We start from the raw sequence: 143,517 nt of genomic DNA, 5'->3' as shown, positions 1-143,517 counted from the left end.
AGTGCTTTTTAAAACTGCAATCCTGGTAGGATTTGTGGGGAGGGAGAGAGGGGAAGGAGAGGAAAACAGGGAGAAATATCCTTTATTTTTGTTTAACTTCAGCAAGTCGCTTGCCTGATGTGGCAAACCTTGGAGTACATGCTTAATTTTCCTCCCAGGAATGGCTCGGATGAATGAATGCGTTAAGGGCTGGGACCTGCCTGGTTTTCACTGCAGGATGGGGGCTTACGTGCCAATGGAGGGTGTAGCACACATTAGCAGCAATCTCTTGTGTCACACAGCTGAGCTTTCCAGCCTTTATTTCCCTCTGTCATCCTTGTCATGGAAGCATGGGTTTGGTTCCCGGGGCTCCTTGCACAGTGCACCCTTCCCAGGTAGTTGATGTTAATGTTAAATAAAGGACCGTGGCTTCCGGAGCAATGGAAATCTGGGGGTTTCTCCTTGCTGGGAGTCATGCCAGTGTTTTCAGCAGCTTTGGTGCAATTTCAGGTCCTTTTCCATGTTCCCTCAGCACCAGTTTTGAAACGACCTGGGAATTGCATTAAGAACAGGGCAAAGCTTCTACTGCTCCTGGCAGGCAGAATGGACACCTTACTCCTGCCTCAGGCTGGCCATTGGTCCCAGCCAGGCTGGAGCTGAGCCCCGTCTACCTTGAACAATGGCAAAACTCAAGGATATGGGGCAGGCAGGGAAAACAACCTGGATGGGCAGCGATGAGGAAGACCTGGCCCCAAGGAGGGGTCTCCATGCCAATTTTCCAGGACCTTTTCCTTGAGTTGGAGGCAGGAGTTGGGGAGCATCCAGGTCCCACAGTCCCACCTCAGGCAGCCCTGAGCTGTGCTTCCATTGCTCTATTTCCTACACTGTTCCTCCTTGCTTGCTGTTTGTTGCGCTGGTACCTAGAAGGCAAACAGGTCAGGAGTCCAGCATGCTCAGTGCCAAGCAGACTTACAGCACTGGGTTTAATCGCTGTCCCTCTACAGAGGTGGAATCTGAAATCATCAGCTGGCTCAGGCACTGCAGGACTGGCTGGGCAGGGGAGGGGGCTCTGGCCCCGTGTTTGAACTCCCACTAACATCTCCACACGCTCATCTCTTGGGCAAGCTGAAGTTTTCCAGGTTTGGGTGTCTGTACTAAGCTGAATAGTTGGAATATTTGGGCAAGATGGGCCTGGCTGCAGCAGCCTGGCCTTACTGACGGCAGCAGAATAACCCTCTCTTTATTATTGTCAAGCGAGAAGTACTTGCAGGGTCTTATTTCCAAAAGATGAAATTTGGCCTGTGAAGAGCCATTGTGAGAAGTGCTTCTTGCGCTGAGTTATGAACCTTGGATAATCATATCCTTAGCATAGCCATTAGCACTGCCAGCTTTTTTCTATAGTTTTCTCTCTTGTCCAGACACGCATTTCATAGGGAAAAACACAACTCCAGAAAGATCCTCTTCTTTGGGAGAGTCACCCAACCTCTTGGTTTGTCCCTGGCCAAATAGAGGCAGGACTTTTCCTCTCCTTCCAGTACTCCCTGCTTTTGCCTGTTAAAATACAAACCCCTGTGGATCTGGAAGATGCAGTCTCAGGTGGTTCCTCTCTCTAACGTGTATTCGCAGTGTCTGTCTGTGGAAGGACAAGCCATGAGCATCCTGGTAGCGTTTTACAGAGGGGAAAAGAAAACGTGGCTTTATCCAACACGTTGTTTCCAATCCGATAGTGATTTCCTGGTGAAATTCCTCCTTGTGTGATTCCTCCTTCCTCTCTCTTCTGGCTTCCTTCAGGAGCTCACAGCTCAGCTCAGCACTATACAGACAGCTGTGGAAGAGAAAGGCAAAGAAAGAAGCCGCAAGTGTTTAATGTTGTCCACATATCAGCAGCGTTCGCTCTGTTCATCATAATCCCATTTTCTGCCTCAGACGTGTCATTACTGCCCACCGGATTTGGGGAGATAGCAGCAGGAAATGAGCTGGAAAAACATCAGACAGTTTGGGTCTTTTTTTAAAAGTCATTAACACCTTTAAGATATTTAATGAACTGCAGACAGCTCAGAGCGGGGAAGGAAAAATGCGCCGCGGGTATGGCAGCGAAGCGAGGTCTGCGGGAAGGCGAGATGGAAGCGTTGGCTCTCATTTGGGCTGCACTGCAGGGCAAGAAGAGCTGAGGGAGAGCCCTGTCCACGTGCCGAAGAACGGAAAGTATAAAGGCTGGAGTGTGGGGTTCCCTCTTCCCAAGGACACTCAACAGGCAAACAGAGGTGCGCAGGGCTGCTCCCACATGTGCTTCTCTACCCCAGCAACACTGCAGTGTTTGCCAAGGTGGTGTTGATGGAGGCAGGCAATCCCCTCCCATTGCTCACACTCATGGAAGCACACCATCCCCTGCCCGTTGGTCACACTCATGGAAGCACACCATCCCCTGCCCGTTGGTCACACTCATGGAAGCACACCATCCCCTGCCCGTTGGTCGCACTCATGGAAGCACACCATCCCCTGCCCATTGCTCACACTCATGGAAGCACACCATCCCCTGCCTGTTGTTCACACTCATGGAAGCACACCATCCCCTGCCCATTGCTCACACTCATGGAAGCACACCATCCCCTGCCTGTTGTTCACACTCATGGAAGCACACCATCCCCTGCCTGTTGTTCACACTCATGGAAGCACACCATCCCCTGCCCATTGTTCAGGCTCGGCTGAGCCCATCCATGTTTGCTATTTGCAGTTTCCTGAAGCAGACTGGAAAAGAGAGGTGAAGCCAAGCTGTTAACTCAGGTTGACCCAAATTCCTAACTGCCACACCACTCCGAAGTGGCAACCATAAAACTCAGCACATCTTACCCGTGGTTAGGTTGGAGTAACACATCCTACAATAGCCCCAGCTGCAGGTTCAAGGCAGCCAAAGTTCAGGCACTTGTGTTTGCACATGCACAGCAGGCACCAGCCATAGCTTGAGCACCAGCCCTTGCCCCTGAGAGCTGCACACAGGCTCCTGCCATTGCCCTGTGCCAGCTGCAACCTTATCTGATTTTAATAAAGCATTTGAGGTATTGTTCTGTTATGTACTTGCTATTGTGTCTGCACACCTACAAGTGTATCTAATTTGCAGCACATCTCTCAGGTGGGAAGAGGTATTTATCCTTGTGACAGGCAGAGGGGAGACAAACAACTTGTCCATAGCATAAAGTGAGTCTGCAAAGTAACAGGGACTGAACCCAGCCCCGAACTGGTGGCACACACATCCTGCCTGCTGGCAGCTGCTGGAAACATGAGGCAGAAAGGGCAGCACTTTGGTTTGCAGGTTATTTGTAAGGACAGGCTCTTCTTTTGCTGTTTCAGTGCTGGGCTTCCATGTCTCATGTTCTTTGGGTTCCCATGGAGGCAGAGGTGAGGAGCTGCGATGAAGAGGCAGCACCCAGGGCAGCACAGGCTCAGAAGAGTGGTGCTGGGGGCTGCCTAGGGGAGTGCTGGCTTCCATCAGAAACCTGGGGCTCCCTTCCAGGCCTAGGAGAGCTTATAGGATTTAGTAGGCACAAGCTACAGTGCCACTTCCCTGCTTTCTTGACCCTTTCCATCTCGACCCCATCAGCCTGGTACAAACCAGTCCGCTCCCTAGTTTGTCTTATTCACTGCATCTCCTATTCCATCCCAGTTGCTCCCCCTTGGGCATCTCAGTTGGGTTTCTCCCTGCCCTGCCCTAACTCCCTTTCCCCCTCTCCCACCTCCACCCTGCCAATCTCAGTCATCCCCTCCTGACTCTTTCCCCTAACCCCAACTCTGCATCAAGGCAGTCACTAGAGCCCAGGGAGACAGCCCTGCCTCTTGCCTTGGCCTTGTGCAGCTTCTCATCAGGACAGTGAAAAGCACATGTCTAATGTAAGGCCTTGGCCACCACTCTCTGAATTTCAAGATCATAGAATCATAGAATGTTTTGGATTGGAAAGGACCTTAAAGCTCATCCAGTTCCAACCCCTGCCACGGGCAGGGACCCCTTCCACTGGAGCAGCTTGCTCCAAGCCCCTGTGTCCAGCCTGGCCTTGAGCACTGCCAGGGATGGGGATCCAAACCATGAAAAGTTACCCAGAAGTTTCCATTTCCTTCCAACGCATTTCTCCCCATTCTCCCCCCCAAAATGGCTGGAGTGCAGAGGCTGAAGCTGGTGGTGGGACAGTTGGAGAGACACACACTTCCTGCAGAAAGTTTCAACCCGAACAATTAAATCCCCAAAGGAATTTCCAAAAGCGCCTGAGCAGGTTACATGCCTAATTCTCGGAGCCCAATGGGACTTGGACATCTAATCTTCTTAGCTGCTTTGGAAAATCTTTGCCATTTGCCTGGTTAGGTGCTCTAAAGCCTTCGCAAATCTGAGCTGCAGAGTGTGGTCAGTTTGGGTCACAGCAGAATTGCAGCAAATCCCATCTGGAGACAGTTATTTGGGTTTAAATCTCAGCTGGGCAACCAGTGTGGTCCCCAGCCCTGCTAAGGGACACCATATGTCATTCCTTGCTAGACCATTTTGATTTATTCTCCTTTTTGCGGCGTTCCCATCCCTGCCCAGAAGAGCACCAGCTCTCTGAGATACCACACGAGGCGACCGAACCATCAAAAGCACTCACTGTGCTGTGCTTTTTTTGGCAAATCTGGCCCATGATGACTGCTGCTTTATGGGACAAAGCTCCAAGTCCAGAACAGCAAAGGCAAAGCCTCCAAGCAAGAGCATTGCATTGGTGAAGAAGGAACAGAGCAGCTCTCCATGTAATAGCAACGCTTCTGTCCTTCAAGGCTGTTGAAAATCAGAAGCTGCCCGTGTAGTCAATGGGCAAAGGGCTGAGCTCTTGGCCAAAGCCACTGATAGAAGAAGAGAACAGGGACGTTCTGGTGCTTTGGAAAATCAGGCCGCAGGTTTTGAGATTGAAATACAGACCTATGTGAAAGCCTTGGCTGCAGGACACCAAGGACAAGCCTGTACATCCACTGCCACTGAGCAGGGGCTGATGCTCCAGGGGAGCGCACTCAGAAGTGCTGTGTCCCAGCTCCTGAGTCACTTCAAACCTGCCCTTCAGGGCAGTGCATCCCAGCCCCAGGGGTGCCCCTGCAGCCCTCTCTACCAACCCCCGAGGACATCTACTGAGACTCTGCCCCCCAACTTATCCCTCCTCCCCTCCCTGAAAGTGACCCTGTTTTGTGAGACATCCTTTCCAGTGCAATAATTGCAGGCTGGAAATTAGAGCCCAGTCTTCAAAGAGCAGGCTCTGAAGCGCACATTAGCGATCTGCCGGCATGAGCCATCTACCAGCCCCTGCCCGTCTCCTGCCTGAAATTATGTTTGACTACAGGGCATGAAATATTATTCATCCTTCCCCATCTCCCTCCCATCCATTTCTATTCAGATTCAGCACCGAGTGGTAGCAGCAGCAAAGATTTTCAGGTGTTCATGTGCCTTTTTCTTTCTCTTCCCCCCTCCCCGTTCCCCTTTTATACATGAGAAAGCAGCATGAAAGGCAAAGCAAATGAGAATGGGAAAGAAAGTGTTGGATTTAAAGCAATCTGTTAGCACAGAGGAGTTTATTACCCGCTCACACGGGGCTGTGGTGTGTCAGATGGTGCGGGGTGAGTGGCAGCACGGTCCCTAGAGCCGCCTCTCAGATGGCGATGGTCAAGGCTGGCGTGGAAAGGGTGGTGCTGAGGCAGCTGATGGGCACGAGGTTAATTCTCATTTCTCTCCCTGGCAGTAGCAATTTCACGGACCTTGTCATCTGTGGACGGTTGCAGAAAGGGGACATCAGAAATGACAAATATCTGCATTACCTGCCGAGGTTAAAATGCCACCAAATGTTCTTTCAGTATGAAAGCGCCGGTGGCTCTGGGATTTGGTTTGTCGAACAGAATGTTCCCAGTTTGGGGTTTGGGTTTGCTTTCTTTTTTCAAAGAAAAAGACATTAAGAAATGCAGAGGTAGCTGGGTTTTGAAGGCTCCCATGGGAATCAAAGCAGATCTCAAGGCTGAACATCTCCCATTTGCATGGAGAATTGATAATGGTCCATTTTTCCCACTGGTCCAAACCAGAATAACTTTGAAATAGCTAAGACCGACTCTTGCCATTTTCTCGTCAGTGTTATCTCATTAGGATCAATACTTTGCCTTGCTTTTCTATAAGCCTGGGAAAAGCAGGGGGATGGATTTCCTCTAACAGGATAAAACCCTTGCAAAGGACTTTGGAGAGGTGAGATAAGAAATTATCATTAAGAAACGCAATCGCTATCGTGTGCAGAGGTTTTGCTTCTGAACCCCGTCTGAAACTTGTTTTCTAGCACATTTACATTCTGAACAAGCTATGGCCCTTGCTGATTTGAAGCCGAAGGGTGCAAAAACACCCGGGGTTTTGCTTTGCTGAGAATTGCCCATTCCTGCATGTGGCAAACTCAGTGTGACACAGACCTTGCAGCTCCAATGGGACCTGCTGGGACAATGGAAAGAGGGGCAGGAGGGTGCTGAGGTGTCAAATTCTGCTCAGGTCATGTTAAAACTGAGCCATAGAAGGCTTTTATTGTGTTTTCCCTGCTAGGGAGCGCAGTCAGCGCCTGTGCGTATCAGTGGAGTTCTGCCAGTGGAAGAGCCAACCCCTCTCCCGTGTGGCCCATGGGCAGTTTGGGTTATTTATTATAGGTGCAATTTCTTTGCTCCCTGCATCCTTGTTTGTAGCTGGCACCCAGCTCTGTTCTTGACCGTGGGAGGGGAGGAAAGGGGAGTGAGGGAACAAGCACAGGGCCTGGACCAAGGCCTCTGGTGCAGAGCATCAACAGAGGAGGAAGGTGAGGAAGAGGTGCCTGGCACAGGAGCATCCCCTCGCTGCCTTGTGCAGGGCTTCCTCACAGCTCCCCAGTGTGCACCAGCTCACTGCTGGAGGCTGCCAGATGCAGGGGAAAGGGGGGGTCATCCCTCCCCACCCCACCAGGACGGCACAGCAGCTCTCTGGGAGCAGCACCACAAGGCCTGGCAGGGTGCAGGAAGCAAAGGGGACTGCGTGCACACCAAGGAAAATTTAAGGCATTTAAAGAGGAGAGGTGGGGTGACTCTCCAGGAGTGCAAGGGGAATCCTTCTGCTTTGGCCAGGGAGAAACCAGGAGACTGGGAATTTAACAGGGCAGTGCTGGAAGCTGGCTGGCAAGGGGTGGGAGCTGACAGCTCAGTAGCAAATGAGACATGACAGAAAGGGGGGAGATAATTTAACAGGCTTGGCCTGATATTGTCCTTCAGAGTCATGTCTTGATTTTCTCTTGCTTTAGATTTGTCAGATCTGATTTTACACAGGAGATGGGAAGGGGGGGAAATGGTCTGTACCTCGTGTGCTGCACAAAGGTGCCTGTGCAGCCGCCTGTTGCTCTTCCAAGCCAGAAGCATGCGAGAAGTATTTTGGTTTAAATGGCTGGAAGCATTTTGGTGTTGTTACAACGAGCTCTCCTTCAGCAGTTGCCTTCTAGAGAGTTGCTGTGCTATTTTTGCTCCAAATTTCAAGGCATCCACCCCCCTCAAAGCAGAAACCAAGAGCAGGAAGCACCCGGAACTGCCAGCTTAAAGTAACCAAAACCTGAGATGCACAACAAAAGCCTTTGACTTCTGGTATTCATAAGAATCCCAGAGTGGTTTGAGTTGGAAGGGACCTTAAAGCTCATCCAGCTCCAACCCCTGCCATGGGCAGGGACCCCTTCCACTGGAGCAGCTTGCTCCAAGCCCTGTCCAACCTGGTTCACCTCTAAGCAGCAGCAGTCCCCCTGAGGCTGCAGGAGATGTTTGTGATGGAGGCATCAGGTGTCTTGATGCTGAGGTATAAATCTGTGCCCTGAAAGCTGGCAGGTCCCAGCTTTTCCAGTGGGATGGGATATCAGGAGCTCCTCTCCATCACAGCAAAGCTCCCATCTTCCCTCCTGGCTCCTGGACTCACCCTTGCTGTGGCAGTTTGATGACAAGCCTTGTGCCCCACTGTGCTGACAGCAGCCTGCCTTCCCCACAGCAGCACCCCAGGGCTGAGAGAACCAGCTCAGCACCAGGTGCCTGCACAGATCCTGCACCCAACCCATTGCAGGTGGATCCTGATCCACCCTTGTGCTTGTTCACGAGGATCTTGCTGGGTAAAGGATGCTGCTAAAGGCAGGGGCAGCCCCAGGGTCCCTGCAGGTTGGGTGCCACCCTTCCGTTTCCACATGCAAATAATGTAAAACCTCAGAAGCTGAGCTGCTTCTGTTTTCTAACCAAAGTGACTGCATCAAATAATTTCTCAAGCCCTTTGCCCATAGCAAATGGCTTAGAAGCACATAAAAGACAAGCTCTAATTCTCCTCTAACTACCCTGGCCTTTTTTATGACTACTGCCTGGCACAGCTCCTAAGCCACAAGTTCTTGGAGCTTTTGAGGCTGAAATTCCCCATAGGGCAGGCAGGGGATGCCTACAGGCTCCTAAAGCCAGAAGGCTGCAGGCAGCCGGGGCCTCTCAGGGAGGGCTGCTGCTGGGAGAGGTTGTAATTGCAATTCCCCTGCAGGTATTGGCTTCAGTCTCTTGAAGCTGGGCTCAGAAGAGAAGCTGCTGCCCAGGGCAGGGGTGGGAAGGACACTGCAGGCTGGGCACAGACCTGCAGGAGCTCTGCTGTGGGACCCGCAGTGGAAAAATCATTCCTGAAATCCCAGCACCGAGCCAGATGGGGATTAGAAAGGGTTTGCCACAAAAAACCCAACCAAACCCAAGGCATGCTCTCGTGGTGAATTTAGCAATCACAGGAGTTGCTAATTACAGGGATGCGGTGAAGCACCTCGCAGCGCTGGGGAGCCCCATTTGCAGGGGCCGTGGCCCCGGCGGTTTGGGCCATGTTGCTGGGTTGTTCAGCACTGTGGTTGTGAACTCCCTGGGCTGGGTGGGAGGTTGGTACCCCACGGGGATGTGCTGGAGCCAGGGTCACACCACAGTGTGAGAGCATCCAACCCCCTGCCTGTCTCCTTGGAGAACACGCTCTACGAGGGCTTGGTCCTGGCTGGTGATACAGCGATGCGCTGCTAAGCTGGGAAAACCCCAGCTCTTCTTCTTCACCTGTTCTCACAACCCCCCTAAGAGCTGAACTCCCCTGAGCTGTCCCCATCTGCCCAGTTTCCCTGTGGTTTCCAAGCTGTTTATATCCAGCAGTGACTTGACGGCTGTGCTGGGGGTGTGCTTGGCCCCTTCTCCAAAAGCCACCAGTTTAGGTGAAGCAGCAGTAGGTAAAAGCAGTGGTTGGGAGAAACGCGAGCTGCTGGGTGCTGGCAGAGAGCTGTGTCCTTGGCTAAAGCTCTGTGATGAGGCTCTTCACGCAAACATGATGCTCATGGGGACAGGGCTAACGAGACCCAGAGCACTCAAGCCGTTACCCACAGATGTTAACCTCAGTGAATGATGAACACACTTTGCAGAGGAAGGAGCAGGACAGGGCTCACTTAGTGCTGGGCTCTGGGTGCCAATGGTCCAGGGGAGGCTTCTGGTCCTCTCTGGCAGTGACTGCAGAAGGTGTGGAAAAACTGTCTGTCCTTCCTGGGGTAAGTCCCACCCTGTCTTTCCCAAGCTATGGATGGGGCTGACCCTCCACTCCAGCCCCTTTAGCAGGATCTGCTCTGCCAGGGGCCACAGCATGGTCTGGGCTGGATCACAGAAGAGCCTCTTCCCAAACACAGGATCATAGAATCACAGCGTGGTTTGGGTTGGAAGGGATCTTAAAGGCAATGTAGCTCCTACAGCAGGCAGGGAAGATGTCCATACTATGCACAAAGCATGCTATGAGGGAAAACTTCTGCACCATGTTAACTTAATCTTGACTTAACTGTACCACGAAGGATGCCTTGTATATGTTTAAGGCTGTACAGACATAAGCACTGTAGGTTTGGTGAAAACACATGCATGGATTAATATTCCTGCTCCTGTTGAGCAGGCAGATGGGAGTACAGGCAGGACAGCCGAGGCCATACCAGCATGAGACACAACCTGTGGTGGAAAAAGCCCTGTTCACTGCCTCTGGATTTGCATTAAGCCTTAATGCCCAGAGGAGATGTTGAGGCTCAGGCTTTTTTCCCCAGGAGCCGCTTGTTGGGACAATGCCCTGGGAAAGGGGAGCACAGCGGGGATGGACATCACCAGACTGCTCTGCTTGATGCTGCCTCCCTGCTGTGGCAGCCGTGGTCCAGCTTAAATGTTAATTGTACCTTTCTCTCTGATGCCCACTTAACTATGCTGGGTAGGCTGCCCAAGGATCTAGCACATGAGAAAGGTGCTTTAAAAGGATGTTGCCCCATGATTTTTCACAACCCTTTGAACAGTTTTGCTGTTTCTTTTCTTTTTAATTGGTTCCCCTTGGAAAACTCGTGCTGAAATCTGTGTCCTTTCATCACTTTGTGCTGTCGTTGATGCCAGCAGCGTGCTCAGAACTGTTCGGGGCATGCGAGGAGCTGGGGTCACCTCAAATATCTTGCCCATAAACTAGGTCAGTATTTGACAAAGGGATTTTAGCTGGCAGTGGGTCTGGTGCTGACATCCTGTTGCAGTGCCAAAAGGGGTGGCTATGGGGAAGCTTCGTTCGTCTCATTGAAGAGCACCATGGAAAGGTTTTCCTTGGTCTGGACAGCATCCTTCACTTCCAAAGGAAGTGGTGTGGGGTCATGGGATGCCCACAGCTGTTTCCCTGGACCAAAGCCTGACTTGAAATGCCCATGCAGGTCTGCTGCGTGGATACATCCCCTTCCCCTTGTTGCTTCCTCTTTGCTTGGCACGTCCTCCTAGGGCTCCTCCTCTTAAACTCCCCTTTGCACTTGTAGTCCTTCCTATTTGGGGGATTGGACAGGTTCCCTGGGTTCAGTGTTATCTCAGTTATCTTATCTTATCTTATCTCAGCCCTAAGGACTGTGAAGCGAAGGCTGGTGGTTGGGTTTTGGAAGAAAAGCAGTAAAACATTGGGGGTCAGGGGCAGCACAGTGGAGAGGAATGGGCAGCGCTGCTCATGCAGCCAAGGGAAGGTGCTGGTCCCTGTGGGCATCACCCTGGCCATGCAGCCAGCGGGTGCCTGCACTGGCAGCACCGCAGCTGGCAGCTTCAAGCAGAGGGGGAGAGCAGCCCAAAGAAAGGCAGCAAACAAACCAAAATCCTTTGCACGGTTAACTGCCTCCACTTCCGCCTTTGCTCTCCTGGTCATGCTTCTCTGCCCAGCCCCCTTTTGGGTTAAACACAAAGGCGATGAGGAGACCTGTTGCTTTTCTAGCTGCTGGGCCTATGAACCCTTCTCCTTACTCCAGGCAGGAGGGAAGTGATGGGTGTCCCAGCAGTAGCTCTGTAGCTGGCTGGGGATGGAGCCTGGAGCCAGAACATCTCCATCCTCCTCCATCTCCCGCAGGTAGGCTGCCTGCCTCCATTTTGCCTGCTGCTCTAGACATGCCTTTAACTAGTCTTTAAAGATAATAAAAGGACTTACAAAGCTTAATATGAGTCAAAGTGTTTTCAAGAAATGTCAGCTGCCGCATGTCCCTATTTAAATAGGAAAGGCACTTTTTGGTGGGTTTGGGGTTTTTTTCTTCCATCTGTTAAGCACAAAACCCCACTGCTGTGTTAATTCATGAAAAGTGGCAGTGAGAACTAAAAAGGGAAAAATGACCAGGTCAGCTCCACTGCCAAGGATGAGTGAAGCACTGAAAGGTTACACAGAAAACGTGGTGTTTGAAGAGATCTGGTGCCTGATTTAATGCCTTCCTTCGCTCTGTAGTTCCTACGCTATTGTACTGCACACAGAGCAGGCACGAACAGAGGCACGGCCTCTGCATTCCAACTGTGCGGATTTGTACCTTGCATAGGCAAAGAAATATGCAAAAAATGAGTATTATGGGGTAAGAAACATTTTGCTTTAATAGCCTTTATCTCCTGTCCCCGTGCAACACATCTTCCTGTGCCCAGGTCTGACCTGCCCTCCTGAGGACCCTACAGCCCCAGGTCTGGGGAGCCCAGACTGCAGTGCTCCCTCCAGCACCAACCATGGGGGTTTCATTGCATGCAGGAAAGGGCCTTGCATCTCCAAGCAGGGAGAATGGATGTTCCTCCGAGCAAGAAACCCCATCTCTGTGGCAGCAGAAGAGCCACGTTCCTGCACACACGCCGTGCTGGAGCCCGCAGCCCCGCGGCTGTTTGCAGTGTGAATCCATTAGCTGAGTTACTGCCATCATTTCCTAATGGGATGGGGAATGCTCAGGAAATGATAGAACTGTATAATTAAAGCAAGTCTATCTGAGGATCTTCCATTATGGCATGGTAATTTCTGGATCTTGACATGCTCCTTTCCCTTTTTTAGAAGTCGGAGAGAAGGGAGATGTGAGCATGGTACTTTTCTCTTGAAGCCTTAGGTAGCGCACCTTTATGGGCATAAATCCCTGCATATTTATGATCCAGGGCAGTTAACCTTCCAAATGAGATTACACAGATGATTATATGCCTTGCCTTTACCTGGCTGGCAGGAAGGGGAGCTGCTAGGGAAGAGGCATGTATTCCAGCAGTGGAGTATGTTGTGTGTAGGAATTTAGCAACATCTTTCTGAATAAATGGAGAGCAATCCTTTGGGACTCACTGGTTTTTATTGCAAAAGCTATTAAAGCTCTATGAGAGCAGCAGGGTTCAGGGCAGCAGGTTCTGTCTGTTTGCAGAGGGTAGTTAACCTGGTTATTTAGAGTCCAGCTGTAGATGCTCCTTCATATCCTTGAACTGCACAGAGTAAAAAGCAGAGCACTTTGCGAATTCTCCTTCCATGCTCCACTTCCAGGATTTGCTGTTCTCTGGCCATTGCTCAGGGACCTGCTCATGAAACCTGCTGTAGGTCTGCCAGCACCTGGTGAGATCAAATGCTGTGAAAGCCAGCAAAATGGAGAAGCAGATATGCAGTATTTCCACTTAAGCAGGCAGGAGCCAGCGTTTTAAGGACAAAGCCAGGCAGCCCAGGTTTTGCTCAAGGAAAGGCCAGGCTCTAAGATGCCAGGAGGCTGACAATAGCTGATGTGCACAGGACTGAGATGTCTCCTTTAGGGTTCACCTGGGCACATTCTGGCGATTGATGTCTCACAGCTTCAATGCAAAATTCCTCTTCACTGGGTCTTGATTTCTATAATGCAGTCTCTCACTCTCAGCAAGGCATGCTCAGGTTGTGAACTGACTTTGTCCATCCAGGCAACTTAGAATAAAGCAGGGATCACAAAGCACTGAAGAATGCATCTGCATTGGAAATAACACCACCTTTGCCTGGTCTTTAGAATTACCCTGATCTCCAAACTCTTCCTTCAGTCTCATCCTCACCAGGACTATCAACTTTTCTTAGATGCCTTTCTGACTTCCAGTACTATTACTGGGACAAGGTAAGCAGTTATTTAATGTAAACGTGTTTTAAGACAAGGAGGGATTTGAGCTGCAGAATTTGGACTAACAAGAAAGCAGAACGTCTCCAGAGTTGCACCGAATTTCGCTCAAGGCTGCCAGGGTTATAATGGGGCAAGAAGAATGGTAGATTTGCACGCCCCGTCTTTTCTTTCCATCCAGTCTTTCATCATTTTGATGCAAATAAGTGACCCGTGACTGTGGTTGCTGCAGCTCAGCTTGCTGAGATCTGTGCAAGTGCTCTGTGCATCTCGCTGTCAGCTGGCACAGTCCTTTATTATCCCATAACTCTTCCACTGACATCCCAGATCCTTTTCTGTTTCTTTAAGAACTTTGGCTCTCCTTATTAATGCAATGGCACTGCTCCAGCATCAGCATCACTTGGTGGTACCAGATTCATGCGAAAGATGGAAGTTGTAGCATTCTTTTTGAGGAGATACCTGGCACACTGGCAATTGGGGATGAGCTTCACCCTCTGTGTTAAGGCAGGCTTTTAGAAAGGTTGAAACGCAAATGGAAATGCAGTCTCTATGTTAAGAGAGACATAAAGAGCAGCAGTGGACAAGGCACGTAAAACTGAATTTGTGGTCTTCACATTGGCTGCGGATGGCAGACAGGAGATTTCCTCATACAGCCTTCACTGGTCAGTTCTGGAAAAGAATAGACAGTGATGCCTGGGATTTGCTGGGCAGAGGCTGCAGCCTGCTGGGCTTTACAATGGAGACAGTCCAAACACCAAGAATTGGTTTAAGTCCAACAAATGAGCTTCTCTTGTGACTAAAGAGCCACTGGGACCTGGATCTCTAGAGGCAATTGTAAAGCGAGATCTTGAAACTAAGACATCTGGTGCCCAGCCAGCTCAGGCTTTCCCTGCAGCTTGCGCAAAGCTTGGAGCAAAGGTCTGGTCGTGGTAGATCACTTGCGAAAGGGAACATTCTCCACTCTGCAGGTGCCTGTGGCTTGGGCCACGCTGATTCCTCTGCTGCTGGTTTCTTAGAGATGTGCTGTGGTCTCTCTGAGAAACGAATCTGGATTTCTGTACCCGTCCATGGTTACTTTGAAAATGCAAGTCCTTATGGTGCTTGAGCAAAATCCTCTCCTTCCCATATAGCTTAAATTGGGCTTTTGCTAAGGAACTAGTGAGTGAAATCAGTGTTGCAGCCTGCCCCCTCCATCGGGAGTATCCACTGTGTGGACTTGTTTACTGTCCCATAGAAAGGAGTTTAGGGAGAGTGGTCAAGAGCTAATGTGCTGGTTGATTTATAAACCCCGTGGAAGGGTGTCCTGGGAAGCGTAGATCTGATCTGCAGTTGCTCAAAGGATGTGAGAGATGTAGAAATGAACAAATCAGGTATGAAAATCATACCGTTGCCTTGCCACTTAGGAAAGCATTACCTGTTCTGGTACAGGTCTGGATGATGATAAATGGGTACTAATGGAAAAGTGTAAGTGGATCTGCCTGTCCTCGGTAAGTGTTACCCATTCCTTCCCCTTTGGGTTATGGGTGGAATCTTCACTTTCTTCATCACTTGTAGAATAAAACCAGAGTCATATGTGGGCAAGTGTGAGTAGCTCTGAAGAGCCCTTGGAGCAAAGGCCACCTCTGCTCCCCAAGTAGTTCCTGGCGCTGGTGTGAGGCAGCATTTTGGATGCAGCTCACCTGCCTGCAATAGAACTTTGTAATACGTAACAGCTTATCACCAGCAGTGCAGAAACAGTGTCTTCGGCATTTGCTCTCACTGTGGTGTATTTGTCTTGTCAGCCTTGTTTGAGTTTTGCTTCCCTTTCTTAGCATGACTGCAGCAATTAGGCCTTTTTTTATTATTATTTCCTTTTGGAAATTTTTCTATGTTAATGCTTTATCTACTCCTGGAGAAATTCTCATTATCCAGACAAACCTGATGTGTGGGGAAGGGAATGAGCTCTCAGCTGTGAGCAGAAGGAGGGCTGGAGTGGAGAAATGCCTGAATTCTGGTACAGTTTGGATCCAGACCTGCTCTTCATCCTGGGTGGGATGAGCCAAACAGTCCCTCTGATCTTCAGGGCAGGCTGCTCCTCATTGGAAAAGCAATAGAGCAGTTTCCTTTTTCTCTTCTTCACTAAACACGCAACCCCGCTCTTGTAACAATTAGTCTTGAAGATATTAATTTTCTTCCTATTATTGCTTACCTTTGTAATCTCCTTCTATTGTATGGTGCTTCTTGTAGCAGGCATTAATGTATTTCTCAAAGGTAATCTTTAAACACCCGGCTGGTTTTGGGAAGGGGAAGATATCGTTGGTCTTCTGTAAACCATTTGTTTTGAGGGAGTCTTGGAGGAAGAGTTATACATATTTATTATGAAAATGCAATAGCATTTTTAATGAGCGAAATACTGTGTTAAATATATATCGTATTTATTTCTGAGCAAATCTGTATTGTTCAGTCTTTGGGTGGGAGCCAAGCGCTTGTAATAGTTACCTGACATGATGTGGCCCCGTGACAGAAAGTCTAATGAAGACTTTCTTGATAGGAATGTAATTGTTAAGAAGAAAAAAATGATTAAAAAATTGGTTCCAGTGCTCTGCGATCCAAGAGTTCATTTGTTTCCTCATTCATGCACTAAACAAGCCCCTAATTAATCTTGAACCTCGGAGAAAGGAGACTAGATTGGCATCTTCTGAATATGAACGTACTTCTCATTTTGGAAAGTTTGAAGAGGCTCTTAAGCATTCTCTTTTAATGGTATTTTTGCAAGGCTTTGGAGTGCCTTCATTAGCCTGCCAAAGCCGCTAATTGCATTACCATATTTTTAAACTTCGGAGGTTCAGGCTTTTTCAAAAAGAGAAAAAGAAATTAGATTAATTTGCTGGTTGAAACCGACTCAAGTGCTCGGCGGCTGTCACAGGCCTCCACTGGAACTGAGTGGCGTGTGCTGGGGGCTGCGATGCCCCCACCGCCTTCCCCAATGGGGTTAAAGCAGCGCAAGCTCTGCTCTGGCCATGGTGATGCTGACTTCAACCCGCCTAAAGCTGATTCCTGCCAACCCCAGCGCCCGAGCCAGGCAGCAGCAAACACCTGAGCAAAGGCAGCCGTGTCCCTGTGCTGGATCTGCTGCTTTGACCATGCCGGTTAGAAAAGCAGAACCAACAGATCGCTCACAGCATCACTTGAGCTGGCAAATACAGTGCTGATTGCATTTTGAGCAGCTCTTTGCCATCAGTGATCTCTAGCCAGGCTCTGTGGGGTGCAGAGGGGTTTGGCTGGTTTTGCCACGCTTGCAGAAGCAGTCAATGTCCAGCAGGAAAAAACCCTTTTGTAATCCCAGGCCTTTTGGAGGAAAAGTGGCCGTGCTGATTAACTCCGGCTCCTCGGTTTCTCTGTGCTGTGAAGTGTGAAAGGGATCAAGTCAAAGCCTCAGATGGAAAGTGCCAGCCGAGTTCAAAGTGTGGCTGTGTTAGTCCAGCTGTTCTTATTACAGTAAATACGGATCTGAACTTTAATGAGGCCACTTCCTTGAATCTTGCTTGTGTGCGGCCCCAGGTGGCTTATCTAAGGTAATATGAATAATACGAACAAGATAAGATAAGGCTGTTAGCCCCAAACAATATTATCAGCCTGTGATTTTAGCTGCCTACCTACTCCGTCCTGACAGAAAGGGATAAAAGAAAACCTAAAACTCCAGCCTTGGAGACTTACAAAAGCCATGTTAAAACCCGCATAAGAGCTCCGAGAAGAAATATTATCCTGGTAGGGGAAAGGGGTGGAGAAGAATCAAGGGCACCAAGAAGAAAATACAGCTCATGGTTGAGGGAGGCGGGTGGGTTTCTTCTTCCCTTGCAAATGTGCTCTTGCTCATTTCATTGGGAGCACCAGGATATATTATCAGCTTTCAGGGAAGTGAAGAGTTGCATTAGTTATGTTTATGCCAATAGAAATAAATCTTTGCAGTCATCAGAACAGGTTTGTTCGTACTCCTGGTCCCGTCTAGGGAATTTCACTGGCCACATCCCTGTTGTGCTGGTGGAGCAGATACAGTTTGAGATATACTTTGGCCTTATTGATTCGAAGGCTTCTTCATTACTCCTCCAGCACCGCAGATCAATAGCTGTGCCTGGAGCAGCATAATAGATTTTTAGAAAAATCAATTAAGCAGAATATATTTAACAGAGCCTCGCACAAAATTCTGTTGCATTTCGATATGTGTCGTTTGAGCTTTGCTGCATGTACCTGCCAATCCATGCGCATTACTAAGGGATGGATGGGAGTCTTTGTTGGGGATTCTGTGTACTGTGGTACTCACACTTAGCCTCCAAAGGAGGAGGAATGACTCAAGATCAGAAACAGGAACCACGCGGCTTTTCTTCTTTGAACCCCATATTCATCACTGCAGCCTCGCTAAAAAGCGAAATCATGTCTGTGGTCTTAGCTCGATCCCCAGCGGACAATAATTCAGTTAAAATATACCAAAATCTGCCATGCTTTTTCCTTGCTCCGTGTCTCTGAACACAAGATGAGCTTCTTTTAAATTAGCTTCCATGCTCAAAAGGTTTCCCTGTGCATGCAGAGCCTGATCCTGTCCCCACTGAGGCTGGTGGCAAATTCCCTATTGATTTTGGTGGCCTGGGACTGGGGTCAGGCTGCAATACGGCTGGAGGGCAGCCCCGGGGCTTGCTGCCATCCCTGCGCTGGGAAAGCCAGCTGGAGCTGCTCCTGTCCCAAGGTCCTGTGGGACCATGTAGGTGATGACCTGGCCCTGAGGCTGGCAGTGCAGCTCTGGAGGCTGCGAATCTTCTGTGTCGGGCTTTTGTAGCAGTGCAAGTGGTTAATGGGGTGTCCTGGGTTGAGCAGCAGCAGTCATTTTTCTCCTTCTTAGGAGCTAGTGCAGTGCTGTGTTTTGATCTTTTGGCCTTGGAACAGTGGTGATAACGCCGATGTTTTCAGTTGCTGCTCGAATGTTTGGTCTGGCCAAGGACTTTGTGAGCCTCATGCTCTGCCAGGGAGGAGGGGAGGCCGGGAGGAAGCAGAGACAGGACACCTGACCCAAGCTAGCCAAAGAGGTATTCCATAGCACAGCACGGCATGGCCAGGATGTAACTTGGAGTTACCCGGAAGGGCTAGTGGGACTGCAGGGCTGGAGGAGGTATCGGTCAGTGCTTGGTCGGGGGGAGTGGGGTGAGTTATTGGTCGGCTGGTATTGAGGTGTTGTATTCTTTCCTCTTGTTATTTCCTTTAGCACCATTATTATTGGTGGTAGCAGTAGTGATTTCTGTTATACCTTAGTTACTGGGATGTTCTTATCTCAACCCGTGGGAGTTGCATTCTTTTTGATTCTCCTCTCCGTCCCTCCAGAAGCAGGGGGAGGGCAAGAAGGGGGGGAGTGAGCAAAAGAGGTTTGTGGTTGGGTTTAAACCACAACACGGGGTATGTCAGAGAGAGGTAAATCCTTATAGCGAGGAAAACGCTGATTTTTGAGAAGCTTTTCCCTGGTGGAAAGATGCAACCAGATCAGTCCTGGTGATGCTCTGAACAGTGATGCTCAGTGACACCTTCCTGCAGTCACCAGGTTCCCCAGCTGGGGCCACTTCAGATCATCTTACAGGAAGCTAACCCCAAATGTCCCCATCTTTAGCTTTTCCTCTCCCTCCTTCCCACCCTCCCCAGTTCAATACCAGCTGCCCTGGGCTGCCTCAGCCACTGGCCACTCTCCCACCATTTCCTCCTAAGCCACGGTTGAATTATTTCTTTGAAGTATTTGCATGCCCAGTGCCACAGATGGGTATTTCCACAACCTGCACTTTCGGGTCCCAACACAGCAGCTGCAGCCACATTGGGTTTGTTTGGTCAGGGCCTTTTTGCTTTGCAAAGAGCAAATATTTGTGGGCAAGATGACCCAGTGCACTTAGACCTAATTCTGGAGGCTGCCAAGTTGCGAGGGTTTTTCATCGATCCGAAATGCCTGTACACTGTGGACCCAACAGTCCAAAGCCTTATGGCAGAGGTGCAGATCCACCTCCTGATGCATCCTTAGTGCATCCCCAGTGCATCCCCAAGCCAGGCTGCTTTGGCCCCATTCCCGCAGACATGCTCTCAAGAGAATGATTCGGAGGAGATGGACTTCTCTGGGTTGCTGTTGGGAGCAGCTAGTTGGCCACGGAGGAAGCTGAGAGGCTGATCTGATGTAGCGAGCTCCTTAGGTGCCTGAAGCTGGGTCATCTGCGTGTGTTGGGGATGTGAGAAGCACTTCCAGAAGCCACGACTTCCCTTTGCTCCCCCATTTTTATGCTTTAACATCTCAGGCAATCCAAAGAGTTGGCTGTTTAAAGGAAAAGGGAGGAGGAACGAGGCAGAGCCAGACATTGCTGAGCAGACGGATTGGAGCCCAAGCAACCCATCACATCCCCAGCAGCTCAGGTTTAAAGCCAAGGTGGGGGGGGTGTTTTCTGTGTGGATGCAAAGTGGGTAAGAGGTGGGAGGTTTTGGAGAGCCAGCAGGTCTGTCTCCATCGGTGGAGGCGAGCTCGGTGCCATGGGGAGGGCCTGGCTGTGGGCTGCCAGCTGCGGGTGGGCTGTGTCAGCGCTCACACACACGCTCTATTCATTCATTTTTCATGCCTCGTTTTCAGGCCTGCCTGATTTATGAACCTCATTCTTCCTTCCCCTCGGCTTAAATTTATCTTCTGAAAACAAAGCCAGGGTTTACAGTAGACCCTCCTTTCCCTTGAGACAGAGGAGCCTGAGTTGGTTTAAGGCCACTGGCTTTAGCCAGGGCACAAGTGGTGTCCTAGGGACACAGGAACCTCTTGGGTGAGCAGCTGCCACCAAAAGGGTCGATCTCCCTGCCCTTGATCCTGCCTTTGCCCTGACACCCATCCAGACCCTGGAAAAAGATCTCCTGCCCAGCTCCAACACTGGTCCCACTGTCCCACCAGCAAACAGCCTCGGCTGATCCCACCTCCCTGGCTCATCCAGTGGGAACGATATCCTAGTTGATGGCTGCAGCCCCCCTTGATGTCCTGCACTGACGCAGCTCCTGGATTCACCCTGTCTCCCTGTGGTTTGGGAAGACACACAAATTACCCACCTTTAGTTCTAGTGCATTCCCCATAGACAACCAGGGAGCAGAGTCATGAGCTGCAGTGACCTGATTTAGAGGGAGAAAACAGCCTGTGGACCTGGGATGGAGCTCGCAGTCTGCTCTGGTGGATGGCATCACTGAAGCTGAGCTGTGCCCCCGCAGCCAGCACGTGGCCTTCGCACAGGGCAGCTTTGATGGCTCAAGGCCGGCTCAATGCCTTTTCCATACTGCAGGACTGAGGCGAGTCTCTGGTCATCATGACCCCACAGCAACCTCCACTGCAAGCCACAAAGGTGTCAGTGCTAGGAGACAGCATTTCGTACAGCCACAGAATGGTTTGGGTTGGAAGGGGCCTTAAAGCTCCTTTAGTATTCCCCAGGGGAGCTCTGCCCTGGCACGGTCCCGGCGCGTCTGCGCATCTTCTGCCGGGCAGCGCTGACCTGATGCCATCGGCATCACCAGCGCCGTCAATAAGTACTGAGGGCGCGAAGAGCAGGCTTTGTCATCAGGAAGCTCTTTTCCCCCAGTTATTTTTCAGCTCGTTTTCCCCCGGTTCTTAATTTGCGCCTCGCTCCTCGGCGGTGCAGCTCTGTCAAGTGCTCTCCGTGAAATGCTTGTTTTTGTTTGACTAACACGTTCTGGGGGAGGGGGCCGCGCCGTGCTTTGGAAGAGCCGGTCTGTTTGCTTTGGTGATAGCAGTGGTATTTGGGAGAGACAGATGGAAGGCACTTTTTATTTGCTGCAGACACTTTATGATCCAAGCTGCTCATATTGTATAAGAGAGGCCAGATGCCTTGTTAATTCATAGACATGTTTACAGCGTGGAGCTTCTAATAGGTGAATATGAATACTAAATAGTGATTAGTGCTTGTCTGACAGACGTCTCCCTCCTGACTGAAATTGGATCCAAGTTTGACCTTTCGTAAGGGACAAAGGTATTCTGGAATATGATAAAGCTTCTTTATTTCTATATATATATATATGTATAAATCTATTCTCTGCATGTAGAAAGACAAATCCTTTTCCTTCCCATTGGAGGATGTATTTACCCTAAAGACACACGAGCTCGCTGAGCGGGCTGTGCCTCCCTGTGCCCATGCTGCTGCAGGAGCAGAGGGGAAACACCCGGCTGGGTATTGAGAAACTGTGCGTTAAGTGGTGAGAGTGAGCCTGATGGTGATTTATTCCCACAGGAAGGATGGCATTTGGGCTTTCTGGAGAGGTACAGAGGAGCAACATGGATTTTCCCCTTGCACCAAAGGGTTTTTCTGGGATGCTCCTGGTGTGAGCCATGGTGTCTGCGCAACCTCGGCAGGGAGTGAGGGACAGTGCCCCGGGGTCCTGACACCAAACTGAACACACAGGGTGGAAAGATTACAGATGGGAGAAGGGAAAGGTCACAGGGAGAGAAAAACGTCAGTGAAGAGACTTAATTTTGGAATAATCCTCAGCACTGCTCATGGAAGGGGCCACCACTTAAAGAGGAGCAGTGCTGGGATGCTGTTCATCCTATCGAGGGGGCTTTGTATCACCTCCCTTTAGGACCCAGATCTATCATGTACATGAAAAACCCATCTAGGAGCAGCATCCAGTGTATGTTTAATTAACCTGGATGTGATACTACACCTGGAAATGGGATGTGGGCAGCAACTTGGGAGGGGAGCACTGCTCAGGCACGTGGCCAGGCTGCTCCGGAGGTGGGAGCATGGTCTGTGGAAGTGAAAGCCAGGAACGCAGAAGCAGGTTTCCAAAGCAGATTACTTTGGTTTTTTGTAAACTGCTCTTTAAGGATAAGCAAGCACTGACTTCACATCTGTCCTTAAGGAATCATCCCCGTGTGGGGAATCGCAGGCTGCCTTTGGGAGCTTTGCAGGGGACGGTTGGCTGTCAGCAAGGTCCCTGCGTGCCGGGGCTGTGCCGCTTCACCCTGAGCACTGCTTTTGTGGCACCCGAGGGGCATCCCCTTGATCACACGGCCTCTTCTACCAACACCAGCCATTTCCCAGTCTGCTTTGGTGGGGAGAGCTTTATGATGCTCGGAGACCCAGCGAGGCTTCAGCAAGGGGTGAGGATGATGATGGAAAGCCTCAAGGGTGCATAATAACCACAGTCCTTTTGGCCGTGCTAAGTGGCCATGGTGAGGGGCACTCCTGTGTCAGTGGATGTGCACAGATGGCCCTGAGCAGGTGAGCACAAACAGCTGAGCAGGCAGCCAGAGCATGGAGAGAGGGAAGAGGAGTCAGGCCCTATGTCTCCAGCCTAGCTCTCCATCCCCAGCCTGCATCCCTATGGGGGCAAGGCAGTTGCGCTTATAATGTCTCCGCATCACTGGAGCATCCTTTCATACATGCAAAATCATCTGACGCCCAGCCAAGGCACTTTTAAGGCTACTTAGGGACTAAGGGATAACCTATGCAATTACCACCCAGGAATCATCCCATTAAGCTGAGTGGAGATGTACCCAAGATAAGGGAGATGGAGCTCAGCCCTGCACCCAGCACTCACCATCCTCCAGCCCTTTCCGGTCCTCAGTCAAGGCTGCTCATCATTTTCCAAGGTTCCTCATGGTAGAAGGCCCTGAGCTGTGCAGGAGAGCCAAGGGCCTGGCTCCTGCCCCACCACACTAACTCGAAGCCTGACCAGCAGAGCTACTGGTTCCTCCAGGGATGCAAACCCAGGCTGCTGCTGTGATCGCAGTGGAGTGCAGCACTTGGCTTGACTTGCTCTTATCCCTTTCCTTTTCCCTTCATCCTTAAAAGTAGTTGCTAAGTTTATTCCCCAATTACACCAGGACAGGATAAAATGTTTGGTTTGGGGGATATTTGTATTTTTTGCTTCTAAAGGCTTGCTCTTGCTGTGAATTTATTGGGTACTGCTGACTGCAGAGGAAACCTTGTGGTTTTTACTTTCCCTGCTTGCTGTTGAGATGTGAAGGTGCAGAGGATGTTTCAACCCCTGAGTGAGCTCAGCTCTCATATCAGCAAAGAGAGCACAACCCGTTGAGCAAAAGCAGCCCACGACTCTCGTTTCTGATCTCAGCCTCCCCTCTGCTTGGACTGGAAGCTGGAGCAGGAATGTGGTTTTGGCAAGCAACCTCAAAAAGTAAATTGCTTGCTCTGCGGAGTGAAAAACACACTCTTTCTCCTCTAACTGCTGCCTCTCTGCAGGGAAACAAGCTGATAAATGAACAAGACAAGAGACCTGGCCTCGAGAGCTTAGCAAAGCAAAAAGGCTGTGGCTTGAGGGGGGTGTTGCTGCAGGTTAACAGGGCTGGTGCTGCAGTGTGGGACCAGCCGCTGCCTCTGGAGAGGAGAAAAGGATTTGCTGCATAAAACACTATTAAGGACTTTATTTTAGGTACCAGCTGAGTGCACTTTGGTGGCCATAGATCAAATTATGTGTATATATTATGTGTGTGTGTTTGTATGCATATATATATATATATATATGTATATATATATAACATACATAAGCTTGTTGCAGGTTCTTTGGAGACAGAATCTGTCTCCTTCCAGCTGGAAGGGTCCAAACCCACAGCACCTTTCACTGACATTAGAGCCTTCCCCAAACACTCTGTGAGTGTTTGCCTGTGCTGGTTCTGGGCTGATTCAGGCAGCACAGGCAGATGCCCGTGGTACTGCTGCCTGCTCCACTGCTGGAGGCTGCCTGTGGTCCAGCCTGTGTCCCTTTCCAAACTGATGGTCTGGCAAGTTCTGGCACCAGGTTCTGGATGGGACAAGGGGGATGGCAGGTCTCCCAGCGATGCTATGAGAAGGCAGAGCTGGTTTTGGGGGCATGGGCTGGCTGTCTCTAGGGCTGTTTCTAACCTCCAACACCGTTTTGATGTGAGCTCTTTGCTGAGCTGTTCTGGCTTGCAGTCGTGCCCTGCTCTCCATTTGCATGTATTTAAGACCCTCGGGGTCAGCAGGCAGGGGAAATGTCCTCTTTTTTTTACCAGAGCACAAAACGACTCCTCCATTCTGCCTGTGTAGCACTGACTCGGGGGCCCTGGCTGCTGTGCGGGGCTCTGGCTCTGAACTTTGCCAAAGAAAATGATGGTGTTTGGAGCTGGGATCCTGGCTCGGATCCATCTTGAGTAATATTATTTCTCTTGTTTTTGAAACCATAATGCATTGCACTCAGTGGTGATGTCAGGTACTTGTGGATTATAATTACTGTGTAACCCAGCAGCCTGGAGAGAGATGTCTCAGGAGGGGCAGCCTGAGGGGAAGGAAAGTTAGTTCTTTATGAAATGCAGATGTTTTTAAATAGCTGTAATTAACTGGACTGGATGCAGAGCATTGCAGATATAAAAGCTAAATAGGCTTTTGTTTTTAGATGTTTGCTGTGTACTTCAAGGAGTCTCTCCATTCTGTAGTGCATCATTTCAGCCCTGTCCCCGCTGCCCTCCGCATCCCGTTTTGCTTTGGTTCAGATCTTGTTGTGGTGCTTTTTGTTCCCCATCTAAAAGCGGAGGACCACTTAAATGCCGGGTGCAGGGCTGTGTCCCTCAGCTCCATCCCTCGGCACAGCACAGGCTGGAATCTGGCTCTGGGAGGATGCAGAGAATGAGGCAAGATGGGCAGCATGGAAAAGAAACACTAAGCCCCCCAGCGCTCGCAGCTGAATAGGAGTGAGCTCTCCAACCCCAAGTTATGAATTTTGTCAATGAAATTAGCCAACAATGTTTGGGAAAGAATAAAAATAAAGCAGTGAGGGCTTGAAGAAAAACCAGCAGAGCCCCGGAGTGAATGGGGGCTTTGTTCGGCCTCGGATCCCTTCAATAGGCAGCCTGAAGCCCTGTGAGTCACTGCGCTGCTGGCCAGGCATGGGGCCCCCCTTAATGGCCAGTGGAAAATCTGCCTTGCTCTCCTCTGACAGGCCTAGCCAGGAACAGAATAAAGTTAATTTACTGTTAAAGTTAATTTATTGGGTAAGAGAAGGAAATGAGAAGCATGTTATAATCAACCCACAGCAGAGAGGCTGACCCGAGGGAAGGGGTGTCGAGGCCAGGGCTGTCCCCATCCTGCTCATCACTGGGTTCATGATACCTGTGGGTCTCATGGGGTGTCTGGGCAGCAACAGGCAAACCCTGGGGACCCCTGTAACACTCGGCAGGGAAAAAAAACCACCTTTATGTAGGAAACCCCTGATGCAGAAGCGGCGTGATGCTGGTGCTTCGGATGTGCCCAGCCACATCCATGGCTGTGCCTTCCCAGGGCCAGGCATCGGAGATACGGATGTACGTTAAGGTAAGCTGGCTCCGCAGCCTGGCCCATGTTTTGGTAGCTGATATGCAGGCACGCAGCACACCTCTGGTCGCACCAGGGATGGCTTGCACATGGAGGGGCTCTATGGAGTTGGCACATTCCCCGGCTGTGATTTCCTCCCTGGCCACACACTCAAACCTGCATTGAATTGGGAAGCTCTGCCTATGCCCTGCATTAGGTTATAGGGATTGTTTTGTGCAAAGTCACTTTTGTACCTAACAGGGGCTTTTGCATGTGCAGACACCCCATGAATGTTTTGGTGGGAGTAGCTGCTGTTTCCAAACAAAGGGCTCCTTTCTTCCCAGCAAACAGAGGTAGCTGGTGTGAGCTGAATGTAACCTGCCTCCAGCCTTTGTTCTGTGGTACCTCACTTGGTGCTTGGCATCACACGAATACACAGCAGAAAAATGATGGTCCATCCCCTGCAGGGCTCAGTGGAGCTGCCTCGCTTTGTCCCACCATTATCCATAGCTCTTCACACAGCCAGGAATGCCCTGAAGCTGATGGCTGTGCAGGGTGAAGGATTCCCCGCCTGGCACCAGCCCGGCACACCGGGAGCTGTGTGTGCGCCTGCCTCCCATCCCAGGCGCTGGGACACTGCTGGGGTCACAGACAGGGACAGATTGTCTTCAGAGGCTGCTGCTGGGCAGGCGGAGTGGTAGCACTTCTGCATCCATCTGCCCGGCTGAAGGCTGCTGTGGTGGGGAGCACAGCAGTGGAGATGCTTGGCCCCTCCGAGGTGGACCTGGGCCAGTCCCGTAAGCTGGTGTGCGTGTCCAGCTTCTGCAGAGGCTGTCCTGTGGTCCAGCGAGCAGATGCTGGGCTGTATCACCCTCCTTGCCATGTAAGCTGGTATCTAATGAGGCAGAGAGGCACCGCGATCATTTCTGGATCACATGTCATTTGGGAGGAAATTTGACTAATTTGTTACAAGATGTTAAAATCTGGGTTAAGCCCAGAAATGGCACAGCAGAGGTAACAGAACTGAACCATCTCCCCTTCCCAGCTGCCAGAGGCCATGTTGTGACCAAAGCAATCCTCCTTTCTGCTCACATCACCTTTCCGGATTTATCATTTTAATGTTCTCTGGGCCACCAAGCCCCACAGCTGTAAATTAATTTTTAAAGTAATCCAGATTTTAAAACTTCCATCAGCTTTAATGAGCTTGGGGGAATCCTGTTGTATTAAAAAACATGCATGCAATTATTTTTCCATCTTGGGTTCCGCCAGTTCCCAGCACCGCTCGGCGATGACATCTTCCTCCCCTCTCCAAAGTGTTTTCTTGCAATACCGGGGCACTGTATCCTGATGGTGTGTGTTTTGCCACACGTGGGCAAGGCTAGAGAGGACTTCTCTAAGGACGAAGCAGTATCATTAGCAGGTCCCCGGGTGACTTCCCAGTCACCTTTCCATTAATCCAGTTCTGCATCACAGAATTAGAAGCGGCTAATGAACAGCTCCAGCGCTGGGAGCCTGGAGGTACCGAATTAACTGGACGTCTCTTTGAACTGTGTGATTTCAGATGGGAAATCTTCATGGAGAAACAAGATTGTGTTTGTTTTCACAGCCTTCTGCATCTGTTTTTAAATATCTGCTCGCAGTAGTTCTGGGTTTTCTTTTCCTTTTTTTTTTATTTTTATTTTTATCTTTTTTATATTTCATTAGCAATTAGCCTAATAAGCCACCTTTTCATCGTTCCACATGTAGATCAACCACTTCAGAGAGTACAAGATAAACATTTTGCAATGCACGCATGTATCTTCTGGAAAAGAGGAGTAACTTGCTTCCACTGAGACAACGTCCTCCTGACATCAGGGTTTTGCTCTAATCATTAGTGCCCGGGATTTCCCCCTCCTCCCCCTTTTTATTTCCCTTAAGACAACTTCTTACAGCATTCGTTAACCTGAATTTATAATACAATTAATTCTTATTTAGCCAGTGCATTCAAAATGATGGTTTTTGTAAGTAGGAAATAAATAGCCTGGGAATGCGCAGCTTCCTTCTGGAACCTGAGCATTTAGAAAGTTCATCTCTGTTGAGATCAAAGTTGAGCAATTCAGAGAGATTTCAGTTGCCGTATTACAATGAGTCTAGAAGAGAAAGTCCTTTGCAGACCATGGATGAGCTGAGCATCCAAAAAAGAGCCACGTACCTAAGAAGTGGTACGCTGCTTTTCCTGCCCTTACTGCTTAGTGGGAATCAAGCCACGTTTAACAGCAGTATCACAGAGACTAAAATATTCCTCATCCTGACAATGTCCTGAGCTGCAAAGGCAGAGCACCAGGCAGTGCTGCCGTCCGTCTGGTACCTCCATGCTCATTGCTGCTGCCCAGGACTCAGACAGCAGAGCAGTAGTAAGCAGGATGAAGATGTCTTGGAAGAAGTGACTCCTCCAGTCTGGGGCTAAGACCAATGGTGGGGCTGGAAGGGGCAGACTCATGGCCGATGCTGCCCGTGCCAGCTGCTCGCTGGGAAACAGGAGGACACCATCCATGTGGGTGACGTCAGCTTGATTTTTCTGAGCTTTCAGGTAACATCAGCGTAATTAGCTCCGGAGGCAGCAGGATAAATTAAGCCTTTCCTCCAGATCTGAGATAAGCCCCTATCTCTTGCCTGCTGGAAGAGCTCCAGCATCAGCGTGCCCTTTTGCCATCCTCTGGGCAAGCAGCGGCATGGCTGGGATAGGACCATACAGAGCAGCCTGATGCTGCCTGGCTGGCTGTCAGCCCAGCCAACGGGTCACTCTGCGTCTTGCTGGAGACCCTCCTCTTGTCTTTTATTCTCCTTACACACAGATTGTATGCTCTTAACACCTTCAGACTTCCCTGATGAGCACAGTAAATGCTCTTTTCCAAAATGAGTGGGGGGACAGAGGGAAGGAACCGGCAGTGTCAGTGCATGAGCTTGACTTACTGGCAAATCAGGTTAAAACCAGCCAAGTTGTTTATGCTTACTCCTTGCCATCACAGCATTGCCACTCCTGGTACAGCACCTCCCCGCTCCTAAAGCAGCACTTAACGTTTTCATATTGATTTTTGGTGTTCAACTCGAGCCACCCAGACTCGATTCAAAGGCACCGAGCACAGGCAAATCCCTGCAACTGCTGCCAGAAATCAAGCGCTGAGTGAGCGATGCCAAAGGGATCCAAAGGGACCCAAAGCAACCAGTTGGGAACACGGGGCTGCTTCTTGCTCCGCACCCTGCTCCGAGCCCCCGAGGACGTGTGGGGCAGCCCCTCCCTGGCTGGCCCGGCCATGGCCCGAGCTCTAATAAGATCAGTCCTGCAGTGTTTCCTGAGCAGCAGGAACAATGAGGCTCTGTCCCACTTGCTGCCGCAGCGAGAACAAGAACCAGACTGAGGAAAAAGAGGGGGAAAAAGAGGAGGGGAGGAGAAAGATCTGCATCTTTCAGCCAAGCTGTGCTCATGTTCACCTCCTGCTTTAGCAAAGCTCAGCCGCTCAGTGCCTACGCCTGCAGACAGACAGTAAGTTATCAGTGCTGGGGAAGGACATGTTTATTTCCCTGTGCGAAGCCTCAAGCACCCCCCTCCAGGGACCCCTTCTCTTCTCTCCTGCCCACACGGCCCCTTTCCAGAGCCGGTAACAAATTCCACATCACCACTAAGGAATTTCCCTTCCAGAGATAAGGACCACGCTGGGTGCAGTGGGGCTGCTCCCATCGCGGTAGGCATCTCCTGCAGGAGGGATGTGCTGGGCTGCCCAGGGGCAGGTAACAGCCTCCTCCCATTAGCACATGAGGCCAGTGGTCCAAGTGTGGAGGACAACTAATGGAGATCAGTAGATGGCTGGACACCGAACTACCTTAAAATCCTGTTTTGCTGTTTCATTTGCCCAAATGACAGCTGCAGGCTCTTGGGGCAAGCCCTCACAGCCAGGGCAAGCCAAAGGTTCCCTGCAGGTTCCCTGGCCTCTGCCTCCCAGAATGCTCCCCAAAACCACTCCTCACCTTCCTCTGGAGCCTGCCCACAGCAGAGCCAAGAGGCTGCAGTGAAACAGCGATGATCCTGGACCTGCCAATGGGCCTTACAGCCTGTGGGTGCTCTTTGAAGGGGTTTTTAGGAGAGAAGCCCTTGGAAGGAAGGCCTTGGAGCATGGCAGGAATTGTGCTCTCCCCCTGCTGCTTTTCTGCCTAAAGCTTTCCTCTGGACGAAGCGATTACTTTGTGTGACTCAGTAGCTTTGATGGAGCAACGCTGATTTACACCAGTTGATGAGCTGCTCTGATTTTCTTATAGAAAAGCCTCTGTTAGGCTGTTACACTTAACCTGTACTAAACTGTGCATGAATGATTTATTGTGTACTTCTCATGCAAATGACGTTAATAGACTCTGTCATACACAGGAGAAGATGCTAGAAGATTACTAAAAGCTGCTGCACTTAAAAATATTGTCTTATATTGTATTACCTGAGAAAGACATCTGACTTCCCTTGAAGACACACATACATGAGAGGCTGTGTTGCGTTGCATTGTGCGTGAAGCACCTGGAGGCTTGAACAGCTGAGCTACAAGAAGTGTTTTAAAGGAATGGATCTCGATAACCAGAGCTGAATGACAAGGAAAGGGAGAACTGTTTTCCTCACGTATCTCCTTCAAACCTGACTCACGATCCAGGAGTCTTTGATGACTTCAGGATCAGGCTGCAGAGAAGAAACAAACCCAAAGCAGTCCTGTCTAATTAACTGAACATATTTACATGTGTAAAACTCTCCTGTAGTCCTGGTAATGACTAATGCATAATTATGCACAGACAAATCCCCACAGCAAACACAAATATTTTTGTTTGTGATTATTTGTCTCGGGAGAACACAGCAATTTGTCAGGGCTTTGCTGAGCTCCTCAGCTGAGCTAAGTGAGACGTGGCCAGCAGGTCACTGCCCATGGACATTTTAGCCATGCAGCAAGAGAGGAGCACAGCTTTCTGCCCACGAAACCTTTTTTGCAGTGAGAAATGCAGATTTGGATCAAAACAAAGTATTGTGCCAGTTTATTCCAATTTCACGTGTACTCATCATGTCCAGATGTGACGTTTCCATTTGTCCACCAAGAAAAGCCATTTCCCGGTGGCTCCTTCCTCTGCCCATGTTTAGTCATCTGAACTGCACAGCTGAGCTGCAGGAGGCATCCTTGAGGATGCAGCATTCTCCAGCACATTGCAGAGGGGACGTGTGCAGAGGGAACAGATATTCTCCAATTGCCACTTTGTCCCTTCACCGTGAGAGGACCGGCACGGACATAGCAGGTTCCTGTAGGGAAATACTGCATTTTCCCAGTGCCTGCAGGGGAAAAGATGAAAAAACACGTAGGAAAAAACCCCACACAATCCTTGCAGCCAACTTGGAAATAATATTTCAGCTGGGCTGGAGAGAATCTATTGGCACACTGATCCGTGCACCACGTGTGTCGGGGAGCCAAGGGAGTGCTGAACAGAGCAGAAAGCAAGAGCGCTTGCAGGGTGTAAAACGTAGTTTTAAAGCCTTCCCACTGGCCTCAGTGCATGCCAGATTCTTGTACTTTGACTTCAGCTTTTGTTGTCTGCTGGTTCGCCCCAGGGCGTTTCACAGCTCAGCCGCAGGGATGGACAAATCTCTCCATGGCACAGACCAACCGGTGCATGTTTGACACCAGCTCTGATGTCCCCTGGTTTCAGTGGGGCAGCCGCATCCAAATCCGTAGTGTTTTCTTCCTACACAGTGCATTATGGTGGTCTGGAAACATGTGGAGGAAGGAAAGCCTGAGGCAGCGTTCCCAAGTCAACACCAGGGCTCTGTGCAGGCAGGTACAAGCAGCTGTAGCCTGTGTGTTCGGTGCCCCAAGCCTGCTGGACCTGCGTGTTCTGATCCACCCCACTGGGGTCCCATCTCCTCCCTGCCCATTCCATCGCCCTGCCTGGGAACAGCACGGGTGTCTCCCCTTGCACGGATGCCTGTGTAGTGCAAAGAGCCTTCCTGCCGCACCAGGCTCTCGGTCTGCTCTCCGCGTCCTCTGTGCCATGCCATTACAGCCCATGGAGCCACACAACCCCTAGTGATAAATTCATCACCTAGGCAATGGCTTTCCTCCTAAAATTCTCTTCAGGGAACAATTCTCCTATGTCTGATACAGTGACTAATTGATAACTTTCTTTAAGGGGACTGCATGGTAACTTTCTTTAAGGCAGTATATTATGATCAGTGGGTTTCGCAAGGAGCGTGCAGCTCTCTTAATTCTCACCTTCATTATTTTAATATCTCTGTAAAATGGATTTCTAATGGATCTATATTGCCATAAAACTTTAGGGATGGTGGGTGGGTGTCAATAAATTCGTTGCAATCCAAGCGGCTCTGCCAGTCAGGTTGGGAGCAGAGTGACAGGCTCTGAGGAGAAGCCAGGGTCTGACTCTGGACTGCAGCTTCCTGCAGCGTGACCTTCCCTGATTTGACCCCATCCTGCTGTCTCTGAGCACCTTGCAAAACTTCATTAAGCAACATGACTCGTATCTGTCACGAGCAATTCTTCCTCTCCCACCTCTTCACCCCAGGGATGTCAGATCAGCTCTGCCAGGAATGCAGAAGCTGCCCTAGGTACAATCCAGCCTGAAGTGGTGATACCTGCTAAGTCTGTGCAGAATAACAGTCATCACATCAGAGCATTTTCACCCAAAGATACCAAAGCAGGCAACAAACGTACATCATATTGGCATCAACCCCCTTCAAAATATTCTCATCATCGTGCTGGAAGGCAGCAGTCACTATTTCCTGCTGCATCAAAGAACGAAGTGGATGTTACAGCCCTCCAAATACATGGGGAGATTTCAGAGAGGTCAAAATATTCCTGTGATTATTAACATTGGGAGAAACTCTTTTCCCATTGGATCCATTGCCTGGTCTCACGAAAACTGCTCAGGAATCTCATTTTTGTCTCATCCAGGTTCATGGGCTACAATAACTCATTTTTACCTTGGACATTGAAGGAGATGGCCCAGCAACTGATTAGGAACAAGCTGCAGCCATCAGCATTTGCCATTCTGCCATCCTTTGCCCCAGAGAGCTCCTAGGAATGGAAGCTGTGGGAGTGGTGAGGGTGATGCCTACACTTCCTAGCATGTGTGCTATAAAGAAGTCCTCTACCAGAAGCATAGGAGACTGGAGTCAGATGTGCTGGCTTGTTTCTCTGCTAGCATTTGAGGTCAGAGCTGTATTACAGAGTCCTGCTGCAAAACCCCACCACGGGCTGGGCTTTGTCTTATGGAAACGGTGTTTGGCTGCCTCTGGCACTGTGGAGGCGATGCGGGAGTGGTGCCTGGCCTGAGGACTTGGGTTTCTTTTCTTTCTGAAGGATTTGCAGCTCCTCTATGCACTGTTTTGGTAGCTGGGGGGCTGCATCTCCTCCCTACGACTTGTTCCATAATTTTCATCCCTTGGGTTTCTCGTTCTGGGGGCAGTTGTTGGAGCCATCCGTGTCCAAACAGGTCAGGCTGGTGTGCACAGCAAATGAACCTTTGGGGGGGCTGCCTCCAGCTCTGCTTTATTTCCATGGGGACAAGAGACTTGCATGTAGGTAGGAAAACCCAAAAGCACCTTGAGTTTTGGGTACACCGTGAAAACAGCTCCAGTGCTTTCTGTACATGTGTGAGGGTCTGTGTGAAGATAAAAATCAACCCGAAGCTAACTTCTGAAAGGCCTTTTCAGCAAGGAAGTGCTGGCACCTTCCTCCCAGCTCATTGAAAGGTTGAGTCATCTTTTGATTTCCCTTTCTGCTGCAGGATTCTTATTACAGACCCTTGGCTTGGCATCCCCCCATCAACCTGTCAGTGCCAGATGTGAAACTTCAGCATTTTGGTGGGGCTTTGCACACTTGGTGGTGGGTTTTCTGTAACATCTGCAGCCATGCCTGGACGATGGGCACCATTAGAACAGCCTGTGTCTTCCCTCTGCTTGTTCAGGTCCCCTTGTACCAATAAATGATGACCACAAAGGTAAAAACCAGAGCAAGAGAAGCCAATCCTTGGGAATACTTTTATTCTCAGGAGCACAACAGGAAACATGCATCTCTGCACCTTTCTCCAGCCTATAGACTTGGCGTGCTGTGTTCACGTGCTACAACCTCTAAAATATTGCTTCCTCTCCCCCAAAGTAAGCTATAGGGTCAAGTCCTGGGCTCTGCCCCCTCTGCTCAGGTTGGTTATGTATTTATTATTAAACAGCTATTGATAATAAGCAGAATGCTTTATTGCAGCTGCTGTGAGCCGTGGCAAGTGGGTTAGAGAGTCATGCGCTTCTTGCTTGCTTTTTGGCCTCAGGACACTCATGTTCTTGTTTATACAATAGCTCTGCTTGGAGAGCAAGAATAAAAAGTATGTTGTTTCCCCCCTTACCAGATTGCTGTTTAGCATCATGCTACATCTCTCTCGTGGGAAATACAGGTTAAAGACTGACAGGTTGGGGAGGGGATTGAATCCAGATGTTATGTTTTCTGGGCAAGTGTTTGAAATATTTGGTTATTATACAAAAAAGGGCAGCAGCTCTTCCAGCGCAGGGGTAATAGATGGGCTTTCAGCCTCCTGTGATGATGCTCACTGCAGTGGGTTTGCTGATGTTAAATGCCTGTGCCAGGGATCAGGAGGAACCCGAGGTACTGGGTTTTCAGGAATCCTTTCTACTTTGGGCCAGTGCCATGGAGAGGACATAACTGGCCACCACCACCCCAAAGTGGTAGTGTCACATCAGGGCATTGTGCCACCAGCGGGCAAATAACGTTACTCTTTTTGCATGAAAATGTGGGAAGAGAAATGTAAGTTATTAAAATGAGGTTTTCCATTACAAGAATGACTTGTAGGTTCATTTAAGCATTCACCCTAAAGATGCAGTTTGTTGGTAGGGTGGCCAGGAGGGATGTTCGCATCCTTCCAGAGGGAATGGACTCCGTGTAAGTGTCTTGCCCACCCATAACCCCCTTGGAAACCTGGGGAAAAGCCTGTTGTGTCCTGGATTCTGCCCTCCCAGTGCAGTCACATATAAAAGCACCAGCTCACACAAGGCAGGAAAGGATTTTGAGGAATAGCTTCACCTTGTGTGGGCTCTGAGAAATCTTGTGCAGCATCAGAGAGCAGATTCTTTAAGGCATGAAGTTGCAGGTCCTTAAAGCATGGCTAGTGCTGGTGTCAGGCTTTGCGGTTAATCTTGAGTGTGCTTGTTATTGCTTGGTAAGAAGTGCTGGGTGAGTATTTTGACTCATTTCTGTACTTGGTCGGATCATAGAAAAACAAGCAAGAAGTGTAAAGTCCACAGTGGAATTTTGCCTCGGTGTGGTTAAGCCATCCCAACCCAGCTTAGCTCAGCTTTGTCACTCCCAGCAAAGAAAACACCGTATCTGCATGAGTACCTGGTCCTACACGCTCATCCCCGTACACTCAACATGTCCAGCACCCCATGAACATTTTGCTCACAGCCCTTTCCCCATGCACAGGCGCATTGGGAAACTGGAGGTTTACAGGAATTCCTTCTCCTCTGCAAGCAATGAACCGCTGGCATTGTACATCCCTTTTCCTTCCCTTCACACTAGCTCACATCTGTTCTTACTCATGTGTGACCAAAGAAGACTACCTGAGTGCTGGGGGGAAGGAGAGAGTTCAAAGGCAGCAGCAGATGCCTGAAGCCGTGGCTCTCATGCTGGCGCAGCTCCGGAAAACACAGCTCGAGGATCAGCCTACTCCCCACCGGGGTCCTGTGAGGGGGCTGTTAGGGGACAGATGTGTGGTACACGGTGCCAGCTATCACCAGCTACTGCACAGCCTCAGCCCATGGCACTGAGGATGCAAATGCACCAGGATCCCTGCGAGCTCTCAGGAGCAGAGCCAATGGAGCAGGGAGCAAACCCCCAAGCAAAATTCCGCAAGGAGACCAAAGCTGGGGAAAAAAAAACAGAAAGTTTGCATTGGATAAAGGGTATTTAATGCTCAAAGTGCTCAGGTGAGAAAGGTTTCTTAGAATGGATTTTTACCCCTTACAGATAGTGTTTTAGAACGTGGGTATCAAACACAACGGGCTCCCTGTGTCTGGTTGGCTGAGGTTACATCAAGCTCTTTACGGTCATTTTGCCAGGGCCAAGAAAGCATATAGTTACACAAATCACTTTCAGTTTTACTCCATTTTGACATTTCAGGGTCTCCAGCAACTTGGCATCACTGAGGAGCCAGCCATTCTTGGAAATATTTGTGTTTTCAAAGCGTGTTTTGAATTACAAATATTTGCATGTTCACAACACATAATTTTGGGGCCACATCTGACCAGGAACATTCCTCTGTGCTAGTGCCAAGCAGGAGTTTTGGCCTAGGGCAGCCTCCTGTGGGTACATTCCAAGTCTGAGGATGCTCCCGGTCCACAAACAAGCGCAAAGAGCAGAAGCTTTATCGGTTCTGCTGCTTCCGTGGGGCTGTTGGCTTATCAGGAGCAAAATCTCTGTCGCAAGAAGCTGTGTGGCAACCTCCTGCTGCTCTGGGGCGGTCCCTGTGCGAAGGAGTCTATAGGTGGTGACCTACATTTAAGTTAAGAACAAGCGCGGAGCTGTGCCAATGACTCGCAGTGGCACCGGAGCTGCTCCTGGGATGGCACAAGGAGCCCGAAGGTATTTCCACTCGACTCCAGGTCTGCCACCATCGCGGTGTATGGCTTCACTCCTGGTGAGAGGTGCCAGACTGACATTCGAGATGTGGGAAACATCCTCCCCCCACTTCGTAGTAATTTTCCCTTTCTTTGCGCTGATGAAGTACAATGGGGCTTTTTAAATCTGATTTGATAACATTCTGCATCTACACAGACCACGGTCTGACCCTAAGCAGACACTTTGCTCTGACTACAGCGATCCGATAGCTCTTATCTGATGAGTTTGTGTCTTCCACCCAGCATTACGGTTGCAGTCTGGCACAATATGGGCTCCCTCCAGTGGTCAAGGGGCTCCCGGTGCCGCTTGCCCGGGAGCTGCCAGGATGGCTTTGGCTCACAAATCCCGACAGAGATCATACTGGGACCGTCCTTTCCTTATTCCCCCCCATCTCCTGCTGTGTGTGTCATCCTCCTTGCGGCAGTGAACGCCCTGCTCTGTAACCCACATAAAGATCCAGGCTGTAGATTTCCTTGCATTTCCCAAAACGTTCACTGCAGGAGGGGTAGAGGAAGCAGGAGAGGAGAGAGAACCAGAGGGATCTGCTGAGAGACCTAGACACAACGATTTTTAGCGAAAATGACTCGGTTTTGTTTGCACTGCACTCTCGCCGTGGTGTTTTGAGAACAGACCCTGAGTTTCTGCTCAAACCTACAAACAGTTAATGTGGGTTTGGGGGGTGAACCAGAAGCATCCCCCTGGAACATGTCTCCCTGCTCCCCGGTGCACTGCTCCACAGTTCCTAACGACTCCCTGGTTCGGTTCCCCACGAGTTCATTTACAACATCTCACTTGCCACTATTGTTTGTCAGCAGTGGGGTAGGGACCCACGTCCCCGCTGGTGGCTGGGGCCAGCCTGGGCCGGGGCACTGGCAGTGGGATCCAGGAGTGTGTCCTGGAGGGCTGCGTGTACCTGTTCACGCATGTCCAGCCTAAACCAAGTGTTCAGTGCGATGTGTACCTGTGCATGCATGTGCCTGTTGCACGTGTGTATGTACATATGGGTGCCTGTGCATGGATATGCCTGTGCATATGGATGCCTGTGCTTGTGCGTGCATGTGCATACGTGCTTGTGCCTGTGCCTGCACGGGTATGCATCTGTGCATGCATGTCTGTGCGTGTGTTGCACGTGTGTGTGTATATGTTCAATGTGTGTGTGTGTATGCACATGTGGAATGTGTTCATGCACAGTGTACGTGAACACGTGCCTGTGCATGCACGAGCATGTGCGTATGTATACGCACACATACACAGGAGCGCATTTACTCGGACGCACGCAGCCTGTGTCCCCAACACGTGCCCGGGTGCCCATAAACCCCGCGGGGTTCTTTGCACGGGTGGGGGCCCGCGGGCCAGGGGGCACCTTTGGGGTGCAGTGGGGCCCTGTTCCCCCCCCCCTTCCCAGGAGGGTTTCTCAGCGCGGGGCTGGCCCACGGCTCGCAGGGCTCCCTTGCCCTGGGGGTCTCAGTGCCCAATCACCCCCTCTTGTTCTTCCCCCCCCCCCCCCCAACCCCGCACCCCGCGAGGGGAGGGGGTGGCGCGCGCGGCGGCGGGAAGAGCGCGCGCCGCCGCGGCAAAGAGGGGGGGGGGGGGGGGGGGGGGAAGTGGGGGCGGGGCCGGGCGCGCGGCCTCGCCGCTGTTTGGCTGCGACCGCAGCGCTCATTTGCATGTGGCGGGGAGCTCCCCTGTCACGTGGCCCCGCGCGGGAGGGGGGGTGGCGGTGAGGGGCGCAGACTTCCTGTTTGAGGTCAGCGCGCGGAGGGGAGGGGAGGGGGGAGCGCGCGGCGGCGCCTGCCCGCGGTCTCGCGCTGCCTGGCGGGGCTCTTGTCAGTCAGCAACAAAATGGCCGCGGCGGCAGCAGCAGCAGCTCTGCTCCTGAGGACGGCGGCGGCGGCGGCGGCCCTGGAGGTGGCGGCAGCAGCGGCGGCGGCGGCGGCAGCGCGGAGGAGCGGGGGACCGGCCCGGCAGCACTGAGCCCGGCACCGCCTGCCTGCGAGCGGACGAGGCGAGAGTGAGCGGGAGCGACGGAGAGAGGCGCTGCGGCCCCCCCCCCCCCCCCCCCACCTCAGCCTCCGCCAGCGAGCCCGGCTGCCCGCCCGCCTGCCTGCCTGCCTGCCTGCCCGACCGGCTCTGCCCGCGGCGCTGCTGCAGCCCCTGGGGAGACGCTGCCGCCTCGGCCCCCAGCTTCCCTCCGCTCCCCGCCTGCCCCTGGGGGCACCGGCGTCCCTGCCCCGCGGCGAGGGGCTCTGCTGCTGCAGCCTCCTGCCCGCCCGGATCCCTGCGGAGGAGACGGAGCGAGCCCGCGGGATCTCCCTCCTCCTCCTCCTGCCCGCGGCTCCCCTGTGCGAGCGAGGCAGACGAACTGCTGGGCTCCCCCCGGCGCGTCCCCTCAACCCTCCCTCCCTGAAAGACTTTGCTGGATCCTCCTCCTCGGATCCCCTCCCCGCGCCCGCTCCTTCCTGCCAGAGCGGCTGCGGAATCCTCCTCCCGCCCAGGGGCTGGTGGGTCGCTTCGGGCTCCCCGCCATAGGAGCGCGGATCCTCCTCCCCGAGAGACTGCCGCGGGCCCTGCGCCCCACGACCGACCCCGAGCCAGAGCCGGCGGGACGCGCCTGCCCCGAGCCTATGTGAGACTCCGGATCCCCCGTGGCTCCGTGCTGGGATTTTTTAATTTCTTTTTTTCCTTATTTTTTTCCTTTTCTTTGAGAGGAGATCCATCTTAAAACTCTCTTCTGGATCCCGGTTTCTCTTTTTAATTTGCACTTTTGAAACCCCCTCAGATGCTCCTCCATGTGGACTGAGAACCCATCAAGACACACACACGAGAACTCACCCCGATCAACTCCAAATCCTGGCTTTCGTGGGTTTTGCTGCAACACGTAAAAACAAACTTGTATTTAAGACGCACTCGTGCAAAAATTTAGCTGGGGACTTGAACGTGTATTTTTGTCTTGGTTTCTTGGTCTTATTTTTATTTTTCCTTTTTTGCTTCACTGGAAATCAAAAGCTTGATTTGGAATTGGACCTGCTTTTGCTGCACTTCTTCTCTGGGCTGGATAACACTGAAGCTCTTTGCTTTTCTACTTGGATAGCGTTTTCCTGTTGATCTGTTGGGTATTTTTTTTTCCTTGTGTGTGGCAAATTTTTATTTTTTTTTTTTGTGGGGGGTTAGACGACAGCAACAACAAAAAAAACCTAATTTTTTTTCTTTGGCCGTGTGAGATTTTTTCGTATTCAGAGTCGTGAAATTACGGGTACACTTACAAAAACAAAACTTAAAGCATTAGAATAAGAAAGGAACACGTCAGAAAGACCCCTACACGGTAGACAAAATACTTGTTTCCTTACAGCAAGACTGAATCGAAAGCTGCCAAAGAGCCCCATAAAGAAAAGACTAAAAGGTAAGAAGGGGGAATAGGCTTTCTTTAATCTGGGCATGGTAGAAGTCAGCAGTGGAAGGGACCTGTTAAGGCAGCGTTTACCTCTTCCTTCCAAGTCTAACCCAGATTATTATTACTGTGTTTTACTGTTAGTGAAATGGGTAGCACCCGAAAACAAAAAATTTCATTTTTAATTTTTTTTTCTTTAAACAACTTGCAGAAATACGTTTTTCCCATGCTAGAATGAATTCAGTATTTTTTTATGTACCTTTTCCCAGTTCAAACAGCTTCTATGTGCAAAACAGCCAAGTGCTATTCCTGAGGCTGTGGTGCGCCTTGGACAGGAAGACAGATTCTCTTGTAGGCATATTAGAGCCTGCACTTGCTTTATAACTCAACGCGCCTGGAAATTACCCTGGTGGGAAAGATCCCAAGTCTGGAAAGTGGGAGGTTGTGGGTATGGTCAGCAGTGATGTGCTGGGCCAGCGGCTGAGGCTCAGCGGTGGCCTTCGTGGCTGCTTTCTGGTGCAAGTTAACCGCCTCCACATCCATTCTTTTTCCCTCTCTGTTTCCCCCTGTAATGAGACTGTGAGGATCTACTGGAATTTTCTCAGAGGTCTTCGTCTAAGCCCGGAATACCCAGTGGGGAAGAGAACATTAAACGATTTGTGCTTTTAACTGGGAAGAAACTGGGGAGGGCTGAGCTGTTAACCTGAGAAATGTGGCAACGCTGCGAGTTTATTAATTGTTTGAATCTTCTTTGTTTGTATCACAAGTTTGTGTCAAAGGTTAATCTTCTTAATACGTAATTAGTTGACGGTCCAATTACGGGATTTATCGAACTCAATTGGTTTTTATTTCCCTCTTTTTCCATCCAATCCAATTCTACTAGTGTTACTTTGTGGCTACCTTAGTTTCTGCTACAACTCGAGCGTTATCTGTGGGAAGACGTTTATTGAGTTAATGTAACAGTTTAAATTTAGAAATAATCTGTAGTACGTCATACCCATGGCAGTTCCATGCAGCTACATACGAGAGTGCAGAGATGGATCTGATGAGTTTAGGCTGATTTATAGACTGCGGTTGGCTCTGGACGTGAGGCCAGTGAAGGTAATAAGAACCCCACTAAACCACGGTGTTGGGGGGCTGCTGCTGGGGCGGGGGTTGTTGCAGTGCTCGTTAGAGCTGAGGACAATGCCAGTGCACAGCAGCAGGAGAACATCTGCACTGCTCCTGGGCAAGCCGTGCCTTTAGAATCTTGCCCTAATTACGTACAGTGGGCAGGTTTTCTTGGCTTCACTGACGCCTGAGAATAAAAATGCAGTTTCCTATCGGATATTACTTTATTTATCGAAAGGAACACGCCAGTTCTCCCTGCTTCCCCCCGTGTTTCCCAAGGAAGTAGTAGGAGACTTGCAGTGGGTGCAGCCTGTGCTTAGCAAATCACATAGTTCTCCGTAATTGCGGTTCCTCAAATTCAGAAAGCTTTCGGATATCCAATGGGATTTGTGAATCCAAAATGGTGTGTGCTGGGCAGCCTGCCCCCCGGATGCGATGGTGTTTCTGCTCTGGCTTCTGGGATTATTTCCACAACGTTAAAGTATCAATGTCTGAGTTTGTATGCAACTAGCAGGGAAAAACTGATTTAGCCGGTGGGAGGCTTCTTTAATTTGTGGGACTAATGATGTATTTGGGGGTGAGATCACGGAGGCTGTTATGCACGGGTGTTGGGTGCTGTGACTATTGAGCCTGTAACTACAAGAAAACGACAATAAATCAAATCGATACGAACTTTTTTTAGTAGACATGATTGTTTAAGGAGACTAACAGTAGGGAAATAATGCCTTGTGTTGCTTTGACCTTATCTTCAGAGGAGAACAGATCTGTTCTGACTCGAAGTTACCTGGCTGGCGCACAGCCTGTGTGATAAGATGGGTTCAGCCTTGGCTGAGCGGTTGCTGCCACCATGAAAACTGCTGGATGCTGGAGCAGTTCAGGGCTTCCTTCAGGGCAAGAGTGATGCAGATTAATAGGGGCTGTATTTTAGGCAATATTCTGTGCTTTTGATTAAGCATTTCTCGTAATGAATAAACCAAGGCAGACAAACATCTTTATTGAGAGCTCTGCTGGATCTCAGTGTAATAGATCATACGTATTTTAACGTTTCTGTTCCCGTTGTGGATTCTCATACTGACAGATTCAAACATCGAAATGCATCAGGCTAAAAGCTGACTTGAACCTGGTGGTGAATGATATAAAGTCCTTTTATGTGTGCAGTTTACATCTGTTGCAGTACATTGATTATTTTGCAATGAGGCTTTCGGTGTGAGGTGTCAGTCCCACTTGCTGGCCCTGTACTTGTGGGGAGCCTCTGGCTGTGCCACTGCTGTGCTAGCACAAAGTGTAGCCGAGTTTACTCTGGGGTACTGCCCATGGGTCTTGATGTCAAGGAGCATTTGGTAACTTCAGGGTTCACCCTTTTGACCTGGCATCTGCATTTTTCCAATTCTGATCACCTGTGCCTGGATGAAGCTTATCTATCTTACCTGCTATTGCGAAGCCTGCTGGAGCTTGCTGAGATGAGTGAAAAATCCAGCTCTTTGGCTTAATTTCTTTTCCGGGGTTTATCTTTCCTATTAAAATATCTATGCTTTTGTTGACTTTTGTTATCTTTAGCTGATGCTTAAGGGAAAGAAGGCTTAGGTTTGGTTTTTTTTTGGGGGGGGGTGGTTTTTTTTTTGTTTTTTTGTTTTTTTTAAGAAGCTTTTTCAGACTTGGGAAAATAATAGGATGAAATTTCCTGAATATGAGAAATAGCGTAATTGGACATAAGAGTACTTTTAACGCGAAGATTCTTAGTTCAGGTTCTCAAAGCTCCCAGGTTCCTTACTTTGCCTAGCTGGAGTAACAATAAAGGGGTAAAGTTAAAGGTTCTGTCAAGCAGGGGCTGTAGTCTCTTTGTGTTTTGAAGTAAACAGTTGCTGAATTGCAATTTTATAGACAGTACAGGTTTAAATTAGTCTAGAAATAAACCCTGTTGGTTTTCTGGCTTTCATTCAGAAAGGCCAGGGAATTTTATTCATGCAAGGGATTTGCAGCCTGCTGTTAACTCAAGAGTGCCCCACACTTTTACAGTCCATCCAACACGATGTAGACACCTTTCCTCCTTCGTGTTAAGTTAGGTATTAAAAGCCCAATGGCAGCGCTTACTTTCAGTTTTAGCTGTGCAGACTTAACCAGGGCTGGCGTATGTGGGAACGGGTAATACGTTAACTTAGCAGCTGGCCTCGCAGAGATAAACACGCGCCTTCGCCAGTGCTGTCATCTGGCCCCCTTCCAAACCAAGCTGGAGGAGGAGGAGGTCGGGGTGGAGCCATCCCTTGCTTCAGAGAAGAGAGGCTTTCATTTGGAAAGAATTGCTAGATAGCACCGAAATGCACATTTAAAAATAAACTGGCCAAACCTTAAGTAAACAAAATAATCCCTGTTGATGACTTGCAGCTCAGTGCCTGTTCCTGTGCTGCGTTTCTTTGAGGAGGGTACAGCTGAAATGTGGCATGCGGATTGCTGCTTTGTAAAAAAAATCAGTGCTTTCTTTAAGACTTTGAACATGAGAAGTGCTGAAAAATTTATCATCTTTGGTTACAGTAGAGATGTGCAGCACCAAAGTGCTATTGTTTTAATTGTTTAAAATTCAGATTACAAGATAATGGTAATACCATTAGAAGGTTTCCCTTTGGCCTAGTAGCTGCAGGTAGGAGCCTGTCGATCCCTTAGTATTAAAGATGAATGATAAGGAAACCTCTTAAATGCCTGTGACGAGGCAGTCTAGCCAATTTAGGATCAGCTGATGCCTTCTAGTGATAATGTCTTGAGGTTTTCAGCTGTATTATGAAGATATCAGCCAGGGCAAATAGTATTTAGAAGAGCAGTATACGTTATTGAATGGGGAGATGATCTAGAAGTGACAGTAAATTGCATTACTAAGTGATCTATGTTCTGTGCACAGTCTCTTCACCAGTAAATGCTAGTGGTAAAATGAAACATGATTATTCTTAATGTATGAAAGCAGAGGAATCAAAGTATTATTTGATCTTCCTTTAGGAATCTGAGCTATTGATGAAAATTGTCTACCGAAAGCACAGCTTAGTTTTACATCTTAATTACCAGATGTACTTCAGCTGATTTTATCATTACTTAAACATGATTAACTTTATTTTGATTCCTATACACAGTTATAGGTATTTTCTGAGGCTATTTGTACAGCCTCCTGCCTTGTTAATGTTTTAAAATCTCCTACAGTAAAGAAAAATGTCTGAATTTGATTATCACAACAAACTGTTCTTGCACAGAATAACTACAGTGCTCTTTAAGCCTGTACCAAAGATTGTATCGCTGCAGAAAATGCTGAAGTACTTCAAAATATGCATCTGATCCTTTGTCTTTTTAAGAAATGTCACTTCTCTGTCTTCATTCCGATAAAAAGGCTGCTTTCACTGAAGACATCTGTAAAATAACCAGCTGTTCTCAAGTCTCATGGTTCAGGGTACTAAGCATCAAAATGTGAGTTAGTTTTGGTCTTAGCCCTGGGTGTGCATCAGCACTGTAATTTTTCAGTGTTGAGGTTTAGAATGTAGTTGGAATTCAATGTTAAAACATTAGAAGCTTTGATGGTAGTGAGGTCTGCTTTCTGGAGCTCTTCCCTGTGGGTTTCCAGCCAAGGATGGCTTGCAAGTGAGAACAGTTATCTGTGCTGCAGCAGTGATGTTTTATGGCTGGGTGCCCAGATTGTCTAGCTCTGCACTCAGCTTTATAGTTTGCCTTTGAGGGCTATGGAGGTGGAAGTCATTTGTAATAAACAGCTATCTGCAGCTTGCTTTTTCACTGTTTTGAAATGTACAGCCATTTAAAAAATGGCAAACTAGATGCACATTTACTTAGATTTCAATCAGGAAAGGCTGTTTTGGAAGCTTGCTTATGAGAAATGTTAACAATTGCTTATTGCTTTGGATTAAAAATAGCTAATAGTTATCCCTTGGCTTTTGGGCTTTTATAGCAGGAAGCTCTGGATTGATGGAGATTGAGATTTTTTCTTTTTCTTTTTTTTTTTTTTTTTTTTTTTTGTTTTTGTTTTTTATTCTATTTTTTTTTTTTTAATTTCCGTTGGCATCCTGTGTGGTAATGAAGCCCCAGAGAAAAATATGTTTATAGGTCTCAAAATAGTTATCCTGCAACTACCAGGTATAGGCTTATTTAGGAAAGATAACACCCCACCCCCCCGGGTGGTGGAAGAAAACCACCCCCGGGGCTATGAAATGCTCAGTGTGGCCCATGGGGGTTTTGTGGGGGTGAATCCATTCTTTTTTTTACCCCTCCCACCTCCAAGCCCTCTCCATTCTCGTTTATGGGGTCTCCACATGTTTTCCTGTGGTGACTTTCTGAAGGGATAGTCGGTAGTGCCTTTGTTATGATCTTGGTCAAGAGCTGTCTCCTAGAATGCCGTATGTGTTTTTTCTTATATGTGCTGCTTTCCTTCCTACTCCTTCCCCCCACACTTCTATGTGCTCTCTGCCTGAAGTTTCCAGTTTTCTTTCTCTCTTGCACTGTGTTGCAAGACTTCCTGATGAGGAGTGGAAGAGCTTTTTGTTTTGTTTGAGGGCTACAGAGCACTCACAGTGGCTTGGATACCAGTCTGGGTGGTCAGTGTGTACACGTATCGATTGTTAGTTCAAGCTGACTTCTGCCAAGTCTATTTTCAGCTCAGACAGATACCTCTGTTGTGTCAACCTGCTTCCCAGTCCTGCTCTGGACTCTCAGGTCTTCCTAGTTCTTCAGAATTCCAAACCCTTTTCATGGCTGATGGTAACATCATGGGTTCTGACAATGGAGATGCTTGTTTATAAACAGTAGCTTGTTATTGGTAAACAAGAGAACATCAGCTTGAACACAGACCATCTAGAAAAAGTTCAGTGACAGTGCAAACACAAATTCAGCTGTACAGATGCATGATATACTGACTGCCATTTCACTGGATTGTCTTACAGGATCATTAATAGAAGACCATAGAAGGTAGTCTTTGGCATTGGTTGTAGTATTTTTGCTTGAACTCTGTGTATGTTCATTATAGCCTTGAAGATACTTCATATGAAATGGGAAGTTAACAACTTCACTAGCACTGCAGGCATAGCCTAATGACCTGTGTGTAAATCAAGGAAGACTTTACACGGTGTATTACCAAAGCCAGTCTGGAGTAGGGTTCTTCACTAACATTCTTTTCTATCTGTAGGTCTCAGTTTCCTCTGCTCTCAATGTTTTTAATCAATTGCACAAGCTTACTTAACACAGGAGAATTGCTTCCAATGGTTGCCTGGATTTTTCCTACATTTTCAACCTTGAAATGAATTCTCCACTTGCAAGTTTGCCACTTACTCTCTGGCCGTACAACAAAAGATGTTACATCTCTGCAAATTTAATCATTCCTCTCTCTTCATAGTATTGTGGCATTGATGCTGTAAGCACACAATATTGTACCACCTTCTTGTTTTGTGCTGCTGCAAAATACTGCTGTTAGCTAAATATAACCTATTGGTATAAGAGCGCTGATCACATGTGTTTATAACACAACTCTTCATTTTCCTGCTTATGAAACTATGGAGTTTCTCTTTGCATAACATTAGCTGATGTATACTATGAAGAGGTATATATTTATCTTTTTAAGCCTTTCAAAAATTAATATGAAAACTGCATCATGTAAGGAAGGAAAAAAGCCTGGTGGTAGCAATCTGAATGCTATATAGTATTTTTAGTATGAGCGTCATAAAACAGAGCTGTCTGATCCAGATGTGGAACTAAATTTGGTCTGTCACAGTAACAGAATTGCTGCTATTGAGGAGGAGAGTCTGTATCCATAGTACCAGTTCAGGTGAAAGATGCTATATAGGAATTACTGGGCTTGGTGAATGTGTCATTTTTTACTGTTTCTGTTCTTCTAATGAAACCCTTACAAGTCCTTCACTTTTAAAGAGAACAATCCAAGTTAAGGGAGTCTCAGAGGGCACCAGCAGTACATGATGTAGTGATGTCAGTCTCTGTACTGTGATACCACACTTAATTTGTGATGTTTGAATAAAGCAGTGGTTGTGTTACTGGATGGATACTGACATACTGGCTTGCTTAAAAGAGGCCCTCAACTTTAAGTTTTTTCTTGCATTTGTGAAGATGAAATGTTCTTCACAAATTTCTAGGTCAAACACTGCAGTGACCACAACTCTCCCTTCCCCACCCCCGCTTTTGAAGCAAATAACCCAGACTGATGGATATCATCTGTTTTAGCTGAAACACTCTTGATAGTGCAACTGCACTGGAATTGTGGCTCCCCCCTGCCCCAGTCCAGTCCATCTATCAGCATCCAGACAAGCAAGTGCTAGTCTTTCTGGAATTCTGTCTGCATCTACTGATCACGTAACTGACTTGGAGACATTTTGGATGTGTTTCTGAGAATATTTGCTCCCCTGGGTGTTTCATGGACTAACTGAAGGCATAAAATAGTTATTACTAAGATCATAATTGACCATAAATTGATTTCCAAAGTGGTATTTACTGCAGCTGGTTTTCCTGTCTGGGAAGATCATCTATGGCTATTTCCATTCCCCATCTCTCCCCCCACCCTGTCTCTCTTCTCCCCATGAAGATGCTGTTCATTTGCTAAGTCGAGAAGTGGATGATGTCCCATTCTGATGGGGGCTCTGTTCTAATTTATTATTGGCAGGAATTGGCATCCAGATGCTTTTACTATTGAAAATGAAGTGGAGCAACAGAGAACTTTGAAACTTGATTAACTTTATGGAAATCAGGGTTATATTTTCAGCAATGCAGAGTTCTTTTAGACTCTGGGAAGTTCGTGGAGGGGAAAGTTCTAGTTTGGACCTTGCTGTTTCCTTCATCTTGAATGATAGAATGGCTTTTTCTGAATTTGGGGGGTTCCATTGCAAGCCTAGTGATAGGTACAAAATAATGTAAAGGTTCTTACCTCAAGTTACGTTGCTGTATTGATTTTTCAAAACAACATTGCAGCTGAAGATGCACTAAATGGCTTCAAAAAGTATTTAAGTTGAATGATGGTGGGCAGCATTTTGGTTTTTGTAGTTAAGCACTAAGAAAATACAAAAAGTGTTTAAAACAATGAAGTAGAATTTCTTCATTTGTGTTTAAACTTTAACATATTCACAGTGCACAACTCTTAGTACAGTTTAATAGTATGTTTTGTCTTCCTTGACTCGGATCAAATCTGGCGTTAACCTCCTGCAGAGAATTCCAGGACCCCTGACATTTTATTGTGACTCTTGATTAGCTCACCAGGGTTCCTGCTAAGAATTCTTCTTTCATTCATTTGATAAATTGAATTCCCTATTCACAGTGCCTTTAAATAGAATGGTATTTGGAAAACTTGAAGACAACAACTTGCATGTTCAATGAGCTCACCAAGCAAACGTAAAAATGCAGGAGGAGGAAATTACGGGTTTATGTATTCTGAACTCTTTTAGAAGAATAAATGTTTTACAAGAACAGAAGTCTCCATATTACCCTTAAATTTATCTTCCTTCTGGTTTTTACAACAAGGAGTTCTGTTGATACCTCTTTTCCCTTTTTCTTCTTATCTTGCCTTGTTATGTCAGGAGCTGTGCATCCACCTGGAGCTGTGCATCCACCTAGGTCTGTGCCTGGGAGCAAGGATAGTCACGTGGTTTACACCCATAGTGTGGAACATCAGTTCTCCACTGCAGCCTGTGTGCAGTGTGGAGAGCATCTTGTTCCTTACACCCAGTGTACCCTAGACTAGCTTACGCACACCTTGTATTAGCTGCTTTATGCCTTTTATGTTCTTTCACCATGTACCCCCTTCCTGTTGCTGCTGCTAGCAGGGCTTGTACTGTGGAGTATGTTCTGAGCTCTACAGTATGAAGGAATAGTGTCATTATTTTTCTAATTCTAAATATTGAGACACATCCTCCCTATGAGAGCACTGTCCTTTTACTCTCCAATCCAGGTCTCTCTCCATGAGCCTCCTGGAGTTAAGGTTTGCAGCAGTGTCCCGTACCTCCCCTGGTGCGTTCTGAGTGACACCAAGGGATCTCTGCAAGGAGATGGCAGAGGCCCCTTCCCTGTATGGGATACCTTAGTGAGAGTAAGGGAAGTGCAGATGCATTTTTCTACTGTGCCCATGGCAGGGGCTTTACCTAAACAAGAATCATTTTCTCCACACCTCACCTTCAAGGGCCTTTTTAATCCCACTGGAGCCACTGCTGTAAGCTGCTGCCTTTTGTTGAAGATGCGTTGGCACCACCCTTTTCCCCAAAAGAAATACCAGAAACCTCAGCTTCATAAGCATATTTGTCTTCAGCACACATGCTGTTGACTACTTTTTTTGATCCTGTAGGTTGTGTCTTCTGCCTTGACATATGTGACAGTACCAGCCTGGCTTTCAGCTCCTTCAGTGAGTTGAATGGGCTTTCACCTGCTGGAAGCAAAGGGACTGGGCTCAGAGAAAGTTGAGTACTGGTATGTGACTGTGATGGAAGAGCGGGAAAGAAGGAGTAGGGTGTTGGAAATCCCTTTGCATGAAATGGTACATGATTTTAGTTATGCAAGCTTGGCTTTCTTGTGTGATTTTGGTTTTGTTTTTGTTTGTTCTAACAAAGAAACATGAAGGTTTAGTGGTGTTTGCCTGAAGGGTGTGAGGGTGTGCCACACAGCAGCAGTGTTCCTGTTGTCTGTCTTGCAGCACACGTTGTCCGTCCTGTCCTGTTGCTGTGGGGCAGCTGACCATCTCCTCCAGCCTCCTCTGTCCTGGGAAGTGCTCAGCTGTGCTGTGTGGAAAAACATCCTGTAGAGCTGTGGCTCCTGTTCCCATTTCCTGGCCGCCTCCTTTGCAGTATCTCTGTGCAGTGCACCAGGAAGCAGTGGTCCTCTGACATTTTCTTCAAGTCCAGCTAAACAGTTTGAGCCAGAAACTTGTCTGTAGGTTGCTGCTTCTTCTAGGTCAGTTCACCAGTGATACTGGGTTGAACAGTTTCAGTAGGTGCTGAGGCCCTGGCACAGGGTGCCCAGAGAAGCTGTGGCTGCCCCATCCCTGGCAGTATTCAAGGCCAGGTTGGATGGGGCCAGGAGCAAGCTGCTCTAGTGGAAGGTGGCCCTGCCCGTGGCAGGGGGTTGGAACTGAATGAGCGTTAAGGTCCCTTTCAACCCAAACCAGTCTGATCCTGTGTTTCTGTAATTCATCAGTGTGGGGCTTTGCCTCTCTTTGCACAGGGCTCTTGTCTTCTGAAGTATGTGCAGAAACCAAAATAGCAAACGTAGTATCTGGAGAGAGACCAACATGCTGTGCTCTTGCTCAGCTGCTGGATTCTGAAGCTGTTTTCCTTTGTGTATTATGTCCCAGGAAGACTGGGGAAGAGCTCTGGACCAGATGCTGGATCAGCTGCTGGTAAATTTCATCAGGCCTGGAAGGGAGGCAGTGCTGTGAAAATAAACCCAGTTATCTGAACTGTTTATGGTGTGTAGCTTAAATTTCCTAGAGAGGAGTAGGTCTGTGTTTGCTGAGGGATGAGAGATGCCGTTCATAGCATGTTTCTTGCTGCTTCTAGCCTGCTTTGAGTGGTGGATATAATGCAAGCTGGGGGTTTTGGGAGTGTTTCTTTTCCTTGGTCCTTGCATAGCATGAGCGGTGCACTTTGTGCGGAGGTGTTGTCTGCAGACTAAGGCAGCAAATTCTGATGCAGTTCATGCCTGAAATGTTTACAAGGGTGAGGTTTTGTGGGCATGGTCTAGAACACTACACATTTCCCTACTAACTACTTAATTTGTTCCAGAGTGGAGTTTGTAAAACGTTAATCAGAATCAGACTGTGCTATGGAGAGCAGCACATTCACAGGAGAGGTGGTGTACCTGTGTGACAGCAGCTTCATTCCCTGTAGTACCATCTGCACTAGTGTGTTAATTTAGATTGGGAGTTTCATGTTTAAGGAAACCTTCTGATTGTCCTTGCTTGCAGTGCTTTGATACCATGGTGTGGTCTTGCAGTGCAAATATTGGTTTCCTTTTAAATAGAACTTCCTGTGTGATTTGCTCCAAGGTTGCAGTTAATGCTTTCCTGCTGCAGGTGAGCATTTGGTGCGTGGGAGCAGACTGGGCCTCTTCTCAATTAATAAAGTCACTTGTAATGGGAATCATGTGGCTCCCAAGTCCTGTGCACATACAGTTTTGCTCTGCAAATCCACTCCTATTGGTCTGCACTACTTATTAATGAAGGTGTAACATACGTCTCCTGAAACATTCCTATTTTCACATTAGTATGGTCTTGCTCTCGGGTAATGATCCCGGAGAATCTCAACAAAATGAAGTCTGTAGATGAAAAACAAAACCCCCAAACCCTACACGATTCACTGGGATTCAGGCAGTGCTCAGATATGGTCTCACCAAACTTCCGATCCCTCACCACCTGCAGTTGATCTGCATCCATAGTTTATAGAGGCTTTTTCTTTGGGGCTTTTTCCTGCTTCTCGTTACTGGTAATCAACTAGTAGGAGCTAAAACCAGGTCACCATGCTTTTAAAAAATGTCCTGAATGATAATAACTACCTAGTCTGCTTTATTTTTGTTCTAATTTAATTCACTTCAGTGGTTGTTTACCTTGTTGTGACCTTACTTCATGTACACACAAGTCAACACTGGGCGAATTGAAAACTTCCAGTTAGAGCCTGGGTCCTGCAGAACAACAGCAGCTGGCACTTTCCTTGAGGTCCTGCCAGTATTTTATTACTCTTCAACCAGTAATAAAACAGGACATGTTAGAAACACCATGTACTGCTGCTGGAGATGCAGGCTTGAGACAAGGTGTGTAACGCAGATGCTCTTTTTTCTTCTGATCGTGGGATTTCTATTTTACCCATTGGAAGAGCAGGATTATTAATTCAGTCTCTTGGGCAACTTGAAATCACCCTGTAATTTCAGTGAGATGCTTTACTTGAATATGTTGCTTTTCACACCCTGTTCTTAACTAATGCTGTAGTGTTCTTGGATGTCTTTAAGCAGCAGCTTCATTCTGCACCTGAACAAATTACAGTCCTGAATGAAGTTGTCCATGCACGTCTTGCACCTCAGTCAAGCGTGCTGTGGTTTAAAGAAAGCCTGGAAGGGAGTACAGAGGGATCAAGTCTAATCCCTCGCAATTACAGGCTGAGGTGGAGAAGGGTCTACAGAGCATCATAGGCCTGAAGGTATCTACCAGTACTCTGTAACAAATCAAATAAATGCAAACACACAAAGACATGGAGCCAAAACTATACTGTACAGTAAGAGGAAACATGAGAGCATTAGTGCTCTGTTTCCATGCAGGAACTTATGTGGAATTTCTAAGAGACCGCAGAAATCAGACTGCTGGGCCTGCTAGGAGATCAGATATGTCTTAAATGTTTCAAGGTAAGTTGATCAGGTACTGGGAGCATCAAAGAAGTAGGCCCACAGCTGTTAGCAGTGGGGGATATTTTGATGTTCCAGAGGAAGCGAAGGAATCCCCTGTCAAGGCAAATAATGTATTAATGAGTGACAAGTGCAGGACAGGGCACAATGTGACAGTGAGGAACTCCAACACAAGATACTAATAAATTATAAATTGAGGTCAAACAAAACTACTTCCTAAGCTCCATTTGATTCCTTGTAGGAACAGATTATGCAGCCAAACCTGCTAATTACTGGGTTTAGTTTCAAGCTGATTGATCACACCTATACATATAACTTATCCATATACTTATCCTGTCCACAGTGGTTTGACTGAGGGCTTTCCCCCCATTAATTCCCTCGGAAGGGTATTATAGGATTTTACATTGTGAACGGGTAGAGGCCTCCGGTTTCCAGTCTAATGGTGTCTGTTGTGGAGTTGGTGTGGTCTTGTATCAGTGTTACTTAATAAAAAGCTTTCCTTTCTTTAGGTTTTCCCTCTTCTCTCTTCCAAATGTGTATTTATAAAGATTTGGTATGCCTTTAATGTGTGGGGTGGTTTGGTTTGGGTGGTTTTTAAATGCTACAGTGTGGAAGATTATTTTTTTATGCCTAATCCAAATCTTCTTTGTACAATTTAAATTCAGTGCTGCTTAACACAGCTAAAGTAGAAAGATTTTACTCCATTCTTATCTGTCTTTAACACCTACTTGAATGAAGGGGTTGCAGTCTCTTTAAAGTTTTTGCCAAGGGCCCTGCCTTTTTGATCTCTGATCCTTCTTGTCGCTGTTTTCTGTCTTCAGTTGCTGTTTCTCTGTTGCTGTACCCACAGTCCCAAACTGGACAACAGCAGCTGATGAACTCTGACCATATGTGATGTTGTTGCTTTGCCTTTGGATTGAAAGCTGCTGAAACATCTCATTTTTATCTCCCCAAAGCTGGTGTTTAGCCAGTTGTTCTCTATACTGTATTCATACATACGATTACGAAGCCAGTAAAGTACTTAATAAGAATGTTGGACATGTGGCATACTGCAACAAAAATACATTGGTTCTTTGCCTTGTTGGAAGGGGAGGTGCTGAGGTGACTTCTTTTGTGGGTATTTTACTGTAGTTTTGCTTAGCTTGTGTTCCCTACCTTGTTCTTGGTAAAAAACCCAACAAAAATGCACATGTTCTTGTTAACAAAACTTTGCATTTTGCCTGAAAAATCAGTTACTTGCTTACATTATTTCTCATTAGTCCTTATAAAAACTACCTGGAACTATGGTATAGGGAGAAAAATCCAGGCTTTGTTCTCCCCACAGATTTTGTGTGGAGATTCAGCTGTTACTGGTGTTTTTATCCCTTCCCCTTTTAAGTTACATGCACAGTCTTAGCCATTTGCTATAGTGTTCCAGAGTGCCATCCATCTTCTGCTGATCCTTTAAGGTAATCTGGGATGACTTAGATACAGTTGGTCTTATGGTAAATTATATCAGGCCCAGCCAGCAGAGAAACATCAGATTTCTCCAGGGCCTTTTTAAGCTGTTCTTGTTTTTGCTGGCCTGGTTTCCTGTTGGGAGTGGTAGCAAAATATTTAGTGCCATCTCCTTTTTTTCCTTGCCAGTTTGTGGAATTTTTCTTGAGAAGTTTGATCATTCCTTCTTCTCAAATATGGGGAAAGAAGGACTTAGAAACACATCTTGAGATTCTTGCTTGCGATTGTATCCAGCCCTTTTGGGTGAGGAAACCAGAATTACAAATGTCAGAGACCCTGGAGCAGGTTGCTTGGTGGCTCCTTGCTGTCCTGCTACCATTGTGGGGTGAAGCCTCCCTCCGCAGGAAGAGCACTATGAAATCCCTCTGTGAAGCTGTCATCATCTGCAAGCTCAGCACCAGTTCAGATGGTTGTTGGCCATCTGTTCCCAGCTGACCTCTTTAGGGAAGGCTAAAGCAGAAAGAGCAGTACTATCACTTTACCCCTCACAGGGTCATCTGTCAATAGTCCTGCTTTCCTGCCAAGTATCAAAGCTAATGCTTCCCATTGCTCATTAATGAAGCACTAAAAGGTTGATTTATTGTTACTTTTTATGTGTGCAATGCTAATACATTGCTGGCCTTCGTCATTTTAATCCCCATGTATTTGTGCTGGGTTTTTTTCATATTCTTTCTTATTTGAGCTAGTTTTATGTGCTTCTTTTCTCTTCTGAGGCGATTGGAGAGCTTGTGATTGTGGACCAGCTTGACTCTTTTTGATTAATGATTTTTGATTAATTTGATTTTCAAGGGAAAAAAGCTGCACTTTTAAAGTCACACCAGCTCCTTGCCTTCACCAGTATTTACCCTAGAAAGGCCACAGGGAGCTGGGCTGGCTAAAGATGAAGGAGGAAGCAAAATTAGCATGAGGCAGGTGTGGAGTTTTAGTTTCCCTGTTCTAGTTGTCATGAAAATAGAGACTGCTGATGATCTGGTGACCTCTTGCTTTATGTAGGATTCCTGCTTTACATTATGATGTTGCGTTGTCATTTAGATTCCTGGTGATTTTCACAACTGTCAGTTTTTCCAGCATGAAGTAGGCTGTGAATTTAAGGTGCAAGAAAGGCATTCCATAATTAAGCTATGGGAGCTATTATCTCTGGGCTAAACCAGGCAAAGGCATCTGTAGGCCAAGGTCAGAATGGTGTTTTGAAGAGGTATTCCAGACACTTTTCCTATGTAAATAAATATACCTTCAGTATCTTAAATCTATGCAAACAGAACTCATTAGGGTTAGATTTGGAGCTGTGTCTCATGGAGGGACAAGAGAAACAGGTCTCTGTTTAGTCGTTGGCCATTGCAGGAACTACTGAACAGTAAAACACTGCATGGGTAATAAATAACCTTGCATGGAATAACACAAATAGTGTCTACTTTAAGAAAACAATATCCCCAAAAGGTGTATTCCAAAATCCTATTAGAATGTCATATGAGTGCTAATTCAGAATGCCAGCTGTGGCTTCAGATGTGAAAGCAATCCAGGGTCTTGTATCAGCTAGAAAACTGAAGTTCTCTCTTTACCTTAAAAGGTAAAATCAGCATACATTTGTTAATTTGATAGTTTTTAAAGGGATTATTAAGCCTTTCTGCAACAGGCATTGCCAGGACACAGCCATAGTTGTGTCAGGCTGTCTGACCATGACCTGCATTTCATTTTGGCTTGCTTTGCTATTCAGAGAGAGCTCTTAAGCGTGGGTCCTTCAAAGCTAACCTTGGTTTAGGTTTGATTTAATAAGCTAATTGCAATCTATAAAAGGAACACTTGATGCTATAGTAGAGCTGTTTGCTCTCTGTTCATCCCCCGTGATTCTGATACATCAGATCTATATATACATGAAAAAAGCAAACTCCTACAAGTATATTCTAAGACACTTCTGGTTTAAATCATATGAGCTTTGTATTCGTATTTTTTTTTTTTTTAGCATATTTCCTGTAATAAAGATTAAATTGTCACTCAGGAAGTAAGACTGGGACACATGCCTTTGACAATGTAATCAAACTTTATGTAGCAATGTTTTTATTGTTTTCCTTTTGTTTTGCTTTTGGATGACTAATTTCTGCCTAGAAGCGACAGCGAGAGTTGCCATCTGAGAGGCCACTTGGAGCTTTATTTCTATTTTGAGCGTATTTAAAGCACATGTGTTCAGAAGTGTCATTATGTAAATCAGGTTTGATAATGGAACTCCATTAAAAATTACAGTATCATTTTCTGAGGTAATCTGAGGTGAATTTAATCTGAGGAATGAAAGAAAACCCCTAAACAAACCCAAACAGGTTTTCTCTAGGAGTGGCACTTCTACCTCTTATGTTGTAATTGATATGATAATAAAATACATTGTATTTTTAATGGAGCAAAATGTTTGCTCTTGTTTGATTTGGAAAATCCTCTAGCTTGGTGTATTACCTGTGTAAGGGAGGGAGTAACATAGCATTGCTTGGGAAACAGCAAAACAGAACCACCTTTAGAGGACAAAGAGGCTGGAAATAGAGCAGTTGATAGTGGAGTCCAGGGTAAGTGATGAGTTTGGCAAGGATGGAAGGTGATCCCCAACACTGGACACCTTTAAGATTCAGCTGGACAGGGTGCTGGGCCATCTAGTCTGGACCATGCATTTATTGGGAAAGGCTGGACCAGGTGATCTTTGAGGTCTCTTCAAACCTGGGATTCTGTGAGTCCATGAGAGGAACTTGGGGGGGGGGGGGGTAGGGGTGAGAAACTTAATAAGAAAATTGGGAATTACCTACTTTAATAGGTTAAAAAACCTGCACATTAAGCAAAGCACCGATGGTGGGTTTTTGTTTTAAATACTGCACTGACTATTGAATGGAATGTAAATGCCATTGTGGTGGTGTGGAATTGCTGTAATGTCACAGGTTTTCTTAAGTACTAGGAATGGAAAACCAGAAACTTCCTCGTTTCATTCACCTGCTTTAAAAACACAAAAAAGGCTGGAACTTCCCTTGGCAATAGCATTGAGAGTTTGGGAGAATTCCCTTGAAGACATGGGCTTTGTAGAGTCTGATGTGACTTGGGTAGGGAGCACTGGAAATGAAGGGACTGGATGTTGTTACTTTGTAGTGACTGAAATCCTGGGGACTTCTGTTCTCCTCCGGAGTGAACAGGACTAAAGGCAGATCTGTTATGGTTTCAACTCCGTTTCTTGTGATAAAGTCAGTCATCACTTTCTGCAAAGTCCTAGAACAAGCCATTTAAAAGTGCAACTTCAAGTACCCTTTTCTGAAGTGCAGTGTTAAGTGTGTGATGCTAATACCCACCTGCAGCTCTTCAGAGCCAATGTTTCTCAAACATTGATTTACAGCACAGTATTTGAAAGGTGGCCCTTTGAAGTTGGCACATGGTTGAGCAGTCATGCAGGTGATGAATTTTTGCTCATGACAGGAAGTGATACAGGATTTAAAATACAAATAGCTAATGCCACTTTCCACGTCCTGACCTCCAGTTGTGCGCCAAGCACTTCCAGATGTGCCTGACCTCCAGCTGCTATTCCAGGCTCTGAGGCCTGCTGTATCTGTCACTTCTGTAAATAGTTTGAGTGCTGTCAGGTGTCTAAAAGGAAAGGAACCCCCCCTGTGTTTAGACCTCTGGGTTGCTCAGTGCGATGTTTATTGTCTGGGGTAGCACAAGGGAAGGGAAGCTGCTTTTGGTTTAATCTGGAACACGGTGCAGCATCTCTGCAAGCAAGAAAGCATTTGCAGTGGCCAGACCCACTATTTTCAGGCAAATGAAAAAGCTAAAAACTAAACCACCCTTCAACAGCCAAAATCTCAAAAAATGCACTACAGTGTTCCTTTTTCTTCCTTTCTTTTTTTTTTCCTAAAAAGGGAAACTATGTAATAATGTGCAAACATGTTAAAGGGAAATAAAGGCACAGTTAAAAGGGAAAATGTGATGGGGGAATGTTTGAAGACATGATGTGCAAAATCGGTTTCTCCGTTAGATAAAGAACTACCAGCCCCTGCAGACCTGTTTTAAAGTCTGTAATTATATAACTACCAAGATCTTCTTTACCCACCCCCAACCAAAAATAAAGGAGGACTGTGAGCTTTGGCAAGTTACAAGTAATAAGTTAGGCTACAAGCTATCTCGAATAACTGGGAGATACCAAATCTAATAATAGTAATTGTCGTGGTTTTAGCCCATCAGAAATGGAGTTTTCTCAGAAGATCCATAAGGCTGATAAATGTTCACGACCTGAAGAGCTGTAAAGGAAGATGAAATTGTAGAGAAGTCAATGAATTACTTGCATTGGTATTTATTTGAAAGGATGTTGGTGAGGGTCATTGTTACAACCATTTATTATGGTGATGGACAAAGCAAGCAAGGATGGTGAGGTTTCCTGTAGATCTTCTTGATTTGGGATAACTTGGGTTAAATTTTAACCAAGATGCTACTGTAACAGTTGTGTTTTGTATTCCTGCACATTCTTCAAATAGAATTTGTAGGATGAGCACAAAATACGATGACTTGGATTCATCTGGGCTTGAGTTTACAACTTCTTGAGAACAAAATTAATGCATATGAGAAATGAATACAGGATGTGTTTTATCAGAGTAAGAAAAATAGTTGGGAAGTACTGAATTCACTCATGATCTTTAAGGTACATTGTGAATTGTAGCTGCTGAGAAGCAGCAGAACTCGGATTAACCACCTGGGTTACTTTTTTGTTTTTCAGTTTGAAACTTTCTTTCCCTAGAATGTGCTACTATTAAGAAGCACTTTTAAGTGATTGTGGAAAGAGGTTCCAAATTGATTCTTTCTGAATTTTCATTGCTTACCATTTGTCACTGGTTTTGATTTTGGAACAGCTTTTTTCAATGCTTTTATTACAGCAGCGTTTTTTAGACATGAGATGGAGAAAGTTAGCAATATAAGTATGAATTACTAACCTTCCTAGGTGAACTTTTATCTTACTGAAAAGTCCTTCCCAACCTTTATTCTTATCAGGGAGAAAGAACAAGAAACACAAGAAGAGGAACATTTGATGGAAGAAAAGAAAAAGAAAAAGCAGGAAGAAAAGAAAAAGAAGGAAGGTGCTCAGAAAAAGGTTTGTTCATGTTACTGTCTTAACTTGAATGTTCACTTTTATGTGTAACATAGAGACACTGACCCTGCAGCCTTGACTAATTCTGACACAGGTGGCCAGTCCTTTTGACTTTGAGTGGGGCTGGGCTCAGAAAATTCCTGCAAGAGCAGTTGTGGCAATTTCTTAGCACTCCCCAAGCTCTTACCATCTCCTGATGTTACTGCTCCCAGCATTGTCTCACATGAACATTCCTCTTCCATGGCATTGCAAATTCAGCTGGATTAATTTCAGCTGGTACTGAACTGGCGCAAGATTCAGAGGCTGTTGCACATTTTCTGTGGTGTGTGTTCTCCTGCCTCATTTTCTGGATTGCACAGTTCTAATCTTAAATAGCCCTTAGGAGATGAGCAGGAACTGATTGCTGTTTTTTCCAGGATAAAAATTATTTGGCATCAACAAAGTGGGTAGATTCCAAACAGGAAAAAAAGAGATGAGTCTTCATAAAAACGTGCACTTAATCTGTGTAGTTGAATAGTTTATATGGATTCAAAGGGATACTGCACAAAGTCATGAAGTTAATTCTTCTGAGTGTTAAAAAGTTCATGGCTGAACTGTTTGGTTCAGAAAGCCTCTGAAGTGGCAGAAGGCCGGGTGGGTAGATGGGGCACTGCCACACTGCTCACCAGCTTTTGTACTGTCTCTTTGGCATCAGTTTTCCTTACATTCCTAATACCTGGAGTTTAACTTGCATTTTTCAGCCCTTCATTGAAGCTGATGCCTCATTTATGCAAGCAGTTTCTGCAGAAAGTAATCCTGAAGCCGTATAATTGTTAGGTATCATTTTGAGTATAGACAAGTAGTTGATTAGTTTTGTTCTTTTCTTCTTTCAGGCTGCTGAACAAAAAACCAAAGGTAAAGTCCCGTTCATTCTTTGTGAACCCTGTGATATTTCTGTAAGTTTGTTTAAAAGCTGTCCTTATACTTTTTATTCTTTGTGTCATTTTAAGGGGGACAGTGTATCTTATTAGGATAGTTTTGTTCTTGAAGTTTTTTTGGAGGAGCTGGGTATATATTGGGATTCTCAGCACAAGCTTTTTCTTTGCTTATCTTGTTGGGTATCATGTGGCACACTTTTGACAGGAATATATGGATTAAATTCCTGTAAAACATAACACAATGTATGCCATCTCTTGTGTCGTGTTGAGACAGATGTAGTTGTCCATTTAGTTGCTACTAGTTATTTATCTATTTCAAAATCAACTAATTGCCACCCAGAAGGGTAAATCTTTCTTCCGGCATTCAGGATTCAACTCAATTTAGTGAGTAAACTCAATTCACTGAACCTAAGAAAAACCTATTTCCACACCTGCCTTTTTGTCCCTTCTGTGGATTTTCTCTTTGGTAAGTGAATTAAACGGGTTTGCAGCATGGCCCAGGAAGCAGCAGAAACACAAGACGTTTTCCTCTCTGGGGCAATGAACTCTAAAGTGCCATAAGAGAAATGTTAACGAAGCTATAAAAGAGTTGAGGTGATGCCTCTCTCCTGGCTTACAGATATTTTATCTAGTCTGTCCTTTGATTCACATGGCAGCACACAAGACTCAGGGCTGTAGAGCAGTTGTGAATGAGTTATTTATTGCTGGATTATTAGGTGACAGCCAGGCAAGTAGAGCTTCCCAGATTCCTAAAGACTGGGAATTAGAGCAGAGCCAAGCGTAACATATGGGGTTGACAAAACAACTTATGTTTCAAACACTTTTTATGTGTTCATAGAACAGAAATTAAGTGTTGCTTCAGTAATACTGAATTCAGAAAGATTAAGTTGTAACTACGTGATGAAGAAACTGTAACAAGTAATTTATTGGAACACTGTCCTTTCTAAATTTTTCTTACGTAGATAGTGTGAAATGAGAAAACTTGAGTCTGAATTTTGTTTCATCTGCTCTGTGAGATCTCCTGTAGTTTGTAACAGTAAATTTTGCTTTCAGAAGAAACAACCCCTCAAAATCTGAAGAAATTTTGAATTTAGATGCATTAGAACAATTTCTATCTAAATGGAATATTTGGTTCCCCAAGTATTACATATCTTGTTCTCTCTGTAGGCTTGTTTCTGTGTGAAAAGGTTTCACTGTTCTGTAAAGTTCATTTTCATGTGTTAATACAGTGGCTCTTCATTTCTGTTGACACTGAAACACACAGCGCCTTCTGCTCTCCCCTGTGGGATGTTATTATTTCTGGTTTTGTTGTGACAGGTTTGGTTTGCATTGCTTGAAAATGGCAAGTTAAATTTTTGAGAGTAGTATGAGAGTAACTCCAGTTTTTCAGGTACACTTGAGATTTTTTTTGCCCATTATTCTTGTATTTAAGTATCCCATGCTACTGCTATAGAACAGACTTGGGAAGAAGATAACAGGAAATAAAGGTAGTTATGTTAAAGATTAAACAGTGCTGGCTTTTACTGTTCATCTATCAGAAGCAATAATTCACCTTTTTGTAGTTAGACTTCATTGGAAAGAGTTGGCCTGGCCTGTAGAGAAACCAAGCCTCTCCTGTTCATGTGCAGTGCAGGGGACAGTGATTATTTACAGTTGTGTGGATGAACCTTCTTCTCATTTTCTTTGGTGGGCAACAATTAGTTGCTCTGCAGGTTGGTCTGTGGAAATGTTTTATTTCCACTTCATTATACTGTTCTCTTCCATTTACCTTGAGGAGGGATGTACAGAAGCTTATGATAGGTAGCAGAAATGTCTTCAAATATAGAAATACTCAAAAAGAGGAAGAAACTGGCTGAGTGTTTTTCATGGACTATTTGAAGATGACTGTAAACTTTACTGCAGTACTGCTCCAAATATTCTATTTTTATTTTCAAGGTTGAGTGACAAATGCTACTAGAACTAAAAGCCAGCGCAGGAATTATAATTGAATTTGGTTGATTTATTTCATATCTAGGCAATTCATTCTAAAGACAGGTCAACACAGTAAAGCTGAGTCTGCTGACCGCAGCAGGTACTGCATGCCAATGGGCAGGATGTGCTAAAGCTTAAAATTGGGTTGGGGCTGAATATCCCTTTTGCAAAATATCCCTATTGCCAGTTTTTGATAGGTAGGATCTTTATAAATACGACTTCATGTAGCTGCTTGTGGTAACTTAGAAAAAGAAATTGCTTCTTTTTCTGTATGTGTCATTCACTTCTGCAGCTGGGTTGCTATAGCAATGGGAGATGCTTCGGGTCATACAGGAGAAAAATAAGTTATACAACTGGAGATGGGATATGGAAGGGTTTCAGCTGATGGGGGACAGTATGTTTATATTGTTCCTTGTTTGCTCTTAGCAGTATTTTTGAAGGAGAAAGCGCTCTGTTGGAGTAGCTAGGAATGGACAAACAGTGGGACGTGATGGCAAGAAAGCTTAGCCCTTCCAGTTAGCTTCTGTACTTGAAACCTGCTCTGTGATCAAGGTGGTTTTTATTTTTTAATGACTGTTAGGATTTAGATGTATTTCTGTAGCACAATGGGAAATGTGGATCTAGTGTCCTATCTGACAATTAACTCCTATGCTTTGTATGTGTAGTTACAATTGGTTGTAAGGTGATACGGGCTGTTGCATGTTCAGTTGCTGAGGCCTCAGGAAAGAGAAACTGGTAAGGAGGAAAGAGGTTTCCTGTGGGTGTGTGTATGTGGTGTGTTGTCAGTTAAATATTGCTCTGAGGCCTCAGCCGGAGCTGAATGTTTCCATTTCTGATGTGGAGCAAAAAACCCTTCCAAAATAAACAGGCATTTCCACCAATAGAGGAAAGGTATGTGGCTGCTGCCGGAGGTACTGGTCCAGGGGTAGGAAGTGCTCCCTTACACAGCTCTGGCCTCTATTTAAAACAATTTAAATTATTCTTTCTGTTTAAACAAGTCTCTGTCTCTTTAAGTCTTCTCTACATAACAGCTTCTTCAGCTGCTGATTTTTTTTTGTCTGCAAGATTGTTTGCTACGCTATTTTTGTTAGGCTGAATCTTTTCTAAATACCCTGTTGGCAACAATTCTAGGGAATGTGTGAAAGGAAAAAGGATTGAAGAGCTGATAAGGAGCTGAAATGTTTCTCAATTACTTAAAAACAAATGAAAGTAGTCTTCCTGTTCAGCTGGAAGGAGTGCTGCAGAATGAGATGATGTAGGAAATGAACATGGTTTTATAGCGCGCTGCGCATTGTACTTCCACGTTACTGTTCTTTTATGGTAATTCTTTTGAGAACAGGATGACTGAGCACAACCTATTAGTGTTTATTTTAAATGTGTAAACTCTCGCCAGTTGATATGCACTTGATAAAGAAACTTCGTGTATAAAAGCTTTTGTAATGAAAACATTGAGCTGTAGCTATCAGTAAGAGTTTTGTACTGTATAGTAAATAGTCACTAGTGTGGTAAATGGCTGTTATTAATAACTGCAGCGGGCTTTAAGAGCTATGCTTGTGACAAATATGATGAGGCCAGATATTTTGCCGCCTGCTTTTCCTCTAGGCATCTTGCTGCATGTTTAGTCTGCACAGTGGTGATCAGTTCCTGGGGTGCTTTACCCCCATCCCAGCTGAATTCTATGCACTTTGTGTAAAATAAATTTCAGGTGCTGGTAGAAAAGAGCTTAAAGGATTTGTTACTCAAACAATCCACCATAGTAATTGGAAGGCAGAGTATCTGTCCAGTTCTTCAGCATTACCTACAATGAAGGCAAGTGTTAAATGTGTAAACATAGAAGTAAAAAGAGTTAAGTACAGACCATTTTTAGTCTAAGATAGAAAAAATTTTGGTAAATATTTTATTAGAAATGTTAGCCTGGAAAATGCTGTTCTCCCTTTAGTCTAAAGCAGAGATGGATGGCCAGTCTGCCTTTTTGAAATTCCGGATCATCCTAGGTCTGTCTTTAGCATGTTCACAGCATGTGACTTGGGAGAGATATGGGCTTTCCAAGGGGAAAATGGGAACTTCAGCTCACAGTTTACGGGATGAAGCAGGATGGCAGAAGCTGTAATAGCTGCAATAATCCTGGGATTCAGCAGCCTGCCCAGTCACTGGCCATCCTCCTTTAAAGTGGTACAGTGGATCCTGAGCAGAGCATCATTCCCTTCCATTTGTGGTCTGTTTCTGGAGCTTTCCCTTCCCCCAGGCTGTCTGTGCCGTGTGCCTTAGGGACTCCTCACCGAGTGATGATTTTAATGTGCAACTTGCAGAGTCAGGAAGATTGTCTGCAGACTGAGAGATTATTCTACCAGGGTAGAGGCTTTAATGCATTTAATTTTGGGGGGCGTCAAAGAACAGAAAACCTTCAACAGTATGTGGTTGGTAAACCATTTGTGATGTCACAAATGTTGGTGTACTTTTTTGAGCTTCCTTTTAAAATGTGCGTAGTGTTTTTAATCCTACAAGCAGTACTGTGTATTTTCTCTGGAAGAACATGCTCAACTGTATTGCGAATGGGAGTTAAAATGAAAAAGGGGATAAAAAGCTCTGAGATCCTGTCCCTTGCTCTGACATTTCTGTTTGGATGACAGAAGTAGTGGCATACCTTTTTTCAGAGCAAGGTATTTTCATTTCCAAATCAGCTGTGTAGATGGTTGCATAGTTTGAAATTGATTCCTCACTTCACCTGCCCAAATGGGCTGTTAGAATGTTCTCTGCTTGTACATATTTGGATGTGAATTGCTTTCCTGTAGCCTACACTCAGTTCTGCTCATACAGAAATGCAGTTTTATGTGCATTCATAATGTGCTCTTTCTGCCTGTGGTAGATGTTACTGATGTTTAATGGTAGTTCCATAGAAAATGTACCATCCCTGGCAGTGCTCAAGGCCAGGCTGGAGAGGACTTGGCGCAACCTGCTCTAGTGGAACTGGATGAGCTTTAAGGTCCCTTCCAAGCCAAACCAGCATGGAATTCTATGAAATAAGGAAAACTAAACTTTCTAGAGAAATGTCTCCTCAGTATTTTGAGTCGAATTATGACGTATGTAGCACAACTGGTCTTCTTAAAATATGCTTTGAGTTTTTCTGGTTTGTGTCATGTTATTGTAGAAGCCAGCAGAGGTTTTTACCTAAGATTAAGAGATGTATTTCAGCCTACAAATCAGGTACAATTTACAAGAGGCTTATAACCTCTGACTCATTTGAGTATTTATAGTTTATGCTTGAGTATCTGCTGCTGCCATCTTGTTAGTTAAGTGCTGTGTTTGTACTGAACTGTGGAATGTTGTAGTCACAAAATGTGCCATAAATCATCACTGCAGAAGGGGGGGGGGGGAAACTGTAATAACTGTCTCAATTAGGTCTTAATATGCAGTCGTTTGGTAACCTAATGATAACCTATTGTCATATGTTAAGGTTTTATAACACAAAAATGTTTTCTTTCTGATAACTCTTATCATGGTGTTGTTTTGCTATTACAAGTATCTTTAAACAAACATGGATTTGCTCTTATAACAGATATCACTTCTCTAACAAAGAAGTAATTACTGTTTTACAGTCTGCAAAGAATAGAGCGTGAAGGTAATTCACAAAGTCCCTGCTATAGTGCTGGGTGAAAAGGAGGAGAAAATACAGATGAGAGCAGACAGGGGGAGAAATTTGAAGGAGAGTAAGTCTGGGAGGCTTGGAGTTAACTAGTGCAGGGCAAACTTTGGTTTCTTGCTTGCTGTTCCAGGTGGGATGGCTGTGACAAGCCATCCTGAATTTTCGGTGGTGGTAGTAGTTCAGTGTTACTTGGAACACTTTTTGCTCTCACAAATGTTAGCAACATTATAAGTATCTTAAAATGTAGTTCAGATAAACTTTGCCATTATGAAGTGAAGGAGAAAAAAGTAACAAGTGCATGGATAATTTTTACTAAACTGCAAGTTGTATTTGGCTTTGTGAGCATTTTCTGTGTTGGTCTTTCTGGTTGGTTTGTCAAAGGTGTCCAACTAGAGATTAATGGTGGCATTGAGTATTGTTAACTTTCTGCAGGAGAGAGTGCTTGTCAAGGCTGGACACCCTGATCTCTACAACCAAAGAGTGACAGTTCTGGAGGTTTAAGCCTTCTGTAGCTCTTGTGAAGCTGCAGACTCTTTAGCTTTCCATAAACGCTCTTTTCAGACAATGAGGCACCAAAACAATTGGTACATGATTTTGGCAAAAATACATCAGGAACAACACACACACACACACACACGCACACACCCCTCCAGTGTTATTTGACAACAAAATTGAAACCATGAGAGAGAGTCTTCCTAAGTTGCTCCTCTCCTGAGCTGGATTTACAGTACAGCTGCCCCCTGAAGAGATGCAGAGCACTTTGGCTATGTGTCCTGGAGTTGCTGCTGCTTTTGACCACTCAAGTAGGCATCTCCAGTCCCGTTCAATGGTTGCCTTGTAAGTTCTGCAGATTCCTCAGCTGGGAATAGAGTAGGTAAGAGCTTAAGTCAGAGATCCTTGATATTATTAGTATTCCTCAGAGGTAGTTTTTAATCTCCTTAGAGATAGTCTGTTACAGTTTGCGATCATGCAAATTTAGGCATGTGCTTATAGTAGAAATACAGAATATTGCTCTAGTCTTCTACGTTGTTTGCTTTTTCTCAGTTTCTTCAATTAGGAAATGACCTGGGCTTATCAGATTGAGGATGGCAACAGCCTGACCTGTATATATTTAGGTTTAAATCTGGGTGAAAATGGAAGCTTTCAAACACTAGTATTTTTCAACTGTTGTAAATGTTGTGAGGGTTGATACCCTGCTTAAAGACAGTATGTTCTCATCAGATTTCTCTTTACATTGTCTGTTGTTGAATAAATTTCAAGCCTGGGACATTATCTCTACAAGAGTGCTTCATGAAGAGAGAATAAGAACAAATTAGATAACACCAGTTGGGCTTTTCTCATCTAGACCTAATTGTCAGGGTGCCCCTCAGTGGGTAATGCCTCCTAGATAAATCCCTGGCTTGCTTTCTGAAAAACAAAACGACTGCCAATACAGTTGTTGACAACTGTATATTATAGAATATAAATTTTAACATAGCTACACAAATGATAATAGTGGTAGTTATGATCAAACTGCATGCTGTTTTATGGTTATTTATCTGCCCACAGTGGGTGCTTTCATACTGCACGATAGACTGCTTTTTCGTTAACGGGCATTGCCTAATGCAGTGTGTTTAAGCATGTAGGCTGTGACACGGTCAAACTGCTGCACTTGCTGGCATCACAACAGGTCAGGCAATAGTGTAGATTCTGTTCTGTCAGTTTGCTTATCATATAACTATTTTCCAGTTATTACTAGAATGTTGTCTGAAACTTGTCCATCAGAGCATATATGCCTGAGCAGTAGAGACCAGATGCATTTTTCCAGTCTAACATGCCAATGCCATGGTCTGCTTCTACGGATAATAACAGACGCAGAACACCGACCCTGGACCTCTGAGCTTTCTTATCCAGCCAGCATAGTCCAGGTTTTGTTTTCTTGGAAATGGCTTTATGACATAGCTCACCTATTTTACCAGTGTGGTCCTTTCCTTTCTGAATTAGTCTGTTATTTGCTTTTACCCTTCTTTTAAAGAAACACACACATGAAAGCAGCTGCTTGTCTGCCTTGGGGACTGTGTGAGGTCATTCTTTCATGGAAAGATGTCAGCTGCTGTGATGCCTTCTCCATGAAAACCTTATCAGCTGTGATTTACCTTCAGTGTCCTGACCACTTTCCATTATTGAATTATCATCTTGCTACCTGGAGGAGGTTTGTATCACATACAGATATCCTATCTATAAGATCTGCAAACTGTAAGCTTGAAGAGAGCTTACCGTTACATCAGGAAATGGATCAGCTTGGTTTGATAATGACTGTATTGAGATAGATGCCAGTTTTCTAACATTACTTGGTCCCTTTCCTGGGAAGGATGAAAGCAGCTTTGAACTGTAACACTGGTACGTGCTGTTGGGGCAGTTGCTTTACAAATGTTGAAGAGGGTTATCTTGGGAAAACAAAGGAAATGAAAATGTGTTTTGATTCTTTTACACTGTGTGTGAAGCCTTTGGCCTGGGGGACCTCGTGTTCTCCTGCTGACTGTCTGCTGTTGACATTCCTCTACTCTGAGAACCTAGTCTGCCTCTTGACTTCCCCGTGTTTTGCTAGATTACTGTGATGCTTTTCCTGAGTTGTTAAAGGTGGTAGCCCATACTTTACAAATCCTACAGGACTACTTAAAATGTCTGTTTAACCAGCTGACACTTGGTAAATTCTCTGAAGCATTTTGGTCGGGTTTGCATCATGCGTCTCATCAGTCAGGTTATTCCTGAACCAGTTTAGGAAGCGTAGTGTGCATTAGCATCCAAAGAGGTGGTTACTCATGAGGTTGATTGTAGGTCCAAGATCACCATGAGAGGAGGTGATTTTCTTTTTAAGCATCTGCATTTAATAGGGACCTGCGTTTAATAGCACCACTAAATGCTTTGGACACTCCTCAGCTGCCTTGAGCATGTCAGTAACTATTATTACTGTTTGCCCAAAGGGAACAGTTGAACTTGAGGCATTATTCAAGCTCCCGATTGCCCCTTCCCATGTTAGCAGAAGTAGTTTTCGTGTGTCTTATCACAGTTTGATGAAGATCTGGCCTCCTGTTTCCAGGATTCCCTTAGTGTTTCCGACATAATTTCCAATGTGGCTGCTTCTGCTGTCTTTTTTTCAGCAGTCTTTATGGAGCCAGACTTCCAGCTTTCCAAGGCCAGACAGCCTCTCATGAACTTGTTTTGAAGAACCTGAGTTACCAAGCTCCAGAACTGTTGAGTCCTCAGCTCCATTAAAAACAGTGAAGCCTTAGAATTGAAGGACTACATGCATGACTTTAGATGAGCAAGAAGGGATTGTCTTCTCCATCTCCCTGTCAGACAGGCCAAACACATGTTCTTGAGAGACGTTTTGAATACTGTTGGAAAGTTGTCTGCATACTCAGCCTGAACAGTCTTTCCTATAACATAAACCCATTCTTTCTTAGCTGATTTGCTCAGTATGTGGAGAGCAGATCTTTGCCCTCCTTTGCAAACACGAGCATCAAGCAAGAATGTGAAATCCCATTGGAATTTCACCTGTAGATGTATGACTTGTTTATGTTCTTCTAAAAATACCAGCAATAAAGAGAAGGTAAGTAGAGAGCAAAGATAGTGTTGCATATTGCTACAGGACTACTTGTTGAGAGTTTTGAAGGTACAATACCACTACACCTATCAAGTTGAAAGTTCAGTTTGAAAATGTTTCAAAAAGTCCAAAATTCTAAATTTCTCCTGTCTTAGCTGAGGTATTCTCACAGTCTCTTGATGGTTTGTAGTGTCCTGTCCATTCAGAGATTTTTGTGCTGTATCAGGATAACCGAGTCAATTCCATGAGCATGTGCAGTGTTTCTCCAGTTTGGTCTCTGAATAATAAAATACAGTTTTGACTATGAAGTCTGTGATTTGGTGCCTTATTATGGCTGTTAAGACTTTTAAGTTAGAATTAGTTTGGGTTTTTTTCAATCTCTGGATAGCAACTTTGATACAGAGTAACAATGAACAGTGAAATCCGTAATCCCATTTCACTGGTACCCAGAAGGTAGGTGGGATGTAAAGCTTACCTGTTCTGCTTCGCTGGGTTGTCGCTGCATTAATGTGCCCTTGCTTTCCACGTTTGCTTTTATGCCTGTTTTCCAGTTGACACTCAGAAAATGTGTTAAGACTTATTTACCATATTCTTTTAATGGAAGAAGTGACTTTCGTGTAGGTTTTTAACGGAACATGAACTGAACCTTGAGCTTGAGCTGGCATTGTGGTCGTCAGCATGGCCAGTGGCAGATATGACAATACCATGTGCTCCCTCTGCTGTTAATAGCTGCCTTCTCACATGTAAATGACGTTTCTTTTTCAAAAGTGAAGTCATGATGTGGTTTGTAATTCTGAGAGATGATTAATGTTAGATAGGGCCCATTTTTGCCTCAGGTATAGAATCATAGAATAGTTAGGGTTGGAAAGGACCTCAAGATCATCCAGTTCCAACCCCGCTGCCATGGGCAGGGACACCTCACACTAAACCATACCACCCAAGGCTTCTTCCAGCCTGGCCCTGAACACTGCCAGGGATGGAGCATTCACAACCTCTGTCGGCAACAGATTCCAGTGCCTCACCACCCTAACAGGAAAGAACTTCCTGCTTATATCCAATCTAAACTTCCCCTGTTTAAGTTTTAACCCGTTACCCCTTGTCCTGTCACTACAGTCCCTGACGAAGAGTCCCTCCCCAGCATCCCTATAGGCCCCCTTCAGGTACTGGAAGCTACTCTGAGGTCTCCATGCAGCCTTCTCTTCTCCAGGCTGAACAGCCCCAACTTCCTCAGCCTGTCTTCATACGTGAGGTGCTCCAGCCCCTGATCATCCTCGTGGCCTCCTCTGGACTTGTTCCAGCAGTTCCATGTCCTTTTTATGTTGAGGACACCAGAACTGCACACAATGCTCCAGGTGAGGTCTCACAAGAGCAGAGTAGAGGGGCAGAATCACCTCCTTCGACCTGCTGGTCACGCTTCTTTTGATGCAGCCCAGGATACTGTTGGTTTCTGGGCTGCGAGCGCACACTGCAGCCGGCTCATGTTCATTTTCTCATCGACCAGCACCCCCAAGTCCTTCTCTGCAGGGCCGCTCTGAATCTCTTCTTTGCCCAGTCTGTAGCTGTGCCTGGGATTGCTCCGACCCAGGTGTAGGACCTTGCACTTGTCGTGGTTGAACTTCATAAGGTTGGCATCAGCCCACCTCACAAGCGTGTCGAGGTCCCTCTGGATGGCATCCCTTCCCTCCAGCATGTCAACGGAACCACACAGCTTGGTGTCATTGGCAAACTTGCTGAGGTGCACTCAATCCCACTGTCCATGTCAGTGACAAAGATGTTAAACAAGACCGGTCCCAACACCGATCCCTGAGGGACACCACTTGTTACCGGTCTCCAGCTGGACATTGAGCCATTGACCACAACTCTTTGTGTGCGGCCATCCAGCCAGTTCTTTATCCACGGAGTCGTCCATCCATCAAATTGATATCTCTCCAGTTTACAGACAAGGATGTTGTGTGGGACAGTGTCAAACGCTTTGCACAAGTCCAGGTAAATGACACCAACTGCTTTACCCTTGTCCATCAGTTCTGTAGCCCCATCATAGAAGGCCGCCAGATTGGTCAGGCAGGATTTCCCCTTAGTGAAGCCATGCTGGCTGTCACCAAGCACCTTGTTTTTCACATGCCTTGGCATGCCTTCCATGCGGATCTTAGCGAGTCTTCAATGAGTAAAAGTCGGGGTCATCTGGACAGCATTAATACTATCAGTTGGCAATTACAACTTGCCCTTTATTTACACTGGGAACTGAGAGCATTTAGATTTGCCTCCCAGCGGTCTATTCTACTCAGATGTGCAAGAAACTACTTTAATTAACAAAGTAATACATTGTTAGGTAAATCTGTAAAGCCATTAAAGAGCTGTTGTTTTTGCAGCCTGCCCAGACAGGCTTGGCATTTTCCTCTTTCTTTGCACTTGGACTTAGTGCAGAAAGTTTTCTTTTTCTCTGCAAAAAGCAGTAATACAACCCTTTGGAAACTGGACACAGTCATTGAAGGTGTGGGAATTTGCCAAAAGCTTGAGTGTCTGTGTGTAGAAGAAAAACTTTAGGGTGTCACATGCTCAACCAAGCTGTATTTCACAGGTGAACAGTTCTTATAATGCTGGTGTTCTTTCTTTTCGATAGGTCTAAGCACTTCTATGTGAAATAAACGTGTATAATGTATGTGGAGTAATTAAATATTCCTTCTGAGTAAAGGGAAGACGTGTCTAAAATAAACTGAGCAGAATTTTTTGAATTAAAATGAAGTAATAATATTAAGTTATTATTAGTAATCTTTATTAAAACATCTTTAATTTCTTTTAACATTCATGTAATAGAATCTGATTTACTGGGAGTGGCATTTAATTAATTTAATTCAATTTAGAGAGTTAACTCTATTACATATTAGTACAGAAAATTACCTCTGAACAGTCATTTCTCACTGGTGACATGCAATAAGTTAATTTAGCTGGGAGTTGGTTTGGGTGCATTGTGAGTCCTTAGTGAAAGTTGCTATGGTGACAGCCCCATCAACCAGAGCTGTCATCTCCAACAACAAATACCCCAGCTCCACTTGGTGCGGTGACACTGCTGCTGCCAGGCTGTAAACACGCACAGATGCATCCTCTCTGCTCCCTGCTTGTTTCTCATCCTGGTCTTTTCAGTGAACTTGGTCATTTAAATCCTCAGTGATGCCAAGGCTGCTTTGCACGGAGAAGGAAAAAGCCTCTTGAGGAATGCTTGGTCATTGACAGACCTGCTGTGGCTGTACCCTTCCCACAAAAGGGGTTTTCTCTCAGACTCTGTTCAACAAATTGAACTGAGGTTGGGTGCTTTTTTTTCCTGGCTTCATCTTGGCTGCAGTGAAACAATTGTAGGATCCCAGACAGATTTTAATTTGCTTTTATTGAGGAAATTTTCCTGAAGAATCTGAAAAGCAGCAGGTCTGCAAACGGCTGGAGCTGCTTTCTTCGTGTGTCTGAATAATTTAAAGCCTGTTTTTCATATGTGGCATTAATGCACAATGGCACTGGAGACATAAAAAATCTGTTCAGCTTAAACTGAATTAATGAAGAGTTTTTCTTTAGATGGCATTGAATCTGAAATGAGGAGTTTGCTTCAGATTCTCCTGCCACGGACAGGGACACCTTCCACTAGACCAGGTTGCTCAAAGCCTCATCCAGCCTGGCCTTGAATTTAGTTTGGTTTAGTTGAGTAAAGACTCGTTTTTATTTCAGGGCTTCAAATTCATTATCAGCCACTTGTATCCAAAGGCAGAAGAGTGCCATTTCCATAGGGCTGCTTGTCTTTTCCAGTACTGGGGACTGCATCCAAACCAGGATGTTTTTCTAGATATCAAATCTGTGAAGTTTTGTAGGTACAGTCTCGAGTGGTAACAATGTCCCTGTGGGTTTTGTATGTTTTTAAGAACTTAACTTGCTCAAAGCTTTGATTCTCCAGACAGTCTTGTTAAAAATTAAATGAACACATCCTCAGCCCAGTAAGGATTTAGACTTTGAAATACAAGGCCATAATATTTTAGGCTTAGCCTTCATTGAGTTGGCTGCATACAGAGTTTCTCTGGGTGATGCTACCTGAGACTTGAAATAAATCCATGCTGCTGGTCCACACTGAACTCACTGTTGGCGCTGCTTCAGTTATTCAGGCCGACTGATTCAAATTAATAGCTCAGGTATCTCTACACTATCTTTAGGTCTGTAGTATAAACATTTCTAAACCTGTTGAGATAGAATGTGAACTGGAAGGGTTATGCCAAGATTACAGAGACCTTTTACTGGTTGCCCACAAAATTGCTACTATTTTAGTATTGCACATAAAATACTCATTTGGTATCATAAATGTACATGACAGTAGAGTCGAAGCTTTGTGTTTATATAGGACTCTTGTCAAGTTGACACGTAGAAGCAATTCATTATAGAAATTACGGATTTATGAGGTATCCCTTTACAGTACCCAGCCACTTTTATATTTAAAACTGGAAGCATTTACATTGTGATTCACTCTCTTCAATCCCCATTGGAAGAGCTGCCTTCAGCTTCTCTTAGTCAGCAGCAGCCATACAGGGTGAGCTGCATCCTCTGGGCTCTGAACAGATTCTGCTGCAGAAGGGCTGGTTCTAACGGTAGTTGTTTGACACAGTGTAGGCACAAATGACAGTTCCTGAAGCACAGGTTTGTTTGTAATAGAATCTTTTTCCCACTGCTTACTTAAATACAGGTTAACATGAAAGATGGTTATCCACCAGCTTGCCCTGCTTTCTGACTTGTTTTAAACAAGTCCCAAGGCTTGACCATATGAACTGTAACCTGTAGATGTGGCACTGTTCAAGGCTCTTGTATGCAGTAAACTGATGGATGCAGAGATAATTCTAGTTGTCAATTACTTGTATAATTGTCAAATACCAAATACTGTGAATCTTAATATTTATCTGTGTGTGTGAATGATTTAACTGTGATGGGAATTCTGCTCTAAAGAATATCTACTGTTCAGTCTGTGCCTGGATGTGGCTTGGGGAATGAAGCAAAAAGAACATTGCTGGTGTGATGACTTAGCACCTTTTGTAAATTTGTTTAAAATAAACAAAAAAAAACCCCTTTGAATGTGAAAACTGTATAAATCATTGTTTCATGAGATTAAAAGCACACAGCTTAAAATGAAAGGATTTGATTCTTAGTTCTGCCCAGACTTCTTGCGTGGCTCTGTATTAAGTTATTGAATCTGTTATTAGATGCTTGGATTTCCCACTAGTACTCATGGTGATGGTAGTGTTAGCATTGTGTAACTGAACTCCAAGCTGTTTCCTCTCTCTCTGACTCTTATATTGTGTAGTTACTGATGGGAGCAAGACTTGGGAAAGGTTTGGAAGGTGAGCACATGCCTGTGGCTTGTACCTGATCTGTAAAATGGTATAATCCTTTCCTGTGCTACTGACTTGTTGAGATTATGTTTGTGAGACTTGTACCCTGTTGGTGGGCTACAACTCCATGTGTTTCTCTAGTGTCTTTTTAAAAGCAGTTGGTTGAGTTTAGCTGTTTCTGAATGCTCAGGGAAGGAGTACAAGGCCTGGAATGTCTAGCTGTGAAGAGGGTTGAGCTCACTTAGAATCATAGAATCACAGAATAGTTAGGATTGGAAAGGACCTCAAGATCATCCAGTTCCAACCCCCGTGCCATAGGCAGGGACACCTCACAGTAAACCATCCCACCCAAGGCTTCATCCAGCCTGGCCTTGAACACTGCCAGGGATGGAGCACTCACAACCTCCCTGGGCAACCCATTCCAGTGCCTCACCACCTTAACAGGAAAGAATTTCTTCCTTATATCCAATCTAAACTTCCCCTGTTTAAGTTTTAACCCGTTACCCCTTGTCCTGTCACTGCAGTCCCTGACAAAGAGTCCCTCCCCAGCATCCCTATAGGCCCCCTTCAGACACTGAAAGATGCTCTGAGGTCTCCACGCAGCCTTCTCTTCTCCAGGCTGAACAGCCCCAACTTAAAGAAAAATCTTCTATCAGAAACCTGAACAAACTCTGCAAAGGTTTCTAAACACCAGCTGAGCAATCCCTCTCTTCCTTCAGAGCTGTCCTCACTTCATTGTAGAGTAGTAGTTTCATGCGCAAGCTAATTCATCTCAGCAATGTCTCCATTTCCTTTCTGTGCTTTTTAGATGGCTTTTAATGCCACTATTTCTTATTAACATGAGTGATTAAAAGCTTTCAATAGCTTCATTATTTTCTTTTTTGATAGGCAAGTTGCATTTCTCATGTCAGTGTATTGTCCTGCTCTGGAGGTGGGAATTGAGTTTACAGGAGTCTGAATTCAAAGCCACATGTGTGACAACATGTTAAATGAAATGCGCCCGTGCTGAAATGTCAGAGGCTTCAGGACAAATGTAGTCTAGAGACCAGATTCTAGCAGGAGGTATTTCCTCATTTATTTGTCACCGCTTTACAGTGGGTACAAATGTAGACAAGTCTGTACGTAGTGAAATGTACCTGATTAATACTGGGGTTTGAGTTACATGAATTCGTAATCACAGCTTCACATCACCTGTAAATGGAGAGCTGTCACTTGAAAAAAGACAGAGGAATTGTTAAATTCACTTCCTGAAGGAGTGCAGCTATAATTTAACTGTTCCATTACCCAGAATCTTAATTCTTAACTTGGACTTTCACGTTTGAGGCCTGATGTATATGGTCCAACTTCTGTTCATCAATTAGGCTGTGGTAACCCCATGTGTGTGCACTCAGAGCCTTCAATAAACATGAAAGAGTGTGACTTGCAGTGAAAAAGCGTCATATTTGCTTTGGATTATCAATGTATTGTTGATGCCAACCTATCAGCCTAATTAGGTGTACATTTTTAATGGCACAGCTAATTAATTGTGAATTGAAAACTAGGATTCCAATCAGTGCTAACGTGGAGGAAAGCAGTGAGGAAAGTATTAAAGCTGTAAAAAGTATAACTGTTCTTCGCAAGATTGCTGCATGTGAGATCTAGCTGAATAATGTAGAATGGGGTTGAAGAAAACTTCTAAAACATATGTTGAATCACACAAACCAGGTTTTGTAGATTCTAAAAGTATTTGGCAGCCTCTGTGCTGACAGATCTAAAAGAAAAAAAATGCAGATGCCGTTCCAGAGAGGGAAACAAAATGTAGTATCTGCGCTCTGAAGTATGCAAGGATCTGTGTTTTTATTAAGAGCTTCTCCAATTCTGAAAAGTGAAATCTGTGGATATAGGGTTGTATCCATAGAGGTGGGCTGGGATTGTTTGCTGCACGTTAGATCAGCAGCTGGTTGGGCTGTGATGGGATACAAAGAGAATGCAGACCCACTTGTGGTGGAGGGGTAAAGTGTCATTCCATATTCATACAATTCCAAGTTCATGTTAATCAAGAACAAACCTGGTTTGTCCAGTGCCTCTGGACAAGTGGAGCCGATGGAAAGAACACGCTTTAAGCATTTAAAATCCAGCAGAAGCTGGAGAGAGTGCTGTGGCTTTTTTCTTTGTCATGGCTGAAGGAAGTGGGAGAGCTGAGGAAGATGGATTTGGAGCTCCATTTTGCATGTAGGGCTGTACTAGAAAGGTTTTTGAGAGGTCATCTGTTCCATCCTCTTGCCCCGAGACAAGGTCACTAAACCTGTATCATGTTTGCAGATAATCCTTATCATCCTTATTGTTAGAAATGTAAATCTTAATCTCCCTGCCTATTTAAACTCAGCAAGTCTTGTTTTACTGTGGGATGGAGCACATCATTTCCTCCTCCTTTGTATTTTTTCTTGCTTTGTCTACTCAGTGTCTTCTAGACTGAGCTACTTCTTTGCCTTCTATCTGCTGTGGTAGTCCATGTTTCCAGATTCCTCTTTCTTTTGTACTTTCTCCAGGTGGTCCAGTTCTTTCTTGAAGAGAGATGGTCAGCTCTAGGTACAGGCACTGCCTTAATGAAGGCTCTAAGATACCAGACTGAAGTTGAAGGATTACTTTGAGCCTTGTAGCTGGTTATTTATTCCATTACGACATTTGTCTTCTTACAGTGGCCTGATCTTTTTACTTCAGTTTGTGATCTGCTGAAACATTGCATCTTTTTCAGCAGAACTGCTGTGAGGTGAGGTGTTTGCTGTTCTACTTTTAATTCTTCCTGCCTAATAACATGACTTTCCTCATTGGATTGCAGCCGCTTTTTTCACACCACTTCTCTCATTTATCATGGCTGAGTTCTGATCCTATCACTCAGCAATCTGATCAGCCCCATCTTCTGTCTCCCCAGCTTGGTGTCATTGGCAGATTTAATATGGATATTCTCTAGTCCATCATCTGGTTGTTAATGAAAGAACAACGTAGGCTTGGATCAAGTCCCTGTGGAATCTATTCTGAAGCATACTTCTGTTTTGACAGCAAACCATTGATTCTCCCAGAGAATGTTTCAACCAATTTACATTTAGCTCACATTTCCCCAATTTGCTTATGACAATACAAAGTAAAAAGTCATGTCAGAAACCATTACAAAGTTAAGATGTATAGAGAGAGCTTTGGATGGTGAGATATGGGTGGAAAATGTGAGGGAATAGGGAGAATTTGTTTGAACTGAAGCACATGACTGTGTCAGAGGGAGGAGCAAATGAGTGTCAGGGTAGGTGTTAGAGGATTTGTGGTGTTGATGAAGTCCTGAATGCTTCCCTATTTTAGACCTTTGCATAAAGCCAGCAGTTAAGAACTTAACACCTGTAATTAAATGAATTAGGGAGAAAACCAGAAGATGATGAGATAAAGATGGTAAGAGCTAACAAGGGACAGATTCGGGGAAAGTTTGGCTATCTCAAATGGTTCTGATAAAGTGGGTGTATTGAGACACCAAGTTCTAGCAAAGGAAATACCCTTAGAAACCTCAGAAGTTCTTACAGCTCCATTTACAGAGAGAGGTTGGGCTGAGAGGTGCCATGGAGAGGAGCAGGTATCAAGAGATTGAGGGCAATGGTGGGTTTATTAAGACATGCTTGAAATATGCACATCCTGGCAGGAAGACCCTGGGATGTAGAGAGAAGAGAAAAAGGGGAAGAGAGTAAATGGTAGTGTGAAGTTAATGATTCTGTGTTCTGGTTACTGTGTCAGGTGGCAGTGGGGAGCTTTGGTCAACCCACAGGACTGCCAACACCAATGTCTGTGTAAGGAAAGTTGGTTTGGTACTTCAAAAATTAGATATGCAGCCGAATGAATACATTTTCCAGCTCACTTTAATATCTCCATGGTTCTAGCAGATCCAGGAATAAGGATTAAAATAAAACCTTTAATTTTTAAAGAGGTAATATGTGAGTCTCACTGTTGGGAAGGTGATTTGTGACTGGCTCATCGCTGTGGGCGCTGTAAGTTCATACAATGTTCTCAAAATAGTGGTTTCCCACAGATGATTGTAAAACTTTTCTGGATGATACTTTCAAAGGTTTCTCAGCATCAAAATTAGGCATTTATTTTTGACTGAACTGCAATCCCCTGAATAGATAACAAATGCCGATGTTTAATATGTATAAATATATATATCAATTTATGGTGGGCAGTTAACCTGCTAACCTCATGCTGTGATTGTATGGCTGGATATAGTTACAGGATACATGATGCTCATATCTTGATGAAGCCTGTGAAGTGTGTTCAGGTGAGCAGATCAGACTAGGAGCTGCAGGGTTTGAATTCATCGTTGCATAGGTACTTTCTCATGCAAACCCAAAACCCATTTATGTATGGTTGGAGAGCTTCATCAGCCAACAAATACACTGGTAAACATGACTTAAACACTACTTCACAACAAGCAGAAAAGCCTTCACCTGTGAGTATGTCCTGAATAAAATATCTCTTTCTTGGAACAGGTTCTTAAAACCTGTTCTTTCTTCTGCTGTTTAAAAAAAGACTTTCCAGTTGTGATTTGGGTTTAGGCTGATGCAGTTCTATATGGGTGGATTCTGAGCTTGGATTCCTTTTTCTTTTCTGGAGTTCTAAGCTCTGCCAAGTTTCATTCATTATACAGTGTGTAACTGCAGTAGTAGTTTTAATCAGTTGCAGTTTCAGTAACGTGTAAGCAGTAGCAATTATTAAGAATCAAAGCTAGGTTGGACAGAGCAACCTGGTCTAGTGGAAGGTATCCCCTCCCTGTGGCATGGGGTTGGAACTTAGGTGAGTTTCATTGGGTTCGGACCCAAACCAATCTGTGATTATATGAGAGCTGGTTTCTGGAAGTGTGAGGTTGAGACTGACTGTACAACCACACTGGGTATGTACCATTGCGCCTGCTAAAGCAGAGGAGACTGAAACAGGGATGAGGGATTGGATAGTCTTATCTTTTCAAGGAACTTCCTAGGTAGGATTATTTCCTACCACTAAATTACACAAAATTGGGTTGTTGAAGGTGGTTGAGAAATTCTAACAATTGATTTAAAGGTTTTCCATGAACTTTGTGGCTTCCTCTAAATTCTTAGTCTGACTTGGAATTTCCTAGTTACCAGTTCAAGTTCTGTGTACAAGGACTAAATTGGTAGAAGTGAGAGAAGTCTGTAGAGACTGTTGGAAAAATAGGTTGTTAGAAGTGGGATGTTGAAAGACAGGCAGGAAATGTTGCAAAAGTCAAGGAAGTGGAAAGGAAATGTCTGGAAGAGGAAGCAGAAGATGCATTGTCGTCCGTTAGGAGCTTAAATGGCAAGGTGGGGGAATAAAGTTAAACCAGGAAAAGACTTTATTCCAAGTATTGGATAAATGATACGTTCAGGAACTGGTCCAAAATTGAAGGATTTCTTTAAATAGATGGTGTTAAAGTTCTAAGGCCATCATAACACATACATTTTCACTTTTAACCCTCAATGTGGGCTTTGATGTTAAACTGCAGCTTCTGGTGACATGTTTAAAGCCATTTTGGGTAATATTCAAAACTAATTTTGGGAGTCTCTTTGCTTTAGATTGTAACTTTTCTGCATTTTTCTTTCAGGAGGAGTTTGTGTGCCTGGGGGAAGGGAAAGTGCAGACAGAGAATTACCCACTTTTGTATAGAAACCTTGGGAAGTAGGGGTTTATGCAATAGTTTACTGAAATACCTGTACTTTTGCCAGTAGATGTCACTGTGGATAAAAAATACCAGCGCTTAGTAGACAAAGGAGGTAATTTGCTAAATGAAAATTCATCCTTTGAAAGTAGATTGGGGGGGCAACATTTTTTTTTGTAAAGGAGGCCTTTTTTCACCCTATAAAAACGGATTTCTGACCAATCAGGAGATCTGGTTTTGCCCACTACAATCCTGTATTTTTTGGGTTATCTTCGCCCGACTTGGGTAAGTTCATGGCTTTCTATCTGACTTCAGAGGGGGGGTCTGTGTATGAGCGTGCTCCTGATGGGCTTGATTTTGAAAGCATTTAGTGTTTGGAGGTTGCTTTAATAAGCACCAGTCTTCACTGCAGTGTGTATGTGCGGGGAATTGGACATGGAGGAAGTGGCTTCATTAAGGTTGATTTGGAGGGGGGAGCAAAGACGAGGAAAAAAATTGCCCATATGATTGGCTGGGAGAATAGCTCTGAATTATGGGATCCATCTGTTTCCTGTAATGAATTCATAAACCCATCAAACAATGACCTGAACGAATTGCTGAAGGAAAAAAATAATACACTGGCATGATATGTTTAACGCAGTGAGGCATTGGCATTGTATAATCAAAAATTCTTCTCACATCCAGCACTTTGTAATGGAGCTGCTGTGTTTAATAGAAGCTGTAAATAAATCCTGTCACAGTAGCAGCCAAGAATGCATTTCTGGGTTTAACTGTTTCTCTTCTGGAATGTCTGGTCCTTGAAGGCTTTAGAAATGCAAGTTTTATAGTGGAACGTGGGGGCTTCTGAAATATAGAGAAATGTTAATGAGGTGAATGAAAGGAAAAAGCTGCCATAAATCAGTATTATGTGGCTTAACCAGTTTCTTTCATTTATGCATGTTCTTTCCTTATGTCATAGAAATGTACTTAAAAGCTATTGTTGTAATTGAAATCTGTTAGACTGATCCTATTCATTATATTAATAAAATCCACCTACAATTGCTCGTAACACTTTTTTATGCAGTTGGGATTCCCGAGATTGTAATCATCAAAAAGCATATGGAGTAATTATTGGATTTGTTTGGGTAAAATTGGATTAACAAGTTTAGATACCATTAAGTACTGATAATTATTACAAGCAAGCTCATTGTTTAGTGTATGTACAGCTCTCGGAATGCAGAATAAGCAGATACCCATCACAAACATCTTAAGAGCAAGCAGTCTCAAGGCTTTTCTTTTACTCCCTTAATTGTAGTTTTGCAAGAGGCTTTCTACTTCAGTGTTTGTGCTAGTTAATCATGTGCTAGTTCTGAAAATCACTTTGTATTCAGTCCTTTCCCCCTCTTACATTTGAAACGATATTTTTAGCATTAAAGCAAATTTCGCCATTAAGGCTACGTTTTAATTCCCGGGTTTCACGCAGCTGCCAACCTCACATTAGCCGTGACAGTGCATGACTTGAGGTGCAGGGGTGGGCTGGCTGCTCCAGCGGGACCGCGAGGGCTCTCTCCAGATTGGCAGCTTGGCCCTTGGGGCTGATTAAATGTCGAGAGCGCAGAGCAGCGGCGGCGGCGGCGCAGGCAGCCCCTGCTGACCGTATGCAAAAGGTTCCTGTCTGCTCTGCTTTTTTTAGCGTGCAGTTGGCTAAAACATGACGTCTTTGTACATTGTATGTTCTGCAAGGGATAGCCATCGTCTCAAAATACATCCCTTGGAGGAAGGAGGAGGTCTAAGAGGCTTATAAAGAGGTTCTTAGACCAAATATCACATGGCAGTTAATAATTAAGAATCTAATGTAGATACTTTGAAGGGTAGGTGCTTCTCACTGTGCATAGCGAAGGAAAATTGCTGTTTAAACATTGCTGAAGATGACTAATAAATAGGTGTGAAGGTTTTTCAAAGAGTCCAGTCCTATTGTCTTTGTGACATATATTCCCCAAATATTAATGCTGTGTTTAAAGGCTAATTTCTAGCCTGATACAAAGCTGGAATTTGGGAATCAAACCTCTTCCTATGATGTTGTTCACTCTCTTTATGTCCTGTCAGTAGTGTAATTAAACGGTTATTTTCTAGCTACCATGATTTGTATACACAGTATTTGTGTAAGAGCTTCACTGAACTAAATAAAACCCACGTTGCTGTGTTGATTACAGAAAACCCAGTAATACTGGCATGCAGAAATAGTATTGTAAAATCTAGTGGGTTTGGTATTTTGAGTTGCTTTGTTCTTTTATCTGTCATTCAGATACGTAGAAGGAAAGATTGTTTCTAGCACTGAAATTGGGTTTCTCTGGCCACACCTTTGCAGTGAAGCAGCTTTGTTAATTTACACTAAAGTAAAGGGTGTTGTGGACTCTGTGACTTGCGTTAGTGATGGTTATATTCATACATATGCACACCTGTTTGGAAGTACCAGATGTGATAGATAGATACAGTACTGAGTATATAATGCTTTCTAAAAAGCAGCCTCCCTTGCTCTCTGTAATACAGAAGCCCAGACTGGTTTGGGTTGGAGACCTTGAAGCTCATCCTGTTCCAACCCCCTGCGGTGGGCAGGATGTTTCCAATTAATTAATATTCCTTAAGAAAATCTTGGAACCCGGCAAACATTGACTCTGCTGGCATTGTGCCATTAGTGGGTTTAATTCTCTTTACACTTCTTTAATTCCATGGAAAAATCACTCCTTGGTTTAAGTTGGTTTAAATAATAAATATTAGGGAAAGCTGCAGTTTCTCCCTTTGCAGTGTGTTTGTCCCTTCCAGGCCTTTCCCCAGCTGACCAGGACCTTGGCGTGTTGGATGGCGAGAGCTGAGCTGGTTCCAGGAGAGGCATTAGGTGGCAACTGAGGAGCAGTCTCCATCCTCACCTGGCCATGGCTTCCTGTCCTACCCCTCTGCCTCCTATTCCCTGGTGTTCCCTCTGCTCTGCTGGCACAAGGGCTGTGAGCTGGTCTGTTTTCCCAGTCGCAGAAGCTTCCTGGATGAAATGGTTAATCGTTTTTGTGGAGCAGGCTGTGTCTGGAGTGTGCTTTCTCAGTCTTGCAATCAAATTGCAAACAAACAGCTTCATCCTCTGCAGAAGTACAGAGTACAATGCTTGTAAATGCTTACATCTCTATAATAACAGTAGTAATAGTAACACCACAAGATCTCTAATTTTCCCATTCATCAATGTTTCAGTCATTCAGAGGATCAGTTTCATAGATTATACTGTTGTTTTTTGAAGGCCAGGTAGAATGGTAAAATCAACAGGTCTTAAAAGAGACCCATTTAAACTTATTATGTATTGATGGGTGACAGATGTATATTGAAAGCAAAATAGTTTTCACATACATATTGAATATGCAAATTTGAGATTTAAAATTAATTATTCTGCATTTTGTGCCATTTTGAAGATTTTTTAATCTTTTTAGATTTTTAATGTACTTTTTTAATTGTCAGAGTTAGGATAAACTTGGTTTCTGAAGCTGGTGGTATATTTTGAAAAAGCAAAGAAGGTTTTATTCTCTATTCTTCAGATGTTACTGGTACATTTTTATATATTCGGAGTTCTTTTTTTGTGATAGAAATAAGTAAAGGTGAAAGGTTATTTAGGCTTCCCAAAGGCAGAAGCAAAGTGCTGATGTTTGCTGTCAAACTTGGTGTATTTTCACCTGTCCAAGCCCCTGCTTGCTTTGAAACCCCGCTTAACAGCACCATGATGCGTGTTCACTGCTGCTGCTGTGGACATCCATCAGTTCTTCAGGTGTGTCAAACCCTGGAGGGAGGCTCAGTGCTGGGTTTATGCTGTATACACAGTAATAGGAGGTGCAACTTTGCTCTTGTTGGATATGGCTTGTGATGAGCCAGAGGAATACTTGGTTCTGCATGTCTAGGGAGCCCAAATGGCTTCTTCTGGGTGGCTGAGCACCTCTGGTAGGTGCTACCAGGTGAGCTGAGCAAACCAGTGTGTGTTCCCAGCCTATGCCATGCTGTGCTGTGCCACTCTGCTCCCAGTATCCTCATCCCAACAGCCTTGAGGCTGTGCCCCAGGAGACCCAGCCCTGCTGTCTTCTCTGCACCAAGCTGTGCTGGTAAACCCCACCTCAGACTGGGGTGGCCCTGGCCTGTTTATTTAAGGCAAGGTTAATATGGGGCTTAACAAAGAGATATGCCTGGAGTGCAGATGTAGAAGACTGGGGTCTAGAAATGCTTTATACAAAGACCACAAGAAAACAAAAGCTTTGTGTGAGCGCTGAATAAGCTGGTGGATCAGGTCTCTTAACTTGTTTTTTTAGGAGGTCATTAGGGGTCTGCAAATTTATGCTTTCTTGGGTATAGGCAGTGTGATTTGATGTTAGCATTAGCAGTCTCGCATCCAAAACTGAAGAATTGCTGAGCTAAAAAGGCAGTGGGTGCTCTGGATGGGTGCACTAGCTTGCCATGCAGTTTAAATGAGATTCTGTTTAGTACTGAATTGTCACATCTCCTCTTCTAAACCATACCGATTCGTTGCAGTAAGGAATAAAAGGTTCAAATACTGTAACAGGCAGTGCCTAAGCAGAGAATCACCAGATTTTATCCTTATTTTTAAAACCTTATGCTGTTTTAATTCCAGTAGTGTTTATAGGATATTGTATTTTGTCCTGGTACTAAAGAAGTGGTGAAAACTATGGAAAAGGAAAGAGTTGAGGCAGTATTTAATGTGTGAACTTGATTGTGTATATAGGATTTGCTCAGTTGTCTGCTGATGTTCTCTCTCTTTGTGTAGTGGGTACCAGGTATATAGTAACCAGCATCTCTAGTGTGCTGCTGACTTCTCATGCAGCCTGTGGAGTGGAAAGATGGGAGGTAAGGCCAGGGCTTTGTACAGTTATAACCAGACCTGTAGGCTCTCACAAGGAGTTGGGGCCTTTATCAGCTGTATTCTAGTACATAAAGTTTACAGCCCTGCCAAACCTGGTTTTTTAGATGCAGGTTTCAAAACTGTTACATAAAAAGTTTCAGGAGGCTACATACATAGTAGTGCACTAACCTGAGTTCTGGTCCTAACACTGTTTTATTTAGAACATATTCTTTATATATTTTATAGTCCATAGAATGACAGTGCAGTTTGTGTAGAAGGGGACCTTAAAGCTCATCCAGTTCCAACCCCCCCGCCACTGGCAGGGACACCTTCCACTAGAGCAGGTTGCTCCAAGCCCCATCCAACCTGGCCTTGAACACTGCCAGGGATGGGGCAGCCGTAGCTTCTCTGGGCACCCTGTGCCAGCGCCTCAGCACCCTCATGGGGAGGTAAACCCTCATGCGTTTTGCCAGCTGTTGTTTGGGAGCATGAAAAGCATTATCTGTTTTCTCAGGTACAGAATAAACCCCACCAAACACAACTTTTCTGATACTAAAGCCATTTTTGGTTTTGTTCTTTTCTGTGTAGTGCCAGAACCTATTAAGACCAGTTTAAGCCAGCCCCAACCTGCCGGTACCGGTACCAGTACTTCCACCAGCACTATTACCAACAGCAGCAATGGCAAGCGTGCGTCTGCAAATGGGCAGCAGCCAACTGCATCCCGTTACCTGCCTCGTGAGGTGCCTCCACGCTTCCGCCAGCAAGAACAGAAGCAGCTCCTAAAGCGGGGCCAGCCACTGCCCGCCGGGACTCTGACCGGCACCAGCCCAGCGCAAGGAACTGGCCAAGCAGGGGCAAGTCCTCCTCCGCAGCAAGGAGCAGGTGGACAGCATCATCCCAGTAAGACCCAAACAGGTAAGAATTGAAGCCCGGTGGGATATCAACTCCTTTACGTAGTTCTGCACTCCACTGTTAGCACAAGTGTTGCAGAAACTTAAGAAATGGTCAGAATTGTCTTAAAATACAGGATTTCCAGCCAAGCCTGTGCTCTTTTTCTTGCAGAATACAATGTGTCATTTCTAGGATCCAGTCTGAAAACGTTCTCTTTACCTATTTAGAAGCTCAGACCTGTGGGGTTCTCTTGCAGTTGTTTCCTGTTTCTTTGATAGCTATAATGGATGCAGTCCTCAGGAAATGTAAATATTTCTTTAGTGATCATTCTTCCAGAAGCATTGTTGATTTAGGTATTTCCAAGATTTCATATATTGTTCTGGCAATTTTAATGCCTTTTAAAGATAATTTTGCATATAATTGTAGGAAAATAAGAAATAGGAACTTGGCTTATGTTGTGACACTTCTATGCCTTTGCCTGCTTATGCTCTCAATTGCTATTCTCACGTTAGGAAAATACTGAAGCTGCTAATGAGAAAAGCAGCAGCTCTCTTCTTATTTGCCCTTCTGTGCTAGAGATCATGTAGCTTCTGCAGTGGAGATGAGCTTAGCCAGTGTTTGGTGTGTATCACCTTTTTGATCGTGCCTTTGTTGTGTATGTCATGTTTGGCAAAGCAGGGAGTGTTCTAAGATATAGTTATCAGTGGCTTAGAAAAGGTTATCTGGAGTAAGTCCCACAAGGGGGTTTGATTTCTTGGATATTAGTAATTTCTGTATGATCTCAAGTGTTGCTCATTATCACTCATTAATGTGTCAAACATCACAAAATTTGGTTCTGAACTGTCTGCATGTTTTCCCTTTGGGCATTAATGAATCTTTCACTATTCTGCTGTACTTGCTGCTGAGCTGAACTCCAGCAGAGAAAATTATTTGGTGTTGTCCTTAGAAGTTTTAGTTAGATAAGAAAATCGCCACTCTTGGAAGTGAAACCTTTTATGGTTATTGAGATGCATTTGAACATACTCAGCTACTTACTCTCCAGAAAAAGAAATCTGAAAAGGCAAAATAAAACAATAGTTTATTTACTTAAATATTGGGGTTCTTAGGGAGGAAACAGGTTTTACTTGTAGTCTTGAGTATTTGACTTTATTGAGAGGGAGAGCAATGAGTTCTCACCAGTTAGAGCAGCATTCTCTTTGCAAAGCATAGCAGCAGGGATGGTGGGTGGCAGTTATGGCTCCTTTCTGATTTGGAGATGTTTGTAAACTGTCAGACTAATGTTCTATGTTAGATTAATATATATGTTTATTATTTTCAGAAATCCAGTAATGATTTCTATAGTAGAGACAGATTGACAAGCTCAAGTGGCTCAGGTTGTCTGAGGGTCAGTACTAGATGTCTTCCAAACATCATTATAGACAGATCTGAAACATCCTAGATGCTTAAGAAACATGCAGTAAATCATTAAATGAAGTCTACCATAAATCATAACATAATCCATAAAAGAACTTGACTTGAAAGAGTGCAGCATTAGCTGTCTGACTTGGATCTTGCTGGATGCATTTCTGCCTGAGGTTGTAGACTTCTTTTCCCGATTCCTATTTGAACTTGCTGTATAAAATAAGCACTAGTTGCCAGGCTGACAAGCTGCAGAAACTGTCAGCAAATGTTTTAGGCTGTTGAATTACTTTGAGTTTTTGTTCTTTTGCTACCTTTGTGTTACCATTGTAAACAGAATGCAGTGAAAGCTGGTACAGATGAGAGGAAGAGGAGTGCAGCCACTTTTCAGTTTCATATTGTGTTCCATATTGCACAAGGTTAACCCATATCAAACTCAGCGATCACTTGAAAGCAATTAGTGCAGAGTCAGAATTGTCAGGTTGTTATTTACTATGTAAAATCATAAGAAAAGCTTTCAAAGTCACCAGAGAATCCAGGCACAGTTCTTGGAGCAGGGAAGAGAATCTTAGACAAGCTAAATCCTTGGCTGCATTCTTAGTCTGCTCACAGAAAGAGATTGTGTTTTGAGCCTGAAATGGTTGCATCTTCCTCGTGGAAAGAGCTTGCTGAGTACTGGAGCTCATTTAGTTCTCTTTCCAGTAGGTGGAGCATCAGTTCACTTACTAACTGTGAGCAGGAGGGAAGACAAAACCTGTCTAGCTCAGGTTATAATGACAATATGCCTGGCTGCTTTGTGAGGCTGGAAGGAGTGTGGAATATCTCACTTCAGAGAGACCTTTGTAGCCATGAACTACATATTACTCCAGTCTTCCTCAGTCTCTTGTACTGGCTTCGCCTTCACCTTGACAAGCGTAAAGAGCAATAAGAATATCCAGGGAAGGCCAAAACTTATTCATCTCAGCTGTTAGGATTTGAGTGACTATTAGCCTTAGCAATAATGATGGTATTCCCAAAACCCTCCAGCACTTAAATTAGGAATTTTCCATGAAATTTAATTCAAACTGGGTCATATTTTTGTGAGTATGGAAAGAAAGAATTTTAAACATGAGGATTCTCACTGAGCAGTACTTTGTCAGAAGGAAACTCTTTACCTTCCTCCTCTATTCATCAGTAGGAACTATATTGCTTTAAATATCCCTCTGGTTCCTTGGGTATTTAATTTACTAAGATGTCTTTTCAAGTAGTTTTCAGGGGAAAAGAAGGGAAGGCACAAAAAGAATCAAAAGTTGCCCAGAAGAATCAGTGTTGGGTGCCTGCTGCACACACACAGGAATTTTGTCTGTCTGAACAGCACCTGTATTGTAGAAGAGTGATCACTTCATGGCTGTTATTGGACATCTACAAAGTGTGAAGGAAGTCAACAGCACCTCACTGCTTAGGGTTTCTCCCTCTCTGGTAGCTCTGAGTGCCTAACCAGAACTTGCTAGACCTGGGCCGTGGACTGCCCAAGGAAGTCTCCATATGTGGCTTCATTATAGTCCTGATGAACAACAGTAATTTTCTTTTTATGGATGACCTGGTATTAATCACAGAGCCAGGATCCCCGTACACCAGCATCTTGTATCCAGAAGATCCTTAACGGAAATTCATTTCCGTAGCTTTTCTTTATATGGGGTCATATTCCTTCAGAGTTAACTTGAAATTATGCCACCACGTTCCTTCCAGGCCGTGTTTATAACTACCTGGATGCAGGGAATGCTGTTAGAGAGGCATTGCCAGCCTCTTCACTGTAGAAATCACACTGTTTTATCTCTTTATTCTCTTATTAGCAGTCTCTGTTATCTACTGCCTTGCCCTAACCAAAGCACTTATCAGAACTCTTAAGTGCAGTGTCATGAATTAAAAAGGATGTTCTGCCAATGTAAGTTGAGTGGGAATTAATGACCACTAATATATATTCCTTGTTGGGTTTATCATCTGGGAATACCAGTGAAGTGGATGAGAATAGTGATTTTTTGTTTCTTGTTTAAGGCAATCTCCAAAACATGAACTAGACAAACTTAAGAAATTAAAACATCTCAAATTACATAGACTAATTTAGAAAACAGTCCTTTATTCATTGTTAACTATGATGAAACTGTTTTCTGCACTACTTTAGAGCATTTTTTATAGAATGGTTACCTGTCTGGAACTTTATCTTGAGCGATAGTGTATGTTCTTGAGATGCTCCCTTGGTAATTAATCCTTTGCAGGATTAGGCCGAAGGAAAGGTGCAGTTCATGAGCTGAGCAATATTCTGGTATCTAATTGAGTTCGTTATTTTTACTTAGAGATGGAGCTTTTTATCTCTTCTCTCCCCAGTTTTCCAACTAACTCCAGTAAATGTGATGAATACTTCCTTCATTAAGGTGTGAGGCATTAGTGGAATGGTCTTTTTGCCATGTGATCTCAAATAACTTAGGTAATTTCTGAAAGCCACCTTGGGAGAGTAAAAATAGCAAGTAATGTATCCTCCTTTGTCTCTTTACAAATTGTGAAGTTTGTATAGGAGTCTCCAGGCAGCCCCTGTGCGTTTGATGATTGTAAGAACAAAGATCAAAAGAAATAAGCTGTTTTTCTTGAAGATGCCTTTTACTTTTCTGCAACTCAGCAATGTGAAACCAGCATCCATCAACTCACCAGGAACGTGCCATGTCCTGTAGGAGCCATGATAAAACTTCAGTGAGTGGAGTGTTTTGTGGAAGGGAGCTATAACATGTTTCCAAGTCTTAAAAAGAAGTGAAAGCAAGTAATTCATCAAAATGCAAAACCACACAAGCATTGTGGAAACTGAAGAGTTGAGCTTTTAATTTGTGCTATCAGTTGTTTCGTGGGAAGTGAGAATTTGCCAGCAGTTAGAGGTTTATTTTCCTGCTGTGGGTTGATGCCCCGTTCTGTGCTGAACTTTCCTCTTCGTTTTATGAAGCTTGAAGCTCTATTTCATTTTTCAAGATTTCCTTAGCTGCAGTTTGCATATTCATGCTTGTGACGCAGGTATGGTCGTGTTGGTGTTGGGGACAGTTGGAAGTTGCTGTTGTGTGGCACGTTAACTCTTCTTACAGATCTCTTTGTATTCATTTTGTGTTTGATAATTTTTTTTTTAGGAAGAAAGGTAAAAAAAATCCCCTACTTCCTGTTAAAATCATGTCTAATAATACTGCTTTCAAACATAGAATCATAGAATAGTTAGGGTTGGAAAGGACCTTAAGAACATCTGGTTCCAACCCCCCTGCCATAACTGTGAGTTGTTTAGAGTTACTTCTAATAGGGCAATTCTGTGCAGTTGCAAAGTCATATTTGAGAGAAGTTTTCGGGAGAGATAATATCTTTCCTAAAGCCAGTCAATATAGTTGGAAAACACAGATAAGCTTTGACATCAAGGTGTGTTTCATTGGAGGTGGTGACCTTCATGCTAAAAGCATGTTTGAACAATGGCCCAGTTTAGCTCATTATACACTGTGCTGGTGCTAGGTAAGGCCCATGTATGCAAAAGTAGTTCCGAAGTGTATGAACAAGGTCTCATTTCAGCAGCTTGAAATAAGATTTAGCTTGATTTCCTGACAGCATGGCAAATGGGTGGATTTCTTGGCAAATAGAGCATGTGAAAGCTGCCTTTATGGAAATGGTTTGCTGAATTTTATCTCTTTGGGCCCATATTCTGTAATTCCATTAGCAGAATATCTTTGCTGGCTGAACATTGCTGTGGTTTTTGCTTTTAGTTGGAAAGTTACAAAATTAAACCAGGAAACTTTAGAAATTGATGTATTGTGGATCTTCCGTAAATAGTTTTTTATATGAAATAGTTAAACTACTAAATGCTATAGAGATCAGGGATTAGACAGTACATTTATTCCTCTTGCTTGCACACTTTATATATATGTAATTTCACACTCTGTATAGCAAATACACTTTTTTTAAAGTGTACTACATAATACCTGGAACATGTGCTGTGTTGTAGCTTTTGATCTCAGGTGAAGGAACTAGCAGGGTGATACTCCCTTGTGAACACAAGAATCAGGTATTTATAGTACTTCTGTGGAAGGTAACTGTATATAGCAAACACATAATGTTTATTATCTATATTAAAGCTCCTAACAGCTTCCAGTTGTTGCATCACTTGACTAGGTGTTAGCCACAAGCAGTTCACTGTACAGCTCATCACTGTACACAAAGCTTCTGCAATGTGGCTATGTAAAAGCTCTCCTACTAATGGGATCAGATCTGATGTTATGCCATTTGTGTAAGAAAGCACAAAAATTACTAGAATTTGTTTTGATTACATCTTTTCTCATGAAGTTAGTATTGTGAAGGGACGCTCAGGTACTGCCAGAGATTGCAGGAGTAGGGAGTGTACTGCTTTCTTCTCATTTTGTTCCTAGGGGCTTTGTTTAGCATTTGGTACCCCATGTCCCTGGAGATCAGGCACAATTCCCAAAGGTCACTGGTGACAGGTATATGTTTAGACAAAAGGAAGTTGAAAACCATTGTACAAGGACAAAAACGTAGCAGTTAACGTGGAGATGGGATCTAGGCAGTACTGTCTGGATGTGCTCTGGAGTGATGAGCATACTCTGAAATGCAATAATGAGAAAGTCTGTGGGAAGTGAGGCTCAGCCACAAAAGGGTTTTGTCTCCCATGTAAATGTTGAGGAATTCCATATAGTGCTTTGAATATAGATGGAGAAGTAGCAGGCTCTGTGTAGCACAAATACAGGCATTATGAATGAAAAATGATGGTAAAACCTCATCAGTAAACTAATCTTTGGAATGAATTTTTCTGCATTGTGTATGTTATCTGACATCAGGCAGCCGAGCGTGAAAAATAAATCTGCTGCTTCGAATTTATTTGTCAGAGATTAGATTTTTTTACTGGGAGAAAGAAAAACAGGCATCTGTAAAGGCTAAATAGCTGAGATGCCTTTAGAGTTCTGCTGTCCTCACTTCCAAAGAGTGGGGCTGTTCAAAAGCACGATGACTCAAAGGCCACTGCTTTTGCTTTAGAATCACAAACCTGCATCCTACCTCCAGCTTTACTGTAAGATGGCTGTGCTCTGCTGTGAGGCAGAGACATGAACTGCCAGGGTGTCTGTGGGGGAAAAAAGGTTGGGAGACAGAGTCTGGCAAGTTGTTAAACTGTGCAGATGGCAGTTTTCTGGCAAACCATGTGAAGAGGCTGAGTAGCAGGACCTGTCTCTGGTGGTGGTGAAGTCAAAAATAGAAAGAAACTAAGGTCAAAGTGACCAGGAAATCAGAGTTTGGTCCTTGGGAAGACCAGAAAGGGAGAACGTAACTCCCACGGGCTGAGATAAGAACAGCCCAGTAACTAAGGTATAACACAAATCACTGCTGCTACCACCAATGATAATAATGATAAGAGAAAATATCAAGGGAAGAGAATACGATACCACCGCTGAACGAATCCGACCCCCAGAAGCAAGCTCGTGCTCTTCCAGGTAACTCCCAGTTACCTCCCTGGGCATGACGTGCTGTGGTATGGAATACCTCTTTGGCTAGCTTGGGTCAGGGGTCCTGTCTCTGCTTCCTCCCGGCCTGCCCTCGTCCCTCGCAGAGGGCTCACAAAGTCCTTAAGTCAGGATAAACATTACTTAGCAACAACTGAAAACAGTCGGTGTTGTCAGCTCTGTTCCCAGGCTGGAAGTCAAAACACAGCGCTGCACAGCTACTAAGAAGGAGAAAAATTGACTGCTACTGCTAAACCCAGGACAGTGCCTTAGTAGTAAAAAGAAGGCCAGTGGAACTGGTCTGATGGTCAGCAGGGAGAACCATTGATAGATGGCATCAGTGGTACTTCATATGAGTTTTCCCTGCATAAGTAAACCAATGATAGATGTAGAACTAAGGCTACAGTGAGAGCACGTAAGGAAATAAAATGTTTCCAGGTGTCTGGAAGTGCTGAAATTCATAGTGGACTGCATAGAGGATGGGTTGGAGCACTCTGGCCCACTGACATTCCTTCAGAGTGTGAGAAAATCAACCAACCAATATTGGAAGATGAGAATGAAGAAACTGAGGGATTGCAGATCAGAGTAATCTGCTAGAATGGTACTAGAAATAATAACCAAAGCAGCTAGTTTTGTGCATTCAGAGCTTTGCAAGAGAAGGACAGAGCCAGCATGGGTTTGTGGAGAGGATGTCATGCCAGTGGAGAATAGTTCCCTGTCAGGGGTGCAACAGGCAAAATTAGAAGGGAGATCATGCCCTAGAAGTCAACTTTGCCCTGCCTGCGATAGCAGCTCAGCAGACTTTCTGTGTGGTGGTGCAAATAAGTGGGAAGTATAAAACAAAACGATTGTGAGAAGTGTCGTAACTGCTCAGGAGGATGTAGGCAGGGAGCAGCTATCAGTCCTTCCTGGCAGGATGAGAACGTTTCAGTGAGAGTGCAGATTTGTATTCTTCAATGTCTGCATCAGTGTTTTGGCTGTAAACAACAGCGGTGACAAAAATGTGTAATGGAATAAGAAATAAAAGGGGAAAGTTCTTTCTTTTGGCCAGACCAGCTCCGTACACAGACATGGATATGTGAGTATCACGCTGCAGATACGGATCTGGAGCTGGTCACAGGGTAAATAGATTAATAGTGTCACACTGTTGAAAAGAAGACAGACATACTGAGGGATGTGAACAGTGCTGCTTTCCATGAGGCACTTCTGATAAGGCCTCTGAATATTGAGTTCAGTTTGGGGGTGGTACTGTGCCTTCAGAAGGAGGTGAAACAGCTGGGAGAAGTGCAGAGGAATGCAACAGAAACAAGCCTTGCAAGGTGTGAAGGAATTGGAGCTCCTAAGTCAAGAGGAAGACTGGAGTTATAAATGCAGGCATACCTAAATGACTGCTGCAGGGAAGAAGTGATCTGTTCTGTGTGCCTGTGATGGATCAGATAAGAAATAATGGACTTAAATTCCAACAAGGAAGATTAAGGTTAGACATTAGGAAAAACGTGCCAGTATGAAAGCTATCTGAAGAAGTGAGATAGAGCACTTGGCAATGTGCATTCTCCATTGCTGGAGGGCTTCTTCCTTGGTGGGTTGGGTAGATGTCACCTAGTATGTATGAGGAATGGTTCCTTGGATCAGGTGAGTGTTCTGCGTGACCTCTCAAATCCCCTTTTCCACTGTGCAGATATCTGTAAGAAGTTCAGATTTCTCAGACAAGGTTGCTACAAGATGGGACTCGTGGAAGGGAGCAGGTGCTCTCTGCTAGCACAGGCTGGAGTGGGAGCTGTGCTTTATGTCCCCTCAGACTGGTGTGGGGTCTTGCATTGCTTTCCTGTGTGCTCCTGACTGGTAAAAAACATCCCCTTGGAAAGCTGCCCTGTGTAAGTACCTGCCTCTGCATGGAAGCTGATTACAGGAAGTTTATGTTATTGATAAAATAAAATACAGGGAACACGGGATTATATGATACGTTCTGTTCCAGTTTCAGCATATCATTTTAATTAATGGGAATTTCAATCATGTGTAGCTGGTATTGAAGGAATGTAATAAGCCACAATGATATTGTCAATGTAAAGTTATTGCAAAATTGACTCTCCAACTTAGTTTCTGGTTGCATTTGAAATAGTTTCCTGAATGGGAACTAACCCAAGCAGGTTAGATTTTCATTCATCTCGTGCTTTTAAAATGAGGTTGAACCCAACCAGCATTCAGATACTGTTGCAAAGAAACAGAGAATAAATGTCTTTAGAAGGAAACCAGCTATTTTCAGGGGTATTTCATTGGAACAGTTCTTGAGCCAAGAATAGCAGCAGCAATTGTGCTTTGGTAGCGAAGTGGCAGCAATCCTGAGAATGCAGCCAGCCCTTTAAAGAGACATCAGTGGTGTGTGACCCGGTGCAGGAGGGACAAACTGCACCAAGGAATCATAGAATCATGGAATGGTTTGGGTTGGAAGGGACCTTAAAGCTCTTCTAATTCCAACCCCCTGCCATGGGCAAAGACACCTTCCACTAGAGCAGGTTGCTCCAAGCCACAGCAGATTGAAAATGTGCTCCATTTACTGGGTAATTAATATGTATTTGGGGCAGATAGGAGGAGGGAAGACAAAGGAAGTGAGAAGGGGAAATAATTGTAGGGGAGTGTATTGGTCACACTGAAAGTTTATGTGTAAATTATCCTTTTGGATTTGTGTGTATTTTTATTAACACAAATTATGTATATGTACTGATAAAAATCCTCTACGTGTGTTGTCAGAATTGGCGATGTTATTGAGGTCCTGAAAACATTAAGCTGCTCCCCCTTCTGTTCACACTTTGTGTGTTCGTATGTCTTAAAGCAAACCAGTGCTCCGCAGTTGATAAAAGATGGTCGGTCCCCTCTTCTGCAGGAGGCAGGAGTCGCCCTGATCCGTGCTGCAGTATTAGGGCAGTTCTCGGCGTTTATAAACAACGGTGCCTTTGATTAATATGCTCTCGTGTTTGCCACTTAGATCTGTGTTAGACAGAGGCTGGGAAGTCATTAAGGGCTTGGCGACACGCCAGCGTACATCTGGGGCTTGGTCTGCTGCTGGGGTGGGAGCTGGCGGTGGGGCAGGAGCTGTTGGTGTCGGGCAGGGAGGAGGGTACCAGGCAGGAGCTGCTGTCAGACAGGGAGGAAAATGCCGGGCAGGAAGAAGGAGCTGCTGTGAGGGCAGGGAGGAGGACTGTGGCAGGAGCTGCTGTCGGGGCAGGCGGTCGGCAGTTCTTCTCTTGGCTGACTTTCAAAAGCGGGAGAAAAGCAGCTAGGGTGCTAATTGTAGCTGGGTCCTGAAGTGAAAATGTTTTGTGACAGTTGAAAGAATTTAAAGAGGAAGGAAGATCGGTTTAGTGTCAGCTGCAATTAGATAATCAAAGCTTAAAAATCCTGCTCTGTTGATACCTTCACCCAGAGTTAAGGAGCGGAGTGAGGGGAAGGGGGAGGAGGGCTGTGCGTGGAGAGGGCATTTCCATAGCCAGTGCAGCCAAGGCCCGGCCGAGCTTGCAGGTTGTCTGGGCGCACGCTTGCACAGAGAGATTTTCTTGGCAGCTCTACAGGATGAGGCTTACTCTGTACACAGCCGACATATTGAAGCCGGGAGCCCCGGAGAGCGTAGATGCAGGAGTAGAAACAGCTCTGCACACAATGTAGCGTCTCCTAGGATGGTTGGGCGGCTCCTTTCTCCAGGTATTTGATTACCCATCAGCCCTTTTTAGAGCCAAGAAAAAAAGAAGGACGAGAAGAGAAAGTAACCCTAACCCTGAGAAAATAGCATCTGGTTCTGTTAAATCAATTTCTTACATAACATTTCAGCGGAGAGCAGCAGCGCAGCGTCCGCAGCTCTTGGCTGCGTTTCAGGTTTGATAAAATGGCGTCTTCGCAGCGAGCTGCTTGCTAAAGATATGTTGCACTGAGCAGGAAAAAAATGCAATTGTTTGGTGTTTTCGACTGCTTTTTGTTGTGGAGAGGTGGCGTTTAGTGGCGTCTCTGCTAATACTGAAAACTTGGTTTGGTTTGGCTTGTTAATGCGTTTTAAAAGCTTTCAGCATCAGAGGAGAGGAACTACATTTTAATGTCGTAACAGGATAACGGGCTTTGCCACTCGGGTACTTAACTGTGGTTTAGTTTTAAAATAAATAAAGCTGCTTTATTCAATGCTTCCCTCTATTTCCTGTCTTTTCCACATTATGTTATGCTGTTCAAGGTTTTAGCTTCCTCACATCTATGAGACTTGTTTTAAGGAGCTAAGTGGCTTCAGAGAGATGGCAGTTTTCAGATCTGTCTTCTGTCTCAGCGTATGGATAGAGTTGGATGTGGCAGAGAACCTGAAACATCAGCACTGCAATTCCAGATTCTCTCCTTTACTGTATTTTGTTCTTCAGAATAAATGCTTGTGTCATCTTTTCTTTTATGAAATCAGGCTGCATTTCATCGAGCACTTAAAATGTTTCCGGCAATTCCTGTTTAATTTAGATTTAGATGTATAGCCTTTCAAAGGTCTGCTCATGTTGAATTGAAAACTGTTTCTTTTTTGGGAGGGGAGAAAGTCATTTGCCCTTTTTTCTCACTTCCTGCCCAGAATGGCTAACCTTTGTGTGACAAGTAAAATCCCCAGGGGGGCTGTCACCGGCCTTTGGGATTTTTCTCTATTCTGCATGTCACAGAGAAGAGCAACCTTGCCTGTAATCTGTCCTTTGGGCAGGACAGGACGAGTCAATGAGGCAGGTTGTTGTTATGCTGACTAACATGAACTGAAGAACAAAACTGGTACTAAGAGGGAATCACTGTTAGAGCTGATGTAAAATTGGATGAGCAAAACTTTTATTAATAGTGTGGGTCTTATTGAGAGTTGCCATTCCACACCCTCTCATACATTGGTTCCTGATACATTGAGGGTGCATCGTTTTACTGTGCAGCATCCAAACTAATTGCTGTAATGGAAGTTATGAAGATACAGTTATTTTAACTTGTCTGAATGAAAATGAAAAGAAATGTGATGATGCCATTTACAATAATAAGGATTGAAGTTTTGGGTCAGTCGCATGCATTTTGCTTTCCTAAGAAATGCACGCAACAGCTTTTCTCATTTCGCTCTACTCATACTTTACATTTGGAATCTGTGTAAACATTAACTGCTTTTGCAACTAATTACTCATCTTCATTTTCAAACACAGCCTAAACTGTTTTCTGTCTTTAGTATGCACTAAGTTGAAGTTGGTTAAGTATGTTTGGAACAGTGTGTAGGAACAACAGCAATCTCCTCCCACCACCCAGTGACTCATTTAAAAGTCCATTTCAATTTGTGGGGTAGCAGCACAAGGATTTGCTAACACAAAATACCTGTGGTTCCTGTTCCTCGTGCTGTGCTTAAACCTTCGCTCAGTTGAAGAGGGAGGATAGAAATGGTTTTGGGGGACTGCAGTGCTTTTAGTTCTGATCTTTGCATAAGTAAAGAGGAAGTAATTCTGAAGAATTTTTTTAGTGTCCCATGGGTTCCCATTTCAGTCTCAACAGCTTTGAAAATACAGGAAAATATTGGCAATTTCTATAAAGAGTTGGTTTCCCTGAAAGTTGGAGGAAATCTGTGTTCAAAAAAACCCAAACCCAACCCCAACCAGCCAAAGAAATTCAAGATTTCATCACGTAAAATTCTTTGCTTTCATTCTTTTCCCCAGATGTTTAAAGCCCCTATGGATTAAGTGTAAGACTGTGCTACTAGTTATTTAGTTTGTGGGAATTAACTCCTTCTAGTCACAGAAAATGGGAAAATGTCTCTTGGTTATTTGCTTCTAGAGACAAGAACATAAAAATTACTCTTTTCAGGATCCATTCTGTACTCAAACTGTTAAGTTGTTTTGGCAGCAAAGTCACAGCTTTTGCAGCTTTCTGTTTACTTTGTGAACTCTTTTTTTCCACCCTGTTTTTTTATAAGCTTTGTAGCAGCAGCCTTTGGTGTTAGAACCAGTTATTGCAGGACTCTGGGTTTGCTCTGATTTTTGCATCTCTGGCCTAGGAAAGGTCCCAGCGTGGTCCCAGTGACTCCAGAGCAGGGCAGGCAGAGCACGGGTACACCGCTGCTCACGGAATTACTGTAATCCCTATCCAACTAATTCCTTAGAGGTTATCAGTGGTTATTGTTGAGGCCATAATCTGAGCCTTGGTAAGAGGAGCTGTACTGATGGTACGTAAAGAGGAATAACTATGGAGTTGCAAACCCTCGAAAAGCAAAGGGGTTTGAGCTGCGTGTGTGTGGCTTCCAAGCCAAACATACTTGGTGTGACACTGTCTGGAGTAGATATGCTTATCCAGGCTGAGGCACTTGGCCATTTTCTATTTTTAATATGGACATGGACATCTCCTGGGTTTTATACTTCTTCCCCCTCACTGTTTTTTTTTTTTTTTCCTTCTTGTTTCTCTGACTGCTCTTCAAAATCCTGTCTTATTTAATGAACCCTTTTGCTTCCTGCTTTCAGCAGTCTAAGCTGTTCTGTCACCTTCCTCTTCCATTCCCACCCCTTTCCATTACTTTCTGTCTCTGCTCTCAAACTTGAGCCGTGCTTTAACCACCACCTCTGGGGGAGAGGAAAAGGGAAAGGCAAAGATTAAACAAGCAGCTGCCTTTCATCTCTTCTGGTCAGTGTTGGTGTCATTCTTGGGAGTATTGAGACATCTTGTGCTGGGCTCTTGATCCTTCTCCACAGAGCTGCCCTGCAGAGACACTCTCACACTTGCCTCGGGCAGCACCATCGTTCTCCCAGGCACTCGCACATGTAGCTTGGGTTTCGGCTTTGACAAGACCTTTTTTTATTGGAACAATGTATTTCAAGGCACTGTTAAATCTTCCTGTCGTGTCTGAAACAGTCGGTGCTGAATCTCACCACCCACAGTGCGAAGTGAAAAAGCTTCACATAGCTCCTCTTATCTGATTCTTTGGTTTCCTCAACTTCTTACCTTCTGGCCTGGACTGCTCCTGCTTTTTTTCTTTGTTCATTCCTACAGGCTCATTTTTCTGACCCCGTTGATCCTTTTAAAGCCATTTCATAGGCTTTCCTTCCCCTATCGCATCTTATCTGGTATTCTGCTCCCTATTCAACACCTGTGTAACAAACCCAGATTATCAGGTAACTTTTCAACCTTCTTCCTTAGCTCTGTAATGTAACCAGTTGGCTTTATCTGGGAATAACATGGTGCTTTTTTCCTTTCTAGCCATCGCATGTAGGGGAGACAATGCAGGGAAATCCAAGTGGCTCCCTTTCAATGACAAATCATTTGTACTTGTCATACACATGTCAATTATTTAGCTCTTTCTGTGAAAAGCTAGGCTTTTCCTGGCATCATGAGAAGACAGGTGAGGAGCTAAGACTCCTTTCCCTTCCTTTCTCTGACATTCATACTTTTGCTTTAACTGACTTAAATAATAAAAAGAAATAAAGCAAAAACCAACATGGAATAAAAAAAGATGCAGTCTGTCTTCGTTTCTTCATCTCTGTAAATCTTCATGAGCCAACTAAGTAATCACCTCCCTTTCTTGAAAAGCTACAGGTGAAGTGTGTGAATAAGACTTCATCAAAGAGAGAAAGCTGCTTTTTTGTTCACGGAACAGTTTTTCTGCAGTATTAGAACAGCTCTAATTGGAGGCTGTTATAGGAGCTCAGCACACCCAAATATTTGTCACTGAAATTAATGCATGTTAAGCATCCACTGGTAACAGCTGATTTGGGAGATTTGTTGCATCCATCTTCCCCACACAATATCCTTCTCATTCAAATAATAAATAATCAAAGTCCTCTTTCTGCAAGTAAAAATAATTGACATCCAGAATTTGTAACTGAGGGATATGCAGTTTTCTCCCTTATTTAGACAACCAGTTAAGAGGAACTGTTCCGCAGATCACCTGTAGTACATATCCCTAAGGTCAGGCTGAATTACTTGTTATCAAATTCCCATCAAAAGAAACTAGCAGGAGTAATCTGTACTAGAAATCTTGTAGAGAGTAATCGGGATGGAAAGTAAATGCAAAACCTTGAACTAAGCTTGAGTTTTCAGCTTGAGAAGTGTTGTATTTTCCAGTTTAACATGGTGTACCCCAGCAAGCAATGAGATGCTCAAGAGCTTTTGTTTCATTTTTTGGATTAGTGTTTCTGAGGATGCGGGCAGTGCTCTGAAAATACTGTCTCCTGAGTACCTGTGTGACATAACATTGATTTCCATTGGGTTTGGGGGAAATTGGACTGTATGCGCAAGTGCAAAAGCTGCATATAACCCTTTAAGACGTAAGTTTCTTGACAAAAATCACTGTTATTTAGAAATGCCCAGGCTCTCTACTAAAATGTAAGTTACAGCAGAGGTGTTTAAGTATATAATTGAACTGAATAGAAAAGGTGCTGTCTGCTGTTCCTTTATTTACAGGAAGAGTGAAAAACCTAAATGCATTGTGAGTGTAGTGTATTAAACGTGATGTTTGTTGTATCTAATGTCAGGCAAACATACAGTTTTTGTTAATGCTCTTTCTTTATGCTTCTCCGAAGAATGAGAATTGAGTCAGAATAAATTATAAGAGATTGCTAGATACTCTCCTGTGCTTTTCCAGATTTGCTTTTTAGCTTTGCTTTTAGATTTTTCATAGCTTGTTTGCTGCGCTTACTTATTGCCTGCTCATTATTTTTGCTAGTATACTAAGGGGTAGAAAACACTTCTGTTGCTCTGTTCTAGAACTGAATTGTTCCATTATTCTAATTGAGAGTTTTGCCAGATTAAAAAGAAGCTGAATATGAGCATCGTGCTTTATTGTAGTGAGGAAAATCTCTGTATTATGTTAGAGAACATACTCTAAATTTTAGCAGACTGCAGTGTTGTAGCTAGCAACGTAAAATAGTGCTTAATTGAGGGCTTTTGCTGTGCTTGCAGAGCAGACTCATTTTTAACTTTTAACCTTGTTGGATCTTTTCAGATCTCAGCCACAGTGGATTGGGAGACCATTATGAGAATTCCCACTGGGGACAGCAGCCCGCTTTCAGGAGTGAAGGCAACTGCAGCTGGGATAAAGTGATAATAGACAGGACTGACAAGGAAGCGTGGCCTTCCATTACCGGAGCTGAGACTGAGTCTGCCTCAGAATGTACTACAGACACTGACTCTGCCTCCAACTGTGGCTCAGAGAACAGTAGCATGGCTACAGGGAGTGCCCAAGGCAACTTCACTGGACATACAAAGAAAACTAATGGCAATAATGGCGCCAACGGAGCACTCGTCCAAAGCACTTCTAACCAGAGTGCCCTTGGAGCTGGTGGAGCAAACGGTAACGGCAGCTCGGCCAGAGTGTGGGGGGTGGCTGCGGGCTCCAGCTCTGGCCTAGCTCACTGCTCTGCCAGTGCTGGGGATGGAAAGATGGACAACATGATGGGAGATGGTAGAAGTCAGAACTGTTGGGGTGCTTCCAACTCGAATGCTGGCATTAATCTTAACCTTAACCCTAATGCCAATCCAGCTGCCTGGCCTGTACTTGGACATGAAGGAACTGTGGGAGCAGGCAACCCTTCCAGTATTTGCAGTCCAGTCAGTGCCATAGGTCAGAACATGGGCAACCAGAATGGGAACCCAACAGGCACCTTAGGTGCTTGGGGAAACTTGCTGCCGCAAGAGAGCACAGAACCACAAACGTCCACTTCTCAGAATGTGTCTTTCAGCGTACAACCTCAGAACCTTAACACTGATGGACCAAATAACACTAACCCCATGAACTCTTCACCAAACCCTATCAATGCAATGCAGACAAATGGACTGCCGAACTGGGGGATGGCTGTTGGTATGGGGGCCATCATCCCGCCCCACCTGCAAGGCCTTCCTGGTGCTAACGGAACATCAGTTTCTCAAGTCAGCGGGGGCAGTGGTGAAGGAATGGGCAGTTCAGTGTGGGGGATGTCCCCAGCTAATCCTGCCACAGGAAACAGCAATTCTGGGTTCAGTCAGGGGAATGGAGACACTGTGAACTCAGCATTAAGTGCTAAACAAAATGGATCCAGCAGTGCTGTGCAAAAGGAGGGAAACGGAGCGAGCGCGTGGGATTCAGGACCTCCTTCTGGTCCTGGGGTACTAGCATGGGGCAGGGGTGGTGGCAACAGCGGTGTTGGTAGTATGCATTCTGGAGCGTGGGGCCACCCCAACCGGAACACCAGTAACGGTGTGAACGGGGAATGGGGCAAGCCCCCAAACCAGCATTCCAATAGCGACGTCAACGGGAAAGGATCAACAGGGTGGGATAGCTCTAGTGTTACCAGTCCGAATCCTGCCATGCAGCAGGGCAATGAACAAATAAACTCTTGGGCCAAAGCTGCAGCATCTGGCACCACAGCTAGTGAAGGAAGTAATGACAGCGGTGGGAGTCAAAATGAAGGCAGTACTGGAAGGGAGGGGGCTGGAGAGGGCAGGAGGAGAGACAAAGGGATGATAGACCAAGGGCAAGTTCAGTTGCCAAGAAATGACCTTGACCCCAGGGTCCTGTCCAATACAGGGTGGGGACAGACCCCTGTAAAGCAAAACACTGCCTGGGAATTTGAAGAGTCCCCAAGGTCTGAACGAAAGAATGACAATGGAACAGAGGCCTGGGGTTGTGCAGCTACTCAATCTTCAAACTCAGGGGGGAAGAATGATGGGTCCATCATGAACAGTACAAATACCTCTTCAGTATCTGGGTGGGTCAACTCTCCACCGGCAGCTGTTCCAACAAATACAGGTTGGGGAGACAATAACAACAAAGCACCAAATGGCCCAGGGGGATGGGGAGAGTCAGCAAGCTCTACTACTGTTAATAATGCTGCTGCTGCCAAAAGCGGCCACGCTTGGAGTGGGACCGCAAATCAGGAGGACAAATCACCTACCTGGGGTGAACCTCAGAAACCCAAATCTCAAAACTGGGGAGATGGACAGAAATCAAATCCAAGCTGGACTTCAGGAGGTGGAGATTGGACAGATTCATCATCTGTTCCTGGACACTTGGGTGATGGGAAGAAGAATGGATCTGGATGGGATTCTGACAATAGATCAGGGTCTGGCTGGAATGATTCCACAAGGTCTGGGACCAGTGGGTGGGGAAATGGCACAAACAGCAAGGCTAATACAGGTACAAGTTGGGGGGAATCTTTAAAGCCAAGCCCCCAACAAAACTGGGCTAATAAACCCCAGGACAACAATGTAAGTAACTGGGGAGGAGCTGCTTCTGTCAAACAGACTGGGTCAGGGTGGGTTGGTGGGCCAGTGCCAGCCAAACAAAAAGAGAACTGTGAGGCAACTGGCTGGGAAGAGCCATCTCCACCGTCCATTCGCCGCAAGATGGAAATCGATGATGGTACCTCAGCTTGGGGCGACCCAAATTACAACAACAACAAGACTGTAAACATGTGGGATAGAAATAATCCTATAATTCAGAGCAGTACCACAACCAATACCACCACCACTAGCACCATTATCAACACCAACATGGTTGAACCTCAGCCATCGCACCAGTCAAGTGCCCAGCCGAACCGGTCCCCGCTGCTTGGTCCAGGTATGAAAATAGTTTTATATCATGCTTTATACAGATTATTTAATGTTGTCTGACTCTGTGGTTGTACATTAAGGATAGAAATCTTATATTTATGTCATACACTCTGAAAGAGTGTTAACTTGTCTTGAGGACAACAGGAACCCATGGAACCTGGCACACAGAATTCCATAGTCCAAGTGAACGTAAGAAAGGCTTGCAACAATATCTGGTCAGTAATGTGCTGGGTCCTTAGATGATTGATCCGTATTTATTTTGTAAGCTCTTCCACTGTTACTTAGCACTTCCTTTGAATTCAACCCTTGGAGAGTTTGGGGCCTTTCGGCTAACCTTTATTGTGTTGTCTTGTGGTACCCTTGCTTGGTCTTTGTTCGTGTTCAGGCAGAATGCATCTGTTTCGTTTCTGCAACCCATATCTCTTGGCACCAGATGCTGCTTAAGGATTGCATGAATTCAGGCTGTTGCTTTTGTTCTGTCTTCTGTTGGCTTTGATGAAGAACTGGTTCTCTTCCATATTTCAGGTCTTGAGCACGGGTAGTACCCTGGACTTATACACGATTCTCATAAAGCTGGATTGGTTAAAGATGTTAATATTCAGGCTGGCTGGGAGAAGTTATTCTAACTTCAGCCATGTTTCAAAGACAAGTTGTTAAGCATCTAGGGGTTTTTCTAATCAAAGACAGAGTACTGCTGTAGACGAGCATCAGGGAATAAAAATGGGGGGAAAAAAGGAGAAAACCGCTTAGGTGGAGGTATTGAAATAAAAGTTTCTGGAGCTCTGACCACAGACTTCTCAAAATAAATCTGGTCTTGCAGTGCTCTTTGAAACTCTTCATGTGATTTTTGTCTCTGAGTTTCTGTTTCGTCTTTGTCGTGGCTAAATATTGACTTTTTCACTGTGTTTTTCTCCAAGTGGGATTTGTTCTCTTCTGTCATTTTTCTCTTTGATGTTTTGAAGTAATTAAAACTTACTGTAATATCTGTTTAAAAATAGTCTCATGTTCCCTACTGTGGTCAAATATTTTAATGGCTGAGAATATCTTTCGTAATAAAATAACATGTGCTTCAGGAGGAGAAGTGTTTAAATAGGTTTGTCCTTGGTCAGTCTGCCATACGTGATCTCTAATCCATTTACCTGAAACATATTTCATCCATATTTAAAACTTTACCCACGAGACTGACAATTCCAATTTCTGAATTGTAGTGGAGAGATCACGAAAGTAGGGGTTTGGTGGAGTCTCTTCCAGTAGGCTGATTTTTGGATGATTACATTGGTGCTTGTCAGACTGTTTGTATGTAGCAATGTATTGTTAATGCTGCTCAAATAATCTAACACCTTGCAGAGGAGAACTTACTGAGTCCTTCCTACGTTGAAAATGGCATTTAAAAGCTAGTGCTAATCTGCAGCAGTTCCTCTGGTGAATAGATGGTAGCAAAGGAAGGATTTCTTTGAAGTAACGTCTGTGCAGTCAGAGGACTGCTTATTAATGGTAACCATCCGCTCCTTAAAATGACCGTCTTGTGCATCTTGCAGAAATGTTTATTAGAAGGATTTGAAGATCCTAAAGCAAAACCAACAGAAGGCAGGTTAGAATATAGTTCTGATATTAAAATTTAAGTCAAGTTATTGAGGGCATGAGTTAGGCCTCGTGTATTTTTGCTTGCGTACAGTTGTGCACGTAGGAACTGATCTAAAAGCCATACCTGGGACTGTTTGGAAGGATTATTGTCCAATCTGCAGCAGGAGTCTAGGAGCAACCCCGTGAGCCTTTATGTGTTATGCCCATCTTTACTTCTGACTGTGCCCCAGAGGGGCAGAGTGGGGTCATGTGCTTATCTTACAGAGAGAGAGAGAGAGCAAGGAATGGCATTTAAACTGATCCTATCAGATTCCCTATTCACAGTGCAGGAGACCTGATTTAACATCTACAGCAGCCAGCAGCTGTACGGCAGTGTCCTGTTGGTCTTTGTGCAAATCTACACAGACTTCAAACATCTACAAATCATGTCCTGCCTGGGACAGCTGAAAGATGAGAAGAGTACTGAGTGGATTTCCAGTGACACAGGCCTTGGCTTGCAGTTTGGTGTTGTGCTGTTAAACCTTGTTTTTCCTGCGCCAAGTCCCTGTCCTGTTGGCTATGCATTTCCAGCCTCTACACTAAGGGAGACCAGAATCCTGTAGCCAGGGGACTTCTTTAATCCCCAGCCGTATTTCATCCAACAACAATTATTTTCCTTCTACAGTATTTCCCTGCAAAACATGATTGTGTAATTAAAGGCAGTGCCATAAGGCACAGGTTTAAGTGCTCATCTAAGATCTTACAACGCGTGAACTAAGTAGTTGTCACTGGTATTTTGTCTTCTGCATGGGCATGACATGCTTGGACAATCATTTTTATGATTCCCTGTTATTCAAGCAATATCCCAAATAAGGAAACATGGATTCTGTTCCCGTGCAAGTGTTGCGTAGCTGTCAGATGGCAGTCACACATCCTGAAAGCAAAGAAGTGGATTTTAACTCTTCTGTACAGCACTAGTTAGCTGTTCACAAAGGAGCAGCCTTCCCTTTTGGGTTCTATATTTATTCTATATTAGTTTAGAAGTAGAGGCCAGGTTGCAGTCTTGTTATTCAAGTTGTCACCCATCCCCAGAAGTTCTCAAAGTTCTTTGGATACAGAACTTCAAAGCTACTGATGGGAAGCAGATGCTGGGACACATGTGTTGAAAATACATAATGCTCAGAGGAATTCCTTTTTCTGTCAAAAAGGGGTGGTGTGTGGATAATGTGATAAATGTTGTCCTTTTTGGCTGTAGGAGCTTGCTACCAAACCAGTGGTGAGTTATTTAGGAAGACAAGCAGAAAGCCAGTGTAGTGGTTTGGATTTAGGTTTAATGGTTATCTATCTAAATTACTTATGCATAATTTTTGCTAACACTTTTAACTCTTGCAGCTTTGATACAAGGGGAATAAGAAATGAGAAAAGGTTTTGCAAACAGGGATGATTAAAAGAGAGTGGTTTGGATCCCAGACAGCACCAGATCCTTCCTTCAAATGCTGAGGGGTGGGCTTGATGCTTTCTTATTCCCATTAAGTGGTTAGAGCCTGGGAGGGTTCCAACCACCCATCCTCCAGCTGAGAACAGAAACAGCAAACCATAATGTAAGCTTCCCTCTGCAGATTTTAGGTTGAAATCCAGGACTTCTGAAAGCTCTGAACATCATCTGCTCCTTCTGCATTCCTGTGCTGTTGTCTAGGTGGCAACTTCTGTGTCATTCATAGCATGTAATTGCTGTGAAGCAGAGATTGCAAGTGATGTATTTTCTTTACTTGGAACTTTAACCTGAATGGATTTGAAACCAGATCAGCTTTGAGCTCTGTTAGGATGCTCATGTGAAAACCTAAAACCCTGTGCTCAGCCCTCTTAACAGCCAGGTTCTGGGGACAGCCAAGTGATCCTGAGCAAGCTGCCCTCCAGTTCCACACAAGGTTGATCTCAGTGCTGAAAGGCAAATAGGAGATTCCCTAAATCATGGAGCTCCGCCACATGAACTGGAATGCCTTTCAGAAAATGAAGACTTCAAATGTTAAGGGTTACAGTTGAATTATATATATATATATATATATATATATATATATATATATAACCCTCCCTTTTACATCCTCCACCCCCATAGCTTATTTCTTTTCTATTATTAGCAGATTAACTAGTGACTTTAACAAGCAATCTCTTTTCTACCTAATTTTTTCGTTTTTCATCGACATCAGGTTCTGATATTTTGGGTTGCCTGTATTGTAGTCATATGCTCTGGTATTCATCACAGACCAAACAACTTCAAGGAAAACAATTCCTGCCATCCAAATGACTATAGGGTTATTTTGAGGGAAAACAACTGCATCCTGCCACAGCTTAGTTAACATTTCACTTTCCCTTGAGGATTTCCTCTTGGCTGTAGCCCAATGTTAATTATGGTTTTATTTCTATAAAACAAAGCTCTGCCAATGTGTCCATGTTTATGACTCGCTGTGATCTTTTTGGTTCTTGCGATGTGAACAGTGTTTAAAAACTTCACTTTCTTGCCAGAGAACCTTTTAACAGAGCTCGTTCTATTGCAAAACAACATCAGGCAGATCTGGGTTGTTGCTGAGGCACGGAGCTGTAGGAAAAGCCTAAATGAGTGTTATTTTCATGAAAAAAATAACCTTTCTGTGAGCGGAATTTTTGAAAACAGGGTGGGTTCAGGTTTGGGGACCCCTGTGAAGGTGTTTTCCTTCCAAACAGCTATGTAAAGGAGTTTAAAAGTACCTTCTTGCCTTCATTCAGTCCCCCTGTAATGCTGTTTGTGAGCTGCCCTTAATAACCCTGGGAAGCATCACACTGCCAGAGACAAGCTGCTGGGACTACAGAATCTTTGAACTAACGTTCCACCTGTGTCTGTTTCAAATACGGAACAGACTGGATTAGTGAAAAAAGGAGGAAAAACCTTGTTTAAAAAAGAAAGGCCTTTGGAGAATACAAAGGAATTCTTTCACCTGTAGGATTTGCAGCATTCACTCCACAGTGTATTTTTATTGACCTTTTTAAAGTTTCTAAAGTAGTCATATGGAGTCATAGAAAGGCAGCACAGAGGCATCTATTGTATTCATACAGTAACATGAAGACTGCAGGTACTTGACACAGAGGGAAGAACGGGTTTGTAACTGATGAGTACTCTGGAATTCACATACAGGTTAATTTTTGCTGTGCACAAATTAGTTCTCCAGCAGGCTTCAGGTTTGGTTTACTCATTCCCTGCCCTTCATTCGATGTGTTAATATACTTCTGAAAACTTGTAGCTGATGCCTTTTGTCTGCTTTTATATATTTGCAAGTATTCTCTTTAGCATTGGCTGTAATTTGTAATCCTGTATTATTTACTGCTCAGCACATTTAAAGCACTTAAAATAACTTGGACATTACACATCTGTGGCCTTTGATCAGTGTTGTTGAATTTATAGTAAAGGAACGCAAGGACCAGTTGTGATTCTCACAGAGTTTTTGTCCTGCAGCCTAGCACACTTTGCCTTTTTAGTGTATGAATTTTGTGCTTTAAGATTGATTTCATAAATTGAATTACTTTGAGTTTCCAGTCTAGGTTGCACGAGCTCAGGGGAATATCAGTATTGTACACTCTGTTGGTATTTGTATTCCTGTGGGTGCTTTAGAGATGTTTTGTTTTCAATTTCATTTGCCTGCAGTTAATCTTTTTTCAGATGCCAGTGTGATTAAATACACACAGTTGTCTGACAAGGTTACCTCCTGAGTAGCGAGGCAGAAATTCCAATCAAGTGTTCCTTAAATAAAGTTGGCTTCAAGATACAAGCAGAAGGCTTGAAAAGAAGTGTTTTAGGTGCAACACCAAGGAAGTTGTGTTAAATAGAGGCTCATTTATATACGTACACGTGTGTCTCTCTGAGTCTGTCTCCTGTACACAGAATAAACAGAAATACAAGATAGGTTGGTAGAGGTTAGAACACAGTAGTTTTGTTTCAAATGGAAAGCCCTTTAATGAAAAGGTGAAGTTCAGGGTTGTTTCAGGAGTATGTTTTAAACCACAGTGAATCTCGCTGGTAGTGAAGGAGCTTTATTAAGCTGCATGTTCCTGAACACGTAGGCTTAGTCTGGATATGTTTTATGCCATATGCACTTTGATCCGTATCTGAGAGATCTGCAGTTGCTTTAGGAAATAGAGCCTAAAATAAATCTGTAATACAGGAACACCAGAGCGGTGGGCAGATCTGAGCCCATCTATTTGAAAGGAATTTTCTTCTCTGCTAGCCAGTGTTGGAGTTATTATTGGCGACGTATGTTGCCTGCAGTTTCTAGTACAGAAATCCTGTTGAAATCAGGAAGTTCTGCAAAGACTTGGTGCTCACTTAAACACTGTTGCTTAGTTTAATGTATTTCAAGGTACTCTTAAAGAAAGTTCTTTTTTGGCAACTTTTGTGCTGTTGCCTACTTACCTCGGGTGTCAGTTTGTGTAGGAAATGTTATGTTTCTGCTCTTTGAATCCTTTCCAGAGTATTTTTACAGATTGCATCAGGAAGCAAAAAAGGAATCATGCTGCAGCAAAGTAGGCATCTAGTCCTTACATTGTGAAACACCCAGACTTTTTAATATTCATCTCCAATAAAAAGACAACCAGTTCCTGGATTAGCAGCCTAGTTAACAGGGGAAATTCAAGCAGACTGAGTTCTGCAATGCTTATTGAGGTCGTGGTTGGAATGGAATGGAATGCTTTTTGTGATAATGATAGAAAAATTGGTTAATATCAGGTATGGTGTATGTAAAACTTGTTTTCTTGCCTGTTATGTATCTATCTGGCTGCTTGGTATGTTAAAAAGTGTTTTGAACCCCATCTATGATCCAGATTGTCTCTTCAGAGAAAAAAGAAACACCTTTTTTTTTAAGAGGTAGTGGTTGGTTTAAATTCAGTTTGGCTGTGTTGCTCTGTAGGACTCAGTAGCTGTATGGCTGTTCCTGGCACATTCAACTTCAGTGCTAAAATCAGTGTCATATGGATTTAAGCGCATTACATTCAAGCCAAGCCAGACTAAGAAGGTTTCTTTAGAGTAGGTTACGTCTTTCAGTGAGTTAAAATAATACTGTGTAGGAAAACAAAGGCTTCTGCCTGCCGTTCCTCATGATTTGACTGTAGGTTTTAATTGCAGTCTTGTTTGGTTCTCCTTAAAAGCCATATTTATTATAATGTAGAAGCTCAGTGATGCAGGGGTACATGGGGAACACAGTCAACCACAAGCTGTAATAAAGAGCTTTAAGGAGTGCATACATCATATAATCTGTGTGGAAAGTGGTAACAAATGCCCTACTTTGTAGGGCATGAGAAAAGTGATTTTAGAATGTATAAATAGTAAAAAGGAGCTAAAATAGTTTAAAATCTTTCAGTGAGGCAAAGCCCAGCTCAGATTTGGGTGCAGGTCTCCTGAATGCTCTTCCTGCTCTGTGTGGTTCCCAAGCCCTGTTTGGTCTGCTCAGAGTATTCCTGTTGTACACAGCTGCTCCCTTCGGACCAGGTCTGGTGCTCACATGGCAGCCAGTCTGCTTCCAGCTACGTTAAAAATACTCTTTCTGTCTTGCCAACTTGGTATTGATTAAGAAAAAGACTTCTGAGACCAAATCAAAGGAATTTTATTTTCATATGCTTAATTAGAGACCCTTTATCTGCTTACTGGTTCAAGCTCTTTCTTTAATAAATTGTCTGTCTTTGAAGTTATTGACAGAAGAAACCTTTCCTCATGTCATTGTTCTTTTCTCCTTCCCCTTGCTTCAGCAGGCTGGGGAGAAATGCCTGCTGTCCACACAAAGACTGAAGCTTCTTGGGGAGAGCCGTCATCCCCTTCTGCTGCAGTTGATAATGGCACTTCAGCATGGGGGAAACCCCCCAGCAGTGGTACAGGGTGGGGAGATAATCCTGCCGAGTCGGCAGGGACATATGGAAGAACAAATGCTCCAGCTGCTGCCCCAGCACTGTGCAAACCAGGTATGTGCATGAGCATCACTGCCATAAGAGGATGGGGAAAACCAGGGCAAAGTGTCTCTGTTCTCTGCGAGTGTTTTTGAGCATTACCTCTGGTTTTCTGTGCAGTTAAATCAGAGCCTGTTCTAATAATTTCATTCTCAAAACAGCATTAGCTGTCTCAGAATGTTAATATTCCAGATACCAGATTAATACAAAAGTATGAATACAGTGCATCGAGCCAATAAATTTAAAGGCATTCCTTAGAGTATTGTTGTGTACTGCAAACGGAGTATAGTAGAGGTGCAGGAAACAGTGAAACTGCAGAAGAGTGTGAATAATACTGATTTCTAGGTGCCTAGAAGAAACCTGTATTGGGATGAGAAGCACCTTGAGCTCAGTTAAGATGAAGGAAAAGCAAAACATGAGGATGCCTAGACAACCTCACTGGTTAAACTAAGGGAAGGGATGTCTTCTTCAGCTCTTAAAACTGTTGACAGGTTCAGGAGCATCCTGAACAAGTTGCTGCTTCACAGTTCCCAACTAACGTTACTTAATAAAAATGCCCTGTCTCTAAGTGCCCTGAAGGCAACAGTGCATGCTTCTGCTTTGGTTGTGGAAGGTTTTACTTTTCACTCCTGCAAAATACTTCACTGAGAAATAGTTAGAAAGCCCCGGAAACATAAAACAGGGTCTTAAGATGAGTAATCCCAGTTTTGAACAGAGTAAGCAGAATAAAGTGGAACGAGGTAACACAACCTTGTAATTGAATGTGAGGTGCTCCCTGCAGCCCACGTGTCCTTTCAAATGCCATTCTTCTGAGGTGGGAATTGAGTTTCTGACCATTAATGACCTTGAAATTTGGTTTTGTTTGATGGAAGAATGTGACAGCTTAAAAAGGTAAGGTGCATTGAAAGCGAAATAGCACTTAGCCAAGTGTGTGATCATACTTCAGGTTTCTTGTTCCTAGGAGACGGGAATGGCCATGACCACAGATCTTACTTGTTCGGTACAAAGCAAGACTTGCTGTTGCTGGATGCTTTCTTCTCTGAAGTATTCAGAGAAGTTTTCTTTTTTGCTAGCTTCGAAGAAGGTGTCCTTATCATTTAATGCTAGTGAAGCTGTTTGATGAATCTCTGTATCTCTTGAAAATACTCAAATGTTAACATACTGGATATGGCATAAAAAGATATTCCTGTTAATTTTGCAGGAAATTGAGTAAGTTTTTTCTTCTCCCTCTTTTCTTTCCCTCCAGCTTCAAAATCTATGCAAGAAGGCTGGGGCAGTGGTGGGGATGAAGTGAATCTCAGTACTAGTCAGTGGGAAGATGAAGAAGGAGATATGTGGAATAATACTGCTTCACAAGAGAGCAGCTCCTCCTGTAATTCCTGGGGGAATGCCCCGAAGAAAGGACTTCAAAAGGTAAGACAAAAATCAAGGTGCTGTCTGAAAAGGAGTGGAATTAGTGTAACATTTCTAGAGTAATTGTTCTGTTGCATTACACCTGAACTCTTATATTAGACCTCTGATACCTGAACACGAATGCAGCTTGCCACTACAGTGGTTCAAGTACAGCCTACCTTGTTTCCAGGGGAAAATGGGAGAACTTTGTACCTTGTTTCCAGGGGAAAATGGGAGAGCTTTGACTTTAAGCATGTCAGATGCTTTGGGAGGTTTTGTTGTTGCTTTTGTTTTCTGTAGGTTTTAAAGCTTTTATGTGTTTTAAAGAAATGATAATGTATTAACAGAAACAAAAAGGTGGTAATGGGGCTTTCAGACACTTTCCATGGTGGTAGAAAAGCAAACAGTAGTCTGTGATGAAGTGGTTCAACAAAAAAATACCTATTTCTGATTTTGTGATTTGTATTTCTTAACTTACTCATTGTAAGTTTTGTACTGGTATGAGAACAAAGCAAACCTGTATTAATGCTGCACTCCTTCGGGAACATGCTTTTATGTTAGGAAGTTTTCCATTGCACAGTCTTTATTTCAGGACAAGGCCAGGCTGTAACTTAAAGGAATTGGGAATGCATTTAGCCGGTTTGTTAGTTATTCCATTTGCCAACAGTTAGGCCAGTGATTTGATCAAGTATGGTTGTTTCTTGTACTGTCCGCAGCCCAAAACAAATCCACGCTTGTCCCTTGGTACTTTCTGGAGAACTGAAAGGAAGAGACTTCTTAAGGATTTTGTGATAGAAAAGCTGCACAGAGATCTTTTAAAGGTGTTTATCTAGACGCTCTTGTTTGTTTTTAAGAAAATACACTGAGTAACATTCTTAACTTCAAGGTTGAAAACTTGGTTTTGGGAATGTTTTTCAGGAAGTGTTGTACTATTTCAGAAGCTTTAATTAAAACGAAATTTGTAAATTCAAAGGTGGCTTTAATTCAGTGGTGAGCCAATCAAATACTAAATAGTACACTGAACACCTCTTCAGCGGAGATAAAATTTGCACACTTTGTGGGGGAAGAGAATCATAGTTACGTTGTTCGGAGGGTTCTTCAGTCCTTTCTAAATTAATGTACTAATACATCTTTCAGTAGCATGTATTATTAATATGAAAAACTTACCATCTATTTTATGTACATCTCACTAGTATGAACGAGGGAACCAGACCATTAATGGAGTCTCCCAATTTATTTACTAAGGGCATGAAGACATCTAGCAAGCAAGATGAGGCCTGGATCATGAACCGTCTGATAAAACAGCTCACAGACATGGGCTTCCCTGTGAGTAGTGTTCACAGACAGAACATGCATGCCCCAGCTTTGGTAGCTGACTGTCAGCGTTTCAGACTGTAACCACAAAAAGATATTCAGTCTGTTCTTCAGGCTGGGGAGTAGTTCTTCTTCCTGCATTTAGACATTTCATTTCATTTAGACTTCCCTGTGAGGGTGCTGTGGAGCTGGCACAGGGTGCCCGGAGAAGCTGTGGCTGCCCCATCCCTGGCAGTGTTCAAGGCCAGGTTGGATGGGACTTGGAGCAACCTGCTCTAGTGGAAGGGTTGGAACTGGATGAGCTTTTAAGACTCCTTCTCGGCCAAACCATTCCATGATTGTATGATTATTCTAGTTTCAGAAATCTCCATTGTAAGCTACTAGAGTGTTCTCTGAGATCACTCGATGATACACTTTGCATGATGATATTTATAGATCTTTTGAAGTTCAGAGTTTTATAAAACAGGTGTTACCAGTCCTTGGTTTTCTTAGAGAAAGGCATAGTGATATTTAAGTTGCCCATAGAAAATGGGAAGATGGATTTAAACTGAACAGTAAGGTTTGACCTTCTAGAACTGGTACTTACTTGAGAAACTGAAGCTTAATTGTTGTGGGGATTGATGAAAGCAGAAAAAAAGTGTGCACAGACATTATTTGTGCTGCCGAGTAAATATGAAACTCAGCACTTAAGAGTGTTTTCTCTGTTTGCTTTGAAACCATATAGGCATGGTTATTTTTTCTCTAAACATAATTTGTATGTTTGACAGAGAGAGCCAGCAGAAGAGGCCTTGAAGAGCAACAATATGAATCTCGATCAGGCCATGAGTAAGTGTCTGTGTAATTTTTTCTTCCTTTAAATCAACACAGGAGCCATTCATGAGTCTAAGAGTTTAACCTTATCCAGATTATGGGTAATATTTTCTTACTTCTGCTTTCTTAAGTACGACCTACTTCTCTGAACTGCTGATGGCCAATTCATTGTCTTTGTGTGGCCTTTTTCAATACATTTCTCTTTTCTGTGAAGGTGCTCTGCTGGAAAAGAAGGTGGAAATGGACAAGCGTGGAATGGGAGTGACCGACTATAATGGAATGGTCACCAAACCCCTTGGCTGCCGCCCACCACCAATCTCCAAAGAGTCTTCCATGGACCGCCCCACCTTCCTTGACAAGGTAAGTTCAGGAATGTGAATGATACACAAACCAAAACAGTACAGTGTAGAAATACTGATGATTTCCACTGTCTGCTTAGAAAGCTGATAGATAATTACATATTGCTGGTTTTCTTTTCCTCTCTTTTCGCAAGCTTGTGGGGAATTTAAACCTTGTGGAAAGGACCAATGATTTGATCTCCACATAGAAATAAACAGTGGTCATCCCCAGTGTTATACTTGGAAAGAAAACTTACTAAGGAATCAGTAGTGCGGTGGAACTAGAAATGGGAAGAACAAGGAAATGGAGCACAGAAAGCCTTTCACTCTGCAAGAGTCCAGAGTCAGTGAGCCTTGCCTGAATTAATGGGCAGGACCAAGGCCAGAATCTTGGAAGAATTAGGCTCCTGATTCCTGTCTTGAGTTTTGAGTTCCTTACAGATTTCAGTGAAAGTTCAGTATTTAATAGGAACAAATACCTGAGGTATTTTTGTTAAGTAAAGAGCAGACACAAAATCATAAACAGCTTCTCCGATGAGCTTCCTTTCCTGTGATTACATATGACAAATTTTCCAACACCATGTAAGGACTGAGAGAAGGCAGCCTCAGAAGTTTGTGGTGTCCAAGATTCAAACTAAAGAAAAGGATGTGGGGAAAAACAGCCAAATCTGCAGTAGGAAATTATTTACAACCTGACCTACAAATCCCTCAGAATCTTCCCCCAAATTATTAATAGGGGAAGAAAAATGTCTTGATGCTCTTCTTTATTTAACAGATTATTTGAAATGTTCTTAATGGGTGGTTTCTGAATGCAGAAATCTGTGCTTTTCACAAACAATGCTGAAACCAATTCATTTTACACAAGCTGTTTGCAGGATGTGAGACAGAAGTGATCTCTAGTCTTGTTAACACAGGCTGTATTAAAAACTTTACTGACCCTGAATAGTGATTATCCTTCCAGCCCTTCACCCTCTGTTTTCTTAGAGTCTTAACTAAAGTGTTATCCTTAAAGTTACGGTTTGTGTTGTGACAGGTTTCCAGGTGTTGTGCTAAGAAAATTGGCATGGTGCTACACTAGGACATCTGATAAATACTGACCTTTTCATGACAACTATGACTGTTTGCGCTGTCATCACAGGCTAAACAGTTTGCTGAGTTTTAGTGTTGGTACAATGCAAACTGTAAACAAGTTAATTTGATCAAGCACAAATGGATCTTACATAATTACGGGTTATTTATGTGAATAAGCTAAAATTAGCATCTGTACTAAATTTGCTTTAGAGGGTCCTGGCATATCAAAAGGTTTTGTAATAGTTGAGTGCTGCCACAGTGCTGCAGAATCGAGGGCAATGGCAGCTTCCTGTAAAGAGTATGTGTTGGAAAACTGCTCTTCTACTTTTGGGGAAATAATAGCATTTCTTCTTTCTGGGCTCCCTATTTGTGATGGTCACCACATCATTCACATACGGCTTTTTTTCCTTAAACCAGGCTGAGCTGCTTGTGTATTTCCTCCAATGTCAGGCTCAATCTGGGTCATCTTCCTTCTTTTTCCCTTCCTGCCATGTGAAGTTCATTCTTAACTATGGCAAATCCGTTTGCTGATGGCAGACTTTAATGAATATGTTGATTGAAAGATCTCTCTCCTGAAGAAGGTCACAAAATTCACGTGGGCATGCCCGTTAACCTTTTATTTTCTAGAGTAACAGGAGCTTGAGCAGTACAATTACTGCCAGAGAGAGAGGTGCATTATGTGCAGCATGATGCATAATTACAGAAACATATGTTAAACACCACCACTGAGAAGGGAATTCTACGATCATTAATATTCATACAGCAAGTAAAATCTGTCAGTCTAGGCATAGTCTGTCACAGTGACTTTACTATAACAAAGGAAATAATCCCAAACTCTATTTGTTAGCTATCAGAGTGTTGAGCAACTTGGTAAGTGAATTAAGCAAATAGAGTTGCTACTCTAAGAATAGATATTTTTTCCAAAGAAATTCTTCTCAGATTTACAGCTCATGCTGCTGGAGCAACTCCTTCTCCAAACCTTCCTTTCCCTTTGAGGTACTATTTCAGAGTATTTAGCCTGGAGCTGCCTTGCTTCCTGCTCAGGTCAGTGTTGGTCAGTACAAAAGTGCTTTGCATAGCTGAAGCACACCAGCCAGTGTTCCTTATTTTACTTATTGTCTTAGCAAGTCATTATCCTTTTGCTTGGCTTTGCTAAGTCTTAAATAAGTTATGTGAGGTTCCTCTTCATGACGTTGTAAGTTGAGTTCATGTGCTGACTGCTGCTGCCCTTCCTCAGCTGATTCCCTCTCAGCTCACCTGAGTTGAGACTCCAGGATTTCTCTCCTGCATTTTCTCTGACAGATAAAGCCAGCACTTACTCTTCTTTATCTTATGCATTTGAGGAGAGAGAATTTACAGCCTTGACATTTGCTTCTGAACCCATTGAACTCCCTGTTCTCTCTGATTAGTAGTGATCTGTGCAGTTGAACTTCACCTTTGACTGTTTGCTTTCACCTGCTCCTCAGTATTTGCTGCAGATACTCTTTATTCTGTGTCACACTGAGTCGATCTTTGGCACTTAGTACTTTGTTAATTGTATTACTTGTCAGGATGTTATCTTGCCCTGTAGCACCATAAGAGAAGGGGGAAAATCCAGTGACTTCAAGGAAATAAAGATCCAGATTAGCAGTACCCTGATACGTTACCTTGTGCTTGGTGTGGCGATCACACTGTACTTGGGTATCAGATTTGCTTGAGGATGTCACCTGATGTCTTCTGGAGCCATCCAGTTTGTAAGAAAAGTATCTTTAAAAATACCAGAAATAAGCCCAGAGTGCTTCAAAGGGTCTTTTCTGAAAGTGGAGGGATTTGGGTTCATACCTCCCACTCCTGAGTTCTGGGCCTCAAGTTTGGTGTGCATTCTCACTGCACCTAATGAGTGGTGTTCTCAGCTCTGAAGGAGAATGTGGTGGTTTGCTAATCTGCACTGATCACCACATAATTGAGAATCTTGAACCATATAGAGATGTCACTTAATTTTTTAGCATAGTCAGGTGGAAGTGTGGAACTCTGGACCATCTTATTAGTTGTGATCAAAAGTCAGGTCAGCTCTAAAGAGAAGTACCATCAGCCTACTTTGACACTAGTTCAAGCTTGCCTTGTGTGAGGCTTCTGTTAGCCCCCTGGCAGACCTGTTTTCCCTCCTGCTCTCCTCTGCCTTTGCATTTTTAACCTTTCTCCCATAATGGCAGCAGAGAGGCTTGTGTTCTTTGCCCTGGTGCTGCTTCCAAACTGTCTCCCAGATTCTTGAGCATGTAGGAGATCATGAAATTCTCACCTTACAAATTAAGTCTCCTTTTCACTCCTGTCTTGTTTTCTGATTAGCTCTTCCTCTCTGCTGTTGAGAAATCCAGGTCTACAAGCCTTGATGCCTGTTGGCTGCAGTCACATTCTTCCAAAAATATTCTCACTAGACTTCTTCCTTGTTTCTAATTAAAGCACAATGTTGGAAACTTTTCCTAATCATAGAATAGTTGGGTTTTAAGTCTGTTTAAAAAAGTCTAAAGCAGTGCTGGATTGAGCATGAGGATGGCCATTCAGGTGTAGGGGATTTGTTTAATTGATTAGCCTGTGGGAGAACTGTAACATAAATCCACTGAAGAGGAAAGGTTAGGTAGGAAAGATGACTCTTCAGGAAACAATTATTACATAAAGGAGACTGGAAAATAATGGATCATAAACTGTTGTCAGGAGTATAGTGTCATGTCGTCTAGGATGAGAATGACTGAGGAGTACTTGATGTTGACCAACTAAAATGCTTTACGTTAAATGAATTGATTTCAGATCCACTTACAGAGCGCAGCTTTGTGCATCACAGTGGGCACATTATGACAAGTTCAAATTACAAAAATAGAACAAAGTGAATGTGAACAATTGTTACAAAATTGCTACAGAAGACATTTGCTGCAGTTCAGCCAAGGAACACACTTGGGAAGGTGGGTGTGCAGCAGCATTCTGCTTGTTCTGCATATTAGACGCCCAAGTCTCCAGTGTGGCTTGTCCTCCACCATCCCTGGCACTGCTTATGTCCAAAATGAGAGAAAATAATGGGAATGAGACAAGACTTGAATAAATTTGGGGGGCTGGGAGTGATCACATCGGTCTTTCATTGTCAATAGGCCTGTTCGTATAGGAAGCAATGGCATCTGAAGGCGAGATCGCGCATGGAGCTTGAAACGATTTTCACTTTAAACGGGGAAGGGTAGAATTGTAAACATATGTCTGTGATCTAAGGAGAAATCCTTGAACCTGTTCCTGTCATGCAAGCTGCAGTTGTTTGTGGAGTGTGACTGATGTCCAGTAGAATGTAAAATATCTTGAGCTGCGAGGCCTTGGGGATATCATTAGAAAATGTCAGTGTCCCCCTTAGGATAGTCAGATAGCATGTCAAGTGTCACTTTGCCTCATAGTAAAGAAACTTTTGCTTTGCATCAAAGGGGAGCTGTTGAAAATGCATTTTTCAGGATTAACTTGAAACATAAAATTCACCAAGTGTGCTGGCTGCATCAGCTCATTTATTTGGGTCTCTGTTTTGCGGACTGGGCTGCTTTTGTAACAAAGGTTTATCAGTATCTCACAATCTTCTGGGGCACTGAATTTACTGGTTGAAAGAACCTAGCTTCTCACCTATTTAAAACCCTTTTTTTGCAGTGAATATATTGCCTGAAAACCACCAGTCCAGCACATTGCAAATTAAAGATTTTTCACTCTGTCTGTTTTTGGAGCTCTACTTTGTACACAGTGTTATTTGATCATACTTGCCGCAGGCTTCCCAGACATCAAAGCACAGTTTGAGATAGAACTCGGTACCCCACTGTATTACTAGCTAGATATCTACCTGTTTGATTGAGGATTATATGGTTTTATTTTCTGACTTGCTGTTTGCCCCCCATGGGCACTGCCTTCTGTGCCTCATATCCATGTTCAGCAGTGGTTCCTTGCAACCCAGTTATCAGAGGGGACTCCTTATGTCTTGCTAAAATCTGCCTCCTCCTGGGGGACACTAAGGCAGGGTCTTAATTGCTTTCCCAGGAAGGCCACACAGACAGCATTATCATTATTGGGTTTAAGTATTTTTGTTCATTGGGTGTGTTAGAGTGTAATGTTTCATAGTGGATAATAATAACAACTCAGTGCTACGTGAATATTAAAAAAGTCTCACTTGGCTCCGTTAGGAAAGGAGATTAAAGCAAAAATGCTTTTTTAAAGAGCAGAGCTATGATGTGGAACCAAATACACACTGATTTCATATCAGCTGATCTGGCCTTTCCCATGTTCTGGTTTAGCAAAAGCAGTATGTCCTATGCCTGTGCTCCGCTACTGAATTCACCAAACATTCCCTAAAATGTGCTGGGTCTCTTCCCTTTCCACCTTTCAGTCTGGTAGAGAGGAGAGGAGAAAATCTAAGGGGGAGGAGATGGTGGCCACATATTAGCTCTGCTAGAATAAATTCCTCCTTTCCTTCTGGAGAAGTGAGTGAGGGTGGTTGTGCATTTGTGAAATAAGTGCAACAAATCAAAGAAAAACAGTACCTTAATCCAGTTTCTCTCTTTTTTCTCCCTTCACTTCATACTCTCATTCCCTGTTATTCATACCCTTATTTTTTATTATTATTATTTAATATTTTTATCCATCCCATGCCTTTTTATATTCCCATGGGACACTGTTTGTGCTGCCTGCTCCTGGGCGCCGCACACAGCTCACCCTTTCTTTCTCCAATCAGGATGGCGGCCTAGTGGAAGAGCCCACTACTTCACCATTTTTGCCTTCACCAAGCCTGAAGCTCCCCCTTTCAAACAGTGCACTCCCTAATCAGACCCTGGGCGGGATTGCCTCAGGGCTGGGCATGCAAAACTTGAATTCTTCTAGACAGGTAAGGCTGTCGGGGGAGATTCCAAGTTCAATTTTAGCTCTCTTGGACTCGCTGCTAGTGCCTGTCACTGAAAGTGGGTGCAACATCTTTGTTCACATGAAATATCAATGGAAAAACTTCCCTGCTGTGTAAACACTTCATGTTATAGGACATTAAAACAACTGCTTAGTAGTAATTAGCCTGCTAATTATATGCATCCGTTGAGAAGAGACACTAGTGTTATGGATTTATACCATTACCCCTAGTATAGCTCTGCCTTGATTGATGTGAGGTTTCGTGTTTTGAGGCATTGCTAATGGTCACAGAATTTAAGGCAGAGACATTGCTCTAATTTATCTTTCCTGGCTGGCATAATTACTCAGTGATGAGATGGGTGAGAGGTGATGGAGGCATTTTTATTCCTGCTGTAGTGGCAAGACAGCTCATAGCTTTGACAGGTAAGAAAGGAACTGTGCTTCTAGCATCTCTGGTCAAATCAAGAGGAGTTTTTTGGCACCTAGGTAGAGCATAGAATCTTTTAGGTTGGAAAAGATCTTTAAGATCATCAAGTCTAACTGTTAACCCAGCACTGCCAAGTCCACCACTAACCCATGTCCCTCAGGGACACATCCACACATCTTTTAAAACTCTCTAGGGATGGTGACTCCACCACTGCCCTGGGCAGTCTGTTCCAGTGCTGGCCAACCCTTTGGTGAAGCCGTTTATCCTAATAGTCTATTTAAACCTCCCCTGACTCAGCTTAAGGCCATTTGCTCTTGTCCTATCGCTTGTTATGTGGGAGAAGAGACATGATACCCACCTCACTATGCTGAAACCAAAAGAAAAGGAGGAAAGAAGATGGAGAGGAAGATGGATAAATACCATGAGACTGAGAGTCCATAAACTGCTGTTGGTTATGAAAAGGGGTTTTTTTCCATATAAATTAAAGTTCCAGCAAAGATAGGATATAGCAACACAGAAGAACTCTCTGTCATTCTGTGGTGGCTTTTCTTACATATATTCTTTCAAAGTTAGTTTTCTAAAGGCAATACTTGTCAAGCACTTACAGCCCATTAAGCATATCTTTCAGAAGCAGAGACTGCACTAATAGCATGTCCATTACCAGTAGGTTGGTAAAATGACTAAGTATAAAAACTGCCTGGCTAATTTAAAGACTGGGATGCTGTGAGTTTAATGACTTCATTCTCCTGGCTCTTCCTACACAAATACAAACATTTTTGGCGAGTACTTTTCAGTATTCATCTTATGACCCTCTGGGGTTATGCATCGTTATAAAAGTGATCTTCAACCTCAGCTATCTCTTTTGTTCAGGCATCTGTACAATGTTTTGGAGGTTTGGGATGTTGTGATCTGCCATGCCTGATTCTAAACCTGATTGTCAGTACACTCTGGAGGTGCTGATTTCTTTATCTGTGTCGGTCATAATCACTGAGGAAATGAGTAGCTTCCAGGTTATGTGTTGAGTGATGTCTTTAAATACCAGTGTCTGTCTTGTCCTGCTGTAGATACCGAGTGGCAATCTGGGTATGTTTGGCAATAGCGGAGCAGCACAAGCCAGGACCATGCAACAGCCGCAGCAACCGCCAGTGCAACCTCTTAATTCATCCCAGCCTAGTCTTCGTGCTCAAGTGCCTCAGTTTCTATCCCCTCAGGTTAGACAACACTTCCACTCTTGAGTTTTCCCTTTCCCTGGAACTCTTCCATATGCACTCTCCTTTCCATATGCATTCTGTCATGCTCCTGAGGCTTTGCAGCTGCTCTTGCCTGGCTGTATCTCTGTTGATTTATTTACTAGCCAGTAAGCATGTTACATTGGTAAGATGGTCTCGTATGTATGTTCTGTAGGTTGTCTGTGTGGGCACATTCTCTTCTGGGAAAAAAGTAGTGTTTCAAGAGGGCTGGGAAGCACTTTTTCTATAAATGGACATTTAAGTGTGGTTATTAAGATCTGTAGTAGAGCCTCTTCATGGTACTACTGCTAATAGTGTTTTCCAGCTGATATCTTGTGACTCTTATTAATGGCTTACACAGTTGCCAGTGTTAGAAGTAAATGTACAATGTTTAATACACTTTTCTTTCTTAGGTTCAAGCACAGCTTTTGCAGTTTGCAGCAAAAAACATTGGTCTCAGCCCTGCACAGTTAACCTCGCCAATTAATAATCCTCAGCATATGACGATGTTGAACCAGCTCTATCAGCTGCAGCTGGTAAGTGAAAGGACATGGCAAATAAGGTCTAAAACATAATTTGAGGGCAGGAAGATAAAATCAGAGAATAGCTAACTAAATTTTAAATGCATGTGACAGATCTGTAAGACAATCAGATGCTGATTTCTTTGGTAAAGTTTCTTTTTAAAGAAAAAAAATCGTGGGTTTTGCCTCAGGCTTTATAAATAGTCATTTCTGGAATGATTATCCTTTACAGCTGATCAGTGGAACTAAACAGTCAGTTGTCTTTGTACTGATGTCAGTACCATAGTATATTCTTAAACCTCATTACTCTGTACATGCCAATGTACGCAATGATTGACCAAGTGGGAAATTTGTGTCACAACATAGCAAGAGAAATCTCAGCAGTGCCAGTCCCGAGTTACCTGGGGAACTTCCTTCAGCTGCTTCAAGAAATCATAAAGTGTAGGGTAAACTTTCTGTAATTAATGGCATTTATATTAAACACAGCATGTGATGAGAGCTACTTGGTTTTGGAAAGCTGTGTACTTCATTGTATTGGCAAATTTTACATGACTTCTGAAGATTTTAATTGGATTTTAAGGGTATTTTAAAAATCTGTACTGCTAACACTAAGTATTTCCTAGGTATAAGCCTACAATTGAGGATGGCAAACTAGCTTAGGTGCTGATCTTAATGTGCTAGTCCAAGTCCTTTATTAGTAACAATGTTTGATACTGTTCATCATTTCTGGTTATGTTTCTTAGTTTTGAGGAGCACAGCTTAGATTTCATGCCATGGTAACAATTGAACAGTACCCAGCCTTGAAAAATACCTGTACAGAACTCCTTTGGATTTTAAATTCACATTTTTCAAAGAAACACCTTGGAAAAGAAATTTACCACCCCATGACCCGCATTAAAATACGTGGTATTTTTCTGGAGTAAAGCAACACAACTGATTAAATACCAAGTGTTGTCAGAATTTAAAATGTCCAATAAAAGAACTAACTATTGGTGTTTATCTTATCTATAAGATATTACAAACTTCTATTTTAATTTTTGCTTTATGTTGCAATATTTTCAGGGGAAAAAAGTAGGCTTCTATCTTTGACCTCTTACTGCTCACAAGCTTGCTCATCAGGTTTCTTATTGATGTTTTTGGTTTAAAGAGAAAAGACAAGCAAAAAACGAACACTAGGCTGAAATGTGTTACAAAATATAATTGTAATAAGATTGTTACTTTTGCTTCCTTGGGAGTTTTCAGAAAACTCCCAGTGTTTCTGTCTTTTGTGTTTTATAATGTACGAGAGTAGTTCAGACAAGCTTGTTTGGCTTTGTGTATGTGTATTAGGACCTCTGACCTCTCACTTCTGTCTCTTAGGCGTACCAACGTTTACAAATCCAGCAGCAGATGTTACAGGCTCAGCGTAACGTTTCCGGACCCATGAGACAACAGGAGCAGCAAGTAGGTTTGCCTGCCACTTCAATCTCTCTGCAAGGGTTTGTCTTCAGTAGCTTAAAGAGATTGTACTGCTTATAGCAAGGCAGCTATAGCACCCTTAGAAACGATAAGTGCATAGCTTGAGTATTGAAAGGAAGGAGTGCTAGAGCAATGAAGCTGTTTTACAGTATTCAGTTATTGGAGGAAAGCTCTTCAACTCTTAATATGGTCAATTTTTATTTGTAAAGAGATCTATTGTGTTATTTCACTGTAGTTTCAGACACAAAAAATCTAGTGTATTTTTGTTCAACTGAGCATTTATTGATTCTTTTCCTTGCCAGGTTGCACGTACAATCAATAACATGCAGCAGCAGATCCAGCAGCACCAGCGCCAGCTGGCCCAGGCCCTGCTTATGAAGCAGCAGCCTCCCCCTCCACATCTATCTTTGCACCCCTCTGCAGGCAAATCAGCCATGGATAGCTTTTCACCCCATCCCCAGGCTCCCAGCCTACCTGACCTGCAGACCAAAGAGCAACAGTCTTCACCGAACACCTTTGCTCCTTACCCTCTTGGTAAGTGTCCTTCTTTAAAGCAGTTCCATATGAAAAAGGCAGAGGGAGGATATTTCCTTAATTCAGCATCTAAATATTTTGATCCACTGTATAAAAAATACAGAAATAGAAAGATATGTTTATTAAATAGTATTGAAATGCCAAAACAAAATCATGGTGCTACACACCTATCTGGTAGCAGCTGCTCAGGAGGGCTGTATTCGCTTACCTGTACTCTGCCTACAAATATCAGAACAGAAGATGCACTTCATTAAGTACCTACCTCCGCTGGCATTTATGAACTAAATATAAATTAACTGTGTCATGTTGTAAAACATGCAAATGTCTTATTGATAAACAGGATATAATTTGGAAGTCATGCAAAGTCAGCTTTCCTTCCACTCTGATCAGCACTGGTAAGGCATCAGTTTTGATCAGTGTATTTCAAGAAGGATATGGCTTAGTTTGAAGGAATGCAGAGTGAGCGTTGTGCAGATGATGAGATGTTTCAAAACCATCACTGCTAAGTTAAAAAGGGAAATCCTCTGCTCACTTAAGTCTGACTTAAGTTTAGACTTGAGAGACATGCAGGGATCTTCAAAATGTGAAAGGTACCTATGAAGAGTTTTCTTGCATGTGGCTAATGCAAGAGGTAATAAACTTCTGTTGTGTAAAAGGAGATCCGGTTAAACATAAAGGATCACTGATTTACTCTAAGCAAAGATTACTGGAATAAATGACCTGGGAAGTTCTGAAATGTTTCTCACCAGTCTGTAGTAGGTTGGTCACAGATCTGTCAAATATGATTGATGTCAAAGTAATCAATTCAGCCTTGAGACAGCGTGAACAAAACAACCTTTCAGACCTGTTTTCTGTGTTGTATGCTACCTCATTCACGACGTGAAGGAGTTAATTTAACCTCTTTGTGACTCTTTATGTTGTGTACGATAAAATTGCCAAGCTGTATCTACCATGCAGCACTTTAGAAGGTAATTCTGACTGCTGTGGTGAGCTGTTAGAGGAGGGAGCATCAGAAGACAAAAGAATTTATGACTTAAAGTCTAAGAGGGAACTTCTTAATCACACCTCAGCTTCCTGTCATCTGCTAACATGCAGGATTATATATCAAAAAGGACCCAGATTCGTGTCACAGAACCGTGTCACAATTGTTACCTAAGCACAGTCCCGAGTGATTTTGTTCCGTGTATATAAAATACGTGCCCAAATACTGCAATACCTGCTCGAATGAATGGCGGCTGTTTGTATAACCCTTTAATTAGTTGCTTTCTTTGGGATTTGTACAGTGTTGTCTGCAAAATGAAATTGCAGGCATCATGGGCTTGCACTTGTGAGGCATCAGGAACATTTTGGTTTAGCAGTGGAATGCTGCAGATTCCTCACTGGTTTAAACGTAGCATGCCAGTTCATTCTTCCATAAGGCCTTTTTGGAGGCAAGTGAAGAGACTGCAAGTAGAAATACTGACAGCTTCAAAATAGTATCCCTACATCTTTTCTTTTGTTTCCACTTTTAGCAAAGTTTTAACGTTCTCTGAATTCATGGCAGTTACGTTGGTGTTCCCATAAATGCAGAAGTTCTTGACAGCAGTTGCAAGTAAGCGTAGTAATTTACTGTACACATGGACAGGTGTACTTCAAGTCAATGTTTCATAACTCCTTTAGCTGGGTTTTTAAACACATCTTCTAATCCCCCAGTCTGTTCTGGATATCTGATGACCTATTTCCTTTTAGCTGGACTGAACCCGAACATGAATGTAAATAACATGGACATTACTGGTGGTTTGTCAGTGAAGGACACTTCTCAGTCCCAGTCTCGCCTTCCTCAGTGGACACACCCCAACTCAATGGATAATCTGTCCAGTGCTGCTTCTTCACTTGACCAGAACTCCAGCAAGCACGGTATGTTACATTTAATCTCAGTGTCAGCCTGGCTTTTTGAGACTTGCCGCATATTGCAGTGGCATTTTTGTATTCTCAAGTTACTATCTGTAGTAAGTGCTCATGCGTGGTTGGTACAGAGTGCCCTTTGAGACTGGGGTACTTCTACAATTATTTCTGCAGTCACATTCAGCAGTGCATCTAAGTGGTTGCAGCTATTGCTTCCTACATGCAGTGTAGGAATGTTTTTTCCATTTGCTGAATTTCCTTGCTCAGAACAAGGAGTTCAAGTAAAACAAGCCACTACTATTGGCAAAACAAGTACCTAATTACCCGCCCTAGGAGTTAGGAGCACAGACTTCACATTTTTCCAGAAGTGTTTGCTAGTCTGTTTGAACACTTTTATCCCTAACACCTCCAGTATCTTGAATATCCAGTATTCTTTTATTTCCCACGCTAAGTTTATTCTGTTAGAACATGGTGCTGTTAACTTTGTCCTGGATTTTATTATGAGAAGCATGCATGATTTCTTTTACAATAGTTTATTCTGCAAGTAGCTGTACTGGTTATGCCAAATTGTTGTTTGCTAGTTTGTAGGACATGAGAATGGCATTTCAAATCATCCAGACCATCAACAATGAACACCTAGAGGAGATGGCTTGCTTACAGGGATATTCCTTAGTATGCTGTCTCAGCAAATTCCTGTTTACTATCAGTGTAACAATTTGAATTGCTTAGTCTCTTTTTGGCAGTAATGTAATACACATTTCTTTAGCTTGAATGTCTAGATTGTACCAGTGGTGTATCTCAGAGCTCTCATTCCTAGGAAGGCTTCAGAGGCTGTTACGCCTTGCTTACTGTGTTTACATGTTAATTTTCCTTTCTACCTTTGTAATACAGAAAGAAAAAAAAAACAAAAAAACTGTAGGGACTGATGAAATTCCATACCCAAAATTAGTGTCACTCCTAAGCAAAGCCTTTGCATTTCATTCCTTACAGGTGCTATACCTGGAGGTTTAAGTATTGGTCCTCCGGGAAAGTCGTCCATTGATGACTCTTACAGCCGGTATGATCTGATGCAGAACAGTGAATCACCCGCCAGTCCACCCGTAGCTGTTCCTCACAGCTGGTCACGTGCCAAAACTGATAGTGATAAAATTTCCAATGGCTCCAGCATAAACTGGCCACCAGGTAACAACATATAAAGTGTTCGTGTCAAATTGGTGTCCCTAAAACGCGGTTTATTTATTGAAACTTTATGCCTTCTGCTACACAGGAACTTTGGAGAATTATGACTTTATATACTCTTCTTTTTATTATATTTGTAACAGAGTTTCATCCAGGAGTGCCATGGAAAGGACTGCAGAATATTGATCCTGAAAATGACCCTGATGTTACTCCTGGAAGTGTTCCAACTGGGCCTACCATAAACACCACGATACAGGATGTTAATCGCTATCTTCTCAAGAGTGGAGGTAAACACACAAATCACATGCACATCTGTGTATACTTTATTCTTTCCAAAAAAGATGACTTCATGTATTATGGATATAGTAAATTTTTGCATGTAATCCTAATGCTTTCACTGAAAATCAGAAATACTTGATTTAAGTATGGGACTAAAAGGTTTCTGGTTTTCCGTGGGAAATTTATTTATATTGGAAAAGGGTATGAGATGTAATACAAACTTCTGTGTAACCTGTAACACTTCGTTTTGAGCAAGATTTTACTCTCCCTCCTGACCACCCTCCTGCACAAACTTTGTGAAATACTCAGAAGACGCAACACAAAAGTTCCAAAGTTGTTCCTGAAGCAGCAGGCTTTTACCACACTACTTAACTGTAGCTTTGTTAGAAGATCAGTCAGTAAAATCAATTAGAGCTGTTTTATCCCCAAAACCATCAAAGAAAAAAGGGAATGGTCTAGTCAACTAGTATTCTCAGTGCCATTCCCATTCCTTTTGTCTGGGTAGTGCTTACTTCAGAATTAAAAGAGCATTCTCTAAAACAATAAGCCATTGGGACTATGCTACTTGTTAGCTAGATGCACTGCAGGTGGATCAAGGGAAAGGTGGCTTGGTTTAATTGTGCTCAGTGTTCCAATATAGGGAAGTTATCTGCTGTCTGTTAGAGCACTCTAATATGCATAAGAGTAGTATAATCAGGCTGGCAGGAAGGACCTGTCAGGATTAAAAATGCAGGGTTTGTTCTAATAGTTACATCTGTGATACCTGCGTAGATTGTAAATCAGAACTATCCTTGCTCTGGGCTTATTAACTCAGACAAAGGCGTGTGAACTGCGAGGGAAAGGAGGCAGGGGTTTTCATTGCCTCGAATTAGTTGTCTCTAACCTGAAAACAGTCTTTATTTAAGCTGAAACATGAAGTATCTGTGTGCATGACTAATGTTGAATTAACTTCTAATGACCCAAATGTACTGTGAGGGGTAGGCAGCCTGGACTGTTTGAAGTTCTAAAAAAGAAAATGATAGAATTCAGTCGCAGTTCAGGTATGGTGCACCCAAGATATGCTCCCATTAGGCCAGAAGCCTAGCCCTGCAGAGCTGTACTTAGATGCTGCCTACTGCAGGTCTTCAAGCTTTATAGAGGGCAAGTACACATTAGTTCTCCTAGTGTGTAATTTGTCTGTGGAATGAAGAGATAATCACCCTACTTAGAGTTAGTAAAGATGAGCTTTGCAGAAGTAAACAGGTCCTCAAGAGCCAAAACCTTCTGAAAGGCAGTGACTGTTGGGGTCCATGTATGCTTCCTTTCCTCATTAGCTTTTTAGCTTACTAATGGTATAATTTTAATTAAAAATGTAGCTGCTAAATCTGTTTCTCTATGCTTGTGTAAGTGAGGTGTTTGCTTCTAGGTAAATTTGTCAGTCCGCCTCCATATGAGCTTGGGGCTTTCATGACATGCTACCAGGAAGAGGCTGTCTTTGAATACTGCAGCTTGAAGTATGCAGACTGTATTAACAGAGAAGGTCTCCAGTTAGAGGGCCAGACAGTGATGTATACCTTCCTTGCACTGCACACAGAGAAAGAGACAAAAACCTAAGCTTTTGGGTTGATTTTAATTTCACACTGTTTGCTGAGGAAGCTTTGCAGGATCAGCCAGCCTTACCCACCTGGAATAAGGGACGGTTTCAGCTCTCTGGGCATATGGGCCTTTCAATCTGATATAATTTCCTCATTCCTGCCTAGGGCATAGATTATGTCCAGAGAAGGCCTCGATCTAGAGTTGTTTTGCTTGAGACTGATGTCTGTTTTGGTGTCCTTTGTAGTGCCGTGTGTCTAGATAAGGTAGATTGGTTGGTTGCTGTTCCAGTTGGATATTATAGCCTGTGTTTTTTATTGAGCTTCAAGGGATGAGATTGCCCTTTTACTTAGTCCCTTCTACCTCAGTACATAGCTCTTTTCTGAAGAACTCACATATTTTTATTAGTCAGTTAAAGATGCTTCTGTATCACAGTCTGTCTATGTATGTCAGGAATGATAAGTCACCTAGGATACACACTTAATTTTGTTGGTGGCTGGAGAGAATGCTTCCAGCTCTTCGGGTATTTATAATGAAGATATTTTATGTTCAGTTTCTTTCATTTGCTTGCCACTAAGGAAATTGTATGTATGCTTAGATAGCTCCTCAGATTGTAAATGATTTACCAAGATGGTTTCAGGCTATTTCATTTGATGTTACCAGTTTGAGAAGAGATTGCTAAAATACAGCCTTACTTTACTGAAAGTCTGCAAAAATCTAAAGATGTTTGTGGGCATGAGGATGTAGGAGAAGTGCTTACCTTAAGTAATTTAGGACAAATCACCCATGGTAAGAGGTTAGTTTATCATATGCATCTGTGCTCATCTACAGTTGCCATTGCTTAAGTCAGCCAGCAGAGCACCTTAATAAATGAAGGCTGTTCCTTGAGACCAAACAGTTCAACACCGATTTTTTTGAGTCATGTATCTTAAAGGAAATGCAGAGTTTATCTTCTGCACAGGTGCTAGTACATTTGCTACTGTGCCAGCTTTCTTTTCTTCTCTACTAAAGACTTCTGCTTCACTTTATCATGCTTTCTATAACATTTCATTCCTAGACTTCTGAGACCAGGCTGATTAAGGAAAATGCCTTGCATGGTTTGTATTTGCACATAATAGATTTGCTTATGTCACACCAAACATCATTATGCCCATCTTTCTTAGCTGATTCTCTGCTGGTTCTGCAGGGTCATCCCCAACATCATCTCAGAATGCCACGCTGCCTTCATCGAGTGCCTGGCCGCTTAGTGCCTCCGGCTACAGTAGCTCTTTCAGCAGCATTGCATCTGCACCTAGCATTGCAGGTACGAAAAATGGCCTTTCTACTTTCACATCCTTCTGCATTCTGAGAAAAGGCCCTAGAAAGTGCTTTCCTAGTTATTACAGTAGTGCTACTATAGACAGAAGCCTGTTTTTCAGTATTGTGCTAGGTAGTAGGCAGCTCTCCTGGCAGCTCTTCAGTGGTGAGCGTTGGATGGTATGCCTGGAATTGTGCTAAGGAAAAATGTATTTATTCCACTGGTGCCACGTGCTGTCACTCTGTATTGGCATCGAGATCTCTTAATGACTGTTTCCATTGCAGCTTTGAGGAGGAATATTGTCTAGGGCTTCAGTGGAAACACCGCTGCTAAACCCTTCCAGGAAGATGTGATGTGAAATCTTTGTTAATAAACTCACTGTTAAAAGTGATCCATCTTCAGCTCAGGAAAAGGTTTAGTACCACCTCAAGGAGGTACTCTGCATGGCTCTGAAGGGGTTGGGTTTGGGGCTCTTAAATGTTTTTTAATAGTCAACCAGAAGCCTGAGGCTCCCCTACATGGCTGAGCTTATAGATGGTCTAAATAAATTACCTCATTCATTTTAATGAGCTTTACATTCTGGAGCATCTCTGTCTGCAAATCACAGAGACATTGCTTGTGAAGCAGCTACCTAAATATCCAGTTTGTCCCATTATAAAAATGTGTTTGGGCTGTTACATGGATTGTATTAACATTTTCTGATCTAATCAATGAAAACACTCTTCTTCGAATAAAGGAACGTGCAACCTCCAGATCATACTGCAGAATGGAAAACCAAAAGGGGTTATGTGAAATGTTTTACTTCAGTGAAAGGGAAAGAATGGCTTGCTTTCCTTGTATCTGCCATGCATTTCTGCTTTATTTGCTTTTTATTGTTTTGCGGTGTCACTTAATCTTTGTGTTAACCCCATGAGAAGTAGTGACATAGCAACATCTAATCTGTGGTAATGTGCATGAATCATGTGCTGAGCTGCTCTAACACTCAGGCTTTTTTACCTTTTCTCCCCACCGTTTTACCCGTGTTTAAAGCTTTCATCATCATCGTCAAATTATTTTTGCTACTGCAGTGTGCGAGAAGATGGGAGAGTGGTTGCCCTTTCACTCAAATTGTTATGATTCAGTAAAAAATCATTGAGTTAGATGATTCAGATAAATTGAGAAAGTGTGGGGAGTGTGTGTGTGTGTGTGTGTATAGAACCGAGTCTGTGATTTGGTGACTGGTAAATTTGGCTCTAGGACTGATAAAACCCCTCAATGGCTGCCTGATGCAAGGTGCTGATTCAGTGTAAGCTTCAATCTGCCAATTCAAACCTGGGTTTAAAAAAATCCACAGGATTTTGGCATCTCGGACTTTGTCAGACCAAGTATTTTCTTCCTGCCTGCAATCAGCATTAAAGCATTAAGGCAGCATAACCACAATGTCATTTGCTCTGGCAGAAGATGCAGTGATGTGACCATTGCAATCCATTCCATGTGCTGCTAATGTTAGTAACAGTATGGGGCTGTGCTGTGAGAAGGAAATGGGACTCAAATTTCACAATGTATGTTGGTACAAGGAAGAAAGGCAAGGATGTTTAAGTCTAAAGTTGAATAAAGGGGTTTGATAAGGTATGCAGAATTTGAACCAATTTTGTCTGCCACTCTGAATGCTAAACTGTATTTGTTATTCTTCGGTTATTTTATAAAACTCTGATTTGGCAGGAACAGTAGTAAGATATAAGGTAACAAACTCAACAGTGAAGTTTCAGTGACAGGTTGTGATATGGTCCAATCTTCTGAAGACTTCATCTTTCACAGACTCTTGAGAAGAAGAATATCTGTTGCTTTGCGTATTCAGAAATCCAGGTTTGGTTGGTCTTTGATCTTTGGAATTTTAGTAATATATCAGAAGAACATATACTGGTTACTTCATATCAGATGAAATGAGTTGTGTAAGAAATAGTGGTTAAGGTCTATTAACCCTTTGAAAGAGACAAAAAAAGTATTTCATTATGATTTAAATTAGATTTTAAATACTGAAGTCCATTTTCTGGTCTTTTTTCTTGTATTACCTTTTATGAGAAATGAAACTAGTAGATTTTCAAAAGGGAACTTTATTTTTTCTTTCTATTGCAGGTAAATTGTCAGACATCAAGTCTACATGGTCCTCTGGCCCAATCTCTCACACACAAGCCTCTCTATCCCATGAACTATGGAAGGTACCCAGAAACACTACTGCTCCTACAAGACCACCTCCGGGCTTAACAAATACCAAGCCATCATCGACATGGGGTGCCAGTCCCCTGGGCTGGACCAGCTCTTACTCCTCGGGTGCGCCTGACTCCTGTGTTTTAGCACACCACAGTGCCTTCTTCTTAGAACTGTTTGCTTTTATTCTGTGTTGCTATAGTGAGGCTGTGTATTAGGCTCCAGAAACTTGAGGTCTGATGCAAGTAAAGTGTGTCTGTTTAGGGGTTGAAGCTTGTGTCCATTTATTTTAGTTAGGGTAAACTGTAAGTGAAGTCTCAGCTTTGAGGTGGTCATATTAGTAATTTTACATAGTCATTGCCAAATTATTTAACTCCAGCTTAAGGTATTTTAGTTCCCCATTTCCTGAATCTCTAAAAATATCTTTTAAACGTGGTTCTTGTTTGTGGTATGATCTATGGCTGCTTACAAGGCTTCAAGATGAGCGAATCACCCCATAGAATTTAATATGGAACACATTTTTGGAGCATGTGTGTGAAACATTTAGGACCTCATGGCATTGCAGGGCCCTCAGGGAATGTCTTAACTTTTTCCATGCAGGTCTTTTTTAGATGTTGTTGTTTTGCTTAAATACTAGAAACCATGGATCTGGTATCTGTATCATGTGAAGTAGTCAGCTTCAAACACAAGTATTATGCTTATTTCATAAGGCTGACTAGTTTATTAATCTGCTTTCACTAAGTTGGGAATTAAATGTCCCTCTTCTTGCCATTTATTTGTATCTGTTTTCTTCGCCAAAACCCCACCTGGTGGGCAGATACTGCTGATTCCAGGATTCTCTCTGGAGCCTGAGTGTGGTCACACATGTGACTACAGATGTACGGTGGTTTCTCAAACACCACTCATGTATATCCAGCTTGTTCAGTTCCTCGTTGTAAAACGCCAGGCTGAAGTTGGAAAAGCAGGTTTTGTTGGTTACGTCCTTGTATCTTTAATCATTGTCAGTGCAGAAATATCTGTTTTGAATAAGTCATATGCATTAATCTATCACTGGCAAGATAGCAGAAGGCTGCAGTGCTATAAAAATCTTTAATAGCAAGCAGCAGTCTGAGTTTGGAAGTCTGAATTGCTTTTAAAATTTGTCTTCCAGATTAATTCTCATTTAACCTGAAGGTACAGTTTGTTGCAGTGTCATACCTGGACCTGCTAGTTGTCTAATAGTTACTATGGGAGTGTGAAAATGCCACAGATCTTGTACCTATAACGAAAGCAGGTTTTCATTCAGCAAAGATGACAATAAATCAAGATGTGAAGAAACTTTACTCTAGTAATATGCTTCCAGCAGCATGATAATATGTTTTGTTGTGGCCTTTGTGTTGTAGGTTCTGCATGGAGTACTGACAGCTCAGGGAGAACAAGCAGCTGGCTGGTTCTTCGAAACCTCACACCCCAGGTAAAGAGAATTGTCCATAGCTAGTTCTGAAAAGGGACTTGTCACATTTAAGAGACAATAAGAACATTTAGCATCCTTGTTCATTTGGTTCATTTGAAGGGAAAATAATCATTCTGCATTTATTATGTGTCTGTCTTCTACAAGGAATTTGTTAAGTTTTGAAAGTGCTGTCAAATCAAGTATGAACTTTTAAGACCCTAATTATTCGTTCATTCAGTGTGCAGCTTTTATGTGTAAGTTTGGAGGTGAATGATTTTTTACAGCAGATACAGAGATGTAAAATCTGCTTTTCCTATGGGTTTTGCTTTGGTGGTTCTCCTAAGTCTGTCAAATCCTCCAGTCCTCCACATGGTGTCATTCACAAAGGAAAACATAAGCCACAAAGCCTTGAATGTAGACATCCAAATTAATCTTGGGGGAAATTTAGTTGTATTCATGAACAATATGTTTTTCCTTTGACTTACTTCTGGACTTCTGTAGATTTTTAATGATAAATATAATTTGTATAACCTAAATTGGGAAATTCGGTGCACTGGCCTGTAGGGAAGCCTTAAAAAGACAAGGATGTCTCACTCAATGAAGACAGTGAAGTCTGTAATTAAATTCTTCTTATGGAAGAAAAACTTTCCCTTTACCTGTACTTACTCTTCAGAGTTTAAAATTTGTTTAGTTACAAAGCATTAAAAGTAAAATCACAAAAATACAGATAACCTTTCCCCTCTCTTCCCTCTTATCAGATTGATGGTTCCACGCTGCGGACACTGTGCTTGCAACATGGCCCTCTAATAACATTCCACTTGAACCTGACGCAAGGGAATGCTGTGGTCCGCTACAGTTCCAAGGAGGAAGCAGCCAAGGCCCAGAAGTCTCTGCATATGTACGTTTCTACTCTCTTTCCTTTGTTATGAAGCCAGTTTTATCCCCCCGCTCTTTTCTTAGGCATTCATTTGCTACCACTCAGAACTGATCACTAGTTAGTTTAATCTGATTCTTAAAATTACCTTATGAGAGAGAGAAAAAATAATTGGGGGCTAGATACGTTATACTACTAAACAGGAGGTCATTAAAAATGTGATAATTGGTACTCACCATTAGTAATGTGCTCAGTAAGGATTTGTCAACTCTAAGGCTGCGCAGAATTTGTGAGATGTGATGAGTTCTAAAGGAAGCAGAGCGTAAGACAAGGTTTTAGCTTCAGAGAGCAACAGAAAGGTCAAAACAATGATAGATAAAGAATATGTTCATGTGGTCACCATTTTAAAGGAGGAATGAAAAAAATTGAAGGAAATGACTGACAATAAAACATGCTTCTGAGGTGTTTTAAAATCCATAGAACTAATTGGTGTTAGCAAGAGCCAGAGAATTTTGGGTGATAAAATTGGTGACATTGGGAAGAATAAGCATATTCTGACTTGCATATTAAGAATACAGAGACTGATGATAATACTTAAGTACAGCTTTCTGCATCAACAAGTTACAGCGTGAGTATAATGAAAAATACTGATCATAGAGGGAACACCGCTTGGAACTGGAATCATAGAATGGTTCGGGTTGGAAAGAACCTTAAGATCATCCAGTTCCAGCCCCCTGCCATGGGCTGGGACACCTCACACTAAACTATGCCACCCAAGGTTCTGTCCAGCTGGGCCTTGAACACCACCAGGGATGGAGCATTCACAACTTCCTTGGGCAACCTATTCCAGTGCCTCACCACCCTAACAGTAAAGAACTTCCTCCTTATATCCAGCCTAAACTTCCCCTGTTTAAGTTTGAACCTGTTACTCCTGTCACTACAGTCCCTAGTGAAGAGTCCCTCTCCAGCATCCTTGTAGGCCCCGGTCGGATACTGGAAGGCTGCTATGAGGTCTAGTACTAGGTGTACTAGGTGTACTGCTGTCCTGATTACCTTCCCTACGCTTAGAAATGTGGGAACAGTGGTTACTCTGTAATTAAAGTTGCAACTACTTTCCCATTATGGGGGGGTTGCCCAGAGAAGTGGTGAATGCTCCATCCCTGGCAGTGTTCAAGGCCAGGTTGGACAGAGCCTTGGGTGACATGATTTAGTGTGAGGTGTCCCTGCCCATGGCAGGGGTATTGGAACTGGATGAACTTGAGGTCCTTTCCAACCCAAACCATTCTATGATTCCTTAATTAAATATTACAAAGCAGCATTCAAAACAGTTGGAGATGAAAAATTGACCCATCTTGCGTTCAGGGGCCTATAGGGATGCTGGGGAGAGACTCTTCATCTGGGACTGTAGTGACAGGACAAGGGGTAACAGGTTAAAACTTAAACAGGGGAAGTTTAGATTGGATATAAGGAGGAAGTTCTTTACTGTTAGGGTGGTGAGGCACTGGAATGGGTTGCCCCGGGAAGTTGCAAATGCTCCATCCCTGACAGTGTTCAAGGCGAGGTTGGACAGAGCCATGGGTGGGATGGTTTAGTGTGAGATGTCCCAGCCCATGGCAGGGGGGTTGGAACTGGATGATCTTGAGGTCCTTTCCAACCCTAACTATTCTATGATTCTGTGATTCTACATCAGTTTAGATGTGGGCATTGAGTCAAAGAAATAATGCCAAAGGGAAAATTAAAATGTGAGTTTAAAGAGAAATGCTCATTTTAAATATGCAGATGGTAAGGTCCTTACACTGTCAGTGATCTGGAAGGCCTCCCTGTAAGTTGTTTTATTTTTAATAGGTTGTGGCGTCGCTACAGTTACAATGCTGGTAAAGACAGGACAGGCCTTTGTGAATGAAAAGGCTTGAGCTATAAATGCACTTGGTTTGCTGGCAGGGTGTCAATGATAAAAATACAATGGGATTTGTGGAAGCCAGCAGGACAGTATTAGAGTTCCAAGAGATACCAGCCTCTATCTGTTACACAGATAAATGTTTACATGGACTTGATTGCTGGAAAATACATCACAGAGCCAGCAAGTCCCATGTCCGAGCTTGTACCAGCAATAGTGTGGCCAGCAGGACGTGGGCAGGGATTGTCCCCCTGTGCTTGGCACTGGTGAGGCTGCACCTCGAATCCTGTGTTCAGCTCTGGGCCCCTCACGACGAGAGAGACATTGAGGGGCTGGAGCGGGGCCAGAGAAGGGAACGGAGCTGGTGCAGGGCCTGGAGCACAGCGGTGGTGGGGAATGGCTGAGGGACCGGGGGGGTTCAGTCTGGAGAAGAAGGCTCGGGGGGACCTGATGGCTCCCTACAAGTGCCTGACAGGAGGATGGGGCCAGGAAGGGGGCTCGTATCTTCTCCTAAGTAACTACTGATACAGGGTTAGGAGGAAATGGCCTCAAGTTGCACTAGGGGAGGTTTAGATTGGATATTGGGAAAAATTTCTTTACAGAAAAAGTTGTCCAGCATTGGAACAGGCTGCCTGGGGCAGTGGTGAAGTCACCATCCTTGGAGGTGTTCAAAGATGTGTAGATGTGGCACTTAGGGACATGGTTTAGTGGTGGACTTGGCAATGCTGGGTTAACAGTTAGAAGCATGCCTGGTTTTCAGAGCCTGCATTTATATCTCTTCACTTACACATTTAGGAAAGGTAGAAATCCTCAAGAGGGGATTTTCAGCAAGGAGCATTTGCACAAACCCAGCTTGTTGATGGCATCCAAATCAGAAGCCATGGTCAGGCAGTGAGGGGCGAACAGCCATCACAAACGTGTGTATTGCAACGAAGGCATAGTTGTTGATGTGTACCTTCAGAGTTACACACCCTGCAACAATGAAACTGAACTAATACAGAGATCCAGAGGTTTAGGCAAACAGTGCCAGGTAGGTTTATCTTCTCTTCTTTAGAAGATTTAGGTTGCAAAATGAATGCTAGAAGAAGATAAAACCTGGGTTCTTTGAAAAATTCTGCATCCATTGCATTAGTCACAGTTATTCTTGTTAAATGTACACAGAGAAAATGAATTTTAAACATAGTATTAAAGAAACGTGAGCTTTCAAGAAATGGGGTTGGGGGGAAGACAAAACCTTCAACTTTGCAGGATGTTTGGTGAGTTGTATTGAAGTACAAACCAAACTTCAGAGCACAGACATTGGAAATGTGTTCCCAGCACAGCCAGATGAGCTTTAGGGTCCCTTCCAACCCAAACCATTCTGTGATACCCCTCTTGGATGTTTCCAGAAGTGCCCTTTGCACCCCTTGTTTTGTGTCGCTCCACCTTTTCTCTCTGCCCTCAGGTGTGTCCTGGGAAACACTACTATCCTGGCCGAGTTTGCTGGTGAGGAAGAAGTCAACCGTTTCTTAGCACAAGGCCAGGCGCTGCCGCCCACCTCCAGCTGGCAGTCCAACACTGGAACCAACCAGACCCGCCTGGGCTCCTCCAGCAGCTCCCACGGCTTGGTGCGCAACGACACCGGGCACTGGAACACTCCCTGCCTGGGGGGCAAGGGGAGCAGCGACCTGCTCTGGGGTGGGGTGCCCCAGTACTCCAGCAGCCTTTGGGGACCCCCGAGCACCGACGACGGCAGAGTTATCGGCAGCCCGACACCTTTGAATACTCTTCTTCCGGGTGATCTTCTCAGTGGGGAGTCCATCTAGGAAACAAGAGAAACAAAATGGAAAATAACAATCATCAGCACTAAAGGAAAAATAAAATTGTAACCCTTTCCAGTCCCGGGCTTGATGAAGAATCCAGCTTTAACAGATCAGACTGGCAGCCCTTTTTAGTACCTCTGTCCAATATCGACTATGAAACTGCAGAAGTCCTTGTGAACTGTTCATGAAACAGTATGGGCTACTTTTGGTCAGTGTCACATGCTAATGACAGGTTTTATTGTTTTTTGTTTTCATGGCTTTTTGTTTTATGTTGTCTTTTTATGTTTGTATGGTGATTTTTTCAAAACGAAGTATAAAAGCTGCTTAGAATAGGTCTATCATGAAGGGCACTTTTCAGAATTTGGGCTGGAAAGGGTTATTTTATCAACTGGGGGAGGGGAGGGAGGGGAAGGGGGAAATGAAAGCCTATTTAAAATGAGCCTGTGACTATTATGCACATTACCAGAGGCGGACCCAATAATCAGAAAGGGTGAAGTGTGATATTTACCATTGGTACAAAAAAGAGACGAGTTGGAGTGGTAACTATGGACTGTACAGGTTGAGCTGGGGGGAGGGCAGGGTCGGGCTATCTCTGTGTCCACTACTCCCATGGATCTGCCTATGCACATTACCCTTGTTTCATTACTTTTTTCATGTCATTTTTTTTAATCCCAAAAATATAAAAAAGTAAAAAATAAAAATTAAAAAAAAATTTAAAAAATAGTAAAAAAAAAACACCAAACAACAAAAAAAACCCCACCCACCCACCAAACCACAAACCATATCAACATGCAAATACTTGAATCCAGCAGGCCAACAACAAAATGTGAACACTTTCTAAGTTGAATTATTACACTTCCAGGTCGGCATCAGTACACAAAAACCAGGCTCTAAGGATTTTTGTTCTTCAAGCTCAGCCTCTGTTTGTGTTGGAACAGCCGTATGTGTGTGTGCGGGTGCCTGTGCGGGTGTGTGTGTCCTTGTGTGCCCAGGGAGGGGGTTCACTAAAAGGGTGAATTTTCTCCTTTTATTCAGTATATGCTTTTTATTTGCTCATTGGTCAAATGTTTAATTGTTATTAGCTTCTAACTTTGCACTGAGTGTCCGCAGCCCTTCTTGTAGCTAATCCTAGAATGGTCAAAAGTTAAAATAAAAGGAAAGAAACTGATAGAAGGGGCCGGCGACAATTCACGTGTAAATGTTTACTCAAGGACTCTTATCGCATTTTAAAAATGACAGTGTGTATCTCTGGAGAATAATATGTATATCTACCTTTAGCAGCTTTTTATTGTGGACTAATGCAAGAAAATTACCGGAGTATTGCACCATTTTTCCATTCGGAATATAAAGTTTAACAAAAAAAAAATACTCTTGTTGAACTGTGGCCATAGATAATTGTAAAGAGTTGATAGTTCCCTTGCAAGCAGGAACAGAAACAAGCACTTGGACATAGGTTTTGACTGCTTTTGGAGGAGCCAGGAGTTGTGGCTCCCACCTGTTTACAGACCTTTTTTTTTCTCCTTCAAACTTTAAAATAAAATAAAATAAAAAAAAAGGAATTAAAAAAAAAAAAGAAAAAACCATAAAAATAAAAAGGAAAAAAAAAAAAGACTTCCATCGTAAAGAAAAACTTATTTTCAGAATGAAGATATGCTACTTCAGAGCTCTGGGATTGAACAGTGTTGTTGTATTCTCCTTTTCTTTGGCCATTGCTGTGTACTATATATTTTTTTTTGGGTTGTTGTTTTTTCCTCCTCGTCGTCAAAGTGGCGATACCTTTGTGATCACTATCTTGCACATGGTGGAAGATGTCTCAGGAAAGCCGGGTTTCCCGAGGAGCAACTCCACACCATTTCATGTATTTTTAAAACCCAACTCCTAGCACTGAAGATATTATTAAAAAAAAAAAAAAAAAAAAAAGAAAAAAATTAAAAAAAAAAGATAAAAACACAAAAAAAAACCACAAAAAAGAGAAAATAATAAAAAAAAGACAGTAAGAAAGAAGAAAATACCTAATCTAATGTGTAGCAGTTACATATTTACCAAATAATGGACTCAAAAAGAAATAGATGTTTGAAGAGTGCTTTATATATTGAAAAAAAAATTGCTTTATGTTTAAAAGAAAAGATCAATGTTTTTGATTGTTTTGAAAGGAAGAAAGACAATGGAATAACATACACTTCACGTATGTTTTAAAAGTTATATGAACATTGTGCTCCCTGCCTGCTTGGATCAGGAAACTTGTGCATTACATTTTTGGTTTCTTTTTTGGTTTTCTTTCTGTTGGTTTTTTTTTTTTTTGGTGGTTTTTTTGTTTTGGAAGATTAGCTTTTTAATGGTTTTATCAGATGTAAAGGGTCCTGCAAGATTGCAAATTAACAAAAGCTGGTTTTCTAGAGGATCATGAACTATGCACAAACTGGGTTCAAGACTTGTTTTTCTTTTCTCTTGAGGTTTAGTAGTGTATTTAGCTGAATAACCTTTCCTCAGAGTAATTGCATCTCATTGCCATTACACGCCTCCAACATATATATTTTATATAGCTATATACACACACACTTATATAAAATATGTATGTGTGTATGAGCGTGTTTACATACGATTTTCCATGCTGAACTTTAGCATTGAGTTGTAGAAAAAACTCCGGATATTTTAAAATTGGGAATGAAAATTTCTGGTTATGGGGTGGGGAGGGGGGAGGGCGTTTTGGGGCTTTTTTGTTCGTTTGTTTTTGGTTGGGTTTTTGTTTGTTTTTTTTTTTGCCTTTTCTTTTGGATTCAAGATGTCTGTAACTCTGAGATTAAAAAACAAACCAACAATTGTGGCTTTTAATGTTTATTCTCCTCATAGAATGTGATTGTTAAAGAACATGCACCGAAAGTTGCTTTCAAGAGTACGAAGATTCTTTGAAACTTAATAAATTGCAGTTTTTTCTTGGCTGTTGAAATAATGTGTATTTTTCTTTTAAGCAGGGGATACTGAGTATATATATATATATTGTTAAATCTGTTAAGGTATTTCATGGAAGAAGTTTTAACTCTTTCAAGTGTTAATGAAAATCAAGTGTACAGCCAGGCAGATCCCTCCTGCAAGTGTCATCACACACCCTTCAGTCTTGCGTGTTGGTGATGGCATTCCCATACCTGGAATGCTTGTACCATCAGCCTTTGGCTTAATGCATCCATGAGTGCTGCACTAATCATTTATATTTTTGTTAGAATAATGGTTTTCTCATGTATTTGTGTCTTTGGTCATGTAGAGGATGACTTGTTGGCACTGTTGAGAGGCTGAAGGCTCCACTCTAGCTCTACCACCCCGTTGCCTCCCATTCTCTGGACCTGGATGTCTCTAGCTCCAAAGCACCAGTTCCCTTAATTTGTATGAGGTGGGAAAATAGCCTGTAAATAAGGTAGAAACAGCAAAATATTTTC

At 43.9% G+C, this 143,517-nt stretch overlaps 1 protein-coding gene and 1 long non-coding RNA gene across 10 annotated transcripts in view; one reads left to right on the top strand and one right to left on the bottom strand.

Annotated features, from left to right (window-relative positions):
- Window positions 1–8,108, bottom strand: part of LOC136021424 (uncharacterized) — an 8,150-nt gene extending 42 nt beyond the window's left edge. Inside the window, exons 1-3 of the long non-coding RNA XR_010615769.1 lie at window positions 7,330–8,108; window positions 5,561–5,744; window positions 1–1,804 (exon numbers count right to left, since the gene is read on the bottom strand). The exon at window positions 1–1,804 is cut by the window's left edge and continues 42 nt beyond it. This is a non-coding gene — a long non-coding RNA (uncharacterized LOC136021424). The remainder of the gene's footprint in view (window positions 1,805–5,560; window positions 5,745–7,329) is intronic.
- A 30,321-nt stretch (window positions 8,109–38,429) lies between these two features.
- TNRC6C (trinucleotide repeat containing adaptor 6C) lies at window positions 38,430–143,036 on the top strand. Of its 9 annotated transcripts, none has more exons than XM_065693976.1 (25): window positions 38,430–39,010; window positions 39,734–39,784; window positions 58,742–58,841; window positions 59,711–59,732; window positions 85,427–85,753; window positions 101,591–104,182; window positions 111,511–111,717; window positions 112,949–113,115; window positions 113,811–113,915; window positions 114,340–114,420; window positions 115,176–115,233; window positions 115,433–115,578; window positions 121,351–121,500; window positions 123,006–123,152; window positions 123,584–123,706; window positions 125,051–125,134; window positions 125,452–125,683; window positions 127,412–127,579; window positions 128,558–128,749; window positions 128,890–129,033; window positions 131,784–131,900; window positions 134,010–134,204; window positions 135,464–135,534; window positions 136,272–136,411; window positions 139,729–143,036. In XM_065693976.1, the coding sequence occupies exons 3-25, from the start codon at window positions 58,779–58,781 to the stop codon at window positions 140,087–140,089; spliced, it is 5,892 nt and encodes a 1,963-aa protein (XP_065550048.1). In that variant the 5' UTR covers window positions 38,430–39,010; window positions 39,734–39,784; window positions 58,742–58,778; the 3' UTR covers window positions 140,090–143,036. The 9 variants fall into 9 exon arrangements, with proteins under 9 accessions (XP_065550048.1, XP_065550047.1, XP_065550050.1 ...); XM_065693975.1 differs by having other exon boundaries at window positions 111,508–111,717; XM_065693977.1 differs by having other exon boundaries at window positions 38,923–39,010; window positions 39,164–39,784; window positions 111,508–111,717.
- Window positions 143,037–143,517: the final 481 nt, after the last annotated feature.

This window comes from Lathamus discolor, chromosome 13 (assembly GCF_037157495.1).
Source record: "Lathamus discolor isolate bLatDis1 chromosome 13, bLatDis1.hap1, whole genome shotgun sequence".
Taxonomy (NCBI): Eukaryota; Metazoa; Chordata; class Aves; order Psittaciformes; family Psittacidae; genus Lathamus; species Lathamus discolor.
Note: the sequence above shows the minus strand (reverse complement) of the source record. Positions and strands in the feature narration are given on the sequence as shown.

Bases quoted from the DNA above. Each gene is read 5' to 3' on its own strand.
- TNRC6C (XM_065693975.1), top strand. From the start codon at position 58,779: ATGGAAGAAAAGAAAAAGAAAAAGCAGGAAGAAAAGAAAAAGAAGGAA. The intron at 59,733-85,426 runs GTAAAGTCCCGT...TTTTCTGTGTAG, and splicing joins TGCTGAACAAAAAACCAAAG to TGCCAGAACCTATTAAGACC. The intron at 125,135-125,451 runs GTAGGTTTGCCT...TTTCCTTGCCAG, and splicing joins TGAGACAACAGGAGCAGCAA to GTTGCACGTACAATCAATAA.